General features: G+C 36.7%; 10 protein-coding genes and 1 long non-coding RNA gene across 15 annotated transcripts; 5 read left to right on the forward strand and 6 right to left on the reverse strand.

Annotated features, from left to right (window-relative positions):
* The first annotated feature begins 2837 nt into the window (after positions 1-2837).
* LOC104104474 (uncharacterized) lies at positions 2838-6777 on the forward strand. 2 transcript variants are annotated; one of them, XM_070181311.1, is made up of 2 exons: positions 2838-3189; positions 3955-6777. In XM_070181311.1, exon 2 carries the CDS (start codon positions 4058-4060, stop codon positions 6404-6406), a length of 2349 nt encoding a protein of 782 aa, XP_070037412.1. In that variant the 5' UTR covers positions 2838-3189; positions 3955-4057; the 3' UTR covers positions 6407-6777. The 2 variants fall into 2 exon arrangements, with proteins under 2 accessions (XP_070037412.1, XP_033514134.1); XM_033658243.2 differs by having other exon boundaries at positions 4058-6777.
* Positions 6778-15160: 8383 nt separating this feature from the next.
* On the forward strand, positions 15161-17636 carry LOC104099756 (uncharacterized). Its single transcript, XM_009606848.4, has 5 exons — positions 15161-15343; positions 15479-15549; positions 15674-15754; positions 15864-15907; positions 17237-17636. Exons 1-5 carry the CDS (start codon positions 15232-15234, stop codon positions 17334-17336), a joined length of 408 nt encoding a protein of 135 aa, XP_009605143.1. The 5' UTR covers positions 15161-15231; the 3' UTR covers positions 17337-17636.
* A 200-nt stretch (positions 17637-17836) lies between these two features.
* On the reverse strand, positions 17837-22833 carry LOC104099757 (PLASMODESMATA CALLOSE-BINDING PROTEIN 5). Of its 2 annotated transcripts, none has more exons than XM_070181312.1 (3): positions 22636-22833; positions 18801-19055; positions 17837-18066 (listed from the first exon to the last, which is right to left on the reverse strand). In XM_070181312.1, exons 1-3 carry the CDS (start codon positions 22661-22663, stop codon positions 18032-18034), a joined length of 318 nt encoding a protein of 105 aa, XP_070037413.1. In that variant the 5' UTR covers positions 22664-22833; the 3' UTR covers positions 17837-18031. The 2 variants fall into 2 exon arrangements, with proteins under 2 accessions (XP_070037413.1, XP_009605145.1); XM_009606850.4 differs by lacking the exon at positions 22636-22833 and adding an exon at positions 19483-19602.
* Positions 22834-23274: 441 nt separating this feature from the next.
* Positions 23275-29019, forward strand: LOC104099758 (membrin-11-like). Its single transcript, XM_009606851.4, has 4 exons — positions 23275-23671; positions 26162-26282; positions 26368-26517; positions 28633-29019. Exons 1-4 carry the CDS (start codon positions 23355-23357, stop codon positions 28792-28794), a joined length of 750 nt encoding a protein of 249 aa, XP_009605146.1. The 5' UTR covers positions 23275-23354; the 3' UTR covers positions 28795-29019.
* Positions 29020-29333: 314 nt separating this feature from the next.
* On the reverse strand, positions 29334-54085 carry LOC104099759 (F-box protein At3g07870-like). Its single transcript, XM_009606852.2, has 2 exons — positions 54076-54085; positions 29334-32063 (listed from the first exon to the last, which is right to left on the reverse strand). The coding sequence occupies exon 2, from the start codon at positions 30700-30702 to the stop codon at positions 29491-29493; it is 1212 nt and encodes a 403-aa protein (XP_009605147.1). The 5' UTR covers positions 30703-32063; positions 54076-54085; the 3' UTR covers positions 29334-29490.
* Positions 31029-34145, reverse strand: LOC104099755 (F-box/kelch-repeat protein At3g23880-like). Of its 2 annotated transcripts, XR_687077.4 has the most exons (3): positions 32689-34145; positions 32170-32222; positions 31029-32066 (listed from the first exon to the last, which is right to left on the reverse strand). XR_687077.4 is itself a non-coding variant. In XM_009606847.4 (2 exons), the coding sequence occupies exon 1, from the start codon at positions 34081-34083 to the stop codon at positions 32701-32703; it is 1383 nt and encodes a 460-aa protein (XP_009605142.1). In that variant the 5' UTR covers positions 34084-34145; the 3' UTR covers positions 31029-32222; positions 32689-32700. The 2 variants fall into 2 exon arrangements, 1 of the variants encoding a protein (XP_009605142.1); XM_009606847.4 differs by having other exon boundaries at positions 31029-32222.
* On the reverse strand, positions 41848-53904 carry LOC104099754 (histidine kinase 2). 2 transcript variants are annotated; one of them, XM_033657012.2, is made up of 14 exons: positions 52826-53904; positions 51076-51312; positions 50121-50612; positions 49471-49746; positions 47992-48161; positions 47665-47877; positions 47391-47577; positions 47157-47208; positions 46807-47036; positions 46540-46638; positions 44930-45591; positions 43759-44259; positions 42775-43251; positions 41848-42476 (listed from the first exon to the last, which is right to left on the reverse strand). In XM_033657012.2, exons 1-13 carry the CDS (start codon positions 53216-53218, stop codon positions 43002-43004), a joined length of 3762 nt encoding a protein of 1253 aa, XP_033512903.1. In that variant the 5' UTR covers positions 53219-53904; the 3' UTR covers positions 41848-42476; positions 42775-43001. The 2 variants fall into 2 exon arrangements, with proteins under 2 accessions (XP_033512903.1, XP_009605140.1); XM_009606845.4 differs by having other exon boundaries at positions 51076-51348; positions 52826-53903.
* A 30312-nt stretch (positions 54086-84397) lies between the features above and the next one.
* Positions 84398-89962, reverse strand: LOC104099753 (OBERON-like protein). The gene is made up of 3 exons (XM_009606844.4): positions 89828-89962; positions 88116-89200; positions 84398-85208 (listed from the first exon to the last, which is right to left on the reverse strand). Exons 2-3 carry the CDS (start codon positions 89164-89166, stop codon positions 84646-84648), a joined length of 1614 nt encoding a protein of 537 aa, XP_009605139.1. The 5' UTR covers positions 89167-89200; positions 89828-89962; the 3' UTR covers positions 84398-84645.
* Positions 89963-92621: 2659 nt separating this feature from the next.
* On the reverse strand, positions 92622-98209 carry LOC104099752 (heat shock protein 90-6, mitochondrial). Its single transcript, XM_009606842.4, has 20 exons — positions 97991-98209; positions 97740-97913; positions 97580-97653; positions 96982-97107; positions 96796-96889; positions 96623-96706; positions 96352-96495; positions 96132-96245; positions 95886-95945; positions 95717-95791; positions 95525-95629; positions 95186-95326; positions 95007-95099; positions 94826-94903; positions 94381-94635; positions 94191-94293; positions 93916-94090; positions 93725-93830; positions 93548-93637; positions 92622-92964 (listed from the first exon to the last, which is right to left on the reverse strand). The coding sequence occupies exons 1-20, from the start codon at positions 98099-98101 to the stop codon at positions 92791-92793; spliced, it is 2376 nt and encodes a 791-aa protein (XP_009605137.1). The 5' UTR covers positions 98102-98209; the 3' UTR covers positions 92622-92790.
* A 16922-nt stretch (positions 98210-115131) lies between these two features.
* LOC138895234 (uncharacterized) lies at positions 115132-115509 on the forward strand. Its single transcript, XM_070179906.1, has one exon. It carries the CDS (start codon positions 115132-115134, stop codon positions 115507-115509), a length of 378 nt encoding a protein of 125 aa, XP_070036007.1.
* A 6252-nt stretch (positions 115510-121761) lies between these two features.
* On the forward strand, positions 121762-133862 carry LOC138895098 (uncharacterized). The gene is made up of 3 exons (XR_011409292.1): positions 121762-121850; positions 133382-133508; positions 133588-133862. It is a non-coding gene; the product is annotated as an uncharacterized lncRNA (long non-coding RNA).
* The last annotated feature ends 10317 nt before the right edge of the window (positions 133863-144179 follow it).

The following is a 144179-nucleotide window of genomic DNA, read 5'->3' on the forward strand; positions in this document are numbered from 1 at the left end:
ATGTTTCCTAGTATGTGTGTCAATATTATAAATATTAAAAGAGTAATTAAATAACTATTCTTAAATAGTAGGGAATTAATTAAATATTTATTTATAAATATTAGAAAAATAATCAAATGACTATTTTGTCTAATATGGAGTTGAACGAAAACTTCCTATTGTGTAGAGAACGAAAATGTTTCCTAGTATGTGTGTCAATATTATAAATATTAAAAGAGTAATTAAATAACTATTCCTAAATAGTAGGGAATTAATTAAATATTTATTTATAAATATTAGGAAAACAATCAAATGACTATTTTGTCTAATGTGAACTCTATTTTAAAAAGGGTAAAAAAAGGTGAATGACATTTCGCTAAGGGGTTTCGTGCTTTTAATATAGTATATAGATAGGTTCGGAATAAGATCTAATCAATACAGATAGTTTTAAAGTGTAAAATATTCTTTATGCTAAAAATTAGAATTTGCTTCGGAGAAAGTTCGGAAGTGCGGTGGAAATGTTGAAAGAACATTAGACGATATGCTTGTCATTTCATTTTACGATGGTGTTTGAATAAACGAGAAGTTTCAGAAAAGAATAGTGCTAATACTTTTGACATTGGAAATATAAGAACAAAATATATACTCTATTACATTCTAAATAAAAAAAATAAAATAATTAATGGTTGTTTTCACGATTCGAACATGTGACATATAGATCAAACGAAGATAACTTTACCGTGTTCCGACGCTCTCCTTCGATAGAGATCAACAAATCTCAACACAGTAAAACAGCCTATCAGCTTGAACACTTATTTCTTCTTTGAAAGAAGTATAACGTGTATCAACACAAAACTACAACGTACTATCTAAACAAACGTAAGATATGGTATGTTATACAAAGTTAACCATATATTTATGCTCGTAAATTAATCTGAATTGATAGTCCAAATATACCTTGAATCTTAAAAACCAATAGCAAGGTGCAACCATTGCATACGTAAAAAGATTGTAGATAACATGCTTGGCTTTTAAAAGGAATAAATATATCAGAAAAAAGGAATGAATTTACAAAGAGAATCATCATTGAATTACATACTAAACACTCAAAATGTTTGTGGGTAGAGCTGAGAAACTGTCAAGCAATCAATCGTGTTCCATAAATATCATGATAATACTATAACATGAATAAGATCTCCAATTGTCCATATTATGATAACACTTGGAATCCAACATTAATTAGTATATGGTTTATGCTTATTTCTAGTGTCCACTTACTCTAATTGCCACATTTGACACTACGAAAAGTATTGGTAAAAGTTTATATGTTGCAACTTGGTAACTTAGACAAATGCATTTAGTTATGTTCCCTCAGAAACAGATAAAAGTACAAGCCATTTAAATTTGTTGTCTGCTTTTGTACTAATGAATTCCAGTTCGTTTTTCACTTCATCATTAATGGAAAATGTAAAAAAATAATAACATACCCAGTTTAATTTCATAAGTAAGGTATGGAAAATATGTTGCATATATAGTGAGTACACAGATCTTAGCAGATAGAGATGTTATTTTTCCGATAGACCTCGGCTCATATGTATACAAAGACTAAAATGTATACTAATTCGCCAAAGTGTTTCTCTTCAACTTTTACAATATTTCAATTATGGGATATTTGAACTTCACTGATCCAACATTAATATGAATTTAAACTCACTAATAAGCGTGTAAAGTGTCCCTACGGAAACGTTCTTGAATTCGATACTTGATTCAGAAAAGGGAGATTTTAGCCATCTCATTACACTCCTCGATCGATAGTGTTTAGTTTATAGTACTATTCGTTTTCTTCCTAATCTATCTTTGTGTGAATTAGATATTTCTCTTTATGCCTGTCAAAAGAGTAAAGAGTAACTCGATGCAAAAAAAATAATTCCGTATTTATAAAGGATCCGAGAAAGTACCACACCCCAAGGCATACATGATGATTTGCAATTCAGTTTTGTCTTTTCTTCTATTGTAGACATAATACATTTGTAAATAAACGGAAAAAGAAAAATAGGAAGGAAATATATTATTCCAACTAAAGTGTGACAAACAATAAAAAGTATTCAATGCCTCTTTCCCTCTCTTGGAATCTCTACTTTTACTCTACAAAACTCCTTTTTGAGTCATGGGAATCAATAATTAAAGAGAAGAAAATATAAAAGATTCATTTTTCTCATATAATTGCGTACAAGTAAGTTTAATTCTATAAATAATTATATTTGCTATAAATTTTAACTAAAAGAGCAAATAAGGTGAGGCCAAGTGGCAGACAACTTGTGATTCCTTTATATAATAAGTTTTCCACTATCTTAACCAAACATTTTAGTTTAGGTCACCCCAAGAAAAATGATTTTCCATCTTAATTTTTCCTACTAGAAAATGTTGTTATAAATAAATTTCTGAAAATTTTGAACAAGAAATATTCGATTTGGGACCTAAGAATCCAAAACCCAATCCCTATGGACAGGGTTAATTCTTTTTACAGATTATTTTTAAAAGAATGACTGTATTCAAAGTACAAAAATTAATATGTATACATAATTTTTCTATATAAAATTTAGATTTAAAGAAATGATTAGATTCAAGGTACAAAGTTGACTTTTTTTTAATGTGTGATCAAATCCTAATATCTTATAGTACATAAAAAAATATACTCCAATAATTAAGTACCAATTTTACACTGTAGTTAAAATAAGTTAAAAGAATTTGACATTTTAAATAAAAATAGAACTATTAACTTTTCAGAAATATTAACTGCTCCTAAACTTTCACTTTGTAATCATTTCATTATCAAATTATAAGTAGTACTACTATTTCTATTTTAATTTTTTAACTACAACCCACAGTATTGTTGCAGTTTAGTTGCAATAGTAAGTAAAAATAAAAAACCCTCTTCTACTCTTTGGTGTTTCCGGCAGTATCTTCCGCCGTTACGCCGCCGTCAACTACCATAGAACTTCCACTCAAAAAACTCAGTCATTTTCTTATAAATCATTTTGAACCTTAATTTTTGTAAAAGTTTAATTCTGTACTTGCTTTTGAGTTTGTCATTTCGCATGAGGTCAATATCCTGATTTTGACTTGGTCAAGATCTGCTTCAAATTTTGGGATCCACAGCTTTTTTGCTGATCTACGGCTGCTTCATATATCAGTCTGATTTTAGTCTCCGTAAGTTCACTTTAATTCGTATCTTAAGTTTATATCATTTGCTTCAGCTAAGTTTTGTGCTAAAATGATCTGTTGCTTTTGATGATTTTTTTGATCTTGTTGTGTTGTTTCTAGTTTAGATCTCACTAAATTAGTCAAAATTAGTCAAAAATTTTGACTTGAAACTGAACATGCTGAAGGAGTCGATGCCCTTGATTTTGACCGACTCAGTTGGTTTACTTGAACTGTTGTTCTTTCTGGTATGAAGTAAGGAGTATGTTTGAATATAGATTTAGATCTGTAGTTAAGAATTTACGGGTTCATCCGAATAGCTTTGGCTCGAACGCCGAGGCAGATCTAGAATTTGAACTCTACAGGTTCAACCTTTAATGTTCTTAGCATTGAATCTAAATATTTTTAAAATTATGAGTTTAGACCCACTGGGTACAGATAAACCTAGTGTTAATATGCTGCATTTGCCTTTGCTCGAACCCTGTGTATATGTGTTAAAAAAATCCACTTAATAAGTAATAGAGTTTGGACGCAGTAAATCAAATGGGCTGTGGTAGAATTCTGAACTTGAACCTATAATGTTCATATCCTGGATTTGCGTTTGCCCATATAACGGTTGATGGGTTAAGATTTGTTGGTTTTGTGAGTCATTCTTTTAAAGTTAGGATATTACTGAAATGTTGAGTACTGTTAAACGTCGATTAGTGGATCAATTTTAAAGGTAGAAATAATGACTTGTACTTGTATATTAAAGTGCTTCTTGTTTAATTGCAGGCCCTGTAAGAAAGCTTTTTCCATGAAATGGATTTCGGTTGTAAAATTTTGTGAGCTTCTGAGAAATTTCGTAGAGAAATAAGCTGATATTCTTGCTTTTTAGATGGAGTCGAACATGGAGGAAGCACTAAAAGCTAAAGCAAATGCTGAAAGGAGATTTGTGGAGAAAGACTTTGTGGGTGCAAAACATTATGCTTTAAAAGCTCAGATGATGTATCCCCATTTGGAAGGAATATCGCAAATGGTAGCAACATTTGGAGTGCATAGTGCTGCAGAGACGAAGGTTAATGGAGAATTTGATTTCTATGCAATACTGGGTTTAGATCCCTCTGCAGACAAGTCTAAGCTGAAGAAACAGTATAAGAAGATGGCTGTGTTGCTCCATCCAGATAAAAATAAAAGTGTTGGAGCTGATGTTGCATTTAGACTTGTTTCTGAAGCATGGACGGTGTTGTCCGATGGTGCCAAAAGAAGCTCTTACGATCACAGGAGAAGTTTGTTTACTCTGCATGCCGCTGGTGTTGGAAGCTATGACAGTTACTCCAATTCTTCAGTTTCTCATAACAGGCTTGATACATTTTGGACGGTTTGTACCTCTTGTCACGTTCAGTATGAATATCTTAGGAAGTACCTGAATAAAAGACTGTCCTGTAAGAATTGCCGTGGTGTTTTCATAGCTGTGGAAACAGGTTTGGCCCCAGTTAATGGTTCCTATCCCTATAGCTCTTGGTCTAATGGATATGGAAGCCATGGTTGCGGGGTTACATATGTCCCAACAACATCTGTTTATCCTGCAAATAATGGGGTCTCAGGACATCATTCTGGACATGGTTCTGAGCATGTCTCTAATTTGTCCTTTCAATGGAGCTCCAGCCCTGGAAATTCCGCTGCTGTTTTAGATCCCAATGGATCCACAGCTGTCAGTTTTTCGAACCAGGCAGGTAGGAAAATCACCAGAAGAAGAGGCAGGGGGAAGCAAGATATGAAAAAGGTGGTGAGCAATGTGGTTCTTAACGGGTATTCTGTGTGCAATGAACAAATACCCCGCAGGCCTGGTAGACCTGCTAAGAAGATAAAAATTGATCTTGAAGGTACATGTGGCTATAGTAATGGTGAAGTGGCTCCAAAAACTGCTGGAGAAGTTAAAATGGCTGATGGAAATGGGTACGGGAATTTGAAACAAAATGCTAAGCTTCCTACTCCCACTGAAGCTTCAATAAGAAGATTTTCAGCTGCTCCTGCATTTGATGCAAGACGGTTATTAATTGACAAGGCAAGAGCAGAAATCCGCAAGAAACTGGAAGAGATCAAGTTGGCTTCAGAAGCTGCTGTTGCAGAGGCCCAGAAGAAGAGAAAGGCGGATGCTGAGTTTGGTGAATCAAGTGAAAGACCTAAGATGGTCGCACAGGAAAATGCTGTTCATCAGTCAGAACTGAGGAAAACTGGGTCAATGACAATAATAGTCCCAGATTCTGACTTCCATGATTTTGACAAGGATAGATCAGAGGATAGCTTCAAACCTAAGCAGATATGGGCTTTATATGACGAGGAAGATGGTATGCCTCGCTTGTATTGCTTGATCCGCGAAATCATCTCTGTGAAGCCATTCAAAGTTCATATCAGCTACTTGAGTTCGAAATCAGATAGCGAATTTGGGCTGGTAAATTGGTTGGATTCTGGTTTTACCAAGTCTTGTGGAAATTTTAGGGCCTTTAACTCTGAAATCGTTGAGCATGTGAACATATTTTCTCACCTGCTAAGTAGGGAGAAAGCTGGAAGGGGTGGTTGTGTTAGAATCTACCCAAAAAGTGGAGACGTTTGGGCTGTATACCGAAATTGGTCACCGGATTGGAACAGAACAACCCCAGCTGAAGTAAGGCACCAGTATGAAATGGTTGAGGTTCTTGATGATTATTCTGAAGATATTGGTGTCTGCGTTACTCCTTTGATTAAATTAGATGGGTTCAAGACAGTATACCGTAGAAACACAAACAAGGATGCCATTCGATTGATTCGAAGAAGAGAGATGTTACGATTTTCACATCAGGTGCCATCTTGCTTACTGAAAGGTGAAGGAATGAACTTGCCTGAGGGGTGCTGGGATCTTGACCCTGCTGCAACTCCAGATGATTTGCTTCAGCGAGTAACTGACGAAGAGGAGGAAATACCTCGTGAAGCTGAAAGCTCAGCGAGATTTGATCTAAATGAGACATCTCAGGCTGAAACCAAAATGTTGATTGAAGAAAAGCTTAGACAACCAGAGTACTCTGGTGTTTCTAACGAGCTCCACAGCACTAGATGTGGTTTGCAGATTCAAGATATCTCAAATGAACCAGAAAACCTCTTCAGGCTTTCCACTGAGCTTCCTCAATCTATGAAGGAAGTTCATACTTGCGAAGAACCAACCATAACGGAAAATTTCTCTGACCAGGTGAGTATCTTCGGGCTGTAATGGAAGTATAAGTGAAGGAAAGGCCAAGGGAAAGAGAATAAAGATCATCGGTCCTTTTCATTAATCATTCTAACAGTATCGGGATTCTAAATGTATAGATTTAAACACAGCGAAGAGTGATTCTCAAAATATTAGATAGCTCGCAGGATCAAAGCGATCCTTAACACATGCCTCCATTGTTCTAGGTGGGCTATAGGTCTGATAATCGACATGTAATGGTAATTCTTCTTCTACTTTAGCTGTTTATTATGTCCCAGTTTAGTGACTAGAATGTTGATGCATTTACTTGATGTGCTACTTCTCAGGAACTGCAGTGTTATAAGCATCAGTCATTTCCTTGAAATACCCAACTGCCATTGTTTAAATTTCAATTCTATCTTTACATGGTTTCTCTTTAGTGGCAACTAATATTTCCTCCCAACCACATATGCCTTGTGATTGGTTTATGGGGCAAAAACATGTTTCTAAAACTACAAAAGAAGCTCATACCCTATTTTATGTAGTACTACAACAACATACCCAGTGTGGTCCCTCAAATGGAGTTTGGAGAGGGTAGAGTATATGCACACCTTACCCCTGCCTTTAAAAAGACAGAGAGGTTGTTTCCGGAAGACCCTATTTTATGTAGTACAAGGAGATAAAATATAGGTTCCTAAAACCATAAAAGTCCAATGTTTATTTTTGTCTAAGAAAAAACTAAAGAAAAGGAAGGATAGCGCATTACTCCTATTATTTTTATAATGGTTTATACCATTTAATAACTAGAGCAGTTTGAAAAATGGAATCACACAAGCTTAGGCCGAAATGAGGGATGCGATAAAAATTGGAACGGAGTATAATTTTTACACTACCGGTACATATAACTTGAACCTTTATGAGAATATAGACCAAGCTGTATTGTTTTTTTTCACAAAATATCGCTTTTGACAAATTTTGACAAGATAACCATAAACAAAATCTCCCTTTGAACAAATATCCTCTACTTTGCCGCATCAAACATTTACACTGCATTTATCATTCGTAGCTATACTTTCAGCAAATTTACCATTCGTAGCTATATTTGAATTTTATAGCAAATCGATGAAATCAGAGATTAATTGTTTTGAATTAAAATAAGAGAGCAATAAGCTTTCATAGCTCAATTGGTTAGAGCACCGGCTTAGTTAACGGAGATCTTGAGTTTGACTCTCAACAACAACAACAACAACAATCCAGTATAATCCCACTAGTGGAGTTTGGGGAGGGTAGTGTGTACGCATACCTTACCCCTACCCTGGGGTAGAGAGGCTGTTTCCGATAGACCATCGGCTTCCTCCCTCCAAGAACTCCCCACCTTGCTCTTGGGGTGACTCGAACTCACAATCTCTTGGTTGGAAGTGGAGGGTACTCACCACTAGAGTAACCCACTCTCAACAAAAATATTTTATTTTTCTGTATTTCTCTATTTCGCCTTAGTTGTATTCGTTGCGCGAACAAATACAGTCGATACAAGTTGTATCATTTGTATACACCCTTGTATTTCGCCGATACACATTGTATTTGTTGCGCGAATGAATACATTTGACACATTATGTATTCGTTGCGCGTTTGAATACAAGTGATACTGGTTAGTAGCAATTAAATAATAGCTACGTATGATAATTAGGTAAATTATAATTACTAGGCTCTAAATTAGATGGCCGGCTTGAGGCCGAAGAAAGTAAAGCATTGGCTTGAGGCCCTCAAATTCTAGGGCCCCCAAAATTTCTTATAGTTAGCTTTATGGTTTAAAGATATTTAGAAAATATTGAAATTTTTAGAGAAGAAAAGGTAAAAAGCATTTGTAAACTTTATAATTCATGTGGACCCTCCCCAGAAAAAGCTCAAAGAAAATGAGAGCATAGTGAACGATTACTGAAATGAAATGCATATAAAAATTTGATTTATTGGCAATACAAGTTTCCTTCTAATCTTGTCTTCCTAATTCATATTCATACTTATGCTCTTTCTTTTCTTTTATCGTAAGCATTTTTATATTGTGTCAAACAAAAAAGTACATTTATTAATTTGAATTGCATATTCCTTCCATCCTAATTTATGACAGGCTGTCCTTTAAAACTTGTTGTCTAGAAAATATGAGTCATGTTGTTAGAAATTTAAAAAAAAAATTGAAACTTTAATACAATCACAATCTCAAAAAGGCGCTCTTATTAAAGTATTACCAAGAGAGTGTTCTTTTCAATAGTGAAACTAATCAAAATCTTATATAAGATCAACATTGTTTCAAGAAAAATAAATGGATTAGCTTTATTATCAATTGAAAAATATTTATTGAAGAAATCAATTATAAGATATTAATTACTCATTTCAAAATCTAGAAAATAAAATTTACAAATAAAATATAAATGAAATTTTATTTAAAATATTTAAGGCCTTTTCTTAAAGCTTCGCTTTAGGCCCCCATTTATATTGAACCGCCCTTGCTAAACTATAGTTGTTTATAAAAATTCCTCGTCAAGTTACCTGATAGGCCTAGAGTTCAAAGCTCCCATTCATATTTTCCCCAAAAAAAAAAACCCTATAACCCGACTTGAAATATAATGGCACTGAAAATTTTATTCTTACTAATTCGAAAAACCAAAAGATGGTACTATAAGGGTGTTTGGCAAAACTTATAAGGTGAACTTTTGGCTTATATAAATATCCAAAATGCTTATAAGTCAAGTGTTTATAAGTTAAAATCAACCATAAATTATAAGTCGGTCACTCTCAACTTGTAAAGTTTTACTTATAAGCATTTTTAATTCAATTAAGACTTTTTATAATCAGCTAAAGGGTCTATGTTATGAATATATTATATTATGGATGTTCATTTAGTACTCCGTTGTAAATAAGCTTCCTGAAGAAGTTTATCCATATGAGACTCCGCCATAAATATGCTTATCTATTTAGTACTCTATTGGAAATAAGCCTCCTGAAGAAGCTTATCCTTTCGGTACTCCGCTATGGATAAATATTACCAATGATAGAAGATTATCTATATCTTACACAACAGCTTACAAGCAGCTTACACAGCAGCTTACAAGCAGCTTACACAGCAGCTTGCAGCAGCAGCTTACACAGAAGCTTGCAGTAGCAGCTTACACAGCAGCTTGCAGTAGCAGCTTACACAACAACTTCATTTCTTCTATAAATAGAGGAGAATTCAGTTCATTATGTACAGAAGTTTGAAGTTTGAATAATATATCAGTTTCTCTCTATACTTGTCTTTACTTTACAGTCTTTATTTTATAACACGTTATCAGCACGAGACTCTGCCATCTCGAAAAAATACTTTGAAAGTATCAGAGGTACGAACTTTCTTTTTCTAAATAATGTCAAATCTTTCTAAACTTGAGTTTGTATCCCTGGATATATCAGAAAAAAGCTACATGTCTTGGGTGCTTGATGCCGAAATTCATCTTGATGTGATGGGTCTGGCAGACACCATCAAAGATAAAAATCAGGCATCAAACCAAGACCGTGCCAAAGCAATGATATTCCTACGCCATCACCTTGATGAGGGCCTGAAAATGGAATATCTTACTGTTAAAGATCCAGTCATACTGTGGAGTAATTTGAAAGATAGATATGACCACCTGAAGATGGTCGTTCTTCCACATGCACGTTATGATTGGACTCATCTAAGGTTATAAAATTTTAAATCTATCAGTAAGTATAATTCTTCTATGTTCAGAATTATTTCCCAATTGAAACTATGTGGTGATAATATTACTGATCATGATATGTTGGAGAAAACTTTTACCACTTTTCATGCCTCGAATATGCTCCTGCAGCAGCAATATCGAGAGATGGGATTCAAAAAGTATTCTGAACTTATCTCACATCTTCTTGTGACCGAGCAATATAATGGGCTATTAATGAAAAATCATGAAAGCCGACCTACTGGTTCTTGTCCATTCCCTAAAGTGAATGAGACGAACTTCCACCAAGCTAAACGTGGAAGAGGACGTGGCCCCAGTCGTGGTCATGGCCGTGGTCGGGGAGAAAACTCTAATCGTGGTAATAATAATGCACCAAAGAACCCTCCTCACCACCAGCAGTGGAAAAGGAAGGAACAAAAGCATGAAGCGGTGCAAGCAGCAAAGCCAGAAAATGCATGCTATAGATGTGGAGAAAAAGGGCACTGGTCACGTACATGTCGTACGCCAAAGCACCTGGTTGAGCTATATCAAGCTTCCCTGAAGAAGACAGAGAAAAATGCTGAAACAAATTTTATTTCTGAAGATAATTTAGACTTCATGCATTTGGATGTAACTGATTACTTTGCACTCCCAGAAGGAGAAACAAGTCATGTGATTGGTAGTGAATCTGTAGAGATATAAATATTTTAATTTTTGTTATTTGTAGTAGATAGTATAGTTATGTAATTGTTGTACATAAATAAAAGTTATAATGTTTACTATCATATTTATTTTGTTTATGTCATTTTGAAGAATATGGATAATCCTCAAATCATGTTTGGATCAAATACCAATCATGAAGATATTTGTGTAGTTGATAGTGGAACAACTTATGCCATATTCAAAGATCAGAAATAACTTTCTTACTTGCATAAGGAAAAAGAAAATGTTTCTACAATTTCTGATAATATAAGTTTGATTGAAGGCTCCGGAAGAGCTATTGTATTTCTGTCTAAGGGAACAAAACTTATTATTGACAATGCATTGTACTCCTCCAAGTCCCGAAGAAACTTGTTGAGTTTTATAGATATCCGCCGAAATAGGTATCATATTGAGACAATAGATGAAATAAATGTGGAATATCTTTGTATTACAAAGAATATTTCTGGCCAGAAATGCATTGTAGAAAAGTTACCGACTTTATCTTCTGGCTTATATTATTCAAAGATTAGTACAGTTGAAGCACACTCTATCGTAAACCAGAAGTTTACTGATTCAAATACTTTTGTGCTTTGGCATGGCCGTTTGGGCCATCCTGGATTAATAATGATGAGGCGAATTACTAAAAATTTGAGTGGGCATCCATTAAAGAACCTGGAGATTCTTACAAATAATGAATTTTCTTGTGATGCTTGTTATCAAGGCAAAATGATCACTAGACCATCACCAATGAAGGTTGGCATTGAGTCCCCTACCTTCTTAGAACGTATACATGGGGATATATGTGGATCTATTCACCCACCAAGTGGGTTGTTTAGATATTTTATGGTCCTAATAGATACATCTTCAAGATGGTCTCATGTGTGCCTATTATTATCTCGCAACCTGGCGTTTGTAAAGTTATTAGCCCAAATAATTTGATTAAGGGCACAATTCCCAGATTATCCTATAAAGTCTATTCGCCTTGATAATGCTGGAGAATTCTCATCTCAAACTTTTGATGATTACTGTCTATCAGTTGGGATAAAAGTTGAACATCCGGTAGCTTATGTTCATACTCAAAATGGCCTTGCAGAGTCATTTATTAAACGACTGCAATTGATAGCAAGACCACTATTTATGAAAACAAAATTGCCCACTACTGTTTGGGGCCATGCTATCTTGCATGCAGCATCCCTTATCCGTCTCAGACTAACACATTATAATAAATATTCTCCGTCACAATTAGTTTTTGGTCATGAACCAAATATTGCCCATCTACAAATTTTTGAATGTGCTGTATATGTGCCAGTAGCACCACCACAGCGCAGTAAGATGGGCCTCCAAAGAAGGTTAAAAATATATATTGGGTTTGAATCACCCTCTATTATTCGCTATCTTGCACCATTGACGGGAGATTTATTTACTGCTCGATTTACAGATTGTCGATTTGATGAAACAAATTTCCCACAATTAGGGGGAGAGAAAAAGGAAATCAAAAGAGAAATTGTGTGGAAAGTTTCATCATTATCTCGCTTTGTTCCACGTACCCATATATGTAATCAGGAGGTCCAGAAGATCATCCATTTACAGAATATAGCAAATTAAATGCGAGACGCATTTACTGATTTGAAAAGGATAACTAAGTCACATATCCCTGTAGAGAATGTGCCTATCCGAATTGATGTCCCAGCAGGACCATCTATTAGCATGAGAACTAGTGAACCTAAAGCACGCCTGAAGCGTGGTAGGCCTATGGGTTCTAAGGATCGAAATCCTAGAAAAAGAAAATCGATAAATAATCAAAATGATATTATGAAGGGATCTCCTGAAGATACCCAAGATCTGATTAGTTATGAGATTCCTGAAGAAATCAATAAACCCGAGACTCAAGTGAGCGAAGAACTTTTAATAAGTTCTACTGGTGATGAGATTAATTTAAATCGATCTGAAATAGTGGTGGATAATATTTTTGCATATAATGTTACACTTAACATTATGCAAGATAATGAGGATTTTGAACCCCGATCTGTTGAAGAATGTCAACAAAGATCTGATTGGCTAAAATGGCAAGGGGCAATTCAATCAGAATTGAACGCACTTGCTAAAAGAGAGGTCTTTGGACCAGTAGTCCAAACACCTGCTGGTATAAAACCAGTTGGTCATAAATGGGTTTTTGTGCGAAAAAGGAATGAGCAAAATGAAGTTGAAAGATACAAGGCTCGCCTTGTCGCACAAGGATTCTCACAACGACCTGGAGTCGATTATGAAGAAACATATTCACCCGTTATGGATGCCATAACATTTCGATATCTCATCAGTTTAGCCTTACGTGAAAGGCTTGAAATACATATGATGGATGTGGTTACAACTTATTTGTACGGGTCACTTGATAATGAGATTTACATGAAAATCCCTGAAGGATTTAAAATGCCTGAAGCATATTCAAAATCTCGGAAAATGTACTCAATCAGATTACAAAGATCTTTGTACGGTTTAAAGCAATCTAGGCGCATGTGGTATAATCGCCTCAGTGAATATTTGCTGAAAGAGGGTTACATAAATGATGTTATTTGTCCATATATTTTTATAAAGAAAATGGCTTCAGAATTTGTTATACTTGCTCTTTATGTTGATGACATAAATCTTGTTGGAACTTCAGAAGAGCTCCAAAAGGCAATTGAATATCTTAAGAAAGAATTTGAGATGAAAGATCTTGGAAAGACAAAACTTTGTCTTGGTCTGCAAATTGAATATTTAGCAGACGGGATCTTTATCCATCAATCTGCCTATACAGAAAGGGTCTTAAAACGCTTTTACATGGACAAAGCGCACCCATTGAGTACACCAATGGTTGTTCGATCACTTGAAGTAAATAAGGACCCGTTCTGACCTCCAGAAGAGGATGAGGAACTCCTGGGTCCTGAAACACCCTATCTCAGTGTAATTGGTACACTTATGTATCTTGCTAATGCTACAAGGCCTGACATAGCATTTTTTGTTAATTTACTAGCAAGATATAGCTCTTCTCCTACACAGAGACATTGGAATGAGATTAAGCATATATTGCGATATTTAAAGGGAACTCTTGATATGGGTTTGTTTTATGCTAACAAAGATAGTGCAGATCTTGTTGGTTATGCAGATACAGGTTATTTATCTGATCCCCATAAAGTTAGATCTCAAACAGGATACGTGTTTACATGTGGAGGTACTATCATATCATGGCGCTCCACAAAACAATCTATTATTGCTACTTCTTCAAATCATGCTAAAATAATAGCTATTCATGAAGCAAGTAGGGAATGCGTATGGTTGAGATCAATAATTCATTTTATTCGAGAAAAATGTGGTTTGGAATGTGAGAAAAGACCCACAGTTTTATACGAAGACAATGCTGCATGCATAGCCTAATTGAAGGGAGGATTTATAAAAGGAGATAGAATGAAGCACATTTCACCAAAATTATTCTACACACACGATCTTCGGAAAAATGGTGACATTGATGTGCAACAAATCCGTTCAAGTGACAATCCAGCAGATTTATTCACCAAATCTTTACCAACTTCAACTTTTGAGAAGATGGTATACAAGATTGGAATGCGGAGACTTAAATATTTGAAACAAGGTTTTCATCAGGGGAGTAAAATACGCGATGTACTCTTTTTTTCTTATTAATATTTTTTCCCACATGGTTTTCCTTATAAGGTTTTTAATGAGGTAGTTAGCAATGCGTATTACTAAATATGTGTACTCTTTTTCCTTCACTAGGATTTTTTTCCCACGGGATTTTTCCTAGTAAGGTTTTAACGAGGCACATTATCTTTTAATGAACATCCAAGGGGAGTGTTATGAATATATTATATTATGGATGTTCATTTAGTACTCCGTTGTAAATAAGCTTCCTGAAGAAGTTTATCCATATGAGACTCCGCCATAAATATGTTTATCTATTTAGTACTCTATTGGAAATAAGCCTCCTGAAGAAGCTTATCCTTTCGGTACTCCGCTATGGATAAATATTACCAATGATAGAAGATTATCTATATCTTACACATCAGCTTACAAGCAGCTTACACAGCAGCTTACACAGCAGCTTACAAGCAGCTTACACAGAAGCTTACAAGCAGCTTACACAGAAGCTTGCAGTAGCAACTTACACAATAGTTTGCAGTAGCAGCTTACACAGCAGCTTCCTTTCTTCTATAAATAGAGGAGAATTCAGTTCATTATATACAAAAGTTTGAAATTTAAATAATATATCAGTTTCTCTCTATACTTATCTTTACTTTACGGTCTTTATTTTATAACAGTCTATACTTTTTCTCTTACAATAATTACTTATTTGGGAGATAGTCAAATAGGTTTATTTTATTGCTGGTAGTACATAGTACGAATTACACCTTCGTAAAATGGGCTAGCGATATGTGAATTAAGGGAGGAATCAATAGAGGCAACGACTTTATGCTACGACGACCGAACTTGAAGAAAGTTGAGAAGATCAAAACCAGTTGGCGTGACAAAGAAAAACCAAAAATGAATCCTCAAATCTGGCACAAAGTTGCTGCTATTTCTGGTAAAACTACTTCTCTTTGGATACTCCACCATGTCAATTTCTTATGTTTTGCATTTGTCATAGCTCCTATCTTGAAAAATCTTTTTTGGGTTTAAAGAATTTTTAACTTAGAAAATTGTAAGCTGTGGAAAACAGGTGTAGCTGCTCTTGGGTTAGGAACTTATGGAGCTCATGTCTTCAAGCCCAAAAATCCCACTTACAAAGAGGTTCTTGTTTTCTTTTTACTCTTTTTTCCCAATTTTTTTAGATGAAAATTCTTTTTTCCATCATTTCGTGTAGGGAATTTTTTTTCTAATTTTTGGATTATTTTGTTGCAATTGGTAATTAAAGGTGTGGAATACTGCATCACTGTACCATTTGGTTCACACTGCTGCCCTTGTTTCTGCTCCTATCACTAAACATCCAAACATTGTGAGTTTCCTAACAGCATATTTATCTTTGTGACCTATTTAAAGCCTTCAACTTTGCTGGGTGATGGATATAATCTGTTTTTTTTCCCTCTTCCTCTTTTTGGTTGTAGTTTGGAGGACTGCTAACTGGTGGAATTATCGCTTTCTCTGGAACGTAAGGACTTCTAGTTCAGTGGTTTGATTTTGTCACATTGTCCAACTTCTATAATACGAATGCCAAAAGGATCTTTTTCTAGGTTTTATCTAGGTGAGAGTATCTGTGAATAAATCTATATGTGAATTTGTAAGATAGCAGCCCGGTGCACTAAGCTCCCGCTATGCGCGGGTCCGGAGAAGGGCCGGACCACAAGGGTCTATTGTACGCAGCCTTACCCTGCATTTCTGCAAGAGGCTGTTTCTACGGCTCGAATCCGTGACCACATGATAGCAACTTTACTAGTTACGCCAAGACTCCCCTGAATTTGTAAGATGATTGACACTAAATTGAGTGGAAGTCTAGTTAAATAAATTCATCCTGAAATTTGCAGTGTTATGCAAATTGAAGTACTCTCGCCTAACCAAATGAAGGGTGGTTTGGCATATAAAAGTCAAATTGTCCAATCTCTGGTTAAATTCGGACAAAGTATGGAGTTTTAAGAAAAAAATTCAAAACTATATAGTAAGAAATATAATAGATCATAGTTTTAAAAATTTTAAAGTATTCTGAAAATGTTTAAGCAAATCTTGGTCAAAGGAAAGCTTATATGACTCTCTAAATGGTAACAATAATGTCATAGAAGACGGAATGATAGAGTATAATTATCTTAGTTAGAATCTTCTTATTTAGGATAGAGACCGTATGCCCGTGTATGATATGTGAGGTTTAGAGATTTCTTGTTTCAAAGAAAATTTGTTTTAAAAGAAAAATTATTTAGTTTCAGAACGAACTCTGCCTGAATAGAGCAGAATGAATACAAAGGATTAATTTTTGCTTTTGGTTCCGGCGAACGAATAGTCATTGAGTCATCCTCCTTCAACACAACACATACAAAAAGACATCAAATAATTAGTGAACCTTAGAGATAGAGGGAGATATTTCTATAATTAGTTCATTACTCTTCTATTTTTCTATCTCCCATCTAAAAGCAAACACAACTAGTTTGGAATTGAAGGAGTAGTTGATTGAATGATTGCTCATAATTGGCATCCTTTGGTGTTTGCTGTTAATTAGCAATACTTGGTTTGTAGAAAATGTACATGAAAACATAATGTTCATGGTCTACTGATGGTGCCTGAATGATCATATCCACCATTTTTATTCATGAGATTTATTTTTTTGGGGTACCTGAATGTTGATAAAATATTGTAGTATGTATTTACTTGTGAATGAGGTATTTGGATCATATGTGATCTTAAACAAACTTTCAACATTTGGTGGTCAATACATCTTCACTTTAGTAACTGAGTGTTTCTTGACAAAACTAAAATGCTGGTTGGTCTGCAGGTGCTATGCAGTTGCACTTCTCGAAGACAGGAAATACTCAACCTTAGCTCCCTTCGGTGGCTTTGCGTTTATTGCTGCTTGGGCAAGTTTATTGTTTTAGGAGAATGAATGTCCAGACTTACCACATCGAACTTGAAGTTACTAAACTTGATTGATACTGCAGATTTAATGAGCGCGTTGTGAATCAGACTTGCTCGTGACACTTCCCTGTTTCACTTTCAATCAACAGGAATGAAACTGGTGGAAATTTCCTGTAAGCATCATTTGACAGTTCTTGAATGTGTAAAAGAGATATTAAGTTCAATATACTGTATGCTTCATATAGACTATTCGCTCATGTATGTTGGTATTAAGCACCAAAATTGATTTTGAAATTTCCTAATACGAAGTTAACAATAAATTCAGGCTTTGATATTGATTTATAATGGTGCATGAGCCTGAGTTTTATCTGTATAGCAAGCGGAGTCACCCGGGTCAATTAAGCCGAGGTATGACAGTTGAGTTCATTTAACTCGTATTTTGTTTTAAATATGAATTTTAGCTTGTTTACAAGGACAAGCTGAAATTGCATTGTATGAGTAAAGAAGCACCAAATAATGATAAATTAGTGCATGTCACTATTGCATGACAAGCAGCTGATATCTCAGACTTTCAGTAGCAAAAATGGGTACAACATATTGAATTCCAATTACTCAAAATCCAGAATATAGTCAGCTGGTTAATGCCCGGGACTATCTTTCTTGGCTTAAATGATGAACCTCAACTTGGCATTAACAGATTGAAAAGCAATAAGCACTAGGGCATATACTCGTAATGGCAAGAATTATAACCTGTAACCAAACAAAATGTAAAAGTTAGCTGATGTGGTTTTATACCAAGTATGGAATTAGTGAAAAAAATAAAAATAAAAAGCAATTACTAATAAAAGTAAAGTTACCTAATAACACAGGATAGTATATAAGATGATGCAGATCCATGCTGAGCTTAGCATAAAGGGTTTCACATGGGCTCATGGTCTCTTTTTCTCTTTAAACTTTAACATGGTTGGAGACTTGGAGTCTTTTTTTTAAAAAAATTATATATAGTGAAAACAGCCTCTTCCATAAATGACTGCGTACAATAGACCCTTATGGTCCAGCTCTTCTCCGGACCCCGCAGATAGCGGGAGCTTAGTGACCGGGCTGCCCTTTTATACATAAGGGAAGGGGAAATGGGGGAGAGGATTAGAAGGCGGAGAATCAAACTCCTCACCAACAAGGTGAAAGCTCACATGACAAACCAACTGAGCTACTGAGATTTCCCAGACTCTTCTACTTTTGGATACGCTTTCATGTGATAGCATGACCTAGACATTCCTTTAGACACAAGATAGGTTTTTCCTTTTACTTTGCTTTTTCAATTTATTCTAAACTAGATGTCATTGGTGTATTTGGATATTGAACTAAGAATTCCTCTTAGATATACTGTTTTAAATTTATAAAAGGCAACTCTGCAAAAGATGCTATGCATATTTTTTACGTTTGCAGAGAAGGAATGAAAACAGAATAAGGACTAAGATACTTACTAGGATCAACTTGAGTAATCATAGCAGCATTATTGAAGAAACAACTTCCACCTTTCTTCTTATACTTCTGAAAGTAATTATTAAAGGCATAAGAAGCATGGTCTTTCACAGTATTTGGGTAATAGCAAACTTGGTCCTTTTGAATCTTGCTACAATCTGCACCCCCTTTTCCACATGCCCAATCTAATGCCACCTGCAACTCATTGTCTGGTGTTTGCTCATCTGCTATGCACCATTCTTCTAGCTGTCCATTCACTATTTTCATCCATATTTGAAAATAAAAGAAAAGGCGAAAATAAAATGAGACTATCAATAATAACAAACTATTACATGCCCAGTGTGATACCACAGGTGGGATCTAGGGAGGGTAGCGTGTACGCATATTTTACTTCTATCTTGTGTGAGGTAGAGAGGTTGATTCCAATAGACCCTCATCTTAGGGCACAAAGAATCCCGCGTTCACGCAGGGTCGGTGGAAGTGCCGCACCCAAAGGGGTGTGATGTAGGCAGCCTACCTTGACGCAAGCATCAGTGATTGATTTCACGGCTCGAACCCCTGACCTATAGGTCACACGGAGACAACTTGACCGATAGACCCTTAGCTTAAGAAAACAAAATGAGACTATCAAAGGATACTAAATCTAAAACTTAATCTTCTGAATGCAAATAAGTTGAGTTTTACCTGAATTTTTTGTAACAAACATCAAAAGCAGTAGAGGAAGAAAAACTCTTGGGATAATTGACATACTTCTCCTCTGTAGCAAAGTAAGAGAGACTTGCTTTGGGGGTTTGGAGAGGGTGGTGGGGATAGTGGTGCTCACTGACAGTTATCTAGATTTATAATGTAAAATATGCACAATTTTTTGTAAAATATTTTGGTGTTATTTGATGAAGTGGGATGCTATCCAGGCTTCACATGATGGGTAAACCAATAAAATTTGTTTTTTACTAAAGTTGTTTTAATATTTTATTAGAAGAGATTCTAATTTTGAAACTTTAAAAATCTCACAGCTTTCCAATTGATAGCTAGAGTTGCCAACTTCAACATGGTAGCATATAAAAAGACTAAATGAATAACAAGACATCTTCACTTCTGCTGTTTTTGTACCAAGTAGAAAAGAGTGAAAATTGTATTCTTACAAAGATTTAGTAGGCGTCTGACATAAAAATTGTAATTTTTGGAAAAAAATAAGATTTGGAGTTAAGTTGAAAAATTGTATTTGAAATTTGAAATTATGTTTGGACATGCATTTCACTTGAAAAAATATTACAGATTTGTGAGTGGGGAAAGAGAAATTTTTGAAAAAGTAGTTTTTGAAAAACTCATTTTCGAATTTTTTTAAAAAACTTGCAAAATTTCATGGACAAACACATTTTTGAATTACTATTATTTTTTTGAAAAAAAAGGAAAAATTTCTGATGGACAAACGGGCATGTGTTATCTCAGTTGTTCATTGTATTACTTAAACAGATAAAAGCACTAGGCTAAATTCTAATTAAGATACGGAGGATTAAATTCAAAATAAAGAAGAGTGAAGCAACAAGAAAGAGATTTGATATTCTCCTAATTTAATACTTGCGTATGGTAGGAGTTGTCGTCGTTGTCTTACTAAAGGCGTCACGAGTTCAAATACATGAGAATATTACATAAATGCAAGGTAAACTAAAGTATGTGATACGATCCGATTTAATCCAGTTGTTTAACTCGACCGTGAATTCAGTGCTTGGGACTTGTTTGAGTTTTTCATTAGGCAAAAGAGATGATGTGATCATGGTGATTCGTATATTTGATAGTATTGCTTAGGTAAAAGAAAAAAAAAGAAGTAAAAATAACATCTATTCAAAGTGACCCATTGTAGCCATTTGAGCTTTTTCTCCGCATTCTTACTATCACGTGTTGTGCCCTTTATTATATTGTTTCTTACACATATGCATGAGTGAAAAGTGGTTATTGATGAAAGTTGATGATTTTAGCACTGCAGACACTTGAGCGGATATTATTGGATTGATGAGGTTATGATTTGGATCGGGTTCCACCACAGAACAATTGATTAATGATCATTATTTATATAATGATCGACGCTTGGATTATGGATTCGTCCCTCCGGAGTCAGGTAATTACCCATGTTACTTTGGGACTTGTGAGCGTAGCTGTGAGATTTGTTGAGAAAAGGATCCCGAGCTACTTTTGTTTAGATTCATGCTATGAATTATACTAAGTATTGTTGCCTGGTATTAGTTTGACCCGTGGATTGAGATAACTATGTATTTTATTTGATTCTCGAAAGCATGCCTAAATTCCGTATGAATTGTATTTTGCGCTTAATTAAGGGGTCGTTTGGTTGGTAGTTTGGAATAATTAATATCCAACATAAAATTTCGTATAAGATAATATAATAATTAGTTGATCACATAAGGAAAATAATATCACAACAAAATTTAGTACAACGTTTGATTATTAAATAATACTTGCAAGATGAAGTTTATGAATTCACCATTAAATATTTATAGTGTTTAATAAATTTCTTAATATAGAGGATACATATATTGAGTTCACATGAACTCGTATGTTGCATTATGAATCCGGCCCTTCATTTAGGTATTATTATAAGCGAGATAAATGTGGAGTAAGATTATAAGGATACTTATACTAATAATACAAAGATTTAAAGATCAAATCTTCCTTTTAGATTAATTAATTTATATATCTATATCTATTCTATATTTATCTATACTTTATTAAAAGCACGAATGCCCTTAGTGAAATGTCGTTCGCCTTTTTTACCCATTAAAAATAGATTTTACACTAGATAAAATAGTCATTTATTTATTTCTCTAATACTTAGAATTAAATATTTAATTATTTTTCTAATATTTAGGATTAGACATTTAATTATTTCCCTAATATTTATAACTTTTTTAGGTTTAGACATTTTGGAGTTTTTTTTTGGCAGCACAATAAATCCTTAACCAAAAATAATAAAATTCTACATAAATATTGCCTTTGTCAACAATTTAGTACAACAATAACTTCCATCAAGTAGTATCAACTAGAAAAAAAATACGATTGTTGAGTCCTCGTCAAAGTCTAGCATATAAAATTATTACATGTACTGGTATCGCAAGTTAAGTTGGTTTCCTCCAACCAAAACATCAGTACTAATCAATTGGTTCTTGATCTAAAGTTTGGATCTTTTTCTTTTTGGAATCTTTAGTTTTCCTTTGTTATGAAGTAAAAGTTGATCTTTTTGTCTATGTTAAACTCTTGTGTATCTTTCATATAGAATCTTTGTGTCTTCATAGTATTGATATGTAAAGAGGTATTGATTATAGAATCTATTTGTTGGTTGATTCTCTATTTGTTAAGGTTTATTAATTCATTAATAACGTCTATATGTTCTCCAGATTCTTTGAAGCACTAGAGTGAAGATAGTATGTGTATTTTTTGTTTCTTTTTCGTTTTTCTATTCTTTGCGTTTATTTTATTTTATTTTTGTATTGATCATGGAATTTTCTAATTCTGCATGTCATGCTTATTTTAGGCATGTTTTAACTTGATAAAAGATCCGGTCAAAAGACACACTCAATTATTAAATTTTCTTTCCTAAATTTGCTATACAGACTAAACTGTAAGAGGATAGTGATAGATTATATAACAATGTTTTATATGTAGTGAGAAATCAATAATTGCAAATATATTTAACCATATATTAACTATTTATTAAAGGAAGATAAACAAACTGATACTTCCATTCCATTGCCTAATGAATCAAAATTACAAAGATGAGAACGAAAGATATCTTTTATATAAATTTCACAATGAGAGTTGCCTAACCTGCTGATATTCCGGCGAAGAGAGTCATTATTTGTGTTGCGTCTTCGAATTCAAGAAAGGGCTTTCCTCTAATCTCTCAAATTATAGGCATTGAAGCGATCGAGAGAAAGTGAGAAAACTATTGCACACGCCCCCCATTCGCCCTTTACTAATATAATAGAAGGTAAGGCAAAAGTAAGAGTGAAACTACGAGCTAAAAGCAAGCGTGCCTGTATGATACCATCCCCACTTAATATGATACTAATTTATATCTATTTTATTATACAATAAAATTATAATATGCAATAATCTTTTAGTTAAATGTATTGACTGATGATTGGGAATTTTTCTTGTGGCAGTTTCTTCTTTATTAAGTGATGCCTATGAGATCAATATTCATCATTTTCAGGAATATGCACTTTTATTTTATAACTTAAAGCACAATATTTCAATACAATATTTTTATGTTTTTTTTAAAAGTCTTTACCACTTGAGATAGTATAGTGCGTATCATAATACTAGTAATAATTAAATATATCTTCAATATTAATTATGCATTTAAAAATTCTTGCATTATAACCTGCATAATTAGTACTGTGTGCGAAATTAGATTACCACCTTGTGAAGGCCTAATTTTGTATACCGAAAAATACATAAGGGTATTCTTCTATAATATTCTAAATTTACACCGAAATTCTCATCGATCTAAAGCTGAAGCTCTCAAAAGACACGTGAGAACCATGGCAATGGCGGTTGGGATCGGAGAAGGAAATTCGGTCGCCGGCGGTGGAAGTTTATCGGAACTTTACCAAAGCTCCAGGCGGCTCTTACTCAAGTCTCGAGATGGTTTAGAGAAGCTCGAGCGTTTCGAGTACACTTCTTCTTCTTCTTCATCTTCCATCCCATCGTCATCTTCGAGCACCGCTATAGTCGATCCTTCGGAACAATCATTTGACGCCGTAAGGAAAGATATCGCTCAGATCCAGTCTCTTTGCTCCGAAATGGAACTTCTCTGGCGATCTATACCTGCCAAATCCCAGCGTGATCTCTGGAAAAGGTACGCCTTTATTTTAATACTTTATCGTTGAATTTTGATCTCCGATATTGTGATTATTGGTTTGCTTAAAAATACAAATTATGTAGTAATGGAATGATATGAGCGGAATGTATACGAGGATTTATATTGCTGATACAACTAGGTTGGGATTGAAACGCAGTTGATTGATAAGTTGAATTTGATGTTCGACGTTTGTGCGATTTATGGTCTAGTGTGGTTGATTTCTTCGACTAAGGTGAAAATGTTTGAAAATCTAGCTTGTTGAATACTTATAAGATCTTATTATCAGATCGGAAAATCCAGTGCATTGTGGATGTATTGTGTAAAAGTTTAGTGCCAGAAGACTAGGTATTTTGTGATCAAATTAAAGCATTTGGATTGAGATCCCAAGGTAAAGCGTCAGTTAAGGAGAAAATTTAATTTGAGAGATACAGCAATGCAAGTTCTATATGTAATGCCAAATGGAGTAAATATGGTCAAAACTGAGAAACGAATGACAAAGAATCCCAACAAATTTATGGCAGCTGGATGAAACGAGGAGGAGAGGATGAGAATTGTTGAATGGAATGATCTTACCGCTTTCTTTAGCAATATGTAGATTTAAACTGAAAACATAAAAAGGTTATGACACTTGTAGCAATTTTTTTCTCTTCTCATAACAGAGTTAAGGCTCAGAACCGCCTTGAAAATTCAGCTAACTAAATTATGGATAAAGGAAACCAAATGATCTAAGAGTTGTGAATAGATGAATTCATAGAATTTAGACACTTGGTTACTATTTGATCTAAGCTATTTTAGCTTGTACTTTGACATTCTTTCGGGTTAATCCTTCAACTTAGTTAAGAATATGAAAATAAAGTATTCTACTCATTTTGCTGCTCTAATTTTTTCTCTTTTGTTTTCTCCCTCGAATTTTTGCTTCTGTTTTTTCCCTTTTGTTCTCCTTCTAAGTATACTCTAGCTTCGCTAGGTAGGGGTAAGGTCTGCGTACACACTGCCCTCCCCACCCCAGACCCCACATGTTGGAATATACTGGGTATGTTGTTGTTGTTGTTGTTCTCCTTCTAAGTATTAGGTTTCGTCTTTATTGTAAGAGTAGATAGAGCTAGCCGAAGTTATTTGTTTCACCGTTTGAGTTTGTTTAAATTTAGAAGCTGTTTTTTTACGGCTTCAAACTCTAGTTAAGATCATTTCCCGTGTAAAATTTGAGTCCTCACTGAGGGAAACTGGTAAAGAGGCTTACAGAGGAGCTGAATCTTAATTATTTTTAAGCTGACATAACTTCATATTCTCCAACTCTTCCTTTTCTTTAAATGCTGAATTTCACTTTACAGTTGTTAGTCTGCATCGCCCGGGTTATTTGGTTGTCCTTTCAGTTGATGAGGTACACTTTTTTATGTGGAATATGAATAGGTTTGACATTAGAAATGTAGTCTACAATGCCTGAGTTACTGTGTTTTTGTCTTAGTAAATGAGGCTTAAAATCTCATATAGGTTCCTTTTTGTAATGTTCAGTGAACAACTTCGCTTGGTGTCTACTTTTGTATAATTTGGTGATTCAAGTATAAAGAATCATTTTCCTAGATAAAGAACTGAAAAGCCACTTTGAAGGGACTTGAGAAAATTAATCAGTCCCCCACTGCTTTTCATCCTTTTAGGTGCCGTTGAACTAAATGAATTGGAAGAATGTGTATCCACCCAGTTAGCGCCTTTCGAAGGATGGCTGCAGATTTAGATGGGTGACTTTGGATATTCTATGTTAGTCTAGGTTTACAAAGCTCTTTGGCTATGATTAAATTAGTTGCAGGCCACTCCTTGAAAAAAAAAGAGAGGTTAATTTCATCCAAATAAAAGAAGAAGTCAAGTCACTGGATTGTTGGAATAGCTCTTCTAGGATGACGTAAGAGAAGCTATATATGCATATAACGGAGTTATGTGAAAATGGTCCAGAAGCAGTGTTATTAAAGGCGAAAAGCGCAAAAAAGCTCTAACGTCTGTTAGGGCTTTAAGCGCAAAGCACAAATAAAGTGTGGGTTTTAATGAAAAAAGGCGAAAATGGAGAAAAATAACAAATATGTATGTGTAGTCTACGACTAATATCTATAAGCATGAATACCAAATATATGGACAAAGAAATTGAAGAAAATTTATGATAAAGTGAAATATCAATTGTTTAGTGTCCCTCTTCAGGATTACGCTCATTGGCAAGGAAAAGTATGTCTTAGAGCCTTGATGACAACACTGAAGCGCCTGCTAAGCGAGGCGAAGCGCTTAACATGTTTTGAGCCTCGCTTCAGGGCTTAAGCGCGCTTTGTCGGGACGGTGAATAAGTCGATGTATATTAGCTTGCAATAATTGATGTGCCTGTTTGCTGAATTAAGGAGTGGCTGATTAAGTTGACTGTATAGTCTGGAAGTAAACAGAAGGTCATGCTTTTTTGGAGCTTCTTCAGTGCATGCTCAATGCTGTATTTATGTCTTCCTTGTGCAGAAAAGTGGAACAAGTGGCTGAAGAAGCTGACTCTTTGAAAGCTAGTTTGGATAAATACAATTTAAGACATCAGCGGCGTATGCAAGAAGCCCGGGAAAGAGCAGAACTGATAGGGAGAGCTGTATGGCATTGTTTTCTTACAGGTGTTATAAAATTTTATTATGATACTCTGATGTTTCCTTCTAATGGATTATTTATTGTTTTAGAATGGTGATTCATCCCATGTTCTGAGGATTTTCGATGACGAAGCACAGGCGATGCAATCTGCTCGTAGGTCATCAAGAATGATGGAAGAAACGTTGGCAACAGGTGTGGCCATTCTGTCTAAATATAGTGAGCAAAGGGATCGTTTGAAGGTACTTTTCAACAGAGACTACTCCTTTACATACTGTATAGCATAGAAACTTGTTTTGTTTGTTACTTCCTTGATATGAGATTTAAATGCTGAAACATGCTGGGGATTCTTTTGCTTGGAAAGTGGGAAAATGATGCCTGTTTGGTGATGCCATTATGCTATCTTATTGTTCCAAATTATATAACTTTTCACTAGCTATATGTGGCTCAAAGACGGGACGGTGAATAAGTCGATGTATATTAGCTTGCAGAAGTATGATTCTTCCTCCATGTTTTGTTAATAGAATTTAGAGATCGATAAAAAAAGAATTTAGAGATTGAACGGAAATATGATATAGAGATTTTTTTCTATCCGGACTTGAAAATAATTAAAAGGGATGGTTAATCGAGTTTTGCTCCTTAGTACCGACTCTTTATAGCAAAAAGAAGAAATGTGGTGGCAAAGCAAAAGTGTAAAGTAAGGAGAGCTAAATGCTCCTCTTTGTTTTAGGTTTCTGTTGTTCAAGCTCTGGCTGCAAGAGTATTTTTCCAAAACTTTTGGGTCTGGATTCCTGGTTGAAAGGGGAAATTTGTTCATTTGAGTTTGGGCTGCATAGCTTTGCTTTTTAAATCAACAGGGCCGCAGAGGTAAAAATTGCACGGGACGCCCTATTTGGTCGCCCCCATTTAACCTATACCCACTTTTTAAAAAAGTTTTAACTTGTACCCACTTTTTAAACAACTTCAGGCCTCTTTCTCCTTCTCCTTCATTTTCTTCTCCTCCTCCTTCTTCTTCTTCGGGTGACAATGATTTTATATGGTGGTTGTGGACATATTTTAATGTTGTTTATGATGTTTTACAATGGCGAGCTGTTATGACGCTTTATTTTTTACTATTACTTAGGGTTTCTTCTTCTTCTTTTTCTTAATTGCAAAATGGGTTCATTAGATTTATTGGTGTTTTGACAAATTGATGATTGGAGTTTGTTCCTGATGATATTTGGAGGTTATGTTTCAAATTTGAGCTCATTTGGAGTAGATTTAGGTATTAAATCGTATATTGAATTGTTATAATTCGAAGAACAATTTTCTGTTTCTGGGCAATTTGCACTTGAGGCTTATTTGGCCTTGAGTGCATAAAAACGTTGGTTGCACTTCAAACCTTTTGGCCTTAAGTGCATCTGAAGTGCAATTTTTCACTTAAGACTTGTTGGCCTTAAGTGTAGCAAAGCGTTTGTTGCACTTTAGACCTTTTGGCCTTAAGTGCATCTGAATTGCAATTTTTCACTTCAGACTTATTGGCCTTAAGTGTAGCAAAATGTTTGTTGCACTTCAGACCTTTTGGCCTTAAGTGCATCTGAAGTGCAATTTTTCACTTAAGACTTATTGGCCTTGAGTGCATGAAATCATTGGTTACACTTCAGACCTATTTGGCGTTAAGTGCATCTGAAGTGCAAATTTTCACTTCAGACTTATTGGCCTTAAGTGAATGAAAACGTTTGTTGCACTTCAGACTTTTTAGCCTTAAGTACATGAAACCATTAGTTATACTTCAAACCTATTTGACCTTAAGTGCATCTGAAGTGTAAATTTTCACTTTAGACTTATTGGCCTTAAGTGAATGAAAACGTTTGTTGCACTTCAGACTTTTTGGCCTTGAGTGCATCTGAAGTGCAAATTTTCACTTCAGACTTATTGGCCTTAAGTGAATCTGAAGTGCAATTTTTCACTTCAGACTTATTAGTCTTAAGTGCATGAAACCATTGGTTGCACTTCAGACCTATTTGGCCTTAAGTGCATTTGAAGTGCAATTTTTTCACTTCAGACTAATTTTTTTTAACTTCAGGCCCGATAAGTCTGAAGTTGATCGTAAAGTGGGTACGCTTGCAAACTTTTTTGCAAAGTGGGTATAGGTTCAATTGTGACCCCAAAACCGGGTATAGATGCAAAAGCCCCGCCGCAGAATACCCCTTTGCTAAATATGGAAAAGTTGCATATGATATAAGATGGTCAACATTAGTTATTACTTTTGTTAAAACACTATTTTTGTCACTATAACTGTTATTACTTTCTAAAGTTTGTGTCAGTCTCGAGCATTATGGTTAAGCTGTTGGTCATTTTGTTAAACATTATTGCAGAGAGCTCAACGTAAAGCGCTGGATGTGCTTAACACTTTGGGGCTATCAAATTCTGTTATGAGACTCATTGAGAAGAGGAATCGTGCTGATCGATGGATCAAATATGCAGGGATGGTCGTAACAATCGTAATCCTGATTTTCATTTGGAGGTGGACAAGATGATAGGTGCTATATCATCAAGGGGACTATTAAAATTAGCACATTTTCTTGTGGTAGTACTGAGGGGCAATGAAATTGTGAGAGTGATTTGAAAGGAATCAGAGAGGAATCCGACTTGTGTAGCCATTTTAGCTAATGCGCAGATCTTGATAAGCATTGCAATGTAAATGTCAAAATGAACATCGTTTAAGCTACTGATTTTAAATCTTAGCTTGCTCCATTTTCTCATATTTGCTACGACACTGACAGAAAAATGAAAGATAAAATAAAACCATAAACTGCCTTTTCTGGTGAACTTTATAGTCCGATTCTTCCTTCCTTGTAGGTAGGTAATTATATTTTAGTTGCTACTCTGTCTATGCTCTGTTACGATTTGGGATAAACATAACCATCGAACTCCACATTCTTCCAATTCAGGAGTTTTAGCCTCTTGGAGGTTTAATAAGGCATTTATGTTAAAAAATGAAACTGCTAAAACCAAAGATAGCACAGGAATACAAAGAAGCTAAACAAAGGAAAGCTTAATGAAAGTTGAGAGAGGATAAAAGAAAAATATGGTTTTCTTTATTTCTTCAATGTGTCCATACAGCCAAAAGCTAAGGAAACATATAATACATAGAGAAAGGATAAGAATGGCCAGTTGACACACAACAAAATTCTCTGGCAAAAGGATTCAGAGACATTGTTTACCACTTCAAACTAAGTGGGGTTAGCTATCCAATTAAGGCTTCCAACATGAGCAACTGCTTGACAGTACTTGGGCATACCAGAAATGCTTATGATCTTCAAAATTTTCTCATGTATGCTATAGGCAATTAAAATCTCACCTTGACAATCTAGCAAGATGTCACCATTCTTAAGTATGCACACCACTTTAACAGTTCCCTTCTGCAAACTAGTCCTCCAAATGTCATATGATTGGGGTGACAAATCTTGACCAACAATTGTAGAAGCTCCAATATTGAACTGTTTCACCCAAGACTCTTTCTTGTTATATTCTTCCATGATCCAAATTTCCAAGTTGTCTCCATTAGAGGTTAATAAACACGCGCAAAGACACCCTCGGAGGGAAGCCAGATGATAACTACAATGAAATAAGTTGACATTGAAGTCAGGTCGTGGAACTTGTTGAAATGTATCATTAGATAGGTCAAAGGAAACGATAAGGCGATCAAGGTGCCAGTTAAATCTAGTCACCCAATGGAGTCTTCCACTGACAAAAATCCCAGGTGAATGATGAAGCTTGTAAGGTAATTCCCCTAAATTTCTCCAAGAATTGCTTCCTAGGCTGAACACATGAGCTTCTGATCGTGGAAGATCATAAACGTGTGTATTTCCCGGAGACCAAGTTGCATAATAGACATGAGGATAGTAGCCTATTTTAATAACCTTGTACTCGTTAGTAGCAGGATGAAATCCAAAACCATAAACCACCTCATTCACTTCAACCGCATGATTACAGTGTAGCAACTTCTTGTGTTCTGTGGTGAAAGGATTGTATATGTACACAGCTTGATGGTCATAGACACCAGATAGACATAGCAGGCCTTTACATGATCCTACTATTCGAAATATAGCCATGGATGTTGAAAAAGGAATCTGAATCTCTCTCAATGTGCGTTCATCATCATCATGATCAGACAGTTCAACAAAGAAAAGCTGATCTTTTTGAGGATGGTAAGTCTTAAAGATGATACATGGATTGATCTTCAATGCACGAGACAGGTGCAGATCGACAAGGCGTGAATCATGTGTTAACATGTTCCAGGTTTGGCATACAAACCTGAACTGAATGAGAGATGAAATAGGAAGCCTTGAAACTATGTCAAGTGCTATTTCATTTTGCAGACTATCAATCAGATTTCTGCTCTCATCTGCCGGCTTCCTTTGTCTTTCATGATTGGAGTCCATGAACAAAGTAAAATCAGAACTCACAAAGCACAGAAACCTTTATTAGGTATCCTCTCAAGACATCAGAACTGAAGATACTTAAGTAGTAACAAAGTAAGAAACTCAGAGATGAAGACTCTTTTGCAGGTATAAGGGGACAAGACTTGCATACAATTATCAATCATCAAAAACTGACAAGGTGATTGCGTTATTTTTGTCCGCCTGGGAATTGGTATTCTAATCATGTCCCCGTCAACAGTTAGCTGGACAATGAGTACATATATTACAACTTGCATCAGAATATTCCTCATTTAACACTGCTTGAGGTGTGAGAATCTGTTATCATGTAGCCCGAGAATTCTTTTGTTTCTTATAAATAACAAAAAGACCTACATGACCCATCATTGCAAAAAATATATTAGAAAACCCTTAAATTTCCTAGATATATACACTGAGCAAGTATGCAAATACATTTCACTAGTCATAAAAAGAAAATAGAAACATTGGATCAGGTGGCGATGCCAGAAGCTAGCATCACATGAGGACGCTTGACAATCCAAGGCGTGAACCAGTAAACCTCTCCGATAAAATCTTCATCCAACTGCTGTGTTGCTACAATCTAGTATTCCTGAGAACAGTTGCCTAAATGAGACAAAATGTTTACATCCTTGAGTGGACAACACATGATAGAGAGACAGAGAGAAAGATTTATGTCAATGTCAGGAGACAGGATGACCATTATCAAGGAGAACAAGCATAGACATAATAACACACGAACAAGAACTCCAAGCGGAGAAGGATATCATTGGCTCGTCAAGATACTGATTAGGCAGTTGCCCAACTTGTCTTGAATTTCCTTACATCTTATGAAGTCCAGAGGCTTATAGAAGATCTCAGCTGAGATATTAGTTCTTTGCCCACTTACTCCAATTTCTGAACGACATGTAATCCTCCCAACACTGCTTCCTTCGACATCTCCCCCAACTTCTCACCAGTTTCTTCAGCTCAGTCTACCCAAACGCCCAATGGAGGATTGGACGCAGCAGTACACTTCTTTGCGCAGGACTCCTCCAATTTCCGAACGACATGTAATCCACCCGATACTGCTTCCCTCGACATCTCCCCTAACTTCCCACCAGTTTCTTCAGCTCAGTTTACCCTAACACACAATGGAGGGATTGGACACAGCAGTACTTGGAGGGGATCAGGAAGAAAGGTTCCGCAATGGAGTTTCAGGGAAGAGGGGGTCATGGCATACGATGCTTAGAGAAGTGGGGCAGAAAAGGCAGATGGGTGAAGTTGCAGCAGGAGGAACCTCGGGAGTTTTTTGGATCACTAACATGCCTCCTTAGATTTAAAAACTGAAGTGTCCTTTATGTGACCTGCTACAATTGTTTGAAGCCACATGAGAGCCGCCATGAAATCCTTTTGATGTGAAGTCACCAAAAGTAGAATTTAGTCAATTTACTATATGAACCATTGACTTACAAGCGTTTTAAAGGCTCCCTCAGTATGCGACCTTCTCCGTATACAAAGTAGATCTGTAGAACCACAAAATATAAGTCCCTTTCAGTCTTGAAAGATCATTTCACACTAATAAAGAAATAAATATGCATACACCAGATAATAACATAATCATTTGCACAACCAAAGAAAGAAGCAAATATGCCAATATTTGGCAGACATAGGATGGCGGGAATATAATTTTTTGAGCATCGTGTCTTACAAGAAGAAATGTCCATTGACCAATTTCTAGACTACCTTCCTCTTAGGTAGGGACTATCCCTAAAAACCATGACAAATACAACGAACTGTCTAATACCCTTATTACAACTATTAGCGTTAACATGTACAGGAAAACATAATTATTTTCATATAAATCTCAGCTTACAGGAGTCCACATTGTATGAGATGGCAAGAACAACACCTCTAAAACGATCAATTAATCTAGAAAAATGTTTCATTAAGGTCACTTTACTCTTTGATATCACTATGACCACAGTTTACCTGGATCAACTATCACGTATGTTCCTCCGTAACATCTTCACCGCTATCCAGTACAGAACCAACTTCTTGAACGACAGCAGTAGTCGAATTTGCCTGCTCTACGAATCTATCTTCTTTCCCGACTAAAGCTAGGCTCTCGAAGAAAGGCTCACCGTGAAATGAGCGATTGGTGCCATGGACTCCAAGATAGCTTATGCTTCTCTTCTTGGGGTTGTATGAAACCATTCCTACCATTCTGGCAGAAATCAATAACTCGCCGTGAGTCCTAAATCCTACAACATTCCTGAAACCTCCTCTCAAATCAATATTATGAAGTCTACTCCAAGACTTCACCATGCCATATTCTTTCATCACCCATATCCAGCAATAATCACTCTGCCAAAACTTTTCATACTCAACTAGCGTGAGTGACATGCCCATAACCATCACATCCAATTTCATTACATTTCTCTCAGCGACACTATCTGGCAAACGTATTTCACTAAAATTTTCAGTTCCAACATTAAATGCTACAATAAAGCTATCATCTTTATTTTTACCACCACCGCTGCTGCTGCTACTACTACTACTACTGTTATTGTTATTGCTATTGCTACTATCACCATTACCACCACCACCATCATCATCATCACTCGAATTCGATGCAATCCAATGAACAGCGCCATTAAGATAAGCCGAAACAGAATGATTCTGATGCAAAATATACGAAGGACACACATCAGAAATGCTCCTCCAAACCCCACTATTCAAAGAATAAACCTCAATTCCAGGTGGAACCAAGAATTTAACTGCCCTCAATTTATCAAGAAACTCAATAGTTGGTGGAAACTGCAACCTATAATCCTCAGTAGCAGTACTATTATAAACAGCTCTAACAACTTTATAGTCATTCTTCGCAACATCAAATCCAAACCCATAAATACAAGACCCACGTCCATTATACCCTAAATTAGGCCTGGGCAACTTCAAATGTTTCCGAATTATAGGGTTCCATAAAACCACTGTATCCGTATATTTATCATAATCATCAGAAAGGCAAATAAGACCATTACAGCAACCGACGATTCTTAAATACTCACTACGACTCTTTTCAGGACATTTCAGCTCGAGATATTCAGCGAACGAATCAACATCCGAGGAATCATTTTCATCTTCATCGTCGAAGTGTAACGCGTAACGTTCGACTCTGTCAAACATGTTGTAGTGCCGAACGAATAATAAAGGTCGGCGATTGCTGTTGCTGATTATTTGGGTGTTGTGATGTACGGAAATGAAATTAGGGTTTGTGATTGTCGAATACCATGACTTGCATACGGTTGTGCAGTGAATTAGAGATTTTAAAGGTAGTTTTGATAGAATTTCTACAAGAACATCCTTCGGAAGATAGTCCGACATTTTTTTCCAGCTTACACAAATGTTAGAGTGATTGTATATGTGAGATTTTTGGGGCTAGGAAATGAGTGAATCTATTAATATATAATATATAAAAGGACGAAGCAAATCTATGATGTTATTTTGACAAGTGTCACAATAAAATTTTAAGACAAAACTCCGATAAATTTAGAGATTCAAAAAAAATTTATAAAATTTTAAAGAATTTAACGTTCCACCGATATTTTTGAAAATTGAACAGTAAAAAATTAAAATTACTCCAATACCAGAAAATGGACTCCCACGTTTTTTTTTCATTAGTTTTTTTATTTAACTGCATATCGTGAAAGTAAAATTCGGTAACCGTACAGCATAATCCAAGGCACGTTTTGGAAATTCTTTTTGTGAAAGTTATCACAGTTTATTGACAAAAACTTTACCCCATCATTTTGTATCTATCCTGTTCCATTTCTTCAATTTGCGAATGAAAGTTACAGAGTTGGGTTCACGATTAGAGTTAGGGTTTGACTTTGATATTCATGTATGGAGTTATTGTTGGGTTCCAGCAAGTGAAAGGAGAAAAGTGAATCTACCATTGTAGCTGCTTTCTCAAATTTCGATTCATATAGGTAGTTGCCATGGTAGAACATGCATTCAAAAGGTAAGATTTGAGATTATATATATTGATCTCTATTTTGTTTATTCTGAAAATTTTGGAGATCGTGGTTGCTAAAGTTTACTTATTTTCATCTGTTACTTACAAAGGCTGATGCAGAACAAACTTGATGTTTCGCCTTCACTGTGTGACCTACCGTCAAGTAAGTGGAACTACCCCTAACCCTAACCCTAACGGATGACCAATGTGGCAGCTGACCCACTCCATATTTTCCATGTCAGTTGTCAAGTCACTTATTTACTCAATTAAAAAAAAATTAAAACATATCTGAATACTCGAACTTCGGTCTGAAAAAGAAGAACTTAAGGAATCACTAACTAAGAAGATCGAGACGCTGTCAAAAGCCATAGAAGTCGAAGCAAGAAAACAAAAAGTTAAGCAACAAGGTCAGTGAGAACATCTTGACATGTAAAAAAGCAAAAAAAAGTGATCTTGGTTCATGAGTCATTGGTCTGAAAAAGAAGAACTTATGGGATTGTCGAGATAAGTTCTTAATCTGGACGGAATATGCGAACTCCAGTGACTGCTAAGTTTCCGACAACCCTGTTGTTTTGGACGTCGCTCGTTAGCCTACTGCTGTGATTTTTCTGTTGTGAAATTGGTATGCTTCGTCGATTGCTTGTAATTAACCGTGTTTTGGTGTCACAATTGGTATGCTTCGTCGATTGCTTGCGATTGACCATGATTTGGTGTCGCTCACATGTCACGACCCAAAATTCCACCACAGGCGTCGTGGTGGCACTTAGTCTCTAAGACTAGGTAAACCAATTACAATTACATTTCGAGCCATTTTTTTTAAACATATAATTTAATACAAGTGCTGAAACCAAAAGCGGAAACAAATATAAAAACTTCACATGACTGATAATACTGAGTCACGAACTCTAACTGAATACATGCAATGATCTCAAGGATCGAGTATACAATACTGTTCGGATAAGAGTTGACAGTACAATAAAAATGGAAAGACTCCAAGGGACTGCGACGGCCAAGAAACTCTACCTTAAATCCTTACGATCACACCCTAACCTCTGTCCGAGTCCGATATCTCCAATACCTATCTCTGCACAAAAATGTGCAGAAGTGTAGTATGAGTACACTACAGTCGGTACCCAGTAAGTATCAAGACTAACCTCGGTGGAGTAGTGACGAGGTAAAGTCAAGATATTCACTAGTCAAATAACCTGTGCAATATAACATACAAAATAATAGAAAGACAAATAGCAGTTATAGCGACAATAATCAACTAGTGATATAAACAGCAAGGCAGCAAGAACACCATAAATATTGCTCAAGCGAATAATGAACACAAGTATAACCAATTAATCAAGTCCTTCAAAATATACATCTTTCAAATGTAAGTCCTTCAAATATAAATCTTTCACATATAAGTTCTTCAAATAAAAATCTTTCGAATATAATTCTTTCAAATAAAAGTCACTATGTGACACCTCATTTCATAATCATAAAACACGGGTCTCAGCCCACTTTTATATTTTCACGGCACCTTGTGCCCATATCTCTATTACAACCGCACAGACAACTCACGTACTAAAATATCAATGTATATAAGATCCACATGATCAGTTTATTTTCAATAAAGTAAGCTTACAATTTTTAAACCAAGTAAGAAATCAACAAAGAAATGAGTTTATTTTTGAACTCGTTTGGGTGAAGAAAATGACATTTCAATTAAAATGAAGCATCTGATAGCTACTGATTTGGATGTAAAATTTATTAAATTAAAACATAATAGCAATTTCTTTTATTCAAAACAACTCAAACGTCGAAAACCAGTAAAAACCAGAAACACAAATCCTCAAAATCTCGTACGAAGAGCCAAAGCCAACACAATACAACAAGTAATACAAAACACATAATAAAATCAAATAATACATCACGGCAGAACACAAGAATTTACATATCACGAAAAAATAAAATAACCAAAGGTAAGTACAGCCATAGAGAAATATCAACAAAAAGGGCACTCCCGAGGTACCGCCTCATAATCCTAAATCATAAATAAATTTTAATCTTTCCTTATATCACTGCGGGAGCCTTCACATTTAGTTTTTAGAAATAATTTTTCCCGAAATAGCAATCCGTGTTTTAGCAACTCTTATCACACCGCGTGGCTTTTAGTAGTTCCCCTACTAGCCACGCGTATCAATCCCCCACTTATCTCACCGCATGCGTTTCAACACCTAGACCTTATACCACCGCATGCGTATCAATATCATAATATATCACAATTCGCACCTCAAGTGCCCGATTATCATAGCATAACACAACTTGCACCTCAAATATCACAACATATCACAAATTGCACCTCAAGTGCTCAAATATTACAACATATCACAAATTGCACATCAAGTGCTCAAATATCAAAACATATCACAAATTGCACCTCAAGTGCTTAAATATTATAATTTGCCACAGAAATCAACAATACATTATTTTTCACAATAAGATATCTGGGAGTGAACAACAACAAAATAATATTTCACAATTTAACACTTTGCCTCAATATGATTTACGACCTTTATAACTCAATACAAATTTCAACAACATGAACTGGAAAGTAATTCGTCAATAACACCACCTTCTTTAATCCAAAATTTTGACAAATAGATTAATTCCTCATTTTAAATTTATTTAATAAATTATTTACAAATTAATAATCCATAATGAAATTATCTCCAGGAAATATCAACTCAACAAAATACGTGATCCACATAAAAATCAAGGTGGCAATCACACCAAATTATCATATAAAAACAAATTCAACAAACAAGGATTTACTATGTTCCAACAATTTTTCAATTTAATACATAAGGGCGTCTACGAATTTCAACCAATGTAATTTGCACATATAAACCAAGTACATATTCGTCACCTCGCGTACATGGTTTTCAATTACACAATTTTCACATAAGACTCAATGCCTAAGGGGTAATTTTACCCACTCAAGGTTAGGCAAGATACTTACCTTTTTGAAGTTAGGCCGATATTCCAAAATAGCCTTCTTGCGTGAAATGACCTCCGGACGGCTCAAATCTAGCCAAATAAATTATATAACTTTATTAAAATTAATCGGAAATAATTCCGGATAATAAAACGTCGTCTTAAAAATTCACATTAAAAAGTCAGCCAAAAGTCAACGCAGGACCCGCCTCTCGAAACCCGACAGAATTTTTACGAAATCCGAACACTCATTCCGATACGAGTTCAACCATACCAATTTTATCACATTCCGATAATGAATCGACCTCCAAATCCTCAATTTAAAGTCTATAAAATTTCTACCATTTTCAACCCAAAACACTAATTTAATGATAAAAACAATAATAGATTCGGGTAATTTAACCAAAATTGAGTTAAGAACTCTTACCCCGATGTTTCCCTTGCAAATCTCCCAAAAATCGCCTAAAATATTGCTTCAATCCGAGCTTTATAGCTCTAAATATGTTAAAATAGCCTAAACCTCGAAATATAGCTTCTGTCTAGGCATTTACTCTTCGCGATCGCGAAGCACAAAATTTTCCAGCTCAAAATTTGCTCTTCGCGATCGCGAAGCACAAACTACCCAACTCTTCCATACAGCCTCTAGTATAATGGTCTTAACTTTTTGTACAAAACTCCAAATGACAAATTGTTTGACTTTTTGAAAACTAAACATCAAGGACTACAACTTTTATGTTTTTCTCATCTCCCAATTCCTTATAGCTTTCGAGATATAAGCTTCCAAAGTTAGCCCTATGCAACAACAATTTCTTCTTCGCGATTTCCAAACTCTTTCCAGACAGCCTGTAGTATATTCATTATAACCTTATGTACACAACTCCAAATACTAAACGATTTGATTTGCTGAACAATAGACATAAAGGGCTACAACTTTTATTTTAGATCATCTCCAAATTCCTTATAGATTGCGAGATATAAGCTTCCAAAATCAGGTCAGTGCAGCAGAATTTTCCTATACGCGATCGCAAAAAGGCTTCCGCGATCGCAATTCACAGTGTCCAAACAGCAAAATTGCTCTCTGCGATCACGACCGTTTGTCCGCGATCGCGATGCATACCTCTGTGGCCAAAAACCAGTAACTAAAAATGGCCTAGAAATTGTCCGAAACCACCCCGAAACTCACCCGAGCCCCTAGGGACCCCGTCCTAACATACCAACAAGTCCCATAACATAACGCGGACCTGCTCGAGACCTCAAATCACATCAAACAACGTCGAAATTATGAATCGCGCCTCGAATCGAATCATGAGTTTATGAATTTTCCAAATTCTGTAATTTACGCTGAAACGTATCAAATCAATCCGGAATGACTTCAAATTTTGCACACAAGTCTTAAATGAAATAATGGAGGTGTTTCAATTTATGGAATCGAATTTCGACCCCGATATCAATAAAGTCAACTCCCGGTCAAACTTTCTAAAAATCTTTCATTTTTCAACTTTCGCCAAAATGCGTCAAATTGTCCTACGGACTTCTAAATCCAAATCCGGACATACGCCTAAGTCTGAAATCACCATACGAAACTATTGATATCATCAAAATCCTATTCTGAGTCATTTTCTCAAAAGTCAAACTCCGGTCAACTCTTTTCATTTAAGCTTCAAAAATAAGGATTGTTCTTCCAATCTAATTCCGAACCTTCCAAAAACCTAACTCGACTGCATACGCAAGTCATAATACGTATTACGAAATTGCTCGGGGCCTTAAGTCGCTGAACGGGGCGTAAATTCTTAAAATGACAAGTTGGGTCGTTACATCACACTTTCACCGTTTCTCCATCTCTGGCCTATGATTTGGTGTGACCCTTTATGAAGTTGTTGGATTCACTAGTGCTATCACTCAACTCTGTTTCAAGTTTAAAAATTCAGTGGTGAGAATCTCGAAACCCACTATGGTGTGTTCTTTGGGTGTCGAAAAATTGAAGTTGACAATTCGATTTGTTGATTATATATGGAGGAAATCAGCTGAGTGTTTTTTTTGGAGCTTAAAATCGTAAATCAAACATTAATTTTATGGATTTAAGTGAAGAACAAATTTGTACTCCATTTTTTAGGTTGCCGAAATTTGAAGTTGAAAAAAGACTAAGAATCTAAAATTCTTGCTTGTTTCCTACTAAAATCGAGTGAAAAAAATAAAAATTGGAGCTTGAAACGGGAAGAATAACACTGATGTTTATAGATTTGGAAGAAAAAAAAATCGCATTGAAGGATTTATAAGAATGCTTGAGAACATAAAATGGGTATTCTAATTTGCTGAAGTTTAAGCATATTGCTAGCTAGAATTTGTTGAGAATATTAATGTCGAGAAGTTATTGTTGCAACTTGAGTCAGTTTGATGAAAAACTTGGCCTAGTTTGGATTGAAAAATTTGAAGCAAAGATGAAGGACTCATGGAAGAAAAAGAAGTAGGGAGCCTGGAGGGGGTGGGGTTGGGGGGATATATTTTTTTTTTATATTAATTGAGTAAATAAGTGACTTGGCATCTGACATGGAAAAAATGAAATGGGTCAGCTGCCACATTGGTCATCCGTTAGAGTTAGGGGCACTTCCACTTACTTTGTTAACGGTAGGGTGAGTTTTGGATGTAAAGTGAAACAGAGGACAAACATATACTATTTACAATAGTACATGGGATAATGAACTTTTTTCCAACTTTCTTTCACTTTTTTTGCATTTATGCCTTTCTTTCGAACATTTGATTGAATTGGATTATTGATGCAGTGGCACTACATTGGTGCTATTACTATGTTATACATATGTAGCATTATTATCCCTTACACCTTGATAGTAAAATATGCAGTTTAACTTGGTTCTAATTCTACTAAATATATTTATACTTTTATAATTTCATTGATATATAATTTATTTTTCATACATGCATATTACTTTAAAAAAAACTATCTATTCGATTGCAAATTTTTTTCCATTTTTGTATAGACAAAGTTCCATCTTAAAATCAGTGCGATATGTAAAATTAGTTTTTTGAATGGTAAGACAAAACTAACTAAAAGAAGTATCATATGTCTTTTACTATTTTTTTCCTTATAATATTTTTTGCCGTTTATTTTTTGAATATTATTCGCGCATCGCGTGGGTATGTATACTAATTAGAAGTAAAGTAACCCTGAGGTTACCGGTAACGTGCATAGCCGGTAGCTGGGAAATTGTTGATTGCTCATCTCAAATTTAGAAATCATTTACTTTTAGATTTTTTTTTGTTTTTTTATTTTAAATTTTGTTACGTAAATTAGGACGGAGAAGTTCTATTTTCTTTGAGAAAGAATTAAGACTTGTACTGTCACATGGATTATCCAGCATAATAACTATGGTTCTCGTGAACCCGGAAGTTTTTGTCTAGATCTGTATTTGTATTGAAAAATTCATTAAATGCCTAAGAATATATAACTTGGGACCCACTTCGTTAATGCAGTTAATATTATATATTAACTTCAGATTCTTTAGGAACCCATAAACTTAAAATTCTTGATCCGCCTCTCCCCAGTTCTACTTGGTGTTTGAGCATCATTAAAAGGCAGTCCACTGCACAAAATATATCACGTTTACGAAGGGCTAAATTGGAAAGTGTGATGTAAACATCTTATCTTAGTTCAAACTTTAGTCGCTATATTTATGATTCGAACCCGTTACTTATAAAATTATACAGAGACAACTTTATCGTAAGTTTTTAATAAACTTTCTTCCAAATGATTTTTAGACTAATTCCTTTATCCCATGTTATATAATCAAAAGTATATAGCATGGATAATGAGCCTGCCTTTATATTTTTACCACTTAAATACCGAGTTATTATCACTTTTAGCCCGCGCCAAAAACTATTTACATCTAGTAGCCAAAAAGTGTATCAAATTTGCATATTTTTTTGTATATAACATACAGAATGTATATATATACAAAAAATATATAAATTTTATACATTTTTTGGACTATTATATTTACAGTGTCATTTTTTCTTAAATAATACCTGACTTGATGCACGACATGATTTGAACTCGTGACGTGCGCCCAGCTACCACATATCTCCTGCTATAGTACTTCTGCTGTTGAGCCAAAGCAAATCTGTACTGGCTCTTACAATGCAAAGAATTCATATTCACACCAAAAGATATGGTTACATTTCAGTATTCAACAGTATAAACTATATCACTTACAACACCAAGCTCAACCTATTTTCAGCACCTTTATTTACAGAATATTACACAATCTATAGCTTTAACTATACTTGACTCACTACAGAAACACTTATACAAGAAGAAAAACCTAATCATCAACAAAGAATTTTCATTGTAGAGCCTATTCTAACCTGATCTCATAATACCCACAGTTAACTTCCTAAACTCAACCCCTACTCAAGTGAAATTAAAGGAAAAAATGGTTCAAAATGAAAAAACCAACTATACTGCACTCTCATGTCTACGCTATTTACATACTTCTTTTTCTATGAGATCACCCGAAATACAGGATACATCTCGGGACCTATAAATGAACATGAGCATTTTGGCACGAACCTGCTTCAACGGAGTTAGCAAACTGGCTTCAATTGACAGGAACTTCACAGAAAAAAGGTGTAATATACATATGCAGAATATAAGTTTCTTCTCTTATTGCCTTCATGTGGGATAGTCCTCGTCAGCGATTGGTTGCAGTCCAGGAGTATCCATGCATTATTTTCCGTACCTAGTGGTTGTTAGCCATCATTCCTGCAAATGAATGGACATCAGTACATGTGCATGGGTCGAGTAAGTATCACCGAAATATGCATACAAGCACACCATCAAATTCCTGTCTTTTTTTCATGCATTTCCAGAGTTGAAAGTTTTTGCATAACAAATCTATAAAGGAATGGGGTCCTAAACAGATGCTTACTTCAATATAAAGGTCTACAAATCAATCTTTATGAAGTAGAAAAGCTTCACTAAGGAAGAAAACATTTCATTTGATATGTTTAAGATGCAAAGGAAGAAAGTTCATCTATTTGATAAAGAGGCAGGTAGTTACCACAAAAGGGAAGAGTAGACGTTTTTCGGATGAGCTGCTAAATCATCCAGCAGCAACAGTGGGAATCGGCTGTCAGACATCTGACTGGCCAAAGCTCCGTCCTCCGCTACCAACAGAGGAATTCGTTAGATATCCAAATAACTTAGGCCCTTTATCCTGGAAACAAGTTAACTAAACCATCAGACTGGACCTCAAAAGACGTCGCTGCACGGTTAACAATGTCCTAATCAACCTGACTCAAAGAAGCGTGCCACTGCTGAATAAAGTTGTCCTTCTTCAAACGGTTTTGATACATAATCATCCATCCCACACTTCATGCACTCTTCATTTGTTGCTTGAATTACATCTGCTGTCATTGCTAATATTGGGGTGTACCAATGAGCCACTTTGGCAGACATGCTGGGAAGTAACTCACCAGAATCGACTTTTTCGTTGTATTTGTTTTCTAGACTGCGTATTTGTCTTGTCGCGTCAAACCTGATGCGGAGATAGAGATCATCAAAGATGTGCTCGTGAATTAGGTGATCAAATATTTACAGACTCGCTTTGGTGTTGGCAATTTTTTTTGGGGGGGGGGGGGGGTAAACTACAACTTGCTCAAGTTAAAGTACATTGTATGATCAAGACCTCTTCCAGAAAATGTTATAAGTAGATAAAAAGCATATGGAAATGTAGTTACAAATTAACCCAATCGAACCATTAAACTCATTCCCCAACGAAACTAGAGCTTAGTCCATTCAACTACCAACTTATCTATCTCAGCCATACAAGGACGCAGAAAATCCCGTGCACTTCTCAGTTCTCACACAGTGTTGGTGTCCTCCAAGTAGCTAATCATAAGCATTTCTTTAAGCTAACTCAAGGCAAACCCCCACCCCCACCCCACCCCACCCCTCACCCCACCCCAATATGTTCTTCACCTATACACTCAGCATCTGCATAACTTCGCAAGAAGGAAAAATAGAGACAGATTAAGTTACTTACCCACACATTTCAGGCATTTGGAGGTCCATAAAACAAGCATCAAACTTGTGTGGTGGATTAAGATGTGCTAGAGCAGCCTTTCCACTGTCTACACAGGTCACTATCGCCCCGTACTTCTTTAGAGCACCTTCTGCCACTCTTCTGTTTACCGCATTATCGTCTACCACCAATATATGCTTGCCCGTCAGTAGACTTCCAAGAGTTGAAGGTTTTCCTCGGGTTACTTGCTTCTTATTTTGGTAGCCAATGGCTTCTTGAAAGCATGTTATCAACCCACTCAACCGCACAGGCTTTGCTAACACGTGATCCACAATTCCAGCTGATTTGAGCTCATCTCTCTCCATAGTGCTCATACATAACAGACAGATTTTTGGACGCTTTTTCAAAGCAGTAGTTGAGCCATTTGGTCTGAGCTCTTTCAACATATTACAAAGTGTAAGAGAAGTTTCCTTATCCCAACTATCATTGTCAACAAAAACCACAGCTAAATGTCCCGATGCACTGCAAAACAAGCAAAAATTCAACTGAATGAATCAATAACGCCAACATCATTAAATAACAGCACTTTGAAGATCCACATCACTCATTTAGTCAGTTATGTTACAGACCAAAAACAAACAAATGAAAATGCTCCCTTTCAATGACTTAAAACTTTTAGATACACGCAGTTCATACAATTCAATTGGTTCCAAGTAAGCAGAAGTCCTAGGTTCGAGTCTTTCACTCATCAACAAAAAACTTCTACATGCTTGGCTCAAGCCAGCACATCAGGGGTTGTCTTGCAGATTTGAAATAACTAAATAAACATATCGACTCTCTGATAGCTTAGGCTTTTAGTCTAGGGAATTCACATAATTCAACAAGTTTCAAGTCGGACATCTTGCAGGTTATTTGACCTGAATTATGTTACAGATACTTAAGTATAATATACCCGACGTGCCTAACTTTCCAGAATAAGTAATCGGAGGTAAAAGAAACTCAAGATGGGTAGTGACAATGTTCTGATACAGTATAGACTATTTGTCCATTCTTTTAAAGTTAGAAAGTTTCGACACCATATTAACTGAAATGCATGGATGGAATTTAGAAAGGCATGTTAAGTAGAAGTTCTACTTTCTATCTACTTATGCATCTGATACTTCAGACCTCTATCAACTTTGCCTCTTATTACCTAGTATTAGAGTAACTAGAAAGATATGAGCATGCCGAACGCATCGTTGAAGTTATGTTGACGCATATTCCCAGTCTCTGCAGATGGTATCTTGTCACCTCTGCCCGAATGCTTTTATCATCAATCACCAATGCTCTTAAACCACGAAACTCTGAAACAGCTGGATCGTACTGTTGCCATTTACGCTCTAATGAACCTTCTTCTCCTCTTGCAAAGGAAGCAGTGAATGAAAATGTACTCCCTGTGCCAGATTCACTGAAAAACCCGATTTCTCCCCCCATGAGGTCCACCAAACGCTTGCTAATGCTCAATCCTATACCTGTTCCACCATATGTTCGAGATGTTGAACTGTCAGCCTGCATAAAAGGTGTGAAAATACGGTCTTGTGCTTCAACAGGAATTCCCACGCCAGTATCTTCTATGGTCACTAACAACTTGATCTTTCCCACTTCTTCCTCTGTGCTGCTCAGCCTATCAAACTTTTGCCAACTTTGCCATCTGTCAACTACAGGAAACCCACTTAAGGTATTCCAAGATGCATTTGACCTTTCTTGAACAACGGTTAAGCTTTGTTTCAAGACTTCATCCGTCACATCATGAGGGTTCCTCACTTCATCAGCTAAATGTACTGTGACAAATATGTGCCCTTTGTCATTTGTGAACTGCAATATGAACAAGATCTTAGTGAAGTAAAAGTGATGAAACAAACAACAAACAACTACTATTACGCCGCCTCAGTCACAAACAAAGTTGGGGTCGGCAATTTGAATTCTCATTTCTTTCATTAAGCTCAACTCATATCATCATCATGCCGAAATAAAACAAGAGTTGTAGTGAAAATAAGTTAAATATATATATATCAATAATAGTAATAATTTAAAAAATAGTAATAATGTTAAAAGTAATGAAATAAACATACTTATCAAAAAAGGTAATAAAACAAGCATTTCTTTCGTCAAGAATTAATAACTACGAACACAGAATTCTCAAAATAAGATTTTCTTTCCCTCCTAACTTCATTTTCCTTCACATCTTGTGGGTCCCTCAGTTTGGGACTGGATAAAACTCAATGTCATAGCTGTTTCATAAGATATGTAAGAACAAAATGTAGAAAAGGACTATTTGATAAAGCTGAAATCAGAAGACTGGCGTGAATTTTATACGTTTCAGTTAATGAACTTTAAATTCAGAAAACATTCACTTATATCACTGGTGAACTTAAATTTTTCCATACAATTATATAATTATACTAAGTTATTTTAAAATTATTTGTTAAAATACATCTATATAATCGTCCAAAAATGTTATTTAACTGATAAGTTCAACATGTTGCCTTAGCATTCTAGTTTATATATTATTCGAGAAATGATAATTGGCAACATTTGATGGATGGCCATTTTCAGATTCAGCGATTAGTAACAGATGATCTTCCTTAAAATTTGTAAAGCATTTTAAGTGGCACAGAATGAATAAAGTGATCTTCTGCTTCCATTATCAAACAAGTATGACATCTAATCATTTAAAACATTCAATATAGGTACTGAATTGGTGGATTATCAAACAGCCCCTACTCTTTCTTGTAGAGCCAATATCAGAAAAGGTTAACCAACCTTAATTGAGTTTCCAACTAGATTCGTAATTATCTGCCGGAACCGTCCTGGATCTCCGATGACAACTTCTGGGACTAGATCAGAAACATAAACTGCCAACTGTTTCCACGAAAATAACACAAAAACACAATGCATCAAGAACTAGCTAGAGCAAGGCCAGTAACAAAACAGGGAGAGAGAGAGAGGAGACTAAGAGAAGGGATGGAAAAATTATGTAGCTATAATACTGACTTATCAAAAAAAGAGTATGTAGTTATGATACTGTACCTCAATCCCTTTTTTATGAGATCTTCCTGAGAAGAGTGATGAAACATTATCAAGTACAGCACGGAGATCAAAAGGAACAGCCTCCAGTTCAAGCCTTCCCGATTCAATTTTAGCCTGATCAAGAACCTCATTAATCAAAGATATCAGATCTTTCCCGCTAGCATGAGCAGTTTGCGCATAATCCAGTTGCGTAGGGTCAAGGTTTGTGTCCATGAGCATTTGAAGCATGCCTGTACAAATTGAAGAACTTATTATCAATATCTGAGCATATATGTAACTAGAATATCCCTTTTCCAGCTCCCTTTCTGTTAATTAAGTGCAAAGTTGTAAAATTAAAGCATGTTAATTACCTAAAACACCATTCATCGGAGTCCTGATTTCATGAGAAACCGTTGCAAGAAACTGTAAAATGAAGGAAGGAGGTGAGTAGAAAAGAAAGGGTCTTCAGAAGATGAAAAAAAGAAATGGATCTATTTTAAGAGGATAGGAAATTACTTCAGAACTATGTTATCATGAAACGAGTAAACGCAATGAAATGACACCTAGAAAGTAAAACATAATCTGATTCATTAGGTAGATCAAACCTGAGATTTTGCTATATCGGCAGCCTCGGCACGATGTTTGAGTTCCATCATTTCCTGATACTGACCCTCAACTTCAACAATTCGGTTGATGGCAGCATGGAAGATGTGACCAACAAGCAGAGTGATAACGAGGACGCCAACAGATGCAGCTATTGCTGTCCAGGGTGGAGAAGGTTTCTGCTTGAACCTGTGATAAAAGTAAAGATAATTTTAAACTGGTAACACATTCATGGCGTTAAAGTTTACGTGTAAGTGGAGACTACAATTATGTGACCTGCAATGCATCTCGTGCTTCCTTGCTGGATCCCCAAAATCAAGGTTGCTAACATGCAGTAATCCAGTGTCGTTCTCATCCATGCCGTACATTTGAATTGGAGCAAACTTGTTAGTTGTATCATAAACATTTACCACAATAGTTTGCTTGCTTGCAAGCTGATGCAGAAGCTTTTCAACTAATGATGGAACATCATAGGAAGCACCAATGTACCTTTTCAAAGCAAAAGCAAAATGATTGAGAATTTAGGGATAAAAGACTTGAACACCCCAAGGACAACATCAAGTGCTGTACTAGTAAATCCCAACTTTCTGGCGTGGAACTTACCCAACAGTAGCATTGATGCGTTGCACTGGGGTAGCATAAGGAGGGAGATGAGTATTGTAGACCGCAAATGTAAGAACAACACCAAGGTGATTGGATTTCAATAGCTTAAAGGGTGACGTCAAAACCCCCTTGCCAGAAGCCCTCGCTCGCAAAATATTCTCACGGTCTTCCTATAAACAACAACAATATACTAGCCTCAAGAAATAGCAAGGTAAACATAAGCACATAAGGAAGTTGCCTACAACTTGCAGATTGAGAATATAGGCTTTTACACACAGACCAGAAGACACGGAAATATTGATACTTACACATGAACTTCACAAGAAGACAAAGGCAACATGTTCAAATGGAGATATTGATTTAGGGAAAATCCCAAACAGGACATCATAGATGCCTAAAGAGTTACACCTTTGATCAATGACATACAAGTTTGTCCAAAAGCATCACTACTAGAAATTTTCCCTTTTCCACCGGGGATGGCAATGGGCTGGACTAGGTGGGAAAATCCATTGAGGCAAGGTGGGGCCCAGAATTTTGTCAATTCATTGTTTTTTGACTTTTGGCATGACTATTTGCTTCCTTAAGCCTACCGAGGACATGACTTTGCTCCAACTTACCAAGGACATGACCCTCGATAGAAAGGTGTGGAGGTCGAGAATTAGGGTGGTGGGTTGATAAACAGTCTAGAGTTTAGCCTTGTCTTACCAAACACCAGTAGTAGTAGTACTAGTCGGGCATTTTCCTATTCCTAGTACCTTGTTTTTATACGGTGTGTCATTATTTTCAGTAGGATTGGCACTTTTCTTGTAGTTTCGTAACCCTGGATCTCTGTTATTACTCGTTGTATTATTTGCTTCCATTGTCTTATTACCTTGTTGTTGCTATTGTTTCCCTATTACTTCATTTTTACTGTACTTGGGTCAGGGGTCGTTCGGAAACAGCCTCTCTACCTTCATAAGGTAGGGGTAAGGTCTGCGTACACACTACCCTCCCCAGAACCCACTTGTGGGATTTCACTAGGCTTCTTGTTGTTGTTGTTGTTGTTGTAATAGTTGATGTTAAATAGTTTTTATTTAATAGAGTAAACTTTTACTTTCCTCCAAAGGATAGATGAACACAAGTAAAGGAAAAACAATATTATACAGTGGAAATATTACAAAAAGGTATAGTGAAAAACATATAACAAAAGAATTGGATTTTTTTTTTTTTTGGGCGGTGGGGTTGGCGGGTGGGTGTTAAGTATTAAGAAAATTAATGAAAAACATTAAAATGGCAAAAGGAGAAGAAAATCTAGCACAACGGGACATCGAAGGACGGGGTGATTGGTAGCAGGTGAAGCTTTCACCATCCAAAACCTCCTTCACCCATTGTCATCTGTATTTATAACCCACATACCATCTAAGCCAGTTTTACTACTAGAGTATGATATTCAATAAACTAGTAAAAGAGGAAGAAGAATTTTTAACTAAGAATGCACACCTTTCCTGACATCATATCAATCGAGACGATATGGGAAACAGTTTGTTGTGAAAATATGACAGGTGCATATTCATCTTGATCAGGAGCAGGATCCAAGTTTGCAGGGATATAATCTTGCGCTAAAGTTTGGTCCTCGGATTCCATTTTCTTGATTGTCCACCCATGCAGCTTCTCAAACACTTCTCTCTCTGAGTGACGAACCCTTAAAGCATAGGCAACACCACTTGTAAGTGGCCTCTCAAAAGCTGTTCTCTCGGTATATTCTTCAAAAGTTTTCTGTAGAACACAAGAATATAATATCATAGTTACTTTCAAAGTCCAAAGACAAACTCATACACTCTTCCAACTTCCCACTTTATCATGCTTTAACCTTTTCTCATTTTGTCATTTTTTGGCGGGGGGAGAGGGGGTGGTATAGAAACTTTGTCTAAATGATAGTTTCTGTTGATTTATTTCATTTATAAAAACTGCAAGTTGCAGTTCCTAGTATAACTATTCCAGTTCAATCATTTAGCACGAGTTCTCGAATCGGATAAACAGCATACCATATTGCTACAAAAAAGCCTAAGCCTGCTCCCACCGAAGAGGGAGGGGGGCAAGGAAGAACACATATAATAAGAGTCAAAGCTAAATGAAAGATATAATCGTACCTGGTCTATCGCAGAAGGTTGCTTTCCGTGGTGAAATGTGGAAACAAGAATAGCCAATGCATGAACATGGTTCATGCTTACGTTGAACTGGTCCTGCAACATTCGCGCTCGTTCGTCACACATGCTTGCCAGTGTTTCTTTCCTTCTCAATGCAATGTCTGCATTCATGTACCAATACAACCAGATGGCACTGATCACCCCAGCAGAGACAAAGATAACAAGAAGCTTTTTCCTCCACTTCCCACCAGTTCGAGAGGAAATCCAAGCTTGCTGCTGCTGCAACTGCTGTAGCGGATGAAGTTGTTGAGACAGTGGTTGCTGCTGAATGAAGCTGTGCTGTTGATTTTCCCCACATTTTGTACACAACTGAAGCATCTTCCAGCTGACCACAATCCCGAGAAGGACCCACCAGCATAGTTTTGTGAAACAGAAGGCAATACTATTACAATGATCTGCGTTATGATTCCCAACTTCTCTTATTTGTGATGCTTTCTGATATAAATGAACCACATAAAAACGGGGTGAGCGATCTAGATAATCACAGGGTTTACCAATCCAGCAAGCATTTCTTGAGGTTTAATATTCTCATTATTCAGACCACATGTTGAATACGCAAATTATTTACATGGAGAGGACAATTGACACATTAGAACAAAAGCATGTTGGAACTTCTTGCCATACATTGGTAGTAGTTAGAGTGCACGTGTACATACAAATATGTGTACTAAAATCCGGATAATTCCAATCAGCAAGTCGGCCTTTAAATGATACAACTACTACCTGGCCATAAAGTCCAATGTACAGAGAAGTAAGAATATACAGAGCCCCAATTAAGTAAACTATTCGTTTGTGCAAAGACTTCATGAACATAACCAACTAAAATCGAGATGGAATTTTCGTCAATCGCAAGGCAAAGATTTTAAAGATCAATTTCTAATCACTCATAAGGGCTCACCTTTTGAAAGAACTGAGGATCTGCTGAGACTAGTGAAGATAAACGATGTAAAACAAATGGCAACGACTTGTCATCTAGTGAAATGTCACTATTTCTCAGTGCATCCTCATCTGGAACTGGGCACTGGCCTTTTGCTTGAAAGTTCTCTACGGCCATCTCATATTGCTGCTCGTACTTCAGATTCTCTGAACCTAGCACCTTGAGAAGGCAAGTAATGGTAGTACTCATAGGCATTTCCTGCACAGGACCTTTTGAGCATTTCAAGGATGAAATCTACACAGTTAAGATCACTGAGGTCAATTACTATAAACAGAGATATCTAATCGCTAAGCATAAGAAAGGGAACAGCATGAAAAGATGACCTCTTTTTTCTTTTCCCTTCGACAACAATTTTCTTTTTGATAATTCAGAAATCAAATATTAGCAAAGTCTCTAAGGTAGTACCGAAAAAAGGGAGCAGTAAAAGTGACATTCAAGTAATACAACACGTCAAGCCACGCTTATCATGTTATTCCAGAACTTCAGGTTACATTTCTAAAGCTGCCATCCAAAGTAGAAAGCAATAGCTATATTTCCTATGGCAAAACTCCCTTCATTAATTTTGCCCATCTCTTTTCTACTCACTCATCTCTTCTCCCTTTCCCCCAGCCAAGCCTGAAACGTTTGTTTTGTACACGATGTTAAATTTACAGGAGGTAAGGTGAGTGCGCTTATGAGTTCCAAATTTACTCTACAAACTAGCTAACTTTAATGATAACTAGAGGAAGTTCTCAAAGATAATACCTTCTGAAGGTGTTTAAAATATTCGATTTTTTCTAATCAAGATGTTAAGTGAGGGATATTTATTTTGAATTTTAATTTCTGCCGACAATTTTTTGTTACATGTGGGAATAAGCAAACAATAGGTGGCTTCAGAAGGCAATGCAACAGTTGCAATAAATTTTGGTAGGTCATTAGAGATATGTTATTACCTAAGAACTAATTTTGGTTTTTCACCTTCTAAGGAAATCGCAATTCCAAACTGCTTTCCCATTTGCAAAAATGGGAATATAACCATAAGAGCCACACCATTACACATTAGCAATGTAGGAGGAGCAAATTCCAGCTGCATATTGATTTACGGAAGGAAGCTTTCTTCAATGATTGCAATGCCTATAATTGGACTAAATCTTTTACGAAGTATCAAACACTTCCAACCAAGTTCAAACATTCACCTTGCCTATCTGATCTACAGGGTGCTAACTGAAAAATGAAAATAAGTGAAATTTCAATGAAGAAAAGTTAGAGCGTCTATTTAACTCCACGTGAACAGTAACAAACAAAAGGCAAGAAGAAGGAACAAATTGTCGGAAGGGAAATGCTGGATGCCCACATCCACGATTATACCGGGAGAACTTAGGAACTCTTTTCCCAATTTGAAACCAGCACCTTAACAAATACCAGCACCTCAATAAATATGAATAGGTTGCGGGTTTCCTTAAAATGCCATAAGGTTTCACTCAGATGAAAGACTCTCAGCAGTTAAGATCAAACACAGAAAGTCTGCAACTTAACCCCATATAGCTAATTTTTTTAAATGTAATTGAAATAGCTCTAACTACCTTCTCACTACATCTGCAATCTTCTAAATTTTCCTTCTCCTTGCAGAAAATTTTACTAGTTGTGACAGAACAGAATATATACATAGCAGCAACTATTCAAAGGTCAAAAGAAAAAGACACCAAAAGCATTCAAAGTAACTGCAGGATACCTGATCTTTTTCAAAGAATAAGGTAGCTAAAGCTTGAATTTGCTGCTTGGTGACATTGAAATGTTCTAGAATAAAATCAGATTTATCTTCATTTGGTTCTGAACTCTCCTGCTTCCAACTATAAACCACACCATTTAAGCTAATAACCAACCAAACAAATCCAATACCAAAGAAAATGAGCCACAAAAACAAAAGCTTTCTTTGCAAACTCCACCCACAATTTGGTACTTGCAAAGACTCTTTGGCTTTCTTCAGCCTAAAACTTGAAGAGAAGCTTCCATTCATTCCCAACAATTTGCAATTTAGTGACATCTTTAATAAAATCCACCTACATATCTTCAGAAAATGCCTTGACAGCTTAAGAGCAAAGCCACTTAAAGCAGAAAAGCTCATTAAAAGTCAATGACCCCTTCAAGAACAACACTTTATCTTCAATAATTGAGCTGAATTTCAGTCAATTCTCTACAAACACAGCTCATAATTTCAAGGAAAAAAAAATGAAATTGATTATCTTCAAAACTCCTGTAAACCCCACCTCTGAAATTGATTAAAAACAGATTCTTGAACATAAAAAGATTGAATTTTGCTCACTCAAGAAGCAATAAAATCCCATCAAAAGACAAAGACAGCAAGTGGTTAAAAACCCCAGATGTTATTTTGGCAAACTGTAATGGAATCACTGAATGGAACAGAAAAAAGAAGTTTTTTTTTCTATATTCAGTTCCCTCTGGATTCTTTTCTATATCAAGCTCCTATTTTCACCCAACAGTAGAGCAGCAAACAGAAAAGCAAAAGAAGCTATCAAGATTAAAACTTTTTGCCAGAAAATCTCATAATGGATAGAAATGAGGTAAATCCCAGTTGTGTTTCACTGCAAAAACAACTGGAATGAATGATCAGTTTGTTTGTGGGATAAAAAGAAAGTACCTTTATTTTCTAAAAACACCCTCTCTCTCTCTCTCTCTCTCTCTCTCTCTCTCTTGAGTTTTTGGGTGTTGGAGCATATGCTGTTGAGGTTGGAGTACATCATTATCTCATCATCCAAGTGGGAAGGTTGAGAAGAAAAAGCATACAAAAGCTAAAGAAAAAAATCAAAATCATCTCATATTTATCATTTGCAATAAATTTATTCATAAAATTAAGCATTTCTCAGATGTTACACTTTACAATATACAAATTTGTTACATCATTTCTTGTCTAATAGTAATATCTTTGCTTCTATAAAGATTGAAAATGACTCAACCATTTACAGTGTTTTAAGATGCTTCATTTGTTCACTATCACTATGCAGTTATAATAATATAATGTAACCATAATTACAGTTACTTATTTTTAAATATGGAAAGATGTTATTTTTTTATGATAAAATAAAACTAAAATTGTGCCATATAAAATGAGACAAAAGAATACTACTTAAGATGGAGCTATAATATTAAGTACGGGTCCGACGAATTCAGTAAATTTTGCTTAGTCTTATTTGTGCATTTGTGCTATTTGTACACCATGCTTATTTACAATTTATAATTTAAGAAAATAATTTTTTTAGATCTCTTATGTGTAAAAGACAGATCTCTTACGTGTAAAAATAAATTTTTCATGTGTAAAAAAAGAGATAGGGTCATACTTATAACTAAAAATAAGTTTGTAAAGAGCCACAAAACCAATTGACTTTTAATTGTGCTATTTGTAAAAGTAAATCTCTTATTTTTATTAGAAAATTCATTATATTAATCTAATGTAACTAACATACAACTCATAAATTTTAAATTTTATATCCTTATTAGGTACTAGTTCTCTAGTTACATACTAGTAGTAGTAGTAGATATAGAGTGGAAAAGGAAAAAGAAAAGAAAAAGAATGGTTGTGGGAAATGCCAGTTGTTTTTGGTTCAGTTCACATGGAGAAGTAGGAAAAAAGAAGAAAAAGAAAAGGTATCTATGCTTTTGATAATACGGCCTACGAGCTAAAGGAAGCTAAGTAGGAAGATTGGCGATTAATCGGCGCGTAAAAAAGTAAAGGCTTGGTGCTAAAATGCGCCACTTACTTGACATGCTTATCCTACACTTTATTCTTTGGAAGATAATTGATGATGTGGGCATCCCATTAGTTGTGTAAAGTTGGGGGGCTATACACCTCACTTTTCCCAACCCCAAATATACTATTGTTGTCTATCTAAAATTTTAAAAAAAAAAAAAAAAAAATTAAAATGTTAAAATATTAAATGAATTGTATGCTAAATAGTGTTAAATAAAACTAATTAGTTATATTAAAAGCCATGATTAGTTTGACTATCATTAGACGATTCCTTGTGATATTAATAAATACACAAATATTATGCATGGTTTGTCTAATTTGGCTTAGGTGAGTTTTCCTCATTGAATTTGAACGAGTCATTTATAGTAGAAACTTTTCGGAATTGTTTATTATAATTGGTAGTCTAGTTGATGAATATAATCAAATTATTATAGCTTTCGATTAACGACACATTGTTAGTATAAAATTGGGTCGAAACCCTCAATTTTTGAATATTATCAACTCTCATTTGAAAATATAAATTAGAAAAGGATATGATGTGAGAAACTTATCCAGCTAAAATATTTCTTTGGACATAACATAGTGAAAGTGACAACGAAATTAGAACAATTAACAAAAAAAAATTTAAGAACGTGACTTAGTGATCAATAAATTAAAGTAAGAAATAATTTTAAAGAAAATAGTTCAAATGTTAGTAGAGACAAAAAAATACTAATTTTTTTTTTTGTCCAAGCCTTAGTATAGAGTTATGTGATACCTGTAATAATAGGAAATAAGAGGTACCGAATAAAATAATCAAAGTAAATACAAATTAAATAAAAATATCGCCATTATAAATAAAACAATCAACCAAAAAAAAAAAACTCAAGATCCTAGAGAAGCATAGTTTCGTTCCACTTACCAAACTAAACAATATAAATGGAGCATTGTTTTCTTTTTCTTTAAAAAGAAATGACAAAAATAGATGGGAATATTGATGTAACATCCTAATATCATGACATTAAAGTCGTCATCAAATGATGATTATAAGAGTTAGGCGAATTTTCTCAAGCAACAAGGATGATGAGCATCTATTCTGTTATAGAATTATAAGTTCACAAATAAATAATATTACGAAATTATACGCTTATTAATTCTCAAATTTGGGAAAGCTCTTCCAAAACAACTATTTTTTATTCAAAATTCTACTTATAATTTATTGTCTCTTTTGCGTATCTTCAAAGCTTAATAGTTTGTTTGGACACTGTTACATATTATTTCAAGTTATATTGTACTATATTATTTTAATAAATATAACATTTGAATAGAATTTATTATTTGTTGTCGTTTCATGATGTCACGCACCAGTAATATAAAGAACAAACTTACAATATTACAAATAAAAAGTAGGATACGATAAGGTAAGGTAAGGTAAGGTAAAGGATAAAATATAATTATTTAATAATAAGAAAGGGATGAAAAAAATAAGTTAACGATGCGACCATACCAAATTGACTGTTATGTAAAATGACACTTTTTAGCAATACGATACACAAGAATTTAAGTAACAATCAACATAAATATTTTATTTAAAGAAATAATACAACAGAATGAGTAAAGTATTACCAACGTAAGCTACGGATTGGTAAGTAGATGTCATTGGGCAACAACCCTTAAATGATTGAAAATACTTAGCCAAGTTTAGAATATCATCCACTTCACATAGTAATTGAAAGTTAATAAGCCAAAATAATTACTGTGCTATTATTATATTTCTTACGTAAACATGTTAGTTGTGATAATTTTTGCCACTTGGCAAATCTAAATAGACCAGCCAACTAAATGCAACTCCCTTAATTAACCCTTAATTTCATGATTAAACATTTAAAACATGGAACCATTATCTATTTGTCAATATTGGTGAAACAAGAGCATCTTTTTTTTTTATATAGTTGCTCACGTAAGACTTCAAGTATGGGTCCCACTCAGTGGCAATGGAAGTTCATCGGACCCCTTTGTCGGAAAATTATACCGTATATATAAGGTAAAAGGACTAGTTATGTGAATATATATATATATATATATATATATATATATATATATATATATATATATATATATATATATATAAAATCCGTTTGGCTTCTCCGTATTTTTTTATTTTTTAATCCCTTAATAAAAATCGTGACTCTGCCACCTTCATTGAGCCCATTTCTTACCATTTCATTGGAAGATATAAACTTGATTGTTACTTTTGTATAAAGTGGTGAAATAGTGGTAATACATTTGTTTTATCCTTTTGTTAATCAATGTAGTAATCTACTACTATATGTTTTCATTAATGGGCCATGTAAAGCTATTATTCCCTTAGCCTTAAAATTAAAAGATGTTGTTATGCTTATACTTGGACCCACCATTATAGTTATTCTTCCAAGAAAGATTGACACGTTAATTTTATTTTTATTTTTTAAAAAGGGTTTTGATTGCTATAGTTTTATAATTTGTAGTGACTTTAATTTTTTGCTTATGGTATCATTTGAAGTATGTTTTTATTTTTCTATTGATTTTTTCACTTTTTTCTTAATTACTAGAGAATGATAATTTTAGCGTGTAGAATTGGTGAAGATGGGGTTTAATATTTAGATTTTTTTAGTGACATTTTCTTGAATTTATGGATTGGATTAAAGAGTGATCAATGACTGATTAATTACAGACCCTACCATGTTAAGAATTTTTTTGGTGTATATAACCCCAACCAATCATAAAGTCCACTTGCCGTAATAAGAAATGTTACTAAAACTTGTATTCTTATCAACATAATTATGGATAGTATTATTATATATTACTAGATTATTCTATAAGTGAAGTTGTACGCAACAAAAGCTACAACTAGTTGAATCTTATTGAATACTTTTATCCAACAAGTTAAATCTAAGAAATTTGATGGGTAGTGTAAATTATGATTAATCAGATTAGTAAATATGAATATTCAAATGATTAAAAAAAAATTAAAAATATAGATACAATAAATATCGAAGAAAAAGCTTAAGTAACTTAACATATCAACAAGTAATTTTACTAAACACAATTATAATCCAACAAAATAAATAGGAGTATATAATAAATTTAATTTCTCGACTCTAACATATTATCCATTCTATTATTTAATTTCAATTTACATTATTTATTGATTGATCCAACTTGGAAAAGTCATAAACTCATTCATGATTAACCAAATATTTGTTATTGCCCCCCAAAAGATTTTATTTTACTCAACTCCATCCTAGATATTCAAATAAAAAAACAAGAAAAAAATGGAAAGCTACAACATAAAAATAATTCGAAATAAACAACATCCACTCAATGTTGAAATTTCGATTTTCCCCACAAACCCCTGCCAAAAAATCATTCCAAGGATAAATTGACACACTACCCTAGCCCCAAATAACAACTAACTGAAATACCAAAACTACCCCTCCTCCGCCGCACACAAAATCCAAATCGTAATTCGTAAAACTTGTCTTCACTTCCTCCGATTTATTAGATCTCCTCGTTAACCGTGTAACCAAAAACCATGAGGGTCCATTACAGCTATATCTGACAAGTTATTTTTTGTTTTCATATTATATTTATACAAATAATATGTACTACATTAATATATAAATAAATACGGAGTCATGTAAAAACGGTAAAGATATTTCCGTTCGACCTATAGTTCAAAGGTTCAAATCGTAAACTGTTTATATCATACCCTTTGGGTACGTCGCTTCCTCTAACCCTGTGTGAATACTAGCTTGTATTACGTTAGGCTGTTTATATCATATCCTTTGGGGGATGCGTGAATTCTACCTTGCATTATCAGTGCAAAGAGGTGTCCTGTGACATCGCGTGCAACAAGATACATATGTCCCTATTTGGAGTGTGGCTTTCTCCGTATCCTATGTGAATGTGTGATGCTTTCTGTACCGACCCCTTTAGTTATTATGCAAATAAATGAATAATAATAAAAAAAAATAAAAAACAACTGGTCGAAGCATTCAGAGAACGACACGTCAACATCGTCATGAAGTGGGTCCAACAGAAGCTTTTTTCTTACACAGTAGACTGTAACAAAATTGTTTCATGCGCGTGAAGGAGACACAGGCAAGAAGAAGACAGCAAAAGAAAGAAAAAGGAGTTGCTGGAACAGCAAAACTAAGAAACAGACTAATATAAGTAGTATACAGTGTTTAGAGTTGTAGGATGTAGCTCTGTGAGTTTGTCGTCGTAGGTTTCGATTTACTAAAACACCCTTTTTGTTTCTTTGATATTGGTTGACTTTACTCTATTTTTCTAGTTTAATCTCACCCCAATTAGAGGATCCTTCGGTTTAATTACTACTCCGTATATACTTGTAACACAGATTTTACCTCTATCTGACGAAGATAAAAATTATTTCTTTTAAACCCTCCGCTGATAGCATAATCACGAGAGTATTGAAATAGTGTAGAAGCCACAAAAAAAGAAACAGGAATAACAATAAGATAATAAAAGATAATTGGAGCAAAAAGAGTTGCTATAGCTGATCAAGTATTGCATTATCTTTAATATGTTACAAGTATTATATTTGTGTGATTATAAAATCACGTAGAAAAAGAATAAAATAAAAAATTTAAACATAAAAATTGTAATTTTTGAAAAAAAGTAGTATTTAAAGTTAAGTTGAAAAATGAAATTTAGAATTTGAAATTATGTTTGGACATACATTTCACCTGAAATAATGTTACAGTTTTGTGAGTGGGGGAAAAAACATTTCTCAAAATTTTGAAAAAGTGGTTTTTTGGTTTTTCAAAAACTCGAAATTTTTCAAAAACTTGCAAAATTTCCTGGACAAACACATATTTAGAAAAAAGGAATTTTATTTTATGGACATTGAAAGAGAAAGTTGCTCATTCATAAAACTCGTTTTTCATGGATACAATGTACTTAAGAAGTTGGGATATTACAATATTAACATTTTTATTCTCGACTTAAGTTCCCACGAAATTTAAAATATATATATATATATATATATATATATATATATATATATATATGTAGTTTCTTTACACACAGTGACATTTGAGCCGAATGTATACACAATAGTGACCTTTGCGTATACGAAGGAATTAAAGAGGATTTGTCCTTGGCACAATTCTAGAAATTATTCCAAAATATCTAACTCTGTGTGCCCCAATTTATTATTATTTTAATTTTAAAATTTCTCTTTCAGTCTGTGTCATAATAGCATTTCATTTTCCTTAATATCATATATATTTTTAAAAAATAATTTTAATCATTAAATATCATATATATTTGAAAAAATAATTTTCATTTTCAAAATTTGACCTCTCTTTTATGATATTTACTATAAATATGTCACACTAAACTAAATCATATAATTATAACAACAGGATTAAAGTATCTATTTTTCGTCTGAAATTCGATTGTTACAAATGAAAACAAAGACCATTTGATTGGATATATTTGTTTTTTCTTCTTCTTTCTTTTTTCCTTTTTTTTTCTTGGCTGTTTTTTTTTTTGGGTGGTGTTGGCTATAAGATAGGATTATTGATTGAGTCTTTGAAAAAGTTTCTTGTCATTTTCTTCCAAAGAGCATGAAATGGAACTTGTGGATAATGCTTTTCTTTCGAATATGACGAGGAAAGATTAAATATACTTATTTTCCTTTACTCTTTCTGTTTAAATTTTTGGCTTATATACGCGTTTGACATAAACTCAACTCATAAGTTGGCATATTGCGGGACACTGAAATTTTTTGCCTTATATACGCATTTGCATTAATTGATACAACTATTGAAATTATTCATTTCCGTTTTGGAGGTAATTTATATACACGAACATCGGTATAAATATTTTTTTATATTATCGATGATTCGTTGTAATATAATTTAATATATTATAACAAGTTAGTTCATGATATTACACAGTTGAGACAATATCCTTTTCGATATCACTTTAAGCACTAAAAACTTTCTTTGAGTAACTCAAAAAACAAACATGATTTGAGTTTCTAACTACCCCATCACGTAATTTTTGTACTCTAATAATAATATAATGATTATTAGTCATTATAAGCTGGCTTAAAATATTTCTGACTTGTATGTTTAAAATAGAGAATCGCCGTATCCTACTCTATAACCTTGGCTTGAACATGGTGAAACAAGGGTTCAGTGAGATCGACTCAAATTAGTGTGGTTAGATAATGAATTTATGTTGGCCAAGTTAAGTTTTGTTTTGAAGATTGACAAAGGAAGCTCATGAACCAGGTCCATCCCCTGTGTACACAGACACGGGCAGATTCGAGCATGAGGAATGCACGTGAAGGAGATAAGCTTAACTTGTTATATCTGATATCTCCTGATCGAAAAGATTACATAATTGTTAAGGAGAAGGATTCCTTACTCAAAGAGAACACTATCCAAGATAAGGGAGGAGTTAGAAGTTGAGGATAACTAGAACTCTTCCACCAAGGAAGAGTAGCATTAGAACTATAGTTATTTCTTATTCTACTAACTCTGTATATTGCAGGATGTTCTCATTCTATAGACACACACAAAAGCAGAAGTTAAACGTGAGTTGAGAGCAAAATAGTAAGGCATTTTGCAAGCTATTCTTGTGTGATTCAAGTGTGCGAACCTAAAGCTACATGAACCAGATAGAAGAATCAGTTCCAAGTGTTTGTCTTTTATTCTAGTTCAATTATAGTAGGTAGTTTTTAAATTGTACCTTTCAGCTTTATCCGGAAAAATTATAATAGGTACTCTGAGTATTCAAGTTAGAGTTAACTTGAAGTTGTCGCAACAGTTAGAGGCTGGATGTCACAACGGGATTAGAGGTAATCTTTAGGTTTACAAAGAGTTTTTGTAAATATTGTTTTGGCTAAGTGATTTAGCGAAGTATTGGAGAAAATCCTACTGAGTAGTAGGTCGTGATTTTTTCACCTTTTGAGCTGGGTATTTTCCACGTAAAAATACTTGTGTTCTTTACTTTTCGCATTTAATATTTCAGTAACAGTAGGTTAAGGAAAACTTAGAAGAACCAGGTCCTTCTATAATCAGTGCACGCGAAAATTGGATACCACACAAATCACTCCCTCCCATCCCCCCTTGTATGGCATTGACATATAAAATATCAATTGGTATCTGAGCAGGTTACCCTAAAAGAGGCTAATACCTTAGGAGAAGATCAAGATGAGTGTACCACCTGCAAAATTGGGAAGAGTAATCCACTGCTAGGCCATTACTCTTTAACGGCCAGTACTACTCCTAGTGAAAAAATAGGATGAGAGATCACATCATAGGAGAAAACTATGAACTATGGGACATTGTCACAAATGGCCCACTGGCTACCATGAAGATAAATGCTGAAGGAGTAGAGGTACCAAAGACAAGAGCAGATTGCACAACTGAGGACTTGAAGAAATGGGAGAAGAATGCCAAAGCCAAGAAATGGCTTGTTTGTGGACTTGGTCCAGATGAGTATAGCAGAATCCAAAGTTGTACCACTGCCAAGAAAATCTGAGACACTCTGCAAGTGGCTCACGACGGAACACCTCAGGTGAAAAGGTCCAGAGGAACTCTACTGTATTCTCAATATGAGAACTTTACTATGGAGGAAGGAGAAACCATTCAAGAGATATACACAAGGTTCACTACATTGACAAATGAACTAAAGTCTCTTGGAAGGATTATTTCTGAAGAAGATAGAGTCGAGAAAATATTGACAAGGGTTCTGCCTGTTACTTGGGAGAGCAAAATTACTGACATTCAGGAATCAAAGAACATTGCCAGCCTCCCACTGGATGAATTAATTGAAAATCTCACTGATTATGAACTTAGGAGACAAACCATGAAAATGGATGTACCTAAGAAGGAAAGGATCCTGGCACTCAGAATCACTGAAGGTTCTGATCTAGAAGATGATGAAATGACTATGATCACCAAGGATTTCAAGAAGTACTTGAGGAGAGGAAAGGGTCCTTCAAGAAGTAGAAGCTATAGTAAATCAAAAGTTCCTGAGAAGCAAACCAATTATAGATGCTACAAGTGTGGAAAGACTGATCACCACATCAAAAATTATCCCCAATGGGAAATTGAATGGAAGAAGGAAAGAGCTGAACGAAGGAACAGGAAGAAGGAACAGGTTCAACCCAAGAAAAGCAAAGGATCAACCAAGGCTATGGTCGCAGCTTGGGGAGAAAGCTCAGATGATAATGATGGGGATGAACAAGCACTTATGGCCATTGGAGAATCTGATGAGGAAACTGAGGTAAGTGTAGTTCATCTCAAAGACAAGATTAAATTGTTGTCTAAAGAAAGGTTATCTGAGTTACTTCTAGAACTAATTGATGAATCTGAGGATGTAAACAATGAAAAGGAACAGTTGTCTAAAGAATATGTGATTTTGAAGGCTAAGTGCAAAAATCTGGAACTTAGGGTTAGTGAAACTGTAAGTGAAAATATTGTCTTGAAAAACCAGGTTCATGCACTTGACTCAACTGTCCTAGAGTTTAGATCTGAAAATCTAAAACTGAAATTAGGAACAAGTAAAAAGACATCGGATCACACAACTCACCCTAGAAGAAAATATAGGAAAAATGAAAGATGAGTTGTATAAAAGAGATGAGCAGGTAAGAATCCTAAAAGAGGATTTAAGCAAGGTCAAGCATGAGCTAGACAGAACTTATAAATGGAACAGGTCCTCCGATGCACTTTCATGGCTATAGGAACATCATAGTAGCAACAGAAGAGGACTCGGCTTTGGGAACCTGATACCTAAATGGGATCCTAAAAGCAAGTACCTCACATTTTTTGAGAACAAGATTTGCACACACTATGGTAAAACATGTCACTATAAAAGTGAATGCACTGCAAAATAAAAGGCAAGTCAAAAGAACAAAGAATTTATTCAAGGGAAAAATAGGCTTGGGCTAAAAAGAATTTAACTCATCCTTTTGCCTATAGAAAGGGACCCAAACTAGTTTGAGTTCTTAAGACTAACCCCTGATTTCTTTTTGCAGGTCCAAGTCAAGGAGAGTAGTCAAATATGGTACATGGATAGTGGCTGCTCAAAGCATATGATAGGAAACAAGAACCAGTTCCTTTCACTTGAGGACCTTAAAGGAGGTAATGTCTCCTTTGGAAATAGGAAGAAAGGTGAGATCATTAATTGTTATTTGATTCAGAAAATGAACTCACTTGCTTAAGTGTGTTAGATAATGATCCCGTCCTTTGGCATAAGAGACTTGGGCTACTCTAAGTCAACTCAACAAACTTGTCTCCAAGGACTTGGTGACAGGACTCTCTAACATTAAGTTCAAGGAAGATAAGGTTTGTGAGGCTTGTGCAAGGGAGAAGCAGGTAAGATCCTCTTTTAAAATCAAGAAAGTGGTAAGCACCACCAGGACAATGGAACTGGTCCACATGGATCTTTGTGGACCAATGAGAACATTAAGCAGAGGTGGTAAGAGATATGTGATGGTGCTTGTTGATGATTACTCTAGGTTTACTTGGATATTGTTTTTAACATCTAAAGATGAAGCATTTGACATGTTCACTTTGTTTGTTAGAAAAACTCAGAAACAACTAGGTAATCAACTTGCATCAATTAGGTCTGATCATGGTACTGAATTTGAGAATACTAAATTTGCTGAATTTTGTGATGAACATGGCATAGATCATAACTTTTCTACTCCTAGGACTCCACAACAAAATAGAGTAGTTGAAAGAAAGAATAGGATACTTGAGGTTATGGCTAGGACTATGCTTCTTTCTAGTAAACCGCCTCATAGTTTCTGGGCAGAAGCTGTGAACACTGCATGTTACATCATAAATAGGTGCATGACTAGACCTCTTGTAGAGAAGACTCCCTATGAGTTACTTAAAAGGGAGAAAGCCAAACACATTCCATCTTAGGGCATTTGGATGCAAGTGCTTTGTGCACAATAATGGTAAAGAATCCCTAGGTAAGTTTGATCCCAGAAGTGATAAGGGGGTATTTTTGGGATATTCTTCACATAGTAAATCTTACAAGATTTATAACAAAAGAACTATATGTGTAGAAGAAAGTGTACATGTAGTTTTTGATGAAACTAACATTCTTTATGAGATACAGGAACATGATGATGAAGCAATTGGGCTGGTTAGAAACTCAAATGAAACCACAGCCCAGACTGAAGCTGCACCAAAGGAAGAAACAGGTGATGGAACAGGTCCTTCTACCCAAGGCAACCTAACAGGGGGAACTGAACAAAGAAGAACTGATCCTCAAACCCTGAGGGAACCTGTCCATGAACTTGTTCCTCAGTAACAAAACACTGAAGGAACATCTAAGGGAAACCAACTAGTTATGAAACCTTATAAGTACCAAAGTTCTCATCCCATTGAGAACATAATTACTGATCCAACCTCTGGAATCAAAACCAGTTCTTCTTTGAAGAATCTTTGTGCTTTTTATACTTTTCTATCTCTTATTGAACCTAAAAATATTGTTGAGGCTTTGCAGGATGCAGACTAGGTGAATGCAATGCAAGATGAACTCAACCAATTTGAGAGAAGTCAAGTTTGAAATCTGGTACCAAGACCCAAGGACAGATCAGTAATTGACACTAAATGGGTCTTCAGAAACAAACTTGATGAAGATGGAACAGTTACAAGGAACAAGGCAAGATTGGTGGTTCAAGGATATAGTCAAGAGGAGGGCATAAACTATGATGAAACTTTTACTCCAGCTGCAAGATTGAAAGCAATTAGACTCCTTATAGCCTTTGCTGCTTACATAGAATTCACTCTCCATCAAATGGATGTCAAGAGCGCCTTCCTCAATTGCTATCTAAAGGAAGAAGTGTTTGTCAAGCAACATCCGGTCTTTGAAAGCAAGGAATGTCCTGATCATGTGTACAAGCTTGACAAGGCACTTTATGGGATCAAGCAGGCTCCAAGAGCATGGTATGAAAGATTATCAAAAATTTTGCTTGAGCATGGCTACAAGAGAGGTAAAATTGACAATATTTTATTCTTGAAAGAAAAAGGTAAAGATCTTTTGGTAGTTCAGATATACGTTGATGATATAATCTTTGGAGCAACTACTGATAAGTTAAGTAAAGAATTTGCTAAACTAATGGGAAGTGAATTTGAAATGAGTATAATGGGTGAGCTTAATTTCTTTTTAGGCTTACAAATTAAACAGAACTCAAATGGAACTATGATCCATCAGTAGAAGTATGTGAACGAGTTGCTTAAAAGGTTTAAAATGGAAGATTCCAAAGAAATTGACACTCCTATAGCAACAACCACAAATTGGATATAGATGAACCTGGTTCATCTGTTGATCAGAAGTTGTATAGGGGAATGATTGGCTCTTTATTGTATCTCACTGCTAGCAGACCTGACATTATTTTCAGTGTAGGCCTTTATGCTAGATTTCAGGCAAATCCAAAGGAGTCTCACTTGACTGTTGTCAAGAGGATCTTGAGATACCTAAAAGGCACCATTGACCTGTGTCTATGGTATCCGAAAGGTAGTAATTTCAATCTAGTGGGATATGTTGATGCTGATTATGCAGGTTTTCTTGTGGATAGAAAGAGCATCTCAGGTATGTCACACTTTTTTGGCTCATGTCTTGTGTCTTGGGCCACCAAAAAGCAAAATTATGTGGCCTTATCTACTGATGAAGCTGAGTTTGTTGATGTTGTTTCATATTGTGCTCAATTGCTATGGATCAAACAACAATTAATGGACTTTGGGATTGATGTAGGTTGTATCCCCATCTTTTGTGATAACACTAGCGCAATTAGTATGACCAAGAACCCGGTTCATCACAAAATGACTAAGCACATAGATATGAGGCATCACTTTGATAACTATGAAAATGGTTTGATTTCTGTGGAGTTTTGTGCTACTGACAAGCAAATAGATGACATCTTCACAAAATCTCTAAGTAGAGATCACTTTGAAAGGAACATGTTAGAATTAGGGATGATTAAGATCACCTAAAAGGACCAGTTCAAATTCATAATGAAAAAAAAATAAAATTGGTTAGAAAATCTGTAAATTTTGTACATAATTAGATTAGATTTTGCTCAGTCTCATACTTTCATCAGTATACTCTTGTGCCATGTGCTAAAATAACTCATTAATCTCTAATGATATTATCTCTATTTTCTTGAAAAATTCAGACTTATACAAGAGATTTCTCAGTGAAGAACCTGGTTCATCAAGATTACTTGGTACGTATTCTCCACTCTGCATAATTTGTAATGATAATATTTGTATTTTGATCAAAAGGAGAGTCCCATTCAATCCTAAACCCCTCGATCTTATCAGTTACGAAATGGACCGGTTTCATTCAAACAGAGTCCAAACCACATTAAGTGCCTAAATTCTAGGGACACTCTTCAACGTCTTTTCAAACTGAATTTCAGTTTGATTAGACTTCTGTAAAGGCTGTCGTTACCCAATCAAAGACCTCCACTTTAAATTGATTAGGCCTCAGTTGCTTCCTCACTTCTCAATTCTCAAGCCGTCAAGAATTTCTCTCTTCTCTCATCTTCCAAAACACACACAAACCCATTTTTCCCAAAAATTCCCAAGCACAGAAATGGCTAACACCTCTGAGAATCCTTCATCACCACACAAGAAAATCACATCCACACCATCTATCAACCCTTCGCCAACCTCTAAGAAAAGTAGGGTAAAATGATAGCTCGCAAGGTTGTTGCTAGTGGAGAGCAGATCAAGAAAATAAATGAAAGATTAAAAGCGGGTAGGGAAGAAGAACCCCAGAAATCTGATGAATCATTCAAGTCTGCTACTGAGGGGGAAGAAACGGTTTCTTCTGAAACAGAGCAGGTAACTTCTGGCCCTAAAGTTACTCCTCAAATTATTTCTGAGATTGCTATAAATCTGGAGACTAGGTTTGTTCTGGTAGGAACTGTAGCAGGTGTTGAAACTACTGAGTCTAGAAAGGTTGGTGGTAAAAATAAAAATAGAAAAGAAAAAGAGAGTGAGGGTGCTCGAACTGCTGTGAGGGGTACGGGAAAAGGAGTGGTTGATTTTTCACCCACTCCTGTTAGCCTAACTAAAGAATTAGGTGTTATGGTAGTTTAAAGTGAGGAATCTGCTGGAGAAAAGGAAAGTGTGAGAGAAATAGGGGGAAGTGGGTCTGGAGAAGCTGCTGAGGGGTTGGTTCGAATAGGGAAGAATGTTGATGAACCTGTTCCATCTGAACAGGAAACCCTCGTATACCTACTGAAAAGGGTGACTGACAGTTACAATCCCAAGAAGAAAGGAAGTTCAGGAGTTAAAACCCCTAGCACTGCTAGGGAAAACAAGAAAAGAAAGGTTGCCTCTTCTATCCCTGTAGAAATTCCTCCCGCAAGAGGAATAGCTACAAGGAGTCAGAAGAAGCAGAGTGAGGCTGAACTGGAGAAGGCCTTAGAAGAAAGTAAGAGATAAGTTGCTGCTAAGGGAAAGAAGAAGGTGGTTGAGCCTATTGAGGCTGTGGAAATTGATGAGATGGACCTGGTCCTTCGGGATGAAGATGAGACAGAAGAAGTGGAGGTTATGACTCCTAAATCTAAGAAAGACAAGACTTCCACAAAGAAGTCTGTTTCAAAGTCAAAGTCCGCTGAACCATCCACTTTGGCTAAAAGAACCAGGTCTGTTGTGAAATCAAGAAAAGTAAAAATTGTGGAGGAAGAAGAATGGAGTGGAGAGGATAAAGAAGAAGAAGATTATGATGCTGAGAAGGATAAGATGGTTAAGTTTGGGAAGAGAACCATCTTGAAAGGCAGACTCCTCAGGGACTTGGAGGAGGAATGTATGTTACTGCTGCTGGAGAAGTTACAATTACAAGGATGGAAGGACATGGTTCTTCAGATGGATGGAAAGCTGGTCAGGACTAAAATTGTGGAGTTCATGGCAAATCGTGAGATCAAAAATGGTAGGGTCACCAGTGTGGTAAAGGGGGTGAAAGTGAGTTTTGATGACAAAGAATTTGGAGAGATCTTAGGTATACCTGCTCAATGGTATAATGATTATAAGAAGCCTAAATGGCCAAATCTAGAGAATCTCCCTACTGCCCTTGCCATTACTAGGAAGTTTGGTGACAATGAAGAGGATCTTGAACCCAAGGCTATTTACAAAAATGAGATGAAGCCACCCCACAAAGTGTCATTCAAATTTGTTAACAAATGTGTGTTGCCAAGGCAGGAAAGAAGGCACATTGCCACATTCATGGACCTGGTCCTCATGGAATGTTTAGACAGTAGGAGGCAAATCAATTGGCTTGGATTTATCATCCAGCTTCTTGACAGGGTTCTAAATGGCACCAAGACTCACGCCATACCATATGGCTTTATTCTCACGGCTGTATTTGCACACTTCAAGGTACCCATCAAGAAATGGAAAGTTGGTACAAGCAAGGATCATTTTGGGGCAAACACTCTAATTGCTTGTGACTATGAAGTCCAAACCACTCCCAAAGAACCTGGTTTATCCAAAAAGGTACCAGTGAACAGCAAAGTGCGAGCCTTGGTGCAAGAAAGTGGGTCTAAGGATGCTGAGATTAATAGGTTGAAGAAGAGGTTGGCAGAGGTGGAGACTGAGAGAGATACTCTCAGAGCTGAGCTGGCAAAAGAAAAGGAGAAGAATGATGGCATTCTTCAGGATATGCTAAAACTGCTCCAAACCAAAAATCAAGAACCTACTCCTTCCCAGCCTTAAGCTTCCTAGCCTAGTGTAGATCAACCAGTGACCCAATTTGGGATATTTCTTTGCTTCTTTTGCTCATGATCCAGTATTTTTATTTTTTCTTATGCTTTGTGGTAGGATCTTATCAATCAATGAATTCACTACTCTTGCTCTAACTGTTTGTTAATATTTCTTAGATGGCTAATATCCTTAGATTGATCGATGATATTTGACTCCATGATTGCATGTGAAGTAGCCCCACTGGCCATGAGTAATTTCTATTTAAAATCTGGTTATCTAAAATTATTATGCAACTTTTCGATGATGCCAAAAAGGGAAAAAAGGTTATGCTTTCACTTTGGACAGTGATGTTTATAACCTAATGAACCTGGTCCTTGATGATAAGTGACTTTAAAAAGATAAAATATTCTAACATTGTGTTGATGTTGAGATGAGTTGAAACAGGGCCTAAGCTGAAAAGTACAGAGTTTGTCATCATCAAAATAGGGGAATTTGTTGGCCCAGGTGAAGTTTTGTTTTGAAGATTGACAAAGGAAGCTCAGGCATGAACCGGGTCCATCCCCTGTGTACACAGATACGGACAGATTCGAGCATGAGGAAAGCACGTGAAGGAGATAAGCTTAACTTGTTATATTTGATATCTCCTGATCGAAAAGGTTGCATAATTGATAAGGAGAAGGTCTCCTTACTCAAAGAGAACACTATCCAAGATAAGGGAGGAGTTAGAATTTCAGGATAACTAGACCTCTTCCACCAAGGAAGAGTAGCATTAGAACTCTAGTTATTTCTTATTCTACGAACTCTATATATTGCAGGATGTTCTCATTCTACAGACATACACCAAAGCAGAAGTTATACGTGAGTTGGGAGCAAAATAGCAAGGTATTTTGCAAGCAATTCTTGTGTGATTCAAGTGTGCGAACCTGAAGCTACATGAACAAGATAAAAGAACCAATTCCAAGTGTCTGTCTTTTATTCTAGTTCAATTGTAGTAGGTGGTTTTCAAATTGTACCTTTCAGCTTTATCTAAAAGCAATTGTAATAGGTACTCGGAGTATTTTAGAGTTAACTTGAAGTTGTCGCAACAGTTAGAGGTTGGTTGCCACAACGGGATTAGAGGTAATCCTTAGGTTTACAAAGAGTTTTTGTAAATGCTATTTTGGCTCAGTGATTTAGTAAAGTGTTGGAAAAAATCCTACTGAGTAATAGGTCGTGGTTTTTTCACCTTTTGAGCCGGGTGTTTTCCACATAAAAATACTTGTGTTCTTTACTTTCCGCATTTACTATTTCAGCAATAGTAGGTTAAGGAACACTTAGAAGAATCAGGTACTTATATAATCAGTGCACGCAAAAATTGGATACCACACAAATCACCTCCCTCTTGTGTGGCATTGACATATAAAATATCAATTTACCTGCACCTGATGTTTATACTAAACCAACAATAATATGACATGTGTCTTTTGTTAGATGGTTCAAGAGGTAAGTTAGCACAACAACTGTTTAAGTTAGGGAAAATGACGTTGTATCGCCACTCTCAAATAATAGCCGGCAAATGTATATTTTTTGTATGTATATACATTCTGTATGTTATATACAAAAATTATACAAATTTTATTTACTATTTCGACTACCAAATATAAATAATTTTTGGCGCGGGCTAAAAGTGAAAAAGCCCTTTAAGTTAGGCTTAATGATTTTTTTCCTTGCAATATTGTTCTCTCCTCGAACGCCATTTAATTTAAATTAAGAAAAAAACATAAAGAAAGAACTAATGAAGGAGAAAATTACCTACTACTCTCTCCACTAATTATTACTTGTCCACTATACTAAAAATATATTTTCACTTTTACTTGTCCATTTTAGCAAATCAAGAGAAATGCAATTTTCTTTTCACGTTTTACTCTTATCATTAACTACTAATTCTCCGAATTATTTTTCAAGATTTTTTTAAATGCTATCATTATTATGGGTAAAATTAGAAGTAATAGAAAAGTGTACCGTATATAGGAACTAGAACAAGGAACTAATAAATTACTAGCTACTAAGTAAATAGAACAAATTAGAGTTCCCATACGTTGTTTTTCAAGGACCAAATGATTTTTTATGGTTAAAAACATCAATCATGTTGGGTTATCATATAAGGGTTAATGACTAATGACACAAGTCATGCGGATTAGGTCATTAATTGGGCCCTTCTTTAGGTAGATAATTAACCAAACAACTAAAGATTAGTGCTTGTGTTAAAGGTGACAACCTGTTAATTGGAAATTAATCATTTGACTAGAGAGACAAGAAAGCTCCAAGGACCTTCAAACTTTACTATGTTTGGTTGTATGGTTTGAAAATATTCTTTTGGCATGTGATTTTGAATGAAATTTTGTAGCCTTATTTTGACATTCAATAATAGGAAAGGTACACGAAATTAAGAATACATACTTTGACATTCTAATATTTTCTCATGTACTAATTCAATGTTATTACCACACACAAGGATTAGTTTGATGATGCGGATCTAGAGCATGTTCGACGGGTTCAATTAAATCCACCGTTTAAGTTTTTATTGTATGAAAGACTTCTACCAATATTGCTAGAGGATATGTTATGGCGGTTGTACCTATGGCTGTCCAACGGGACGGAATGGGACGGGACGATATTTAGCCGGGACGGTGGCGGGACGGGACGAAACGGGACGAAACGGTAGGCCCATCCCGTCCATCTAATAAATGGGACGAGACGGGATGGGACGGACGATAGGCTCATCCCGTCCCGCTAACAAACGGGACGAGACGGGACGGGTTCGCGGGCCTTAAGTGCCGTTTTAAGAAAAAATTATTTAAGCATTGAATTTGGAAACCGCTATTCTTTTGACAATGACTAAGTTTTTAAAGTTTGCAACAGCTAGTTTTTTGAGTTATTTAATAAACTTAAAAATTAAACGGAAATTAGGAAACTAAGTAAAGAATTATAAAATATTAAAATAAAAGACTTGTAATGAAATATTCTAGTAATTATAAATTTATAATAGAAATATAATTTATTTAATATAATTTCAAGCCATTAAGTAACTAAGTAAGAGTGTAAGACAATTCATAAAAATAATTCAAACGCTTAAAGCCTTTTATTTTATTAATAGAACTTTCAAATCTCACATACAAATATAATTCTTTTGAAGAGCACCTAATCTACGCAGCCACCTTTTAGGAAAGGTTCTGTTTAAACTATGCCTCTTAGTAGCCTTACAAATTATCATACTAATATTTGTAAGCTCCTATATAACTTCGTTGTAACTTATCTATATTTTCTCTCGGACATTGTTCTGAAATTGGCAATGTTGATTGATGTTCCATGAGTTCCATGCCGTCATAGCTCTCGGTGCTAAGTATCTCATTGTATTCTTCTTCTTCCCTAGTTTCACCACTTGTTGTTTCCATAGATTTATATTTATCAAACATTGATCTAACATAAGAATATATGTTAGCTTCGCAGTCTTCGAGAGATGGTTGTTCATTTTCTTGAATTGCTAAATTCTCATAAATTTTACGAACAAGTTCATTTGCACCTCTTAACTTTAAAGATGGGTTAAGTATAGTAGAAATTAAATAAACTTGGGGAATAGGGAAAAAATACTTTTTAAATTTTGCAATCATTTTATTAATGGCCGGTGCATAAGTTGGATTAATTTTGCAATTATTTCATTAAGCTAGTTGTTGCAGTTGTGTTAGCACTTAACAGAAGTATTATCTAAGGTGATAGTTAAAGCTTTATCAATTAGTCCATAAAAATCAACAATTTGTAGAACAATAGTTACAATATATGCTCCACTGTGTTTTGAATCAACAAATTTATAACCAATAATACGTTTTTGCATGTTCCAGTAATGATCAACCCAATGACATGTAACAGTTAAATAATCACAACAATTAGGACTACGACCTATATCAGATGTGATAGACACTTTACAATCTAAGTGAAACATTACACAGCGAATATGCTGAAAATATTCGGTTTGAAATTTAAAAATATCATTTCTAACCATGGTCTTAGGAAAACCTTGAAAAGCAGGATTACAAGTTTCTTGTATATAATGCACAAAAAAAATAGGACGCGAGACAGGCAGGACGGGACGGGACGGGACAGGATGGGACGGGATGGGACGGGACAAGATGGGACGAGACGGGACGAAATAGGACGAGACAAACGGGACGAAATGGCCATCCCGTCCCATCCCGTGTCCCGTTTAACATGGGCCCATCCCATTTAGAATTAAGTGGGACGGAACGGGACGGGACGGGACGGGACGGCCTGTCCCGTTGGACAGCCTTAGCTGTGCCATTCAAATGGAGGCGGATTTAGGATGATCTTGTAAGTTCAACTGAAAAAATATTTCAAATGTAAATATTTAACTAGATCATACTCATTCTGAACGCATTGACTTTAGATCTTGGATTCACTTTTGCTTTCAAAATCATACCATTTTGATTAGAATAAAATGCAGATAATTAATTGCGAGACTTTTAAAAAATAATTGAGAATCCAGAAGTTTCACGGATACTTTTTGAATATAATCATTTAAATGAAAAAAACTATGGTGATATCTGGAATTAAGGAGACAAAAGCCATTTTGCATGGTAGATTGCTTGCCTCTTATTGCTTCATGTGATGGCTATAAATTAATAAATCAGATCATAACCAAGATTTATTTTCTCCTACGCGCTATGTTTCATTTGGTCAACAAAAAAATGCCCACATTTTTTGCCTAGTTATTTTTGCTAAATATTGTCGCTACACCATAATTTTTGTCCCCTTATTTTTAGATAAAATATTATTTTGCCCTTTTTGGGAGACCACGAAGCAAAAGATATATGCAGTCAAAATTTGAAGTTCATGTGTTTTGAATTTATCATCGAATTCATAGTTAATTTTAGTTATTGTGTAAATATTTATACATATTTGATAAGTTTTTATAATATAAATAAGGATGCTAAGCAAAATATATTGGATTCATCCGAATCCGTTAATACTCTATCTAATTTCTAATTGAGAATCCTTAATAAAAAAAAGTTAACGTACCAAAAGCTAAAATGCACATTTATAGCATTTATTAGAAGGAACCAAATGGATTAAAGGCAAATAAAAAATAACATAAAATAGTGGTAGTAACAAAAGTTGGAAAAGCAAAATGAAATGAAAAATATTAAGCAATTGTTAGGAGAAAGAGACAAAATGTCAAATCAAAACTATAATAGTGGAGAGATAAAGCATAGAAACATTTTGTTTTTGTTCACCTAACAATTTCTCTCTTGCACCCTTCTTTCTTTACATTTCGTTTTCACTAGCTGTGTCTTTGTCTTTAATCTTCTTTGACTTGACCTTAACTAAAACAAATTTAATGACAATTTTAAATTTCATAACAAGGCAGAAATCCCGAGCCGACACTTGGTAGTTTTAAATGAAGAACAAAAATTGTTCCGCCATAGTAAACACCTATTCCTATTAAAAAGCTAAACTCTACTAAACAAGCAAGAAAAACTGTTTCTATCTTATTGATCAAGCGCTAACGAGTAAAAAGACGAACATGTTAAGAAGCAACTTCGTACAATTGATACGTCCTTACTTCTCGCACGAAAAAAGAAGAAGATGTTTACCTTATTTTTTTATGCTTCCTTTACCTATCAAAGATTCTGTTAACATTGCAGAAACTAAAACAAACTTAGGGTGTATTTGGTATAACGAAAAATATTTTTCGTGGTATGTGCAGAAAAACAAAAAAATAAAAATTTAAAATTACAAAAAAAAGGTTAAAAAAAACGTTTTTTTGTGCGGGTTGGGGGTGGGTGGGTGGTGCAGAAAAAAGAAAAAGCAAAAATTTGAAATTACAAAAAAAAGTAAAAAAAAAACTTTTTAAAAAACTTTTTTTTGTGCGGGGGGTTGGGTGGTGCAGAAAAACGAAAAAACAAAAATTTGAAAATACAAAAAAAAAAGTTTAAAAAATAATTTTTTTTGCGTTGGGTAGGAGGGTGGGTGGTGACGGAAAAAAAACTGAAATTTGAAGGGAAAAAAAAGCCTTTTTAGAGAGAGGGGGTGGGAGAGGTGGGGTAGGGAGAGAAGAGGGCGGGGTTGGGGTTAGATGTGAGGGTAAGTGGAGTTTTTGAAAAATATTTTTCTAACTTTTTCTAGCTACATCATTTTCCTCCAATTTCAGGAAAATGTGATAGCTAGGAATATATTTTTCAAACTATTTTGTGCAACCAAACAGTGAAAAATGGAAAATCCGTCATACCAAACACACCCTTAATGACAATTCAAATTTTTGTAGTTTCATGTTTTCACAAAATAATGTTAGCTTGTGAAGTAGTAGGAATTTACTGTCAAATGCATCTTTTGATTGTTATATGATTGCAGGAGCTCGATTGAACTCGAGGATCGTAATGCTGATTCAGGAAGAACTTCGAGAAATTCAGCTATGGTTAGAGTTATAGAAGAATATAATTGTTACAGAAGAATGTAACAGAAGAAGAGAAGAGGAGAGAAGAAAGGAGAGAGATTGAGATAGAAGAATGTAATTTCATATATGATTGTAATTGTTCATGATAATTGTATTTATATCTATTACAATTGAATGAATTCCCCTTCTATAGATTCTCTACTACTGACTTTGCTAACAGATCGTCTAACCAACAGTAGTTAATTATTCTAACTAACTCCAACTAACTTCTAACTAACTCTAATGACAATTTGAATTTATAACTACTGCTCATCTGCTTGACTCTTTATTCCAAAAACGTGTATCAATACTCCCCTCCAATAGAAGATCCTTACCCACAAGGATCAAAGAAAAGGAATCTGGTCTGTAAAATAGTAGCAATTTTCCACGTAGCAGCATCAGCATGCAATCCTTGCCATTTGACTAAAACATGTGCAACAGCCTTATTACCTCTTTTAATCATCCTCCTTTGCAAAATCAACTCAGAGTCAGGGCAGTAGGGGCTTGCCAAATCAACAACCGGGGGATAAGAGATTTGTGAGGGCATTTCATGGCACTTTCAGTAAGAAAACATGAATTGTAGGATGAATTTTCACCCCAGCAGGTAGCAATAGAGTATAGGCAACTGGACCAATTCTTTTAATCATCTGAAATGGACCATAAAATTTTATAGCTAATTTATGTGAGGAGTGATTTGAAATGGTTACTTGTTTGTATGGTTGGACCTTCAAATAAACCAAGTCTCAAACTTCAAATTGTCTATCACTTCTATGAGAGTCTGCTTGTTGCTTCATCCTAAGTTGTGCTCTTCTCAGATGATGTTTAAGCAGCTATAGTTTGAGCTCTCTATTGATCAATGTGTTGTCAACTTCAGCAGAAGTTGATTCTCTTGGTATATACGGTAAATGCAATGGGGGTGGTCTGCCATACAATGCTTCATAAGGAGTAGTTTGAATGGCAGAATGGAAGAAAGTGTTGTACCAATACTTAACCATTGGTAAATAGGAGAACCAGTTGGTAGCATCCTCACTACAGTAGCATCTCAAGTAAGTTTCAAGGCTTCTATTCAGAACCTCAGTCTCCCCATCAGATTGAGGGTGATAGGCTGATGAGGTGTGCAGTTGTACTCTTTGGAGTGTGAATAGCTCCTGCCAGAATGAACTCAAGAAAACAACATCTCTATCACTTGTAATAGCATCAGGCATCCCATGTAGCTTAACTATTATGTCAAGAAAAACCTTAGCAACTGACTGAGCAGTGTAGGGGTGTTTGAGTGGAATGAAGTGGCCACATTTGCTTAGTCTGTCTACTACTACTAGGATTACTTCACATCCATTTGACTTGGGCAAACCATCAATGAAGTTCATGCTGATCTGTGACCAAACTACATTTGGTATAGATAATGGTTGCAATAGGCCTCGATAAGCAGCCAAGTCTGATTTGTTCTTTTGACATACATCACATTTCTGGACAAATTCCTTTATGTCTTTCCTCATATTTTTCCAGTAGAACAATGCCACCAACCTCCTTAATGTAGCTTCAACACCTGAGTGACCACCTTGAGGACTAGCATACCAAGTTGTCATGATTGCCCTCCTTAGTTCTGAAACTTTCCTAATCACCAATCTCCCACTCTTCCGTAGTTGGTCTTGAGTCTAGGTGAACTGTTTATGAGCAGCAGGATTATGTTGAAGTTCTGCAATAAGTTGCTTAAGCTCAGAATCTGAATTCCAACTAGATACTATGTTTTGGAATAAATCAGTGTCATGAGGTGATAGCATTAGTGCTAATAGTTCAGCACCAGTGACCCTTGAAAGAGCATCAACTACTTTATTTTCTACTCCCTTTTTGTATTCTATAGAGTAGTCAAAAGGCATCAGTTTTGTTAACCATAACAGTTGAGAATTAGTGTGCAGTTTCTACTCCATAAGGAACTTCAGAGCCTTCTGATCAGTCCTTATGATAAACTTCTATCCCAGCAAGTATTGTGACTATTTGGAAACTGCATGAACAACAGCCAATAGCTCCCTATCATAGACAGATAAGGCAGCATATCTAGGTGATAGAGTTTTGCTAATAAAGGCTATTGGATGCCCTTCTTGCATGAGCACTGCCCCTATCCCAGAGCCACTTGCATCAGTCTCCACAATGAATGTCTTGCTGGCATCAGGTAAAGCTAAGACAGGGGCTTGAGTAAGTGCCACCTTCAATTCTGCAAAGGCTGCATCAGCTACTGGTGACCATTTGAAGTTGTTCTTCTTGGTCAATTCAGTTAATGGTTTGCAAATAACACCAAAGCCCTTGATAAACCTCATGTAGTAACCAGCTAGGCCTAAGAATCCTCTCAATTATTTGAGCGTGGTTGGTGTATGCCAATTCCTCACAGGTTCTATTTTGTGGGGATCAGTAGAGACTCCTTCAGTTGTAATAAAGTGGCCTAGATATTCAATTTTGTGGATTCTAAAGAAACACTTGCTCCTCTTAGCAAATAATTGATGCTTTATCATCTCCACAAAGACAGATCTTAAGTGGATCAAATGATCTTCCATAGTGTTGCTGTAGATTAGGATATCAACAAAGAAAACCAACATATGTTTCCTAAGAAACTTGTGAAAAATAGAGTTCATTAATCCTTAGAAAGTTGCAGGAGCATTTGAGAGGCCAAAAGGCATAACCAGGTACTCAAAATGACCCGAGTGAGTTTTGAAAACAGTTTTCCATGTACCATCCTTTTTCCCCCACCAAGACCACCGGAGATGCAAAGGGACTACAACTAGGTTGTATGATGCCTTGATCAAGCATCTGTTGTACTAGGCCCTCAATGATATCCTTTTTCACAGAAGGGTACCTATAGGGCCTTTTATTTACATGTTCAGTACCACTTTGCAGCATAATTCTATGCTCAAATACACCTCTAGAAGGAGGTAATTCAGTAGGTTCCTCAAACAGTTTAGAATACTCAGATAATAATTGATTTAGCCTAACATCTTTTTTAGGTTCTTCTTTAGCCTTAAGTGCATGCCATTATTCATCAGCACTCTCCATAGACACTACTTGAATCATGCATAACTGAGAAGTGTTACCTGTATGTTTGGCTATCTTTCGAGCTTCTTGAACCTTGACTTGGTTGCCAGCTCCTCTTAGAAGATGCTTTCTTCCCCTGTACCAAAATCCATAGTTAGCTTCCTGAAGCTCATTTTTATATCTCCCAGAGTTAGTAACCATTGTACCCCTAATACTACTCCACAGGAGCCTAGTGGTAGTAGTAAGAATTCTGCTGAAAACTCAGCACCTTGCAACAACCATGTGATGGTACACATTCTATCCACCATCATATTTCCATTAGCAGCAGCCACCATTTGAGGGGTAGTTGATCGGATCTTACATCCCAAGTGATGAACCAAATCAGAATCTATGAAATTATGTGAACTCTCAGTATCAATTAGTACGTTCAAGGCCTTTTTAGCATGATACCCGGTCACCTTCAGAGTTTTGTAGCCTAAAGAACCATTTAGAGCATGGATAGAAATCTCCATCTGCTCTATGGGCTGAGCTGGTTCTAGTTGCTTGAACTCTTCCTCCTGTAGTATCAGTTCACCCTCCTCCTCTGTGTCATGTCCCTCCTCTATTTCCTCTAACTCCAATACATATATTTGTTTGGCATTCTTACACTTATGCCCAAGTACATACTTCTCATTGCAGAAGTAGAACAACCCCTTACTAATGCTGGGACTTCTAATGCTGGTTGGTGCATAGCTGACTGAAGAAGGTTGTCTAATAGCAGCTAAATAAGCCTTTTGCATCCTAGTAGTTTTGTACACCTGGGATAAGGTAGTGGGATTGGTGAGTTTTACTGCAATATTCAACTCATGTTTCAGTCTACCAAGAAAATAACTGATGGCATTTTCTTGTGACAGGTTAACTCTTGTGAGATTTCTTTCAAAAACAACTTGGTATTCCTTGACAATACCTGTTTGCCTGATCTTCTTGATCTCTTCCATAGGATCATCAAAGTCAACTCCAAATCTTTCTACCATTTCCATCACATACTTAGTCCATGTAGCTGGTTGGAAATATTGTCTATACCTCATAAATGCTAAATGCCACTATATAGCTTTACCTTCTAACTGCATTGCAGCCAACTCCATCCTTTCTTCAGCAGGAACCTTCTCCATAGAGAAGAACTGCTCAATTTTGAATAGCCACGATTTCAGATCTTCCCCATTAGACCTCAAGAATTCCATCCTCGACCACCTCGAGAAATTGGAGTTGTGATGGTTATAATTGGCAGGACTCTTTTCTCTTGGTGACCTTTCATCAGATGGTTCGCCTTCATGTTGTATAAGAGTCTTATCCCTTTGATTTTCTCCAGAATGAGTCAACTATTCTTTTAGTTATAGAACAGTCTGGTCCAGACGTTTCAGATTTGAGACCTCTCTAGATAGAGCCCCAACATCTGCGATTAATTTCTGCATCAATTCACGCAGATCAGCTGGTTCTTCAGTTGAGTTACCCGTCGATCGTGTGCCTTTCGCCATGATTCCAAGGATCGAGAGCTCTTATACCATTAATACAACTCGGGAAGAACCACACCCCAAAAGCTAGTTATTAAGGTGGGAGAGCCCAAGGCTATATAAACCCCACATCAGCATATTGCAATACCGATGTGAGATCAAGTCTCATACCTTGCAATGTACCATAACAAACCACCACGCTCCGCATCCGTCGTCCCAACAGCTGTGCGCTAGACTTTTCTAGCCCCGGGCGAACACTGCAATATCGGCGTCACCACGGTGGGCACGGAAGGTGGTGGGTGGCTCTGATACCAATGTTATACGATTGCAGGAGCTCGATTGAACTCGAGGATCGTAATGCTGATTCAGGAAGAACTTCGAGAAATTCAGGTATGGTTAGAGTTACAGAGAGATTGAGATAGAAGAATGTAATTTCATATATGATTGTAATTGTTCATGACAATTGTATTTATATCTATTACAATTGAATGAATCCCCTTTCTATAGATTCTCTACTACTGACTTTGCTAACAGATCTTCTAACCAACAGTAGTTAGTTATTCTAACTAACTCCAACTAACTTCTAACTAACTCTAACGGCAATTTGAATTTCTAACTACTGCTCCTCTACTTGACTCTTTATTCAAAAAACGTGTATCATTGACCCAAGTTTATTGTTGTTGCATCTACTTCATTCGTGAACTTGTAAATGTTCATTAGGGTACCTTTTTTCAGAATCTTTTTTTTAAAAAAAAAAAATTCATGACTAAATTGTATTTCTATAAACTAAAAAACAGAAAAGCAAAAGGGCACGAATTTCTTTTTTGACTGAAGGGGGAAAAAAAGCAAGAAATCCCATGTTAAAAATTAAATCAGCAGACTTTATAAAAGATCATTTTACTCGTAGAAACGATTAATTTATAAAAGAAAAAAAAATTAAAAATTAAAAATGTTGAACTGTCAATCCATATATCACATGGCCATGAGGAAACTTGTTCAGGGTCGGTTTGTTTGGAGGTGGTTGTTAATGCCTCCCCATCAAATTATTAGGAATCTGAATTCTGGTCAAGTTTAACATTAGGCTACAAAAGTTTGTTCTATCCATTTCAGTTTTTGCAAGGTAGTGTTGTCACTAGTTAACCTGAGGTTTCGGACTCGAGACCTAATATCAAAAAATTTTGGTAAGAAGTATTTTTCCTTTAATGAGCCTTACACGACCCGAACCAGGGATAGTCGGTACACCAAAGCACATATCAGACACCGGTGAGAAACAGAAAAAAGGTAACTAATGGTCTAATACTATGTTAAAGGATGTCAACAAGTTGAGCCCAAATTTAGTTCTGCATATACGTAATAAGAATAGTTTATTTTTGTCTTATCCTGTCTGATAAATATGTCTTTACATCTTTAGCTTGTGGTAGCCCATAGCCCTATTAATAATTCTCAGTAATGTAGTGGAGTATTGTCAAAATGTTTGCAGGTCTAAATCCATACTTGATTTACTTCTATTATACAGTTAATAATAGGAGAGAGAGGAATGTCACAATAGGTCAATAAGAGCAGGAGTCCAGAACCAAAGTGCGGTTCTTTTGGACACAAAAGGCCGAAATAGGTGGAAAACAAAATTGGTAACCTTTCTATATATAACGCCCTTTTAAAGGACGCTATACTTTAACGTCAGTTTTGTCTGTTAAGGTATAGCGCGGTAAATAAATGCGTTATACCCGTGTTTGTATTTTAATGCATAGCGCTCTAAACAAAAGCATTATATCTGTTTGCATTTTCAGTAAGACCTGCTATGTGCCCTCTCTCTCTCCATTGATGGCACTAATTTTCTTTTTCTTTTTTCTTTTCTGGTTTTTTTAGTTCATTTTCTCCACTATGGCTACCCAAATCTATTTTTTTAATTTATTTTTACCATGCCCCACCTATGAGGAAATAATATTCCTTTTATTTCAAGTTGTATTGGAGATTTATTTCTTTTTAGTTTTCAAAACCTTTTTATACGAGTTATCCCTCTTTTAAATTCAAATTTAAAAAATATAATCAACTTTGAAAGATTTGAATTTTAGAAATCTCACCCACAACATGTTCAAAATATAATCCCTCTTTTATAGTTTTTTTTTTAATAAAAGTCTAATATGATGTGATCCGTTTAAGCGATACGGTTAATCTGATAAAATGAACTAAAAAGACAATCTTTTGAGGGACAGAGAGTATTTTATAATTTTTTTATTAAAAGATATATTATCCTCGACAGTTGGAGTGTTTATAAAATCAAACCAATTAAGTCAATTTATTAAATATATAAACCAAATCAAAGCAATTGAGTCGATTTTCATCGATTCGCTTTTTGTCGGTTTTATTGGGTTTTCGGTGTTTAAATTTTTTGTTAAATTTTCTTAAGGTATGTTAAATACATTGTCAAACACATATTCAACCGACTATAATCTAGCATAATACTACCATGCCAATTACTTTTTAAGAAAATCTATCATTTATCAAGATATATTGATGAGAATTTTGAATTAAAAACTAATGAATAATTTATGGATCCAATTAAAGATAAATTATTTTTAATATGAAATATATTCTTGAACTTATCAAAACAAAGACTACAAATCCAACTAGAAAGTAAGAGCAAATTTCTAAATTACTATTAAGACAAAGGACTAGATTACAAATCAATTGTACAAAAAAAAAATATATGTACTGTAAAAAAATTTATGATTTACACAAAATATATATATATATATATATATATATATATATATATAAATTATTATTTTTAGATATGTAATTATATAGTCAATTTAGTTTATTTTCAATTATTTTTTACTTAAAACCAAAATCAAATCAAAATTTATCGATTTTTAAAATTAAAATCATAACAAAATCAGTTTTCTTCTTTAGTTTGAGTTGATCTTCGGTTTGATTTGATTTTTTCATATTACCTGAACGCCTCAACTCAACAAGGAGGTTAAAATTTTCATGGTACTAGATCTACATTTTAAAAATTACAATAATAATGGAGTAAAGTATTCCTACAATGTTCAAATACTACTATGTAATGCTCAAAAAACTACAATTTCCTCATAGGTGGGGGCATGGTAAAAATGAATTAAAAAAAATAGATTGGGGTAGCCATAGTGGAGAAAATGAATTTAAAAAAAACAGAAAAGAAAAAAGAAAAAGAAAATTAGTGCCATCAATGGAGAGAGAGAGAGAGAGAGAGGGGGGGGGGGGGGGGGGGCACATAGCAGGTCTTACTGAAAATGCAAACAGATATAGCGCTTTTGTTTAGAGCGTTATACATTAAAATGCAAACACGGGTATAGCGCGCTATACCTTAACGGACAAAACTGACGTTAAAGTATAGCGCCCTTTAAAAGGGCGTTATATATAGAAAGGTTACCAATTTTCTTTCACCTATTTCGGTCTCTTGTGTCCAAAAGAATCACACTTTGGTTCTGGACTCTAAGAGCAGAGAGGTCAAACTCGTGACACTGTAATTCAAATTTTGAATTATGGTCCTTTTGACCAGTTACCTGTCGCATTGGACATCTGTGCTTGAATATACCAACTCAAGTAAGTTCTATTGAAATCTTGGAAATGAAAAACATGATTTTGTTGTGGCAACTTTGCTGCAACAGAATGAAGAAAAAAATGTACAGTTTTATTTAGTTAGAAAATCTCCATATTGATCCATACTAGTAATTTAGTGTTTCATTCAATCTTGAGTTGATATTGTATTCTTTCTGGCAACAGCCAGTTGATCAATTATATAGTGGTATCTTTTAGTCGATTTCACAAATTAACTCCATCAATAAAAGCAAACCAATCAATTATACAAGGTTTTAGCTAGGGCATTCGTCCTGCCAACGTCTTATTTAAAGAGTTTTAAGTTAAAATGACACAGGAATTTAATTTACAGTTTGCTCTGCAACACTATATTAAGTTACTGCAAGAAAAGCACACAAAACATGAATAATGATCAGGTCACTTACAAAGATGTTCATTAGGCTGGTCGTCTGGATTTACTGGGAGGCGGAGCTACACGCTCTTTAGGATCTCATGTATTTTAGTGTAAAGTGCTTGCGGAGGATCGCCCATGTCATTGCTTTGTGATGAACGAGAACCTTGATCTTGAAGTTTAATCTTCTCGAAAAGGAATTGCCTCTCAGCTTCAGCCTCACTAAGACGTTGTTTAAGGTAACTGCTAGCATAGTCTTCTTCTGATTTCGCTGATTTTGCAAGAGCAATCCTCTGTAATCTGTCAGCTTCTCGTCTTGCTTCATCGGCCTTAAGCTGGAACATATCTGCTTCTGCTTCTTTAAGCCTAACAACGCTCTCTAATTCGTCTATCTGTTGCCTTTTTCGCTGCCTCTCCAGCTTCAGTTCTGCAACTTCCTTAGCTTTTTCCTCCAGTTCATGATCACATGTCTCGAGAGCTTGGCGAGCTCTCTTTAGCATCCTCATTTTTTCGTCGGCTACTATTTCCATTTTCTGCACTGCTTCTTGTACCACTTCAGCAATTCGACTGCATGCCTCCTGTGGTGGCATCATCCTTCCATTAATTCCAGCCTCACTGCTCTTTGGGGAGTCCATCTCAAGCTCTTCATCAAAATGAGTACATAAATCGGTGATATTAAGAATAGTACTTCCAAGAAACTAACAAAGAGTTATGCCATGCATTTTAGGCCGTTGCTGTTTTCAACTTCTTAGGATCTAGGTGATAGCATGATGAGTAACTGAGAGAAGGAAAAAGATGAAAGGCGGATGTTCATCCCAAGAAGAATGAATTTTGTCCTATCAGATAAACCTTCTATTCGTGCCCTTGTGTGCAGCATTTCCACATTGTGAATTGTTTACATGCATGTATCAATATTTGGTCATCTTTTCCCTGTTTGCACCAAAACTTGGCAGGAAAATATATGACGGAAAATGATGGAATTCCCAAATTAATTCTATCTTTTGTTCCTTCAAAATAAGGACCAATCTGTACATATACAGCCTTAGAAAATGGGATGCATGTGGATCATAAAGGGAAGGTGAAGATAGTGTCAGAAGATCACAGAATTAGACTCAGAAGGAGAACCAAGCTATGTTGCTCGGACTCTTCGAAAATTTCACCAGGTGTAAGAGCTAGTGTATTTTTGGAGGATCCGACACGGGTGCGGCAGCATTTTGGAGAGTCCAAGCAACATAGGAATCAATCACTCAAAGGGATTTCACAACCGAGGCAGAAAAAAGAAAGAAACAGACAGTAAAAGGAGGCAGGAGAAAGTTACTCTTACGAGGTAGAACATGGAACCTTCAAACTGTTAAGGAAGCTATTGATGGTGATACATGCATCTCTACTAGTGCAAATGTAATTTTCAGGCATTTCTACTAGTGACAGGCATTTCTACTAGTGCAAATGTAAGAGTGACTAGATAGTTGCTCAATTTGCTTGATGTTCTTTCCGATTTCGTTTTCACCAGTTAACTAATAGAAGGTTCTGGAACTTGGATAATCCAAATTTATTTCCATGTAAAAAAAGGTAGCCCGGTACACTAAGCTCCCGCTATGCGCGGGGTCCGGGAAGGGCCAGACCACAAGGGTCTATTGTAAAAGATTTTGAATTCCTGGTTCTAACTTCTAACCTTAAAACCTTTACCTTGGGCTTCTCTTATTTGTAAACCAATGGTGTGTTTGGTACGAAGAAAATGTTTTTCAATTTTCCCATGTTTGGTTGGCTTATGTTTTGGAAAACATTTTCCTTCAACTATCAAGAGAAGGGAAAACATTTTCCAAAACTCTTCCTTCCCCACCCTATTCCCCATCCCCACCCTACCCCACCCACCCCCACCATACCCATCCACCCTCCCCCAACCCCTGCCCTACCTCCACCCTAAATAGAAATATTATTAAGAATACTTTCTTTTCATGTTGTAGATAGAGTACTTTCTTTTTCATTTCAACAAAATGAGTATTTTTTTCATGATATAAAAAAAGTATTTTGTTTCATTTCAACAAAAAAAGTACTTTCTTTTCATGATTTAGAAAAAGTATTTTCTTTCATTTCAACAAAATAATGTAGTAAAAAGTATCTTCTCTTATTTCAACAAAAAAGTACTTTCTTTTCATGATGTTGAAAAGTATTTTCTTTTATTTCGACAAAATGATGTAGTAAAAAATATCTTCTTTCATTTCAACAAAAAAGTACTTTCTTTTCATGATGTTGAAAAAGTATTTTCTTTCATTTCAACAAAATGATGTAGTAAAAAGTATTTTCTTTTATTTCAACAAAATGATATAGTAAAAAATATTTTCTTTCATTTCAACAAAATGAGTATTTTCCGTCAGGGGAGGTAGGGGGAGCACAGAAAATATGGGTATTTGGGGGAAGGGGGTAAGGAAAGTAGCATAAAAAATTATTTTTCTAAAAAATATTTTCTACTCTCTAAACAAACACTAGAAAATATTTTCCGGAAAAAGTTTTTCACTCACCAACCAAGCACGGGAAAATAAGTGATAAAACCACTCATTTTTTAGGAAAACATTTTCCTTCGTACCAAGCACACCCCAAAAGTTTCATCTGAGTTTAAGGCTCTCAAATGTTCTTTGGTTCTTCAGAAGCTAAAAAGGAATTACTTATTTGCTTACTATATAGGAAACCAGGAAAGATTCCTAACTCTCTTCTTACAGTGTTCCTTAGTTAATGAATATGGATGATGGTTTTATATTTGGTCATGTAGGAACTACTTATTTGCTTACTGGGTATGTTATAGACCAGACTTTTAAAGATTCGGGAGGAAGAAGGGAAAGCTTTGTGGCACATTGAGCTATAAAAGAAATACAAACATACTAGTAGAGAAAAAAGTAATTTTCCTGCATTTTTTTGGTCTAAGAAAAGTGGGGTCTTTGGCAGTCTAAACCTAATAATATGGGTTACAGATCGTAGTTGAAACACCTTGCTAGAATAGTCTTCAAAGTTTTTCAAGTTTCTTCCGTATTACAATTTCGCTACCAATTTAAGTTAGAAGAACCTGGTCCTCAACGATTGTACTGCTTCATGTCCCTTCTGTAAAAGTTAATTATCTATCTAAAGCAAAACAATAACTAAGAACTGGATAAAAAAGATGATGCGATCAACAAAGGAGGAGCATGAAAGGAATCCTTTATGTATCAATCATTTCTTCAATCTCTCTGTCAACACTCTGTCATGAGTTACTGTTACACATTTCATCCGATGGTACCTAGCCTAAAGACGGAAAGTATTGGATACAGCTTCAGATCCAAGGCATATCAATCAAACAACTACGCCTCAACATTTAGATATAAAGCATTTAGCAGTTTTAAATGCTTTTGATGGATACTTATGGGATTAAAGATGTCCACCAAGCAGATGTAGGATATTTCTAACTTCTCATAAGAGAAGCAAATGATTAATTGTTAGGTTCACCATTGATAGATTCTACCTTTTTATGCATCATTTCTAGAAGGTGCAGTAGCAATAGAGAGCAAGATACAAGATTTACCTTGGAGAAAAGATAATATACTCCTGCAAGCAGTTGTCTCAGCGACTCCACCCTTTAGTTTTTCAATGAGCTCCTCAGACTTCCAAAAAAGCTGCCTCCCTCTTGTGTTCTCACTCAGTCGAAATATCTTACTTACAACAGTTAGTTCTCTTAGAAAAGATTCCTTGTCCCACATTGGAGCACAGTGTTGGAATACATCATTCACCCAGCCTAAAAGCTCAGAAGTGCGGTTGCATGCTCTACACCTGAACTGCATTTCAGCAGACCCCAGCCCATTCACAGGAGAAGCACCTGTTCCAACTTGTTTATCACGAATTGCACAATCCGTGTGAGTCCAATGAGCGCAGGAGTCGCAACCGATCCACCGACATGTATTCACTTCAAAATCAAACTTGTTACAGATAACACACATGCAAAGGCTGCAGAATCCCTTTCTATTGGTGCATATCTCACAAAGGCAATCTTCTGCAGGCAACTGACTTTGGCATGCTATATTCCGACATCTCTTGTATACGAAAACCTCAATCAGGGCAGTCTGAGAAAGATTCATACTTTGATGCAGGAAAAATTGAATTCCACTTTTAATAGCAACAACAATTTCCAGCTGAACCCGATGAGCTTTAATCAATGTCTCTGCGGTCAAATCCGACCTCCTCTGAACAAGCCTCTGCAAAACCATAAATTCGTCTCTTTGTTGAGAACTCCCGTTCCCCTCAAGCATCGCTCGAAGCCTACCCTTTAGCTCTTCTAAATACTCATTAGGGAGCAAATGCATTTGCTCAGATATTATATCCACTCGCTCTCTTGCTATATCAAGAAGAGAGATCCTATTTGCACTAGAACGCCCGCGAGTGACAGACTGCTCGTAATAACCATCCTCAGCTTTCTGATTCTCAAGCTTCAGTTGGGCGGCAGCATCAATAGCGGGCCAGGAACTAGCACTCTCAGCAGGCGATTCACGAATCTGATCAGAGTTCATTCTTGGCTCATGATTATCAGAAGATGCAAGAAACAAGGACGGTTGTAACCCGTTGGGATGTGGAGGCAGCATATTTGATGAAGGTTGATAACTTATATATCAGCACCTGAAAGAAAAACATGTGAAGTAAACATCAATGTAATGTCAATGGAAATAATGAAAAATGGATAAAGCTAATTTAATAACATCTCAAACTAAGCCTCTAAAAATCATTTTATGTCTTTGTAAACAAGCAGCTTGACACCTTTTACCTATGGAAATGTAATTTAAAACATTTTCAAATGGATCCAAACTAAAACTAAGAGCTGCCTATTTCCACTATATATTAAAGATTACAACTTTATGAAGATCGGATATCTTTCTCCAACCTAAAGTGTGAGAAATCAATAATTAATTTTCACCAAACTCTAAGCATTACAAACAATTAATTCATGAGATAAAATCCAAATAATTAAACCAGACAAGTATTTGTATTAACTATCATTTCATTTTTTTGTAACAAAAATGAATTTCAAGAACATCAAGATGGTTATGGGACATCCTCAAATTCTCAGAATACTTGCAAAAGAAACAACAAATAAAAATAAAAATTGGAAATCAGCTGAAACCAATTTGAATACACTAAAGAAATTAAAGTAACATAAGTTGGGTCAACCAAAAAAATGCGGACAAACAGAATATTTATGGTTTCAGGAAAAGCTTAAATGAAAAATGGAAAGAGTTTTTCACTTACTAATTCAGGCACATTTCTGTAGAGGAAAGACTTGTGGATGAATTTGAGACTTCAACTACAGATTTTTGAAATAAAAAGATTCAGCCTTTATCTTTATGCATTTCGCTGGCAAAAAGAATAAGAAAAGTCAACTGCAGACGATGACCAAGAACCGGATCTGACACCGTTTTAGCCGGTTTTTAAGCCACTAAACCGGTTTTTTCTCCATTTCCTTTTGTTTTTATTGTCTAGAGTAAAGGTCCAATTTGTGTGTCTATAATATTCTAAATTGGTCTTGCACTTCTCATTTTTATTAACAGAGTTCCGGTCAGAAATGAGTGAACTCCACATACAAAATAGTTAAGGGTGGTTTGGTAAATGAAATAAGGATAATAGCTAATCGCAAGATAGATTTTTTACTAAATTGGTGGGATTAACTATCTCTCGTGGGATATCCCAGAATATCCCACCATTGTATCAAACGACTCTTAAGAGTAAAAACGTTCAAATTTACTTCTCCTATATTAACTACTATGGTTAATGAGTGTGAGGATATTAAATTCAAAATATAATTGAGAACAAAATTGCTCAATTTAAATTAGGGCATGAGCAAATTTGACCTTTTTACCTATCGTCTATTAGTATTATTATTGTTTATTTATTTATTGGTCAAGCCCTGTTGGAGTGAAAGACTAAGAGGATTGCAGAATCAGCGTTTGTTTCCATATCAAGTGGGGGAAAACAAAGATTTTAGACCAAATACCAATAGAGATATGGGGTATTAGGACAGTACAAATAACTACAAATGCAAAAGTAATTAATCATTTGAAGAAGAAAAATTTAAGGACAAAAAAGCACAGTAGAAGAATTAGAACTACTTCAACTCTTGGTACGCAACTAATTCTTTATTTAAAATCTTTAATGGGAAAAGTAGAATTCAGTAAGGAAAAACTACGCTCCATAGCTGCTCTTAAAAATAATAGCCAACAATATATATATATATATATATATATATATATATATTGTACAGATAAGGGTCTAATTTGCCCCTCTACTATCATAAATAGGCCTTATTTACCCTCTGTTTAATTTTTCTATCAAAAATATCCTTACCGTTATACATTAGGTTCATATTTACCCTTACACGTTAAAATGGGTTACATTTGCCCTTCGTTATATTTTAAGATCATATTTACCCCCTCTACTCTTCAAAAAAGGGTTACATTTGCCTTTCGTTATACTTTGTTGACATATTTATCCTTACAATTATGCCCTACATATACCCTCATCCGGTAGATCGCCATGTCCCACCTTTGTTTTCCTACATGTCGCCTATGCGGATTTCTTTTTCTTCCAATTTAAATATGGTCACCTATTTAAGATAATTTAGCCCGCCCACCCAATTTAAATAAGACTTCATTAGCTCTATTGTTGTGCAACTTCTTGTAATTTACTTTGGTTACTGCAATAATTGTGAGTTGTATTAGATTAGTGATTTTGAGTTCAAAGTTATTGTTTGTCAATATGTTGCCGCTGCTATAACTATTGTATTTCGCACAATCTTCATAAATGTTCTATCAGGAAATTGCTTTTCATGAATCAACCATGGTCAATTGACCCAGTTTAGACTTTACACAGTTGTATCTCTACAAACACTTCAAAACATCATTGAGTGATTCATGTCTCCTAACTCATAAGTATTAAAGGGAAACAAATTAACATAGACAAAGGTGAAATAATTAAATAAATCAATTAGAGATAACACTATAGTTTCGTTCACTCACTGTCCAAAATTTTTTCGCTCTCCGAAAAACATGGAGCTGACCCGGAGAAGAGAGATGGACGAGTGATTGATTGTGGGGGTGGGGATTGGGAATTATGATTTCCATTTATTTTAGTTAGTGTTTCTTATTTAAATTGGGTGGGCGGGGTTAAATTATCTTAAATAGGTGACCATATTTAAATTGGAAGAAAAATAAATCCACATAGGCGCCATATAAGAAAACAAAGGTGGGACATGGCGATCTAACGGGTGAGGGAAAAATATGATCCTAAAGTATAATTGTAAGGATAAATATGTCAAGAAAGTATAACGAAGGGCAAATGTAACCTTTTTTGAAGAGTAGAGGGGTAAATATGATCCTAAAGTATAACGAAAGGCAAATATAACCCTTTTTAACGTTGAAAGGGTAAATATGAACCTAATGTATAACGGTAAGGATATTTTTGATAGAAAAATTAAACGGAGGGTAAATAAGGCCTATTTATAATAGCAGAGGGGCAAATTAGACCCTTATCAGCTTTTTGTATATTAACATATAATACACATATAACATACATATTTTAAGCATACAACTCCTTGCTTGCAGAGGATTAGAATAAGTCCAAAAGACATGTAATCAGTTTGAAGACCAATTTTGCTCACTCGTTCCATATAATCCAAGCTTGACTAGAAAAGTGTCTTTCACACATTATTTAGAAAAACTAATTGAGATATCTAAATATGAATATATACATTCGACCAAGTGTTCAATATCAGTAATATCTCAATCCAAATTGGGCATAGGAAAGAAGATTAATATAAAATAAGATAGAGTTTGCTGCTCTTACAGGTCTCATATATCAGATTGCTTTTCAGAAAATTAAAAAGGAATTGAGTTTTCACCAAGACCTCCAGAAATACTTTAATTAGTCTGCACAAAACACAGTTCGAATGCCAAGTAATATTATCGAATTGGTAATCTTTTCTTGACGTAACAACTAATAAGACGAGTCAAAAACCAAATAGCATAAGATCAGAGCTAGAACTGGGAAGTTATTCGTAAACAAGATTATTGTTCTATTTTAAATTTTCAATTTAACTGCACAATAATGCTTATCAAGTCTTCTACTTCCGACGATTGATCTGCTCACCAATAGGGTACCAATATTATCTCTAACGAGCCTCAACTATTATATTACAAACTAATGGAAAGTTACATATTTTATTTCTGTCCACCAGCTTCAGCAGGCTCAACCACCTCAGCTTCGACTGTTTCTGGGATGTACGACTGCTGGTTTACTTGCTGCTGATACCCACCGACAGTTCCATATTTGCCAGCAAGAGCCATGTTCATCATCTCATATATCTTCCCTCCAAGTTGTGCCGGATTCTCAGGCTGCAACAATTGATGCAACATGCAAGAGATAAGAATCAAGGTCACTGCGCCTATGCAGCCAATATTTGTCATATAGTTCTATTTCCTCTGATATAATTGAATCTTTGTCCATATTATCATCACCTATTAGTTTCCCTTTTGTCCCTCAAAAAGAAAAACAACCGATGAACTCATCATCCCATACCAGTTTAAACCCCACATTAAAAAAGAATATCTATGAAATGGTGTATCTCATGAGAAATGAACCTTCTCTAGCATACCGCTGGTTAAAATCACCCTACCACTTACCAACTCTTCCACCTACTATACTCTTTTTCTTTCTAAATCTTACATGAGGTTCAAAAGTATTTCTAATATGTTATGGTACATCTTCAAGTTAATAAACTACATTCTTGGACCTCCTATAGTTATCTAAGCAAATATCAAGCACTACTGGCATAATTAAGAAGGGTCACTTGTGCCCAAAGTAATCCTAAAAATATAACCAAGTATGAATACTATATGCTAGCTTCACTGAGGTTAATTGTCTCAGGGACCAAATCCAGTTACCCGAATAAATAGGAATAAAGATATGAAGACTCACAGTGAAACCACTAGAAACCAATGCAGCATCATACAAAAGATCAATGGCCCTCAAGGCTTCTTCATCATCTGGAGTACTCCTGTAGGCTTCCTGCAGTATTAGACAAACAAGGATGTTAGTAAACACACAAGATTATATTACATAAGAAGGTGTAATCATTGGACAAAATCAGCTTACATTTAAGGTTCTAATGATCGGGTGTTCGGGATTGATCTCAAAGACTCTTCTGCTCCTCATGAAATCCAGGTTGGAGGTATCACCAACAGTTTGGGCCTTCATCAGCCTGCAAGAAAATCCAGGTATTTCATAAATGGCTACAGCTTGAAGCTCAAAACTGAACCATCTGCATCAGAAAAAATTCACTTCACCTCTCCATATTGGCTGACCAACCAAACTTTCCTGATACAAGAACACAAGGAGAACTGCTCAAACGATTTGAGATCTGCACGCTAGCAACCTTGTCTCCTAGCCGTTTCTTTATCCAATCGCAAGTTTGCCCAAACTCCTGTTTTATCTCCTTTTCCTTGTCTTCATTCTTATCACCTAGAACAATGGATAGCCAGCTTATTAGTATTGCAAAATATGTGGATCGGCTAAAAGGGAGAGGATATTATATAAAGGATAAACATCTCAAATCACTAACCCAAATCTAGGTCCTCTTTGCTAATGTCAACAAAGTTTTTCTCCTTGTATGATTTGAGATTTTGGATAGCAACCTCGTCAATAGGATCAACTAAGAACAGCACCTGGAAAAGGAATTAGACAATATCAGTGAAGCAAGCAAGAAGACAGCAGACAAGAAACCAACTAGAGTTAGTTCAAACAACTCATACTTCAAGATCCTTCTCAAGAAGTTTTTCCAGGAAAGGAGTGTTCTTTGCACTGGTTACACTATCAGAAGCAATATAGTAAATGTCCTTCTGGTCTGGTTTCATATTCTCAACATATTCATCCAAGCTGATCGTAAATTCATCACTTTGAGAAGAGAAAAATCGTAAAAGTGGAGCAAGACGCTTGTGGTTTTCACGATCTTCGATGCATCCCAACTTTAGGTGCTTTCCATAGTTCTCCCAAAACTTATCATAGTCCTGCATATAAAGAATAGCAGATGCCCAATGACATTCAGAAGAACTGGCCAGCTAATGCAAAAAACTGAAGATAACAAAAACTTTCAAAAAAAAAAAAGACAAACATTTTCACTGTATAAAAAATTGTTTCACAACAAATGTATAAGACTAATGCCATGGACACAAAGGCTTGAGAAGCAAATATACATACATCTTTGTTTTCGCTGAGGGAAATGCCCTGAATCATTTCAAATGCTTTCCGCACCAACCGCTTCCTCATGATGCGAACCTAACAGTCAACAAGACACAGTTCGTAAAATCAAGAGCTTAACAGCATGCAATTAAAAAATGCACCACCACTTGAACGTAAAGAGTATGCCTGAAGAACTTACAATGCGACTTTCTTGAAGAATCTCTCGTGATACATTAAGTGGAAGATCATTTGAGTCGACAATACCTTTGATAAAACTCAGGTAGCGTGGGAACTATACCAGACAAAAGGCATATCAATAAGCTCCTATGTTATAGCAATGAACTTCTCTCATAGAAAAAATAAAGCTTTCTCTCTTACCAGTTCACCGTCAAAGTCGTCAGATATGAACACGCGCTTTACGTAAAGCCTTATATTCTTCGTCTTGGGATTGACTATGTCATCCTTACCCATTGGAGATACAGATGGCACATAAAGTATAGAACGGAACTCCACTTCTCCCTGTCACAGCAAAAGCGAGGTAAAAATGACGTAACAGGCGGAAAACGAGAAAAGAAAAGAACCAGAATAACAAAATTGAAACTTAAACCTCCAAGATTACCATTAAAATAGAGGATATCATACTAGAATTATAATAATAGGATGAAGTAGTAGAATATGTTACTTAAAAGAATTTTGCATCAAAGAAGTCTTTAGTACCTCAGTTGTAAAATGTGAAGAAGCAAGAGGCTCCAAATATTCATTAAAAGTCTTCTTGTAGAACTCATTGTACTCCTCTTTACTTACTTCCTTAGGACTTCGAAGCTGGAAAAGGAAAGACAGTAACTCATTATATCAGTAAGAACAAACTTTTGAAGGACAGCAGCAGGAGATAGTAATCTGAAGACTAACCCATATTGGTTGAGTCTCATTGGTAAGCTCCCAGTCCCAATATTTCTCCACAATTTTTTTGGTCTTCTTCTTTTTCTGTTGCAGAGAGTTGGAAATTTCATCAGAAATGGAAAAAGACAACAGCAGAATCAACAAAGCTACCCCCAGAATAGGTACTACTCCTAGCTACCTCAGCTGTCGCATCTTCTCCATCGTTCTTGGCTTCTGCCGGATCCTTATCAACTTCAACCTGTAAAGAGACAATATCACGGAACCACAAGGCGATAAGGAGTTATATCCAGCTTACATAACGTGGAACGTCAAAAATGTAAGACCCCAAGCATGTTTTGTGGCTGTAGATAGAAAAAAAGTGAAGATTTATCTGCAAAAGTAATGCCTCACGAGTATACGGAAAAGCTTAAGGGTACGCACACACCTCTTTTGTATATCCCTTCTCTTGCCAAGTGTAAATAGGGAATGAAACAAACTGCGAGTAGTTTTTCACAAGCTTTTCAATTCTTTCCGGATGCGCAAATCCTTTGTCGTCCCTCTGCACATATACAGCAGAACATGGAGAAAACAACAGTAAGGTCCTCCTCGGGAACTAAGATAACTAGGATCAGAAGCCTGCCTTTGCAACAAATTGATTTACCAACCTTAAGATATAGTGTGAGACGGGTTCCCCTAGGAAGGAGTTTTGCAGGATCAGTCTCCTCTCTAATGGTATAGGTGCTAGAATTGGCCTCTCCAACCCAGACATATTGCTTGTCAGATTTTGGGCTTTTTGTCGAGACTTCAACCTTTCATTAGCAAATTATAAGAGTTAAAATTAAAATTATAAGAGAAATACAAATGTATCAAGGTTAATTTTTATTATCAAGAAGTGGAGGGGAAGTCTAATGTAGAACCCCTAGACAAAAAACATACTTGTTCAGAAACAAGGAAAGCTGAGTAGAATCCCACGCCGAATTGACCAATTAAATTGCTGTCAGCACCAGCATCCTTGCTGTCCTGTTATGTGGTAAAAACACATGTACAAAAATTATTAGGTTATATGAAGCAAACACAGAGAATAGAGTAATTATATCACAGGAATTCACCTTCAGGGCTTTCAGGAACTTTGCGGTCCCACTTTGTGCAATAGTACCAAGGCAGTCAACAAGTTCTTGGCGAGTCATACCAATTCCTGAGTCCCTGCATAGACCAAATACCTTGACAGCCTCAACAATCATGATGGGCAGACAAGACGAAAAAGACAAAAATGGTTAATAGGTTGTGATGCTCACGTTATGGTAATAACACCATTATCTTTATCGGTCTGAATGCGAATATCAAGATCAACTCCATCCTTCAAAATCTCAGGCTGAGTAACACCAAGAAACCTCAACTTATCCAAGGCGTCACTTGCATTGCTGTGTCATCAAATTGGAAAAATGTAAGTAGCAAATACAGATAGTTTAATTCATTGTAGTTTAGTGACTTCAGTCTAATACAAACATAGGGTCTCCAGAATTGACATAATATCAACCAACGGAGAGTGTTGGCAGATAATTGGTAGCATTTAAATGTACTAAGCCAGATATAATTCACCTTCTGCAGAAAAATCCACCGAAGTCATCACAATCAAATGAAATCATTCACATTACTTTTTGGTCCCTTAGTTACTGCTACCAAGTAGCTGAATCTCAAGTCATCATAGTAAAAATCTAATCTTCACATTGTTTCAGGAAAAAAAAAATCACAACACAACAATACTGTTATAAGAACTGCAGGGCATACCAAAACACTGTTATAAAACACTGGTTTATGCGAAGGTCATTGATGGAATAAACAAAAAATTGCAGAGCATACGAACATTAAAAAAGAAAGTTAGCTAATAATTACCTGATAAGCTCCCTCAGAAAAACCTCCTTATTGCTGTACAAACTGTTAACAATGAGGTCCATAAGGCGACTAACCTGCCACATAAACAAAACAAATATTTCAAAATTTCAAAGATTCAGTACAATTTTCAGCTTCCAACTCTTTGATGGTGGATTTTTACCTCTGCTTGGTACTCAAACTTCTCCGATGGAGAATCAGATGCAGCAGCTGTTGACTCATAGCGACAACCCAAAAACGGCTCATTTGTTGATTTAAATGGCTTAATGGATCCATTAACATTACATCTACCTGAAGTTAATGATGAATACCATCTACCTTTACTATCACCATCCGCCTGTTCACCAAATTACAATAAATTGATGAGTTAATCACAATAAATATGATATAGAGTGATTAGGTATAAGTTAATACCGAATCGTAAAAGAAGTGGGAAGAAGAAATTGGAGCAGCAACATCACGATAGCGTGCAGCAGTTGTGCTGCGAAGGATTGCAGTGACAGAACGTTTCGAAAGCCTGTGCATTTCGTCTCACCAAATGCGACAGAGCGAGAAAACGGAGGAGGAGAACAGAGAGGAGGAGATGACTGAAAGCGATTGTTTAAGGAGTAGGGTTTTAGAGAGGGGTTTAAAGAAGCTTCTGGAGATTATTAAGGGAAACGTATCGGATTCAATTAAGAGTAAACTCAGTGAGGGTAATTTGGTCATTTTGTTCTTCCTTCGGGGATGTTGGGATAATCAATAATGGGCTCATGGCTTTCTTAGATTAGCAGGATTTGCACCAGGTAGCCGATTTTAAGGGCTGAATTACACAAATAGCCGTCTTGAATTTTTATCCCCACTTGTCTCCCCGACAGAACTTTAAGTTTAGCAAGTGTTGTCAATCGCTTTCCCTATGGACACACTTGTAACTTTTGACTTTAAAGTTTTTTCCATGAGTCCAACGGGAGTCAAAAGTTAAAGACCACCCCAAAAAATATTATATTTCTGCTATTTTTGGATTTTAAGGGTGTTATTTAAAATTTATTTAAGTATTTATATTTTAGCCGCATTGGCAAACTTCAGTCATATTGTTTTGTTCTTTCATTTTCGCAATTGAAGATTTTCTTCAGCATAAACTTTATGAGTTAGTGATTTCAACCATACGGCATCATAATTCTAGGAGATTGAAGCATGTTTGATTTGCCACATATGTTGATTTCATTTATCTGTGTTTTTGTATTTCAATGATGATTTGTACGTTCTGTTTACTCATAAAATATGCTATGTAAGGCCCCGTAAAATTTTACTTAGAACCCGCAGTTTTGTGGTGCTGAGGCAAGGTTAACGTGTTCGAAGGTAGTAGATAATCTCCGTGGCTCGCAAGCTTGACGTGATACGAACTTTTTGGGTTGTGCAATGGTGTTGGGGAGCTGGAAGAATGATTTTTGCAGAACATGACATTTTTGCGGTCCATTATATGAATGCATAACTAATCCGCGGGGCGCAGATTAGCCGCAAAGTGCAACAGGAACAAAGTCAATTTTGGAGGTTGTTTTGCGGCCAACTATGCGACCGCATAATCATTTCGCAGGTCGCACATAAGTCGCAAATTCAGCATGAAAATATTCGCAGGGAGACTTTTGTGGTGCATTATGCGACCGCATACCTGTCGCAGACCTGACCCGATCAACCCAATTTTAAGGGATGAATTCGCGTCCCTTATGCGGACCGTATACCTGTTTTGCGGTCTACTCTGCGACCGTAGAGTGGTCGCAGAGTTGAGTTCAGAGAGTCCATTTTCTATTCTACAACCCGACCCTATTTTGATTAAAAGTCATTGGGGCTCGTTTTGAAGGAAAATACCTGATGTTTTGGAGAGAAAGGAGTATCTTAGAGAAAGAAGGAGAAGATCTAGCAATTCTACTCATCCATTCTTTCCCAATCTTCAAGAATCATGAAAGTCACTCACTGGGCCATCAAGTATCCGGGTAAGTCTTTCTCCTAAGCTTTCATACAAGATGTTATGGGTCTAAGTAAGTTGTGGAGCTGGAGATAGGCCATGTATGTACCAATAGAAGGTATTATGTGGGGTTGTTGAACTATTTCGGTTAGTTTCTTGTTGAAATTGGTTGAGGGAGGAATGGATTACCATTGCAGAGCCTTGCATTCGATTTTGCATAGTAGGTGTTTGACGAAATTCCCAAGAGACTTGTATCATGGGAATCCTTCTAATTAGTATTTGTTTTTCACTATCCTCCCATATATTGAAATTGCTAGAAGTATTTGGACGTTGTAATCCTCTAAGGAAAGCCCAAGCAAGGTATGTTGGCTAAACTTCCTTTCTAGAATCGAAATCCATGAGTTGTTCGTAAGTTCTAAATATGGTTTGTTCAAACTTTCATTCCAACTGTTCCAAATTCATTCCGAAATTAATTTTTCCTAAATTTTTATGTACTCGAATCTTGTTCGAATTGATCTTATCCTATTATGCTTCCTCTTAGAGGAAAAATGTCCAAACATGGTTGTTACAACTAATGCATATTAATTGAATCCATGTTTCAATCGTAAATCACCATGCTCTCCTTTGCAAGCATTTCCAATGTGTTTGAGTTCTTATGTACCAATGAGTTGAAACTATGTATTGTCCTTTGGGAATCGTATTTCAAGAATAAATGGTGTATTACTCGTTCATGATTTTAACTTGTGCTTCGATTGCCAGTCATTTTGCTCCATTCTTTGGAAGGAAATTGTAATAACCTAGGAAAATAATATTATTTTATATTTATTAATTATGAAATTAGAAAATTAATTTAGTTTATATATATTGGGTTAAACACTAAGCTAGTGGAAGAGAACTTATTGTAATACATAAAATAGTGTACCAAATAAGTGGCTAGTGGCTAATTTCTTAAACTTTCATATAAAAAAAAAAGTTTTAAAAACAAGGGACTTTTTCGTTCCTATACACTATTTGAAATCTTATTACGAAAAAGGTCCAAGTTTTTATATTTACCCGACCTAAACACGTTTTAGCTACAAAATATATATAATCCACCTTAAAAGGCTCTCAATCCATTATTAGTGCCTTCAATCAAGGGATTTAGTTATACCATTTTCCTTTTTTCTCTCCTCTCTCCCCTCTTCTCTCCAGATTCTGTTTGCTATACCCTTGATATCTAAGGTCCTTTCTTCTCTTTGAATTTTCGATGTAAATTACTTCCTCTGAGTTTTTCTTACGTTTTCTTCATGCTTGACTATATCCATTGTATTATCAACAGAGCTTTTCCACGTGGTAATTCAACTTCATCTGATGGGACAACGATATGAGAACTTTTTTGTATGCCGCCAAATATCTTGGGGAAGGCACAATTCTCAGCAGAAGATAATTTTCGAAGCAAATAAGGCTCAAGTAATATTAACTACATTAAAGGTTCTAGAAACTGAAATGAATCGATCTAGCAACTAGGTAGCAGAAGAACATACTTAAAAAGATAATACATGACATTTGAAGTTCTCTAACTAACTAGAACAAGTACGGGTTCCATTAGCCACAACAATCTAAAAGGCATAGAGGCAACTATCAGTTCTTCAAATGACTTGGTTCAAATGGTATGCTTAAATACAACTACAATATCATACAACTTAAATATAATTTTTATACAAATTTTATAAAATATGTCTTTTGTATATTTTGTATTTGATTTATACATAATAATTATATATTATACAACTTATCTACAACTTTCATACACTATTTCTACCCATTTAAATATAACTACAATATCATACAACTTAAATACAATTTTTATACAAATTTTATACAATATGTCTTTTGTATATTTTGTATTTGATTTATACATAGTAAAAACAAATTTCATACAACTAATTATATATTATACAACTTATCTACAACTTTCATATATTATTTCTACTGAGTTATATACAACTACAATATCATACAATTTTTATACAATATGTCTTTGTATATATTTTGTATCTGATTTGTATATATTTTTGTCTTTGGTGTGTGCTTCTTCCTCTCTAAAATTCCAATCAAAACTTACTCTCTTAATACAATTTTGATACATATCGATAACTTTATGTAAAAAGATTGTATTGATAACTTAAATATAAATTTTATACAACGATTCATACATTATACAACTATTGTTCGACTTTCATACAACATTCAAATAAAAAAATACAACTACAACAGAATACAATTTACATACAATTATACTACAACTTTACTATAATTTCGTAAATATATTGTATGTCATGTCTTCTTCTTCTTCTTCTTCTTCTTCTTCTTTTTGAGTTTCAATTTGAAATTCATCCAAAATCAAGTGTAATCTTCACCAAACACCCTCAAAATTGAGATATAAACTCCAAACAATATTCTCAATTATTTGCAACAACACCCAATCCAAATAAATAATTATTTTTAAAAACCCAAATTCGAATTCAAATAATTTTGTTTGAGTTCGAGCTTTTTAGATACAAGCAATTGAGGTTTTGTTTCTAACATTTTCTCTATTATTTACTTTGGATTTAATATGTGATAGTTATGTGGTGTAATTTGTTTAACGTTCCTGGGAATTAGTCTAATTGCTTGGTGAATGCTTTGCTAAATTTGGCTAGTGAAAATGAGTCTATCACACGAATAATTGATGCCTTGAGTTTGTGTTCACGATTTACATGCCATCAGTTATTTTTCATGGATTTTGGTATTGCTTTTGCTAAGAGTTTATTTGGTAATGTGTCGTATGAATTGTTGGCCAAGAATTTTAAGATTGAGAATGAGATTTGAACTCAAAAGGGGCTAACGAGTTTAGGAAATTAATTTTGATAGAACAGAGAATGAGAGATTGAGAGACAGAGAGAAATGGAGAGAGAGCGCATAGGAGAGAGAGAGAGAGAGAGAGAGAGAGAGAGAGAGAGAGAGAGAGAGAGAAAGCAGGAGAGAGAGAGAATGAGGATGAAAAATAATCGATTCCTTATTTAATTCCTAATATAAATGGATACTCATTTAATTCCTAAAATATATATAATTGGTAAATTGCATATGCCTATGTAATTAAATTAAAACTTGAGTAGGGAGGGTAATAAAGTTTCAAATAGTGTATATGAAGGTAAAAATCCAAAAAAATAATTATTAAATGAAAAAGAGTGGGCCAAGACCATTCTTTTGTGACTGCACGTTTTACTAACCCGAGGGTTGATAAAAGAGGGTATTCTTAAATCTATATCTTTATCTATATACTAGATGAGATCAAGCGCGTGCTGAGCACATGCCCAACGTTTTGCTTATGAAGTAGTAGTTTGTAGGTTCTAGCGGGCAAAGGTCATTTCTACAACCATCATTGATCAGGTATGACAGGTTTTGAGACAATATCAAGATGGTCTAATTTTTCCCTCAGCTCTATCTTGCATGGAGCTAACTCGTCTCGTGCATCCAACTAAAAGATATATGTGCTTCAATGGTGTCTGCAAACATGGAAGTTTTAAATTGTTTGTCATTAAAAAGTACAACAATGAGTTAAAACTTTCATCATACAAAGAAACGTCCTACTTATGAAGCATGATAATTGAACTTCTCCAAAATGTACATAAATGAAGCAAATTGATGTAAATTCACAAGCCCCGTCTCAGGGCCTATGGACCAAATCTATTACTCTAATATCAAAAATAGAAAAGGAATAATAGTCAACATTAATTTAAATCAAGATAAAAACAATAATGTTTTATTTCTATATTTCATATATGGGATTTTCTTGTAACAACATCAATTAAAGCACTTACCTTTTTATATGTTCACATTAGTTATAATTACAACAATTGATACCTAATTCAAAACTTGATGATGACAATGGTTTATATTTTGAGCTTGTAAAACTTTTGAGTGGATTCAACAACAAATTCTAAGTATTTGGACCATTTTCTCGAATGAAGCATCAGAATTTGGAGAAGGAGCAATGTATAACAACCCTATTGTATAACATATTTCACCCCTTACAAGTCTTAGACATGCATAATAAAAGGAGCAGGGTAGTTCGCAAGATATTGCATAAACTATCACCTCATCTTGAGTTCCATAAGTCTATCAACTTTTCCCGGTCCCCCTCCACATACTTAATAGTCTATAACTTGTTAAGGTTCTTGTTTCAACTTTTATTCATGACATTTTTGTGTTAACACCTCGACACATAATTAAACATACATGCTTCAGAAAAGTTGCAAGTTTTTTCACTTCAATCTTTTCCTGAATCAGTTCTTTTTTTCGCCAACTTAATGGATCTTCTAAAGTTTCAACCTAGTAAAAATCCAATACAAAAGAATATACTTCTAAAACGAAAAGAAAAGGTTACCAGAAATTTTCAACATCAAAAGTTATCAATTACTCGAAATTTTATTGAGCACAAGAGCCACTAAGTCCAAGCAAACTCTTATTTTCTTTTGTAAGCACAGAGCTTTCAACTCTATGCATGTTTTCTCTTTTCTTCAGCAAATGAGACTCTAGATATCATAATACTAAAAGTCAAAGTAAAATAAAACAATAAAAATATACAAAATTGTTGAAAAGAGATATAAAATCTAAATATAAAAACCTGATTAGTATAGGTCTATAGGACAATCTTCCAATCAAAGCTTTAAAATTCACATAAAAATGACTACCAACATAATAAGATGGTCCTTTAGGAGTAATTATGTAATGACCCGGTCGGTCGTTTTGAATATTATAATCCCGTTCCCCCATTTATTGCTCAATTTATGCCTTGCAATTGATTTATGACTTATCGGGTTAGTTGGTTCGGGTTCGGAAAGAATTTAGAATGAAATGAGACACTTAGTCTCATAATTGAAAAAACTTTAAGTTAGAAAAGTGGCCTGGATATGAACCTATGTGTAAATTGAAGACTAGGGGTTAGAACCTTACCTCTTGGGTGAAGATCTTGTGATATTTCCTTGTTGGACTTCAAAGCTTGAACAAGATCTTGATGAATAAAGTACTTGAGCTTCTTCCTCTCTCTAGAACACTCTCCCTTCTCACTAAAAATATCAGATTTTTGCTCCAAAATGAGCTTCAAGGCTTATTTATCGAAGTTGGGTCGGGTTATAACAATAAAAGAATGGATACTCCAAAACTTCCGGACCAGGCGACAGGCGTGGCCTCGCCAGGCTAAAGCCTGGTTATACCTGGCTTTTGGCTGGCCTCGCCAGGCTAAAGCCTAGTATTACACCTGGCCTCGCCAGGCTAAAGCCTGGTATTATACCTGGCCTCGCTAGCTCTGTAGCGAGCTACAGGACAGCCTTTGTGTATTTGATCATAACTTCTTGTAGGAATATCCTAATGACGAACGGTTTGAAGCGTTAGAAACTAGACTCAAGGGGCTTTAATTTGATAGGTAGATCACCTCATAAGTCATTATAGTTTGGTAGAAGCATATGTTTTAAGTAGGATCTTGTGCGAACTCACTTGAAACTTTAGTCTTATGAAATTTCCAACTTCCAAACTTCTCGATACCCATCCGAAATCATCCTGAGCCCCTCGGGACCTCAACCAATAATTCAAACAAGTCATATATCAACATACAAACTTAGTTGAACCTTCGAATCACTCAAAACAATATCCAAACACCAAATCATCCTTAGATTCAAGCCTAAGAACTTCTAAATTTCCAATTTCGCCAATTCAAGCCTAATTCTACCACGGACCTCCAAATCATATTCCGGACACGCTCCTAATTCCAAAATCACCATACGGAGCTATATTCGGTCTACTTTTCTAACTTAAAATTTTTAATTATGAGACTAAGTGTCTCATTTCACCTCGAGTCCCTTCCGGACTCGAACCAACTAACCCGATATAACATAATATAGCTGAATAACACAAAAAGAAGTAGGAATGGGGAAAACAGGGTTATAACTCTCGAAACGACTGGTCGGGTCGTTACATCCTCCCTCTCTTAAACATCCATTCATTCTCGAACGGGTCTAGAAATATACCTGGAGTCTCGAATAGGCGTGGATATCTGCTCAGCATCTCCCGCTCGGTCTCCCAAGTTGCCTCCTCCACAGGCTGACCTCTCCATTGCACCTTCACTGAAGCTATATCCTTTGACCTCAACCTTCGAAGCTGCCGATCCAAAATAGCCACCGGCTCCACATCATAAGTCATATCACCCTCTAACTGAACCGTGCTGAAATCCAAAACATGGGACGGATCTCCAATATACTTCCGGAGCATGAAAACATGAAACACTGGATGCACACTCGACAAGCTAGGTGGCAAGGCAAGCTTATAAGCCATCTATTCTATCCTCTGAAGCACCTCAAAAGGCCCAATGAACCGGGGGCTCAACTTGCCCCTCTTCCCAAACCTCATAACACCCTTCATGGGTGATACCTTCAGCAAAACCTTCTCCCCAACCATAAAAGACACATCACGAACCTTCCTATCCGCGTAGCTCTTCTGCCTAGACTGCGCCGTGCAAAGCCGCTCCTGAATCAATTTTACCTTATCTAATGCGTCCTGGACCAAGTCTGTACCTAAGAGCCTAGCCTCACCCGGTTCAAACCATCCAACCGGAGATCTACACCTCCTCCCAATTATACCGCAATCAAATCTGATAGCATCCATTCTAGGCCCAATGACCTCGTCTCATCCAACACGACCACTCTAATGACATGACACATCAATACAATCTAAAACCACAACCTGTGCAATCCGTGCACCAGATAGCAACATTCCAAATGTACCCAATCGTAACAATGACCCAAACAGGAGAACCGTTTCGCAAGCTCGACGAGTACCACCCCAACGCAATGCTAAGAACCCAGCACACACCGCAGAACCATAACACACGAATTTTACACGAGGGATCATATTTCCACATAACTCTGCTGCAATACGCGACCCTATCCAAATACTGGTCCATATGAAACACCTCAAGTCACCCTGCTAAAAATCAATAACCATGCGCAATTCGAAATCAAGTACCCAAAGTGCATTACCATAACCACAGAGAAGCAAACGACACCATGCCACATAAAACCCGAAAGGACACGACCAATACATCATCAACTAAGAAATATCCAATGCTATTCTCGCTCAGATTCCTCTATAATGCCATAATAGAACCGCACCATATGTGCATATAACCACGAATCCCAACTCCTCATAGCCTAGAAGAGTAACTCACCGATCATTTCAGAGCACGAATAAGCTTTACATCAATCGAATGGCACATCCTTCAACAATAGTAGTATGGAGCCAATCAATCCGGTTCGGTGTAGAATACACATCCTAATTAGGCCTACCAATGGGCCCCGAATCAACTATGGTCAGCCAACAATAGAGAAACAACCTCCGAAAGTCCACAATGACGGAATCATAACACCTTCTATCATCTGGCTAGCTCCGGCCATAACTTCACAGTCCACCACCATGAAACAATCTGCTCATGAGAACTCCCAATCTTCAATTCCATAGAACACATGAATCACCCTATTTGATTCCACCTCTACCGCCCGAATGCCTAACACCTCTCTCATACACAATCCTCCTACGAGAAATACTTTGAAACTTCTTCCGTGCCACCTGGAAAAAATTTGAATATCAACAATTGATCTACCAGGAGAGTGCCGCAATACCAGTGAAGTACCCATAAATCAAAACACACTGCCCCTTCTGAAATGTACACTCTCATCAAGTTATACCAGATAGTAATATCATTTACCTAGTCATCGGAAATCGTTCATGTTGCCTAAGAATTTATATCCTTCCCTTCAGAACTAAACTGTGACCTGGTACATGTAAATCCTATTCCCGCACAACACACCACATCTATTATGCCATCATGTGACAAACATAAGAATTCCATTATCAACTCTGAGTCACTAGCAATTACATACCTTATTAGTCAGAAACCTCTTTCTTGCTTCTTTCTAGGAGAAAATCATAACACACAACCCGCTCCGTACATCGGTAGAAATTATCCGATTTAAACCATGGTAGAACCCATCATGAACACTTTGAAATCCATTTGCACATAATCAAGCTATCTGAACCGAATTTCTCTAACTTCACCAAGCCACACAGGTTGCCAAATCCGGGAGCATTGCCACGAAGCACCTGTAGATACTAGCCACGTCATAAGTACACAAATAACCGATCATACCCATTACTGTGCTAACCCATCCTACTACCAAGTTGTCCTATTTCTCCAAGTTCTTGCTAAATTGCCTTCAAATTGCTACTTTTTCCTTATTAGAACACTACTATCCTTAACTAAAACTCACCCCACGAACTCTAGCATAGAATCACGCCGCCCTAAAGCTTATAAGCCGCCGAATTCCCTTTTTATGTATTCCAAAGGCTCCACAACCAAAAATGCTTACTCCGAAGAGATTTTATGTGAACCTAAAACTGTTTCCTTCACCTTCTTGATACTGAAATACATAATTCACAATGATATAAGATGCCACGAGTCTTAACACCGTTCAATGCAACTCCCAGTTTTCTAGCCATATTTATAAATCTTGAATCCATTGTACCCATTCTTGAGAGTCATTCACTCTACTCAAATCTCGAATTAACTGACCAAACGGACCGAAATGACCCGTGCCCCGTTAGTACACCAAAATCCAAGGGAAATAAAGAGTGACCCACATTCCTACGCAACCGAGCAAATTCCCGCTCCATGTACACTACATTCTTCGTGAATAACCATTCAATTATTTTATGATCCTCCTATAACCATAGAGTGTAATACAACTGGTGTCCAGAAATTCTTTTACCTGAGTCATCCTCGATCTCGACCTCTGGAAGTCATAACTGATTCACCGGTATACCCCGAACCAAAACTAATACGACCCATAACCTTGCAATCAACTCGTCGATAGCAGACTCCCCCACTTAGCCTTAAGCTGCAATTATATAAAATTAGAACCCGTAAGGATTTCTCCTTCTCAATTACCAAGATCTCGCACCGTTAACCCACCAGACTTCTCGAAGTCTTTTATTAAGCCTTTCATGAACATTCTGAATCTCCAGCCAAAATCACACACGCGACCTCCTACCGGGTAGCAAGTAATATTCCTCGCAAAGCTTCATCAACATCACGTTACCGCTAGCTGCACGCAGGAGATAACCCACATGTGGAATTCCTTACCGACATATACCAATGGTACTGCACTGAGTGCAACAACCACTAAATTCGTAAATTCTCCTGAGTTCATGCTTGCCCACCATTTGTATAAGTCTGCACTTTCCCTATTGACATCAACTATACGTCAACAATACCTTCCGAACTCAAGTCATATTGCACCTAATACGATAATCAGATCTCCACGCCTCTATTCATTTCAAACACACTCCTTTCTGCCGTATTAAATTTTTCCTTTGTACACTAACCATCACTCCAAATAGAGTCTGCAGGCCGATTCACATACTAACACGATTCCAAACCATTCTACACTTTCTCAAGGCACATGACTACCCTACTAGTTAATTCATATGCTAATCTACCACTCTTACTTCGGTTTAATCATCTCCTTTAAGAAACTTCTCAACCTCTACTTCTCCTACTTGACCTGCTAGTACTTCAACCACCGCGAAACACTTCCCATCATGTCTTCCCTCATACTTTTCTACCCAACCGCTGCATCAAATCGAAATGTATCTCTGTCGCACCTGAACCAATAAAATGTTACCGACTCTAAGTCTCTTCAAAGATTATCTTTCCCGAGCCATCAATATCAAAATACCCATTCGCAACCACCATTACTACACAACCATTTACTCTTCTTGAGTTCAAACTCATTGACAGACATGAGAATTTAATTTTCCCTAAAATTTAACAACGTGAAAGATCCTTCAAAACATTCACACTCGAGACGGTACGTCGCATCAAAATGAAAATCCAAGCAACCAATGGCCTTCCTTTACATTCAAAGAAAACACTTCTCGTCACATTCATATAGTCTTAACACTTCCAGCAGTTACGTCATACTCACCACAAAGCCATTCCACTGCTCATCGAGCCACAATTCAACTCGTAGGGACATTATCGGACATATGAGTCCAAATGTATAGGTTACAACTGAAGCTACCGAGCCTAAGCTACGGTTTAACCATGGCCTCAAGTTCTCCAGACTGGCTCACCACCATAACATAGAGTACACAACTCAACCTTGTTCATAGAATCACAAGCCAGCGATGCACAACTGATACCGAGCGCTCATGTGCGCATACGAGATGCGTGGAAGGAATTCAACGAGTTATGTCTCAAGCTGAATCAATTTCACACGACAAGAATTCAAGAATATGGAGTTTCCTAAAGGTTCTGCAGCCTCATAAAGATAAGTACAGACGTCTCTGTACCGATCTGCAAGACTTTACTAAACCCGCTCATGACTCGTGAGACCTATGTAACCTAGGCTCTGAATCCAATCTGTCATGACCCAAAACTAACCCCCTGTCGTGATGGCGCCTATCGTGGAACTAGGCAAGCCGACTCATTTCCAAAACAAAATGATATTTTCATTTCAAAGATAATTTCAAGGTTATTTAACATAAAAACCTCCATTTAAAGAGTTCAAATAAAAGAAAAATAGAAGTGCGGAAAAGAAAAAGCCCGACAACGGGGTGTCACTAGTCATGAGCACATACTACAATTTGTCTAACAATATCAAGGCTAACTTAGCCCGGAAAATGGATAAATACAACTAGAGGAAGATAAGAGGGAGAAAAGCAGGGGCTGCGATCGCCAAACAGCTACCTTACTATCTCCAAGAAAACCTGTAACCGGAACACTCAATAACCGCTACCGTGTCGAGCTACACCTGAATCTGCACACAAGGTGCAGGGAGTAACGTGAGTACGCCAACTCAGTAAGTAACAACAATAAATAAAAACCGAGCAGTAGTGACGAGCAATAAAGCATGTAACGTTCATATCAGGAAATCTCAGCAAAATACCACATGCTCTTAAAAATCAGGATTTGAATCAAACATCTCGTTTAAATCCAGTTCCAATAAAAATCATTTTAAAGGCATTTTTCCAATAGTTTTTCAAACAAAGGCTCAATGCAAAGGTGAGCAAAAAAAAATTATGAAATCATAAACAGCCACTCGGGCAAACCTCACAGTCACTCGTGCCACTCGTGCATACTTCACAATCACTCTTGCCACTCGGGCATACCTCACAATCACTCATGCCTCCCAGTCACTCGGCACTCGCACTCAGTAGGTACCTACGCTCACTGGGGGTGTGTACAGACTCTGGAGGGGATCCTTTATCCCAAACGCTATAATCTTCATGGACAATTCACGTGCGATAATAATAAAGTATGCTGCAGGTGGGCAGCCCCGATCCACACTCATCCTCACAAATCAGGCCCTCGGCCTCACTCAGTCACAAGTATCCTACAGGCGGGCAGTCCCGATCCATACTCATCCTCACAAATCAGGCCCTCGGTCTCACTCAGTCATAAATATCTCAAGCCACTCGGGTATTTCAGTAAAATAGGGCATTCGGCCCAAAACATTTATATGCATCAAAATAGAGTCATAAAACTGAGTTATGCGGTAAACAAGTATAAACATGACTGAGTATAGATTTTTAATCAAAAACAATGAGAGGATGGTAAGAAACAACCCCTAAGGGTCCATACAACATTGGCGCAAGGCCCAAACATGGCATTCAGCCCAATTTACATAAAATCTTTCTAAATCATATAAGTATCAATAGTTTCAACAAAGTATGCAACTTTACAGTTGCTACGGGGCGGACCAAGTCACAAATCCCCAATAGTGCACGCCCACACGCCCGTCACCTAGCATGTGCGTCACTTCAAAATAATAGAATGATACGAAATTCCGGGTTTCATACCCTCAGGACTAGATTTACAATCGTTACTTACCTTAACAACGCTAAAATCCTACTCCGGGATGCCCTCGTCTATGGACTCGGTCTCCAAAAGCTCCGAATCTATCCATAATCAGAATAATACTATCAACATAGGCTAAAGAATCGAATTCCAACGGAAAAACTACATAAATAGGCCAAAAATCCGAAATCGGCCAAAATCCGGCCCCCGGGCCCATGACTCGAAGCCAGTCAAAAATGGCAGAATAATAATCCTCGTTCTCTCCCGAGTCTAACCATATAAAATTCATCAAATTCCGACATCAACTCGACCCTCAAATCTTCAATTAAAGTCTTGAAGATTTCTACCATTTTCAACCCAATCTATACCCATTTGAACTCAACAATCTTTCCATAAACCTTATTGATATGTATAAATGATACTATTACACCCAAGAATCATACTCTTAATTACCCATCTTTACCCAAACTCGAAATTGAAGACTAGGGGTTAGAACCTTATCTCTTGGGTGAAGATCTTGTGATATTTCCTTGTTGGACTTCAAAGCTTGAACAAGATCTTGATGAACAAAGTACTTGAGCTTCTTCCTCTCTCTAGAACACTCTCCCTTCTCACTAAAAATATCAGATTTTTGCTCCAAAATGAGCTTCAAGGCTTATTTATCGAAGTTGGGTCGGGTTATAACAATAAAAGAATGGATACTCCAAAAATTCCGGACCAGGCGACAAGCCTGGCCTCGCCAGGCTATAGCCTGGTTATACCTGGCTTTTTGGCTGGCCTCGCCAGGCTAAAGCCTGGTATTACACCTGGCCTCGCCAGGCTAAAGCCTAGTAATACACCTGGCCTCGCGAGCTCTGTAGCGAGCTACAGGACAGCCTTTGTGTATTTGATTATAACTTCTTGTAGGAATATCCGAATGATGAACGGTTTGAAGTGTTAGAAACTAGACTCAAGGGGCTTTAATTTGATAGGTATATCACCTTATAAGTCGTTATAGTTTGGTAGCAGCATACGTTTTAAGTAGGATCTTTTGCGAACTCACTTGAAACTTTAGTCTTATGAAATTTCCAACTTCTAAACTTCTCGATACCCATCTGAAATCATCCCGAGCCCCTCGGGACCTCAACCAATAATTCAAACAAGTTATATATCAATATACAAACTTAGTTGAACCTTCGAATCACTCAAAACAACATCCAAACACCAAATCATCCTCAGATTCAAGCCTAAGAATTTCTAAATTTTCAATTTCGCCAATTCAAGCCTAATTCTACCACGGACCTCCAAATCATATTCTGGACACACTCCTAATTCCAAAATCACTATACAGAGCTATATCCGGTCCACTTTTCTAACTTAAAATTTTTAATTATGAGACTAAGTGTCTCATTTCACCCCGAGTCCCTTCTGCACTCGAACCAACTAACCTGATATAATATAATATAGCTGAATAACACAAAAAGAAGTAGGAATGGGGAAAACATGGTTATAACTCTCGAAACGACTGGTTGGGTCGTTACAAGAGATCCCTACCATTGATTCTGTTCTGGTGGTGCGAGATTTCCCGGATGTGTTTTATGCACACCTGTCAGGGATACCACATGACAGTGATATTGATTTTGGTATTGACTTGGTGTCGGGCACTCAGCCCATTTCTATTTCTCTGTACCGTATGGCACCGACTGAGTTGAAGGAGCTGAAGGAGCAGCTTCAGAAACTCCTTGATAAGGGATTTATTAGGCCTAGTGTGTCACCTTGGGGTGCACCTGTTTTATTTGTGAAGAAGAAAGATGGTACTATGAGAATGTGCATCGATTACATGCAGTTGAACAAGGTAACAATCAAGAACAAGTATCCTTTGCCGCGTATTGATGACTTATTTGACCAGCTTCAAGGAGCGAGGGTGTTCTCCAAGATTGATTTGAGGCCTAGGTATCACCAGTTGAAGATTTGGGACTCAGATATTCTTAAGACAACTTTCATGACACGATATGGCCATTATGAGTTCCTTGTGATGTATTTTGGGCAGACCAATGCCCCAACAACACTTATGCATATGATGAATAGTGTGTTTCAACCTTATCTTGACTCGTTCATTATTGTATTCATTGATGATATCCTGGTGTACTCTCATAGTCAGGAGGAGAATGCCCAGCATATGAGAATTGTGTTGCAGTGGTTGAGGGAGGAGAAGCTTTATGCAAAGTTCTCCAAGTGTGAGTTTTGGCTCAGTTCAGTGGCGTTCTTGGGCACGTGGTATCCAATGAGGGTATTCAGGTGGATATGAAGAAGATAGAGGTGGTTCATATTTGGCCCAGACCGTCCTAAGCTACAGAGATTCAGAGCTTTCTTGGCTTGGTCGATTATTATCGTCGCTTTGTGGAGGGTTTCTCGTCTATTGCATCGCCCTTGACCAAATTGACCCAAAAGGGTGCTCCTTTCAGGTGGCCGGATAAGTGCGATGAGAGCTTTCAGAAGCTCAAGACTGCTTTGACCACAACTCTAGTTCTAGTTTACCATCAATTTCTGGCTCTTATACAATGTATTGTGATGCTTCTCGGATTGGCATTGGGTGTGCGTTGATGCAGAAAGGTAGAGTGATTGCTTATGCTTCGCCCCAGTTGAAGCCTCATGAAAAGAACCACCTTGTTCATGATTTGGAGCTAGCTGTGATCGTTCATACAATAAAGATTTGGAGGCATTATCTCTACGGTGTGTCTTGTAAGGTGTTTACGTATCATCGGAGCCTCCAGCACTTGTTCAAATAGAAGGATCTCAATCTGAGGCAAAGGAGATGATTGGAGATGCTAAAAGACTATGATCTCACTATTTTGTATCTTCCAGGGAAGGCCAATGTGGTGGCTGACGGGGTAATGAGGATGCAAGATCGGATTTGTGTGCCCAATGTGGATGGGCTACGTGAGTTGATTCTCCAGGAGGCCCATAGTTCATGGTATTCCATTCATCCGGGTGCCGTGAAGATGTATCAGGACTTGAGTGAGCACTATTGGTGGAGGAGGATTGAGAAGGACATAATGGGGTTTGTAGCTCGGAGCCTTAACTGTCAGCAAGTAAAATATGAGCATCAGAGACTAGGTGGCTTACTTCAGACTTCGAGGAAGTTTGATGCTATTTGGGTGATTGTGGATCGACTGACCAAGTTTGCGCACATCATTCCAGTGGGTACCACTTATTCCTCAGAGCGACTGGCTGAAATTTACATTCGAGAGATTATCCGCCTTCACGGTGTACATGCTTCCATCATTTCAGATAGAGCCACGTAGTTTACATCGTAGTTTTGGAGAGCCGTGCAGCGATAGTTGGGCACCTAGGTGGATTTGAGTACAACATTTCACCCTCAGATGGACGGGTAGTCCAAGCGCACTATTCATATATTAGAGGATATTTTACGTGCGTGTGTCATTGATTTTGGGGGTTCATGGGACCAGTTTTTGCCACTCGCGGAGTTTGCTTACAACAATAGTTATCAGTCGAGCATCCAAATGGACTCATATGAGGCTTTGTATGGAAGCCAGTGTAGATCTCTGGTGGGTTGGTTTGAGCCCGGTGAGGCTAGGTTGTTGGGTACAGACTTGGCTCATGATGCATTGGACAAAGTTAAATTAATTGAGGAGCGGCTTCGCACGACGCAGTTAGTCTAGACAGAATAGTTATGCCGACATGAAGGTCCGTGATGTGTCTTCCATGGTTGGGGAGAAGGTTATGCTGAAGGTTTCCCCCATGAAAGGTGTTATGCAGATTGGGAAGAAGGGCAAGTTGAGCTCTCGGTTCATTGGGCCGTTTGAGGTACTTCAGAGGGTTGGGGAGGTAGCTTACAAGCTTGCCTTGCCACCTAGCTTGTCGGGTGTGCATCCAGTATTTCATGTTTCTATGATCCGAAAGTATGTTGGCAACCCATCTCATATTTTGGATTTCAGCACGGTTCAGTTGGATGGTGATTTGACATATGATGTGGAGTCGATGGCTATTCTAGGTCGGCATGTTTGGAAGTTGAGGTCAAAGGATATAACTTTAGTGAAGGTGCAGTGGAGAGGTTAGCCAATTGAGGAGGCTACTTGGAAGACCGAGCGGGAGATGCAGAGCAGATATCCATGCATATTTGAGACTCCAGGTATGTTTTCAGACCCGCTCGAGGACAAACGTTTGTTTAAAAGGGGGATGATATAACCATCCGACCGATCGATTCGAAAGTTGTAGCCTCGTTCCCCCATTTACTGCACCATTTGTGATTTATAACTATTATATGACTTATCAGGTTAGTTGGTTCGGGTCCGGAGAGATTTCTGAATGAATTGAGATACTTAGTCTATAATGGAAAGCTTAAGTTAGAAAAGTTGACCGAATGTTGACTTATGTGTAAACGACCTCGGTTTTGAATTTTGATGGTTCCGTTAGTTCTGTTAGGTAATTTTGGACTTAGGGGCGCGTCCAGATTGTGATTTGGATGTCCGTAGTAGATTTAGGCTTGAAATGGCAAAAGTTGGAATTTTGGAATGTTTGACAGGGAGTGGACTTTTTTATATCGGGGTCGGATTTCGATTACGGAAGTTGGAGTAGGTTTGTGGTGTCATTTATGACTTGTGTGCAAAATTTAAGGTTAATCGGACTAAATTTGAAAGGTTTTGACGTCGTTTGTAGAATTAGAAAATTTGAAAGTTCATTAGGCTTGAATCCATGTGCAATTTGTGTTTTTGATGTTATTTGAGGTGATTTGAGGGTTCGACTAAGTTCGTATCGTATTTTGGGACTTTATGGTATGTTTGGTTGAGGTATCGGGGGCCTCGGGTGAGTTTCGGATGATTGGCGGATCATTTTTGGACATGGCTTGATGGCTGAAGACTACTGGTGTAATTGTTCTAGTTTCCTCTTACGCGTTCGCGAGAATGGTCTCGCATTCGCGAAGGGCATCTGGTAGCTGAGGAAGATTTGTCCTTTATGTTCGCGAAGAAGAGGACGCGTTCGCGAAGGTTTAGACTGAGAGTGCATCGCGAACGCGAGATGGGGTCGCGTTCGCGAAGAAGAAAAGAGGCAACTGGGGACCCCGTGCTATTGGTCTACGCGTTCGCGAGGGTGAGGCCGCGTTCGCGATGAGAGGGGTCAGTGAAGGTTTGTGTTCCTTGGGTTGTTGATTGCGTTCGCGTAGAAGGGAATTTTTGGTCAGAGGCAATTTGTGCATCGCGAACGCGAGGGTTCTTCCGCGTTCGCGGATGAGGCGTACCTGGGCAGAATAAAAGATTCAAAATCGAGGGTTTCGGGTTCATATCACAAAATTGATTCTGGAGCTCGGTAGAAGGCGATTTTTTGGAGGGATTTTCACGTGGGGTTTAGGGTAAGTGATTTCTATCTAGTTTTGGTTAATTTTCATGATTATGCCTTTAATTCTACCATTAAATTTGTGATTTGGGGTTGAAAATTAGGGAAAATAAGGAAGAGTTCTTGGGCTAGATCTTTGAGGTTTTGAATGGGATTTTGTGATCAGATTTGAGTAAGTTTGGTATGGTTAGACTCGTAAGTGAATGGACTTTCAGTTTTTGTGACTTTTGTCGGATTTCGAGATGTGGGCCCGGGGCCCGTCTTTTGTCAAATTTCAGATTTTGTCTTATAATTTCATATTTTTCTTGCGAAATTGATTCCTTTAGTCCATATTGATTGTATTGTACTGCTTGTGGCTAGATTCGGGACGTTTGGAGGCCGATTCAGGAAGCAAAGGCATATTGGAGTAGAGTTTTGCTCGGATTGAGGTAAGTAACAGTTTTAAATCTGGTCCTGAGGGTATGAAACCCCAGATTTGTTGTTATATGATTGTTTAGTGGTGACGCACATGCTGGGTGACAGGCGTGTGGGCGTGCACTGTAGGAATTGTGACTTGGTCCATTACGTGAAACTGTTAAGTTGAATAATTTGTTGTTAGCTATATGCTCTCCTTGTGTTATAGAAATTTGACTACAAATCAGGTTAGGAATCATGCTTAGGTTATGTGACTACACTGTTGGGACCCGCAGAGGTCGTGTACTCATTAAATTAATTGCTAATTGCTGTTTTGTACTCAGTCATGTGTTACTTGTGTATCTTATCTCAACATCTTCTTATTTCTATCTGATACATTATATTATCTTTGTTTGGACTGATTTTTATGAGTTATGAGAGCCGGAGAGACTGGAGAGGTTGGTGACTGAGTTAGGGCCTGAGTGTCAAGCTGTGAGCTATATGTATGTATATGGATCAGGTTGCACGCCGCAACGAGCCTTAGGGATGTATATATGGATTGGGTTGTACGCCGCAACGAGCCTTATGGATATTTATCTGGGACCGAACTGCACGCCGCAGCAATATAGCGCTTGGGCTGAAGGGGCCCCTCCAGAGTCTGTACACCCCCAATGAGCGCTGATACCTATTGAGTGTGAGTGTTGAGGGCTGAGAGCCGAGTGATGAGCTATTGAGAAAGATTGAGTGACTATTGCCCTAAGAGGCGGTATTTGCTTCCATTGTTATTGCACATAGTTGTTATATGTCATTGTTTTGAAACTTCTGAGGGATATTGTATCAGGATGTTTTTCTTAAAATTGGCATTCATAAATTGATTTGACTTAAACTGCTGAATTTGAAAGTATGTCTACTTTCTTGTTGAGATTATTGATAATGAACTATAACTGCTTAGCTCGTCACTATCTTTTAGATCCTTATTTACTATTGTTACTTACTGAGTTGGTTGTACTCACGCTACACCCTGCACTTCGTGTGTAGATCCAGGTGTTTCCGGTCACATCGGGTGTTGATATTTGAGCAGATGATCCCAGAGACTATCGAGGTAGCTGCATGGCATTCGCAGGAATTGGCTCTCCTTCATTATCTTTATCGCATTTTAGTTCTTATTCCCTAGACATTGTATTAGACTGTTCCTGGTATAGATGCTCATGTACTCGATGACTCCCCAGTTTTGGGATAGATTGTATTGTGTAGCGGGTTTATTTCTGTTCCTAAAAGATTTTCTTAAATATTAATTATTTCCGTGTAAAATTTTAAAGCTTTTACTGTGTTAAAATAGTTGAGTAGTGGCTTGCCTAGTACCATCGATGAGCGCCATCACAACATGTTAGGATTTGGGTCTTGACAAGTTGGTATCAGAGCCTGGTTACAGCCCAGTTCCCCCATTTACTACTCCATTTGTGCTTTATAGCTGTATTATGACCTATCAGATTAGTTGGTTCGGATCCGGAGAGATTTCAGAATGAATTGAGACACTTAGTCTCATAATGGAAAGCTTAAGTTGGAAAAGTCGACCGGATGTCGACTTATGTGTAAACTACCTCAGATTTGATTTCCGATGATTCCAATAGCTTCATATGGTGATTTTGGACTTAGGAGCGTGTCCGGAAATATTTTTTGGAGGTTCGTAGTGGAATTAGACTTGAAATACTGAAAGTTTAATTTTTGGGAAGTTTGATCGGAGGTGACTTTTTGATATCGGGGTCGGAATCCAATTATGAAAATTAGAATACCTCTGTTATGTCATTTATGACTTGTGTGCAAAGTTTGAGGTCAATCGGATTTGATAGGTTTTGGCGTCATTTGTAGAATTTGGAAATTTCAAAGTTCATTGGGCTTGAATTCGTGTGCAATTTGTGGTTTTAGTGTTGTTGGATGTAATTTGAGGTTTTAACTAAATTCGTATGAGGTTTAGGACTTGTTGGTGTATTTAGTTGAGGTCCCGAGGGCCTCAGGTGAGTTTCAAATGCTTAACGGATCGAAATTTAGACTTGGTAAACTGCTAAAAATGCTGGTTTTCTGTCACTGGTCTCCTTTTATGCGATCGCGTGAGAAGATCCGCGATCGCATAGGCTTGTTTGGGCAAAGGTGAGATTTGTTCTATGCGATCGCGTGAAGGCACCCACGATTGCGTAGGCTTGTTGAGGTAGTGTTGATTTTTGTTCTTCGCGATCGCGTGAGGTCAACCACAATCACATAGGTTGGGCCAGTATGTGCTACGCGAATGCGTTTTCTCTATGCGATCACGTGAAGAGGGTTGCGATCGCGTAGAGATGGGATCCTGTGCATCGCAATAGCGTGAAGGACACCGCGATCGCGTAGGGTATTTTCTGGGCAGTGGAAAATTGTGCTTCGCAATCGCGTATGTTTCTCCGCGATCGCGTAGAGAAAATGACTGGGCAGAGAGTTTAAGTTCTGAAAATGGGTCGTCCCATTTTCCATTTTTGTCGATTTGGAGTCGAATTGATGCGATTTTTGGGAGATTTTCATAGAAAATAATGGGGTAAGTGTTCTTAACTCAATATTGGTTAAATTACCTAAATCCATAGTTGTTTTTAACATTTAATGGGTGAATTAAGTTGGAAAATTTAGAAAATTCTCTTGGTTTAAATTGAAGATTTGAGGGTCGAGTTGAGGTCGGATTTTGGTAAAATTGGTATGGGTTGACTCGTGGTTGAATGGGCTTTTGGATTTTGTAACTTTTGTTGGGTTCTGAGATGTGGTCCTCACGGATGATTTTTTGGAGCTAAATTTCGAATTTTGTTGGAAAATTAGTATTTTCTTATGGAATTAATTTCAATAAATTTTATTGACAGAATCAAATTATTTGTGGCTAGATTCGAGGCGTTTGGAGACCAATTCACGAGGCAAGGGCCTAGCAAAGTAAAGAATTACACGGTTTGAGGTAAGTAACACTTCTGAACTTGGTTCTGAGGGTATGAATCCCCGAATTGGAATTATACAAACTGTTTGGAGGTGACGCATACGATACTTGACGAGCGTGTGGACGTGCACCATAAAAATTGTGACTTGAATAAATCCTGTTAAGTTGTAAAAGAAAAATTAAAGAGTCATGTTATTATTTGAACATTTCCCACGTGTTAAAGAAATTGAATTGAGGCTTTTATTAAAGATCATGTTTAGGCTGCGTGCCAATATTTTTGGGACCCATGGGGTCGTGTTGTTGTTGAATTAATTATTTAAAAAAAATATATATTTCACACTCAGTCATATTCGTCCATTGTAAGGATATTTATGGGATCGAGTTGCGCATCGCAGCATGCCATATTGGCTTTATATATGTTATCATTAAATGGATCGGGACTGCCCGCCTACAGCAGGTCATAATGGCTTTATACATTATTATTATTATATGGATCGGGGATGCCTGCCTGTAGTAGGCCTTATTGGCTTTACTATTTTACGGATCGGGGTTGCCCGCTTGCAGTAGGCCTTATAGGCTTTATTATTATACGGATCGGGACTGCCCGCCTTCAGTAGGCCATAAAGGCTTTATATCACACTTGGGCTAAATGAGCCCCTCCAGAGTCTGTACACAGCCCAGTGAGCATAGATGATTATATATATTCGGGATGGATTTGTTTAGGGCACAGACTTGCCTTACTTATTTATATTGTGACGAATTTATCTGGACATGGATCTTGTCCGTATCAATTATAGTTGGGGATAAAATTTCCAGGGCTGGATTGGCCTTATGCGGTACTAAGTGACTGACTGTCAATCGATGTGTATGTGTGTGTGTCTATATATATATATATATATATATATATATATATATATATATATATATATATATATATATATATATATATATATATATATATATATATATATATATATATATATATACATGAGATGGAATATTCCTGGACCGGATTGACCATAGACAGTACCGAGTGACCGAATGATTTGTGACCCGTAATACACGAGGTTTTTCCACTGAGACGTCATATTCCTCATATCATACAATATTGATCGGTTTCACTTGTACTGAGTTTAACTGTTGAACTAGAAAGCATGCCTATATTTCTGTACAATTATTTATACTTGACTGTACTTGCGGAGCTCGTCACTACTTTCAGCCCAGAGGTTAGTCTTGTTACTTATTGAATTGGTTGTACTCATACTACACTCTGCACCTTATGTGTAGATCCGTGTGCTTCCGGACACGGCGGCTATTTTACCTCAGTGTGTTACCAGTTGGAGACTATCAAGGTAGATGCCTGGCATCCGCTGACCTTGTCTCTTTTTCCTTCAGTTATTGTACTATTTTATACTTTCAGACAGTGGTTTTAAATAGTCATACATTGTATTCATATTAGATGCTCATGTACTCTATGACACCTAGTTTTGGGAGTGTTATATTTGTATTTGTGAGATTTCTTCCACTGAATTTAATTATTTTATTTTCGATTTAAAATATATTATGGTTTATTAAGATTGTGAGTTTGCCTAGTATTGAAATAGGCGCCATCACGACTCGTGAGACTTTGGGTCATGACACTTCTCAACGTAGTAATTTTGTTTCTGATGAGTTGGCTGCTGAAATTTTAGAAGTTAAAACTATTAGAGAATTGGTCGACTGCATGGAGGTGATTAAAGTATTAAACTCCTTTAGTATTTAATTTATGTTATGTTGTGTATGTATAACAGTGTTGGATCTAAAAACACTATTTTGTTTTCTCAAATATGCACATATATATTTTTAGAATACCTGTAACATAAGTTTTTGAGCAATTCACAATATGAAACTTCAAAGTGAAATCCTAAATGCTCCTATTGATGTGACATGCCCTTATGCACGTCTCTTTTATTATTCTAATATGTAAAATGGTACGAAATCTCGTAATCTCATATCAACAAATTTATAAGAGACATAAATGAAACTAATTGAATCTGGATACTTACTGCTGCTTATGTATTTGGTTTTGAACATCATCATTTAATGGAATATAATGATACAAAACCTTTATAATCTTAGGATAAAAAATTAATAAGACTAAATAAGTGAAACTAATTGAATATCTATGCTTATCGCTGATTATCTATTTGGTATTTGTCACGATCCAAACTAACCCTGTCGTGATGGCGCATATCGTGGAACTAGGCAAGCCGACTCATTTTCAAAACAAACCGATATTTTCATTTCAAGGAAAAATTCAAGGCTATTTAACATAAAAACCTTCGTAAAGGAGTTCAAATCAAAATAAAAGTGCGGAAAAGAAAAGCCCGACATCGGGGTGTCACTAGTCATGAGCATCTACTACAATTTGTCTGACAATATCGAGACTAACATAGTCTGAAAAATAGCTAAATACAACTAAAGGAAGATAAGAGAGAGAAGAGCAGGGTTGTGATCGCCAGGTAGCTACTTTGCTATCCCCGAGAAAATCTGCAACCGAAATAGTCAACAGCCGCTACCGTGTCCGGCTACACCTGGATCTGCACACAAGGTGTGGGGAGTAAAGTGAGTACGTCAACTCAGTAAGCAACAACAGTAAATAAAGACTGTGCAGTAAGGCATATAAAGTCCACATCATGAAATCTCAGTAAAACACAACATGCTTTTAAAAATTAGTGTTTGAATCAAATCATCTCGTTTAAACCCAGTTTCAGTAAAAATCATTTAAGATATTTTTCAGCAGTTTCAAACAGAGGCTCACTCCAAAGGCGAGCAAAAATGATGAAATCATAATCAGCCCCCCGGGCAACATCACTCGTATACAGCCCCTTGGGCAAATCTCATAATCACTCGTAAACAGCCCCTTAGACATACCTCACCATCACTTATGCCTTCCAGTCACTCAGTACTCGGCACTCGCACTCAGTAGGTACCTGCGCTCACTGGGATATGTACAAACTCCGGAGGGGCTCCTTCAGCCAAGCGCTATATCAAGCCAAATCATGGCACAAATCAATCAGGCCCTCGGGCTATATCAAACATGTTGCAACGTGCAGCCAAGTTCCCATAAATATTCTCATCAGGCCCTCGGCCTCACTCAGTCATAAACCTCTCAAGCCACTCGGGTTCTTAGTAAAAACAGGGTACTCAGCCCAAAACAATATTTATATGCATCAAAATAGAGTAATAAAACTGAATTATGCAGTAAACAGGTATAACTATGACTGAGTATAGATTTTCAATCGAAAACAGTGAGAGGATAGTAAGAAAAAGGCCCCTAAGGGTCCAAATAACACTGGCACAAGGGCCAAACATGGCATTCTCCCCAATTCACAGAAACTCATTTCTAAAACTCATAAGTATCATATAGTTTCAACAAAATATGCAACTTTACAGTTGCTACGGGACGGACCAAGTCACAATCCCCAACGGTGCATGCCCACACGCCCGTCATCTAGCATGTGCGTCACCTCAAAATAGTAAAATGATACGAAATTCGGGGTTTCATACCCTCATGACTAGATTTACAATCGTTACTTACCTCAAGCCGGTCAAATCTCTACCCCGTGATGCTCTTGCCTCTCGACTCGGTCTCCAAATGCTCTGAATCTATTCACAATCAGTACAATACCATCAATATACACTAATGGAATGAATTTCATAAGTAAAATTATCAAATTAGACTAGAATCCCGAAATCGGCTCAAACCCGGCCCCCGGCCCACATCTCAAAATATGACAAAATTTACAAAACTAGAAAGCCCATTCACTCACGAGTCCATACATATAAAATTTATCAAAATCCGACATCATTTGGTCCCTCAAATCCTTAAATTAATCTCTACAAAATCCCAAGCCCTAACTCCTCATTTCACTTCAAAAATCCTACTAATTAAGGATGAACAAAGCCATAGATTAACAAAATTTATACCATTATGGGTTAGAATCACTTACCCCAACGTTGCTCCTTGAAAACCTTCGAAAACTCACCCCTCTCCCGAGTTCCTCAAGTCCAAAATTGAAAATGAAAGACAAAACCACGAGCTGGAGGTTTTCTGTCCAGCACTATCGCACTTGCGGCCTCTTTTTCCGCTTCTGTGATGTCGCGCCTGCGGTATTTACATCGCAGGTGAGGAACTCACTTAGGATCCCAGGTTTCGCATTTGCGTCCAACCTTTTGCACCTGCACGTAACACTTCGCATCTGCGAAGCCAGTCATATTCCACTCCTCCGCATCTGCGCCCCAGGTCTCGCACATGCGGGTTCACAGATGCGACTTCACCTACGCACCTGCGGACGCATACTACCTCAACACTGTCCATACCTGTGAACTCCCACGCACACCAGCGACCTCGCACCTACGGCTCCCCCTCTGCAGGTGTGGAAATATCAGTAGTAGTAGCCTCAGCTGCATTTTCCAACTTTAAATAATCCGTTAACCACCCGGAATCACCCCGAGGCCCTAGGGACATCAACCAAAAATACCTACAAGTCATATATCAACATACAAACTTAGTCTAACCTTCGAATCACTCAAAACAATATCAAATCATCAAATTACCCTCGGATTCAAGCCTAAAAACTTCTAAACTTCTAAATTCGACAACCGATGCCAAAACCAACCAAACCACGTCCGAATAACCTCAAATGTTTCACACACGTCACAAATTACACTACGAATCTACTCCAGCTTCCGTAATTCCATTCCGACCCCGATATCAACTTTTCCACTGTCGACCGAAATCGTCAAATTTCCAAGTTTCGCCAATTCAAGCTTAATTCCACTCGGACCTCCAAATCACATTCCTGATGCACTCCTAAGTCCAAAATCACCTAACGGATCTAACATAAGCATAAAATTCAAATTCGAGACCGTTTACACATAGGTCAATATCCGGTTCACTTTTCCAATTTAAAATTCTAAATAGGAGACTAAGTGTCTCATTCCACTCCAAAATCACTCCGGACCCGAACCAACTAACCCGATATAACACAATACAACTGAATAACACATAAAGAAGCAGAAATGGGGAAACGAAGCTATAAGTCCCGAAACGACCGGCCGGGTCGTTACATCCTCCCCCTCTTAAACAACAGTTCGTCCTCGTATGGGTCTAGAAACATACCTGGTGTCTCGAATAAGCGTGGATATCTGCTCCGCATTTCCCGCTCGGTCTCCCAGGTGGCCTCCTCCGCAGGCTGCCCTCTCCACTGCACCTTCACTGAAGTTATGTCCTTTGACCTCAACCTTCGAACCTGCCGATCCAAAATAGCCATCGGCTCCATATCATAAGTCATATCACCCTCCAACTGAACCGTGCTAAAGTCCAAAACATGGAACATGTCTCCAATATACTTCCGGAGCATGGAAACATCAAACACTGGGTGCACACTCGACAAGCTGGGTGGCAAGGCAAGCTTATAAGCCACCTCCCCTATTCTCTGAAGCACCTCAAAAGGCCCAATGAACCGGGGGCTCAACTTGCCCCTCTTACCAAACCTCATAACACCTTTCATGGGTGAAACCTTCAGCAAAACCTTCTCCCCAACCATGAAAGATACATCACAGACCTTTCTGGTTGCATAGCTCTTCTGCCTAGACTGCGCCATGCGAAGCCACTCCTGAATCAATTTCGCCTTGTCTAATGCATCCCAGACTAAGTCTGTACCCAAGAGCCTAGCCTCACCCGCCTCAAACTATCCAACCGGAGATCTACACCTCCTCCCATATAAAGCCTCGTACGGAGCTATCTGAATACTCGACTGATAACTGTTATTATATGCAAACTCCGCGAATGGCAGGAACTGGTCCCATGAACCCCTAAAGTCAATGACACAAGCGCACAACATGTCCTCCAATATCTTAATAGTGCGCTTGGACTGCCCATCCGTCTGAGGGTGAAAAGCTGTGCTCAACTCAACCTGAGTACCCAACTCTTGCTGCACGATCCTCCAAAACTGTGACGTAAACTGAGTGCACCTATCTGAAATGATGGAAACTGGGACACCATGCAGGCGAACAATCTCTCGGATGTAAATCTCAGCCAACTGCTCTGAAGAGTAAGTAGTGCTAACTGGAATGAAGTGCGCGGACTTGGTTAGCCGATCCACAATAACCCAAATAGTATCAAACTTTCTTGAAGTCCGTAGGCGCCAAACTACAAAGTCCGTGGTGATTCGCTCCCACTTCCACTTCGGAATGTCTAATCTCTGAAGCAAGCCACCCGGTCTATGATGTTCATACTTAACCTGCTGACAGTTGAGACACCGAGCTACAAATGCAACTATATCCTTCTTTATCTACCTCCACCAGTAGTGATGTCTTAAATCCTGGTACATCTTCGCGGCACCCGGATGGATGGAATACCGTCAATTGTGGGCCTCCTCAAGAATCAACTCCCGGAGCCTATCTACATTAGGCATACATATCCGTCCATGCATCCTCAAGACACCGTCATCACTAATAGTCACATCCCTAGCATCTCCTCTCTGAACCCTGTCCTGAAGAATGAGTAAGTGGGGGTCATCATACTGACGCTCCCTGATACGGTCATAAAGAGAAGACCTGGAGACCACGCAAGCCAACACCTGACTTGGCTCCGAAATATCCAATCTCACAAGCTGGACCGCTAAGGCCTGAACATCCAATGCCAAAGGTCTCTTTACTGCTGGAAGATATGCTAAACTCCCCAAACTCTTTACCCGGCGACTCAAAGCATCGGCCACCACATTGGCCTTCCCCGGATGGTACAAAATAGTGATATCATATTCCTTAAGAAGCTCCAACCATCTCCGCTGATGCAAATTAAGATCCTTCTTCTTAAACAGATGTTGTAGATTCCAGTGATCAGTACAGATTTCACAATGAACCCCATATAAATAATGACGCCAAATCTTCAAGGCGTGAACAATGGTTGCTAACTCAAGATCATGGACATGATAGCTCTTCTCATGGGTCTTCAACTGGCGTGAGGCATAGGCAATCACCCTACCCTCCTGCATCAGAACACAACCAATACCTATCCTCGAGGCATCACAATACACGGTGTAAGAACCTGAAGCTGATGGCAGAACTAACACTGGAACTATGGTCAAAGCAGTCTCTGAAAGCTCTCCTCACACTCGTCCACCTGAATGGAGCACCCTTTTGGGTCAATTTGGTCATGGGCAATGCAATAGATGAAAATCCCTCCACAAAGTGACGGTAGTAACCTGCCAAACCAAGAAAGCTCCTAATTTCCGTGGCTGAGGACGGTCTAGGCCAACTCTGCATCACCTCTGTCTTCTTCGGATCCACCTGAATACCCTCACTAGACACTATGTGTCCCAAGAATACTACTGAACCAAGCCAAAACTCACACTTGGAGAACTTTGCATAAAGCTTCTCCTCCCTCAATCTCTGTAATACAATCCTCAAATGTTGAGCGTGCTCCTCCTAGCTACGAGAGTACACCAGGATGTCATCAATGAATACAACAACAAATGAGTCCAAATAGGGCTGGAATACACTGTTCATCAAATGCATGAATGTTGTTGGGGCATTGGTCAGCCCAAAAGACATCACTAAGAATTCATAATGGCCATATCGGGTCTTGAAAGCCGTCTTAAGAATATCCGAATCCCGAATCTTCAGTTGGTGATAACCGGACCTCAAATCAATCTTGGAGAACACTCTCGCTCCCTGAAGCTGGTCAAATAAATCATCAATACAAGGCAAAGGATACTTGTTCTTGACTGTGACCTTGTTCAACTGCATATAATCAATACACATCCTCATGGAACCATCATTCTTATTTACAAATAGAACCAGTGCACCCCAAGGTGACACACTAGGCCGAATAAACCCCTTATCAATGAGTTCTTGAAGTTGTTCTTTAAATTCCTTCAACTCCGCCGATGCCATACGATACGGTGGAATAGAAATGGGCTGAGTGCCCGGCACCAAATCAATACCAAAGTCAATATCCCTGTTAGGCGGCATGCCCGATAGGTCTGCGGGAAACACATCCGGAAAATCATGTACCACCGGAACAGAATCAATGGCAGAAGTCTCTGCACTAACATCCCTCACAAACGCCAAATAAGATAGGCAACCCTTCTCAACCATATGCTGGGCCTTCAAATATGAAATCACCCTACTAGGTACATAATCTATAGAACCATTCCACTCAACCCTCGGAAATCCCGGAATCGCCAATGTCACGGTCGTAGCATGACAATCTAGAATAGCATGACATGGAGATAACCAATCCATGCCCAATATCACATCAAAGTCAACCATACTGAGCAGCAATAGATCCACTCGGGTCTCCAGACCCCCAATAGTCACCACACATGACCAATATACGTGGTCCACAAAAATAATATTGCCCACATGAGTAGATACATGAACAGATGAAACTAAATTCTCACGGGGCATATCCAGAAAATGGGCGAAATACGAGGAAATATATGAATATGTGGAACCATGGTCAAATAATACAGAGGCATCTTTGTGCCACACTAAGACACTACCTGTAATCACAGCATCTGAAGCAATAACATCTGGTCTAGAAGGGAGGGCATAGAAACGGGCCTGGCCACCCCCTGATCTGCCTCCCCCTTTGGGGCGACCCCTAGCAGACTGACCTCTACTCCGAGCTGACTGGGCGGATGGTGAAGTAACTGGTGCTGAAGTAGAAGGCTGACTCCTCTGCTGTGATATACCTCCATGACGACGAGGACACTGCCTCCACATATGACCAAACTCCCCACACTCAAAACAACTCCCTGGTGTTGGTGGCAGGAACTTAAGGGAGCCCCGAGCACCGGGATAACTGGTAGAAGAACCTGGCATAAAGGAGCCCTAAACTGATGGAGCACGGGATAAACTCTGGGCTGGAAGGGCACCGAGTGATGAGCGGCCCTAATGAGAACTGTGAGAACCATGGCCCGATGATACACCACGGTGAAATGGCTGAGCTAACTGAGCATGTCTGAAATGACGACCTCTATCGTGCTGAAACTGACCCCCAAAAGGAGCACCGCCGAATCCACCCTGACCATGAGACCTCTTGGTCTCCCTAACAACCCTCTACTGACTGCGAACCATCTCAATCTGCTGAGTAATGTCGACAACCTCATCAAAGGTAGCACTAGACACTCTCTTTCTAGTCATAAGCAACTGTAGCTGAAAAGTGAGACCATCAATAAACCTCATGATCCTCTCCCTGTCTGTGGGAACCAACCAAATAGCATGACGAGCCAATTCTGAGAATCGCATTTCATACTGCATCACAGACATATCACCCTGGCGAAGCCGCTCAAACTGTCTGCACAACTCCTCTCTGCGGGACCGAGGCACGAACTTCTCCAAAAAGCCCACGGAGAACTGCCCCCGAGTAAGGGGTGCTGCGACAACAGGCCTATGCCTCTCGTAAGTCTCCCACCATCTGAGTGCAACCCTAGAAAACTGAAAGGTAGTGAATGAGACCCCATAAGTCTCTAGAATACCAGCTGTACGGAGTATCCTCTGACACCTGTCAAAGAAATCCTGAGTATCCTCTCTCTCTGTGCCACTAAAAGGTGGCGGCTGGAGTCTCCCAAACCTCTCCAACCTATGTTGATCATCCACAAGCATAGTAGGAACCACATAATCCTGTGCAGTTGCAACCGACTGGGCTGGTGGTGCCCCCGGTGTCTGGAGTCCCTGAACAACCTGCTCGGGTGTGCGAGCGACGCGAGTCTGAGTGCATGTGCCCCCCAGGCCTGAGAAGTGGTTGCGGACGTCGAGATAGAGACCGCCTGAACAAGGCTGATACACGCTGTCAGAATCTGAGCTAGGGCCTCCTGAAGGCCTGGAATCACAATAGGCACAGGTGGTGCCTGAGCTGGTGCATCAATAACTGGAATCTGATCCTGATCTGGGGCAACTGGTAGATCTGCAGGTACTGCCCCAGCTGCGGTGCGTGCTGCACTGCCCCTACCACGACCTCTACCGCGGCCCTGGCTGGTGGTACTGGTGGCTGGCCCTCCTATCATGTAGTACAAGTCCACACCATGTATGAGAGAATGAAATAACAAATGTTTAGTTACTAGAATCAACAACTTCGCACGACAAGAATTCAAGAATGTGGAGTTTCCTAAGGGTTCTGCAGCCTCTCGAAGATAAGTACAGACGTCTCCGTACCGATCCGCAAGACTCTACTAAACCCGCTCATGACTCATGAGACCTATGTAACCTAGGCTCTGATACCAACTTGTCGCGACCTAAACTAACTCTATCGTGATGGCGCCTATCATGGAACTAGGCAAACCGATTCATTTTCAAAACAAACCGATATTTTCATTTCAAGGAAAAATTCAAGGCTATTTAACATAAAAACTTTCGTAAAGGAGTTCAAATCAAAACAAAAGTGCGGAAAAGAAAAGCCCGACATCGGGGTATCACTAGTCATGAGCATCGACTACAATTTGTCTGACAATATAGAGACTAACATAGTCTGGAAAATAGCTAAATACAACTAAAGGAAGATAAGAGGGAGAAGAGCAGGGCTGCGATCGCTAGGTAGCTACCTTGCTATCCTCGAGAAGATCTACAATCGGAATAGTCAACAACTGCTACCGTGTCTAGCTATACCTGGATCTGCACACAATGTGTAGGGAGTAACGTGAGTACGCCAACTCAGTAAGCAACAACAGTAAATAAAGTCTGAGCAGTAGTGACGAGCAGTAAGGCATATAAAGTCCACATCAAGAAATCTCAGTAAAACACAACATGCTTTCAAAATTCAGTGTTTGAATCAAATCATCTTGTTTAAACCCAGTTCCAGTAAAAATTATTTAATGATATTTTTCAACAGTTTCAAACAGAGGCTCAATACAAAGGTGAGCAAAAATAATGAAATCATAATCAGCCCCTCGGGCAACATCACTCATATACAGCCACTCGGGCAAACGTCACAATCACTCATGCCTCTCGGGCATACCTCATAATCACTCATGACTCCCAGTCACTCAGCACTCGGCACTCAACACTCGCACTCAGCAGGTACCTGCGCTCACTAGGGGTATGTACAGACTCCGGAGGGGCTACTTCAGCCCAAGCGTTATAGCAAGGCAAATCATGGCATAAATCAATCAGGCCCTCGACCTATATCAAACATACAACAGCGTGCAGCCTGATCCTATAAATATCTTCACAAATCAGGCCCTAGGCCTCACTCAGTCATAAATCTCTCAAGTCACTCGGGCTCTCAGTAAAAACATGGTACTCAGCCCAAAACAACATTTATATACATCAAAATAGAGTAATAAAACTGAGTTATGCAATAAACATATATAACCATAACTGAGTATAGATTTATAATTAAAAATAGTGAGAGGATAGTAAGAAAAAGGCCCCTAAGGATCCAAATAGTACTGGCACAAGGCCCAAACATGGCATTCCGCCCAATTCATAGAAACTCATTTCTAAAACTCATAAGTATCATATAGTTTCAACAAAATATACAACTTTACAGTTGCTACGAGACGAACCCAGTCGCAATCCCCAACTGTGCACGCCCACACGCCTGTCACCTAGCATGTGTGTCACCTCAAAATAGTAAAATGATACGAAATCTGGGGTTTCATACCCTCGCGACTAGATTTACAATCGTTACTTACCTCAAACCAGTCAAATCTCTACCTCGCGATGCTCTTGCCTCTCGACTAGGCCTCCAAATACTCCAAATCTATTCACAATCAGTACAATACCATCAATATATGCTAATGGAATAAATTCCACAAGAAAAACTATCAAATTAGACCAAAATCCTGAAATCGGCTCAAACCCGGGCCTCGGGCCCACGTCTCGAAATCTGACAAAATTTACAAAACTAGAAAGCTCATTCACTCACGAGTCCATACATACAAAATTTATCAAAATCCGACATCATTTGGTCCCTTAAATCCTTAAATTAAACTCTCCAAAATCCCAAGCCCTAACCCCTCATTTCACTTCAAAAATCCTACTAATTAATGATGAACATAGCCATAGATTAACGAAATTTATACCTTTATGGGTTAGAATCACTTACCCCAATGTTGCTCCTTGAAAACCTTCGAAAAATTGCCCCTCTCCCGAGTTCCTCAAGTCCAAAATTGAAAATGAAAGAAAAAACCACGAGCTGGAGGTTTTCTGCCCAGCACTATCGCACTTGAGGCCTCTTTTTCCGCTTCTGCGATGCCGCACCTGCGGTATTTACATCGCAGGTGAGGAACTCACTTAGGATCCCAGGTTCCGCATTTGCGGCCAACCTTTCACACCTGCGCGTAACACTTCGCATCTGAGAACTCCCACGTGCACTAGCGACCTCGCACATGCGGCTCCCCCTCCGCAGGTGCGGAAATATCAGTAGCAGCAGCCCCAGCTGCATTTTCCAACTTCAAACAATCCGTTAACCACCCGGAATCACCCCGAGGCCCTCGGGACCTCAACCAAAAATACCGACAAGTCGTATATCAACATACAAACTTAGTCCAACCTTTGAATCACTCAAAACAACATCAAATCACCAAATTACCCTCGGATTCAAGCTTAAGAAGTTCTAAACTTCCAAATTCGACAACCGATATCGAAACCAACCAAACCACATCCGAATGACATCAAATTTTGCACATACGTCACAAATGACACTACGAACCTACTCCAACTTCTGGAATTCTATTCTGATCCCAATATCAAATTTTTCATTGCCAACCGAAATCGCCAAATTTCCAACTTTCGCCAATTTAAGCCTAATTCCACTACGGACCTCCAAATCATATTTCGGACGCCCTCCTAAGTCTAAAATTACCTAACGGAGCTAACAGAATCATACAAATTCAAATTCGAGATCGTTTACACATAGGTCAATATCCGGTTGACGTTTTCAACTTAAACTTCTAAATAGGAGACTAAGTGTCTCATTCCACTCCGAAACCAATCCGGATCTGAACCAACTAACCCGGTATAACATAATACAACTGAATAACACATAAAGAAGCATAAATGTGAGAAACGAGGCTATAACTCCCAAAACGACTGGCCGGGTCGTTACAGTTTTGGATATCATCTTTTAACGGAATATAATGGTGTTTTCACAACTTATGCTCCTTGGCATTTACATTGATATTCCAACAATCAAATTTGCTAAATACATTGCTATAACTTTAATTCTTCTTTTTCAGGAAGGACAAATTTGGATTGTTGCGACCGTAGTGAACCTGCAACTTGAAAGAGAATGGTCATATTTGGGGTGCAAGAGATGCTCGAAGAAGGTTGATAAAATTGGAAGTAAATTTCACTGTAAGAAATGTGACTGCCTTGATAGTTCTGCCACTCATAGGTTTGATAAGCTTCTCTATTTACTTAAAAAATTAAATAAAACTTAAGTTTAAATTTTTTATTCTAAACGTGTCTTTCAGGTACAAGCTTCAAGTGCAAGTAATGGATCGAAGTGGCTTTATATCTTTGTTACTTAGGGATCGCGAAGCAACAAAGCTCATTGGGAAGTCTTCTAATGAGTTAAATGAATTTCAATAGAGGTATGTTTTTTATTTATTTTAATTGTTAGTATATTTTTCCAATCAAGGTAAATATGGTATATTTGCAAAATTATAGTAAAATTTAACTCGAACCTCCAATACACCCTTATATTTATTGGAACTGACCATTTGTTATATCACTCAAAAGGAAGAGCTCTATCATTTTTTTATACCATTCCCTTTGCCCATTTTTTGGCAGCAACAATCGCATGTAGATAAATGTAACGACCCGACCGGTCGTTTCGGGAGTTATAGTCCCGTTTCCTCCATTTATGCTTCTTTATGTGCTATTCAGTTGTATTATATTATAGCAGGTTAGTTGGTTCGGGTCCGGATTGGTTTCAGAGTGGAATGAGACACTTAGTCTCCTATTTAGAAGTTTAAGCTGGAAAAGTCAACTGGATGTTGACCTATGTGTAAATGAGCTTGGATTTGAATTTTTATGATTCTATTAGCTCCGTTAGGTGATTTTGGACTTGGGAGTGCGTCCGGAATGTGATTTGGAGGTCCGTAGTGAAATTAGGCTTGAATTTGTGAAAGGTGAAAATTTGGCGATTTCGGTCGGCATTGGAAATTTTGATATCGGGGTCGGAATGGAATTCCTAAAGTTAGGAGTAGGTTTGTAGTGTCATTTATGACGTGTGTACAAAATTTGAGGTCATTCGGACGTGGTTTGGTTGGTTTCGGCATCGGTTGTCGAATTCGGAAGTTTAGAAATTCTTATGCTTGAATCCGAGGGTAATTTAGTATTTTGATGTTGTTTTGAGTGATTCGAAGGTTCGACTAAGTTCTTATGGTGTTTTAGGATTGGTTGATATGTTTGTTTGAGGTCCCAGGGGCCTCGGGCATTTTCGGAACTCACGTATGGTTCTGGTGGTTTAAATTTCGCGGACCGCAGCAGAATTTTGCGGACCGCGGCAGAATTTCGCGGACCGCAGCAGAATTTTGCGGACCGCGGTAAAATTCTACCGCGGTCCGCGGCAGAATTTCGCGGCCACGCTTGGAAGTTCTGCAGATCCGCTGGTCCGACTTCGGAAGCCTATATCTTTTGATCTACAAGGAATTGTGAGATGATTCAAAAATAAAAGTTGTATCTCTTTGTGTCTAGTTTCCAGAAAGGTAAGGAAGTCATCATTTGGACATCTGTAGAGAAGGTTATGGCCAAAATACTAAATCCTGGCAGTGCAGTCCCAAGAACTTCGCGGATCGCACCCTTGTTTCTCGACCGCGAGGCCCGGGGCGCGGACCGCGAAGTGGGAGATCAGAGGTGCACTATATAAACAGGGTTTAGGGTATTATTTCATATTTTGGACCTAGGGAGCTCGGTTTGTGGCAATTTTTCGTGGGTTTTTCTAACCCGAATTTGGTTAATATACATGAATATATCAATGATTTCATCATCTCATTAGTACTTTGAGGTGAAAATTGTAGAAACTTTATAAAATGAATTTGTGGGATTTGAATGTCGAGTCGAAGTCAGATTTAAGTGAAACTGGTACAGTTGGACTTGTGAGTGAATGGGCTTTCTAGTTTTATAAATTTTGTCGGATTTCGAGGCGTGGGCCCGCCGGGGCCCGGGTTTGAGCCGATTTCAGGATTTTGGTCTAATTTGATAGTTTTTCTTGTGGATTTCATTCCATTAGCATATATTGATGGTATTGTACTTATTGTGAATAGATTTGGAGCATTTGGAGGCCGAGACGAGAGGCAATAGCATCGCGGGGTAGAGATTTGACCGGTTTGAGGTAAGTAACGATTGTACATCTAGTCCTGAGGGTATGAACCGCGGATTTCGCATCATTTACTATTTTGAGGTAACGCACATGCTAGGTGACGGTCGTATGGGCGTGCACAGTTGGGGATTTGTGACTTAGTCTATCCCGTAACAGCTGTAAAGTTGCATATTTTGTTGAAACTATATGATACTTATGAGTTTTAGAAATGAGTATCTGTAAATTGGGCGGAATGCCATGTTTGGGCCTTGTGCCAGTGATGTTTGGACCTTTAGGGGCCTTTTTTTCTTATTATCCTCTCACTGTTTCGATTGAAAATCTATACTCAGTCATGGTTATACATGTTTACTGCATAATTCGGTTTTATTACTCTGTTTTGATGCATATAAATGTTGTTTTAGGTTGAGCACCCTGTTTTTACTGAGAGTCCGAGTGGCTTAAGAGGTTTATGACTGAGTGAGGTCGATGGCCTGATTTGTGAGGATATTTATGGGATCGGGCTGCGCGCCGCAACATGTTTGATATAGGTCGAGGGCCTGAGTGATTTATGCCATGATTTGGCTTGATATAATACTTGGGCTGAAGGAGCCCCTCCGGAGTCTGTACACACCCCCAATGAGTGCAGGTACATACTGAGTGCGAGTTCCAAGTGCCGAGTGCTGAGTGACTGGGAGGCACGAGTGATTGTGAGGTATGCCCGAGTGGCACGAGTGATTGTGAGGTATACCCGAGTGGCATGAGTGACTGTGAGGTATGCCCGAGAGGCATGAGTGACTGTGAGGTTTGCCCGAGGGGATGTATATGAGTGATGTTTTGCCCGAGGGGCTATTTATAATTTTATCATTTTTGCTCACCTTTGCATTGAGCCTCTGTTTGAAAACTGTTGAAAAATATCTTTAAATAATTTTACTGGAACTGGGTTTAAACGAGATGATTTGATTCAAACACTGAATTTTAAAAGCATGTTGTGTTTTACTGAGATTTCATGATATGAACTTTATATGCTTTATATGCTTTATTGCTCGTCACTACTGCTCAGTCTTTATTTATTGTTATTACTTACTAAGTTGGCGTACTCACGTTACTTCCTGTACTTTGTGTGTAGATTCAAGCGTATTTGGACACGGTAGCGGCTGTTAACTATTCCGGTTGCAGATTTTCCCGGGGATAGCAAGGTAGCTGCCTGGCGATCGCAGCCCTGCTCTTCTCTCTCTTATCTTCCTTTAGTTGTATTTAGTTATTTTTCAGGCTGAGCTAGTCTTGATATTGTTAGGCAAATTGTAGTAGATGCTCATGACTAGTGACACCCCGATGTCAGGCTTTTCTTTTCCGCATTTTTATTTTGATTTGAATTCCTTTACGAAGATTTTTACACTAAATAGCCTTAAAATTATCCTTGAAATGAAAATATCGATTTGTTTTGGAATGAGTCGGCTTGCCTAGTTCCACGATAGGCATCATCATGACATGTTAGGTTTTTGGGTCGTGACAACAAATGAGATAAAACGACATAATGCACTCTACCAGAATGAAAAGTAGGCTAATGATTTAAGGGACGGTTTAGTAGATGTACTTTTTATTTTATTTCTTCTTGTATTTTAGCACTTCTAACACTAATCAGGTATTAAAATTCTGGTGTTGTTGATGAGTGTTCTTATCTAGTGGAGTTGTATGATATTCTTGACAAAAAGACCATGTTTAAAGTTAAAGTGCATGCGGAAGTTTATCATGTTGTTAAGATCAGTGAGGCCGATAACCTTATACAACAATATAGTCATTATCCACAAGCAGATACATTCACTGTATGTGATTGATCGTTACTCAAATACTTCATAATATACCATTTTTCCCTTTGATTTTATATAATCGATTATTAAGTTTAAATTATTTATGTTATTATTTTCTTAATATGACCCTGATTTCAATTGTGAACAAGTCACTGATGCAGATACAACTTTCATGGTGAATAATTCAAACTTTGCATGTATAGCTTCTCATCTACAATATGGTTCTGATAATTTATTTTTTCTTTGTAGGATTCAATGGCTGATAATGAGATGCCTTCTCCTGCAAAGACCCCTGCCAAGAGAAGTAGAGAAGAGGATAGATCTGTAGTAGAGGTTGATGATAGAGGTTTGATGATGATCTTGCACAATTTTCAAGTAACAGATTAAAAGAGTGATTATACAGGAGAAAAATCCATGAATGGTTTCATATAAAATGACATTATTCGTACAATTGCATTAGCAAGTACTTTGGTATGAAGGAGAAGTAGTTTTATTTGTATTTTAATTTAGTTTCTACCATTTAGAATCATGATTTAATATCTTAAATTAGTTCACTCTTTGTAATGTGAACTTTATTTTATATTAGAAGAGCTACTGGATATTTTTGAAATATCGCATGTGAATGTTTATGTTATTATATCATCAAAGAATGATGAGAAGGAACTTATGGATGTTATATGTGAGTTAAATGAATGAATCAAGTGCTGAATAAATGTCTTAGTTAAGATTTCTGCATCTACTTGTGTTTGTGAGGCTTCAAACTTCTGATATATATTTTATGTATAAGATATTGAAGTCCAATAAAATGAAAAACATGAATCGATATTCCAGCCTCTAAGCCAAACATTCCCGATATAGTAAAATGGGAAAAAGATTCCTAAAGTGTAACCTTATGTATGAGATATTGAAGTCCTATTGTGATGTACATTGTTTGAATCAGATGAACATGTCGATAATCCCTGAAGATACTCCATGTAGTTTAGATGGAGGTAAATCTGAAAGGCTTGCTCTAGCTCCTCCAGCAGCAACGTGTATAGTTCTATTAAAGGCGCCCTTATAAAAGTGTCTTTCATCGTTTGTACAAATATTCTGCAGTAAACAAGGTAGTGTTATCTTTGCATCAGTCAAATAATAGAATGTGGAACCATTTTAATTAGTAAGAAATAAATGTAAATATGATGGGTGGAAACATCCTAATATTTGCAGTCTGCTTTAACTAAATGTCGGATGATAGGCAAAATAACATACTTTCATTCTTCATTAGTACATATTCCTATGATAATCTCAATGCCAATACCGTTTCATAACTGATGAAGATATATATACCAAACAGTTATAGGAAGCCAAGTCCACCTATACCCAATTATAAATGTAGTACAATATGTGTTATGTTATAATCTCCAAATAAACACTTTTCTTTTTACATTTAGATATAAAAAAATTACATAGATTTATCAAGATAATTAAAAGCTGAATTAGTTTCCTGTTTAAATGAGCACCTGAGGATGGAGTCTGAGATTGGTAGTAAACAAAATCTGCAATAAAGTAAGGAGTCTAAATTAGTTGGGAATCAGGAATGATGTGCGTTACAGAAGAATTGCATCAGATAGCAAAATACATTGAAATACCAACTTCACCAACCATCAATTAAATTATTATAATGCACCAGCACAATATATAGAATGCATATGAAAAATACTTAGAAATTATCCACAAAGCAAAATGTTACTTAGAAGAGTTGGTTCACTAGAATCTCAGGTACATTTTACTAGGCTTACATATGTAAAAGATAATTATGGCAAAGAAAAAAAAGAACAACATGAAGCCAATCGCTACATACAATCACTTTAAAACGCATTTACTATTACAAAGTAGAGTTTTTTTTTTTGCCAAGATTTATAGACAGTATTAGAAGTTCCATATCTTAATAATTTTAATTTCACTTATAATTAAAATCTTTGACACTTCATTATAGCAAGGAACCTTCAATTTGAAGATGAGAACGTTAATCTCTAGCAAATGGCATAAGGGGAAGTTCTTAGTCTTTATTTTCTATCCCAAATTAACATATACTTTACATAAGCTTGTAGACAGTGATGACCCGATAGGTCATTTTGAGTTTTAGCATTTATTTATGTGTTTCAAGACCTCGAATAGCTCTGTTTAGTGTCCTTGATTTGCGTGCACAACCATTGTCTTTTTTCGAAAATTTTTATGTGAAAAATTAAAGAAAATGTGAATTTTAGCCTTAAAAATGATTTGAGTTTCCACCAATTCTAGGAGATTCGTCTTCGCAAGAAGAAACCATTTCACGTCTCACAAACATAAATTTTACTCTGGGTTAAATTAGCATGAAATGCCCACTTCCAGAGTTGCAGTAAACATAGATTTCATGTCTAAGGCGAAATAATAGAGAAGTGGTGCATTTTATGTTAATTATAATGATACAAAAGATTTATTGTGGTGCTTTATCATAAATTACATAGTCTGATTTGTTCTGTCAAACACCTATGGTAGTTTAATGCTTGAACATCCTACATTGATACTGTGGTTCGTCTCTCTCATATATATATATATATATATATATATATATATATATATATATATATATATATATGAAGGGTGTTATATGGTTATTCCCGAACTTTAACAAATTATATAATCCTTTAATTTTCTAGTACTTTTTGGGACTAAGGCGTAGTAGTATTTATTGTTTGTTTGTTTGATTTGCTCATTATTCATGTGAACAGAATTGCCTCCATGATCAAGGTCCAATCGGTATTTGGCTGCTCTTCATCATTACCAAGATAATTATCTCCTTAAAAGAAAAACTATTGTATTTATGTCACACTCCCATCTTCCAGTTTCTAATTTGTGTAATTAAATAATTATCTTAATAGAAAGTGATCAAGGCACGGTTTCACACTTTAGTCAGCTCTACTCTTAAAATACAAGATTAGAAGTTTTTGAGTTAGAGATGATTCCCTTTTAAATTCAGTATCTTTGACCATATGTCTGTATTGATGTAATACATTTACCATACTTTCATAGAATTCAAATGAGCAAATAATTATAGCAATATTATTATGCTAATATATTTTTTTTAACTATTTGAGAATCGCCCGAATTCTAATACTAATTAGTTCTAGTAAAAAAGAACACTAAATCCCTGAGAGAATATTGTGGAGACAACTTTGACGGCACATTTGTAGTGGGAATTTGAGCCTAACTTCGTGCTGAAATATTTTGTGGGAAAACTCAAGTATCCAGGTACTATATCTAAGTCCCCACAATAGTGTATTTTATTTTTTTATTTTTTTCCTTCCAAATTAGGAGGATCTACAGTGTTTTCATACTTTTCCTTCAGCGTGACTCGAATCCAGAACTTAAGAGTCGTAGGTAGAGGTGCTTTACCAACTGAGCAACCCTCACTTGTCAATGTATTTTATATTGATGAGTAAAATAGTGGGGTTATGAATTATATTCTTATAATAATAATAATGATGGCATAGTAATATATCAATGATTAGTAGCATTGAAAGTTACTGGAATGCAATTTCGGTGAAATAGAACATAGTTTTCTATTATTCCTTTAAAAGTAAGAGACAAGAATGATGATTCATTATTATTAGCTTTTTAAAGGATGCACATGAAATGGAATTGTGGAAACGAGGATTTTAGTACACTGTTGGGGGAATTGAACCTACTTAATAAGCTACAGTATTGGATTTTTATTATTTAGTACATAAAATATAATTTTCAATCATGGTGTAACGATTGCAAGTAATGATGATAATAATGAAGTGAAATAATTATGTGGTATAAATCACGGTATAGTTTTCTGAAGCTACTACAGTTTCGGTACTTTTTGAAGTACTACTGTTAGTCTATGTTTGCGTACAATTATTTATTAACTAGTGACTATGCCTGCGCTTCGCGCGATCGTTAAAAATTATATATAATATTATCAAATAATTTCAGTGCTGTTATATTTTTATAATAATAAATTAATCTATATTTTTCAATGATAATGTCACATGTTGTTCTTGATATAATTGCATTCTCAAGGTTAATTGCTATACTCTTATATCCTCCTGCGTAGCTTTTTTTATTTTTATTCGTATGATTGTATAGAACCTTCAACTCCACAACGTACATTATACTCTTTCCAAAAACCTTATCAATGAAGGTTGAAATTATAGTGCAATATCTTTCTTGACATATGAAAATAATATTGTTTAATTAATTAAGACAATATCCAAATGAGAGAGAACATGAATTTTAAAACACTAAATAAAAATTGAGAAAATGTCACTTTTTAAATATTAAAAAAAAATCAACAAAAAATTTATTTTTTTATGTAATTAATATTTTTATATTTTTATGATATTATCTTAATTTCAAGAATATAAATAAACAATCAAGGTAAAAACATCAAAGAATAGGCTATTCGTTCATAGCAATTGCACTATTTCAACGCAAATTACAGAGTCCATCATTTCTCAAAGTAAAAGAGAAAGACGTAGAAGCCCTAAATCCCACTTTGCTCCGATTAGGCCATTTTTGAAAAATTTCTCTAATATATATTTCCTCCAACAATATCTAGAAGAGTAAATAATAATCTATTGATACGTAATATGTTTTCAGGTTCTGTAAAAAATTAACAAAATGTACAGGATACTTCCAGTTAGAGTGCATCAATATTAAAATTTTATTAACAAATATATTAAGATAAACAAAAGTATTCCCGTGAAAGAATGAGATCACCGGGAGAATCCAATTACATATATCCTCTCCATTCAAATTGTAAGTTGGAAGATTTTTTTTTTAAAAAAAAAGAGCTCAATGTACAAAGTATCTCGTATTCACGCAGGGTCTAGGGAAATACCGCATCCGAGGGGTGTGTTATAGACAACCTACCCGAATGCAAATATTAATGGCTACTTTCATGGCTTGAACTCGTGACCTATATGTCATACAGAGACAATCTTACCGTTGATCCAGTTACGCAATACATCTTTACATTCAAATGGATATTCATACACATACATGTAACTTATTGGTTTAATTGTACTAAAAGTTCCACAAATTTAATAAAAAATAGTTTCATACATATGTAAGAATACAAACACTTTATGAGAAGAAAGCAAGAAAACAAACTCTATGGATATATAACTATGAACATATTTTATCTTTGTGGGTGTGGCAACTTTTCAACAGTCAGTCACTGTATAATACAACATTCTGCAGTAACTTCCTCTCCTGATTAGATGTACAGTTAAGTTTCGATCATTTAATATGAATAGGGGCGGAGCCACAGAGCAGGCTATGACTTCAGCCGAACCCATTAGCTTTTGTTTAAATCTTGTATTTTTCTTTTAAAAATTTATTAGTTATGCACAAATAATTAACTTAAAACCCAGTAACTTAAAAGGATTAGAATCCCAAATCCATAAACTTTAAATCTTAAAGGGATGAAATCAGTTTCTTTCGCTATGTCCAGTGATGTTCTTTCTTAACCATAAGTTCCATAGAGAGGAGCAGAAAAACAGGAAGTTCAATAGTCATTGAGAAATCAATTCTTCTTATCGAAAAAAAAATGCCTGAAGCAAAAATAATTTGCCTGAACCAGTCTAGACAATGATTCAACGTTACACATTAGTAAGCATTTATCTTCTTAAGGGAGAGGACTCAATGCTATATATGACTTGTCCTTATTACTACAATTCTTTATTATCTTCACTATTATTTATTGTCCTCATTGGTATATTAATCTCAACGTTGAGTAAACATTAAATTCTATTAAAATATTTATGACAAAAATGAGAAAAAGGATAATATCATTTGTTGTATTCCACCTCACTTACTCTTAGACCAAACAAAATGTTCACCACTTTAATTTAAAAGAAGGAAGAAGAGAACCCAAACAAAGCTGATAATTCAAGCCATTTTCAGTAAATGATTTGATTGTTCTAAACCAACTTATTGAATTTAGTGTTTAACCTCTACATACCCTTTTTCTTCACTTAGCTCTCATACTGAATAAGTGATACTTAATAGCACTCCTCTCTTCATGAGTAGAGCAAAACTGTAGAAAAAAGAGATTAGTTTGTTGAGTTCTTGTACGATGAGATCAATTTTGATTGTTTCATGACATCAACTCTAACGTGTAACTTCACGTCTCAATTTGTTGATGGAATAATTCATATTCTGAATAAACCATAAGACCGTAAGAAGCTTGTAAAGGACATATTAAAAGCACAACAATTTGGTTTCGTTTGACAAAAACTTTTCAGTTGGGTCTGGGCTTGGCTATGTTTTGACTACCGTCTAGTCTTCTTCAATAAGACTGTTGGTGTTTTAATAATGACTACTTTTATTTTTAATTTTATAAATAACATAAAGCAAAAAAAGGTAGAAAGATTAAAAAAAGAAAGAAAAGATAAATTGGATCCGTAAAGAGTATTAACACACCAAAAAGGAGGAGTTCCACATTAACAGGATGAAGCCATGTGAATTAAGAAGATAATTCACACCTCTGCCTTTGTAAGGATAGTAAGCATGGTGATTAGTAATTTACCTGCGCGTTCTTACTACCGTATTAAAATTGGAAAGAGAATAAACTAATCCTAAAAATTAAAGAGGATGAGAAAATCAAGAAGAAATAAAGAATCTACGTAAATAGGCAATCAAAGAAAAATTTCATTCATTCACAAAGAACATGTAATAAAAGTAATTGCAATTCATAAACCCTATCGGCAATAAAAAATGAAAAGTCAATTCTAGAATAAAATGCAATAAAAGTCAAATGTTTGGATTAAGCCAATTACTTGCTCATGTTCCAAGTCATCTAAGGAGCAAAACGTAGATAAACTTCTGTCCAAATAATCTGCAAATAATATCAACATTTAACCATGTTGCTGCTTTCATAAGGTATATATAAATTAAAATT

Source organism: Nicotiana tomentosiformis, chromosome 7, assembly GCF_000390325.3.
Source record: "Nicotiana tomentosiformis chromosome 7, ASM39032v3, whole genome shotgun sequence".
Lineage (NCBI taxonomy): Eukaryota > Viridiplantae > Streptophyta > Magnoliopsida > Solanales > Solanaceae > Nicotiana > Nicotiana tomentosiformis.

What these genes read in the sequence shown, in the direction of transcription:
- LOC104104474 (XM_070181311.1), top strand. Translation starts at nt 4,058, where the DNA reads ATGGAGTCGAACATGGAGGAAGCACTAAAAGCTAAAGCAAATGCTGAA.
- LOC104099756 (XM_009606848.4), top strand. Translation starts at nt 15,232, where the DNA reads ATGCTACGACGACCGAACTTGAAGAAAGTTGAGAAGATCAAAACCAGT. An exon ending in CAAAGTTGCTGCTATTTCTG is followed by an intron (nt 15,344 to 15,478) that starts GTAAAACTACTT and finishes TGTGGAAAACAG; the next exon opens with GTGTAGCTGCTCTTGGGTTA. An exon ending in AAAATCCCACTTACAAAGAG is followed by an intron (nt 15,550 to 15,673) that starts GTTCTTGTTTTC and finishes TGGTAATTAAAG; the next exon opens with GTGTGGAATACTGCATCACT.
- LOC104099757 (XM_009606850.4), bottom strand. Translation starts at nt 19,546, where the DNA reads ATGTCAATTATCCCAAGAGTTTTTCTTCCTCTACTGCTTTTGATGTTT. An exon ending in GTTTGTTACAAAAAATTCAG is followed by an intron (nt 19,056 to 19,482) that starts GTAAAACTCAAC and finishes GGATGAAAATAG; the next exon opens with TGAATGGACAGCTAGAAGAA. An exon ending in GATTACTCAAGTTGATCCTA is followed by an intron (nt 18,067 to 18,800) that starts GTAAGTATCTTA and finishes GTTTGGTTACAG; the next exon opens with GTTATAATTCTTGCCATTAC.
- LOC104099758 (XM_009606851.4), top strand. Translation starts at nt 23,355, where the DNA reads ATGGCAATGGCGGTTGGGATCGGAGAAGGAAATTCGGTCGCCGGCGGT. An exon ending in CAGCGTGATCTCTGGAAAAG is followed by an intron (nt 23,672 to 26,161) that starts GTACGCCTTTAT and finishes TTCCTTGTGCAG; the next exon opens with AAAAGTGGAACAAGTGGCTG. An exon ending in AGCAAAGGGATCGTTTGAAG is followed by an intron (nt 26,518 to 28,632) that starts GTACTTTTCAAC and finishes ACATTATTGCAG; the next exon opens with AGAGCTCAACGTAAAGCGCT.
- LOC104099759 (XM_009606852.2), bottom strand. Translation starts at nt 30,702, where the DNA reads ATGGACTCCAATCATGAAAGACAAAGGAAGCCGGCAGATGAGAGCAGA.
- LOC104099755 (XM_009606847.4), bottom strand. Translation starts at nt 34,083, where the DNA reads ATGTCGGACTATCTTCCGAAGGATGTTCTTGTAGAAATTCTATCAAAA.
- LOC104099754 (XM_009606845.4), bottom strand. Translation starts at nt 53,218, where the DNA reads ATGAGCTTTTCTGCTTTAAGTGGCTTTGCTCTTAAGCTGTCAAGGCAT. An exon ending in TATTCTTTGAAAAAGATCAG is followed by an intron (nt 51,349 to 52,825) that starts GTATCCTGCAGT and finishes TTAACTGTGTAG; the next exon opens with ATTTCATCCTTGAAATGCTC. An exon ending in TCCGATGAATGGTGTTTTAG is followed by an intron (nt 47,037 to 47,156) that starts GTAATTAACATG and finishes CAATTTGTACAG; the next exon opens with GCATGCTTCAAATGCTCATG.
- LOC104099753 (XM_009606844.4), bottom strand. Translation starts at nt 89,166, where the DNA reads ATGCTGCCTCCACATCCCAACGGGTTACAACCGTCCTTGTTTCTTGCA. An exon ending in TATATTATCTTTTCTCCAAG is followed by an intron (nt 85,209 to 88,115) that starts GTAAATCTTGTA and finishes ATTTTGATGAAG; the next exon opens with AGCTTGAGATGGACTCCCCA.
- LOC104099752 (XM_009606842.4), bottom strand. Translation starts at nt 98,101, where the DNA reads ATGCACAGGCTTTCGAAACGTTCTGTCACTGCAATCCTTCGCAGCACA. An exon ending in CTTCACATTTTACAACTGAG is followed by an intron (nt 95,327 to 95,524) that starts GTACTAAAGACT and finishes TTGCTGTGACAG; the next exon opens with GGAGAAGTGGAGTTCCGTTC. An exon ending in TGGTTTCTAGTGGTTTCACT is followed by an intron (nt 92,965 to 93,547) that starts GTGAGTCTTCAT and finishes CAATTGTTGCAG; the next exon opens with CCTGAGAATCCGGCACAACT.
- LOC138895234 (XM_070179906.1), top strand. Translation starts at nt 115,132, where the DNA reads ATGAAGGTCCGTGATGTGTCTTCCATGGTTGGGGAGAAGGTTATGCTG.